Source organism: Ovis aries, chromosome 16 (assembly GCF_016772045.2).
Source record: "Ovis aries strain OAR_USU_Benz2616 breed Rambouillet chromosome 16, ARS-UI_Ramb_v3.0, whole genome shotgun sequence".
Classification (NCBI taxonomy): domain Eukaryota; kingdom Metazoa; phylum Chordata; class Mammalia; order Artiodactyla; family Bovidae; genus Ovis; species Ovis aries.
Window position 1 is genome coordinate 18,736,910 of NC_056069.1, and position 144,179 is coordinate 18,881,088.

General features: G+C 39.9%; 1 protein-coding gene across 1 annotated transcript; it reads left to right on the forward strand.

The window, feature by feature from the left end:
• Nucleotides 1-414: 414 nt before the first annotated feature.
• DEPDC1B (DEP domain containing 1B) lies at nucleotides 415-101,001 on the forward strand. The gene is made up of 11 exons (XM_027980059.3): nucleotides 415-506; nucleotides 8,116-8,381; nucleotides 42,727-42,862; nucleotides 46,792-46,919; nucleotides 52,329-52,459; nucleotides 56,140-56,187; nucleotides 60,305-60,445; nucleotides 83,189-83,355; nucleotides 85,998-86,174; nucleotides 94,735-94,920; nucleotides 100,003-101,001. The coding sequence occupies exons 1-11, from the start codon at nucleotides 459-461 to the stop codon at nucleotides 100,162-100,164; spliced, it is 1,590 nt and encodes a 529-aa protein (XP_027835860.2). The 5' UTR covers nucleotides 415-458; the 3' UTR covers nucleotides 100,165-101,001.
• The last annotated feature ends 43,178 nt before the right edge of the window (nucleotides 101,002-144,179 follow it).

The following is a 144,179-nucleotide window of genomic DNA, read 5'->3' on the forward strand; positions in this document are numbered from 1 at the left end:
TCTAGTTTTCACACGTCCCTCCACTTGAAGAGGCTGTCCACTCGCTCCCTTTCACTACCCACTTCTCCCAATCTGAGCCGCAAACGCTAGGTTCAACCGCGCACTGAAAGGGTGTACAGGGATTTGTCTATCCAGCCTAGCCGGGTTTCGGTCTCTGAAATACACAAGTTCAGAGCGACCCCTCAGCGGAGACACCTTGCGCGCGCGCAGGCTGGGCAAGCGTGGGCACAGAGTCGCAAAGAGTCGGTTTCAAGCTTGTGGTTCGCTCCGCCGCTGGAGGTTCGGGAGGAGCCGCCCACCGCCCCCTCCTTGGGGCTCCGACAGCCCCGCCCCGCAGTTCCCGTCACGTGCCGCCGCGCCGCCCAATCAGCGCCTGCAGCGCGTGGGCTCGGGATTCAAACTGCGGCGCCTGGGACTCTCCGGGATCGGCGCTGGTCGCCGCCGTGGCGTGCGGGCCCATGGAGCACCGCATCGTGGGGCCCGGGCCCTACCGGGCCACCAGGCTGGTGAGTGTGCGTGCGGGGGTCTGGGCGAAGCGAGCCCCCGGCCTTGTGGGCCGACCGCTGGCTCGTCAGTCCTCGCTTCTCCAGAGCTAGTCGGGCCGAGTTCTGGAGGCGGCGCTTGTTTCTGCTTGTGAGGCCAAATTTTAGATGATGCCTAAAGAAAGGCTAACTCGGCCGCGGGTCGAGGGTGGGCGCAGCTTGGATGCCGAGACGGTGGCTGGGTTCTCGCCAGTGAACTGCGACTCCGGGTTTAAAGCGCCCGGAAGAGCACGACGGCACCCTCCTCCCCTTTCCTGGTCCCCCTGAACCCTACGTCCCCCGCCGGGAGAGGAAAGACGCAGTCAGTCCGTCACTTTCGGGCCACCCGCCGCCTGTTACGGGCAGGGCGTGTCATCCTAAGTGTCACTTGTGGTGACACTTGAGGCTCTTTGCAACGGTACCCTAAACAGAGGTGGATCTCTCTGGCCACGTTTCCGGCTCCTGATGTTTCGTTTTCTGTCAGCACCCACCTAAATGAAGGGGAAGGGTGGGCCGGGACGGATGGCTTGAAAGAGCCTTTACAGCTTCCCTGGTGCCTCAGACGGTAAAGCGTCTGCCTGCAATGCGGGAGGCCCGGGTTCCATCCCTGGGTTGGAAAGATCCCCTGGAGAAGGAAATGGCAACCCACTCCAGTACTCTTGCCTGGAAAATCCCATGGGCGGAGGAGCCTGGTGGGCTACAGTCCATGAGGTCTCAAAGAGTCGGACACGACTGAGCGACTTCACTTTCTTTCAGACCGCAGTGGTTCAGGGTGCTGCTTTCTTTTTCCTGGGAGAAGAGCGTTGATAATGAGTTCTGAGGCATACTTGATTTCTTTGTGACCTGAAGCAAGTGATCTTAGCGATTTCATAATGGAGTAAGTGGAGATAATTTGGTAATGTCCAGGGTCGGTTTGGAAGAAAAGTTATGAGCAATCTAGATAGTATATTCAAAAGCAGAGACATTACTTTGCCGACTAAGGTCCGTCTAGTCAAGGCTATGGGTGGTCATGGATGTGAGAGGTGGACTGTGAAGAAAGCTGAGTGCCGAAGAATTGATGCGTTTGAACTGTGGTGTTGGAGAAGACTCTTGATGGTCCCTTGGACTCCAAGGAGATCCAACCAATCCATTCTGAAGATCAACCCTGGGATTTCTTTGGAAGGAATGATGCTAAAGCTGAAACTCCAGTACTTTGGCCACCTCATGTGAAGAGTTGACTCATTGGAAAAGACTCTGATGCTGGGAGGGATTGGGGGCAGGAGGAGAAGGGGACGACAGAGGGTGAAATGGCTGGATGGCATCACTGACTCCATGGACGTGAGTCTGAGTGAACTCCAGGAGTTGGCGATGGACAGGGAGGCCTGGCGAGCTGCGATTCATGGGGTCGCAAAGAGTCGGACATGACTGAGCTACTGAACTGAACTGAACTGACGGTCGGTTTTGGACGACTTTTTATGAAAGCTTATAGGTGATTTGGGAGGAAGAGACTGCACTCCTTGGTCTGTCACCACTTCTGGCCACAGCTAACTTGAGAATTAGACTTATTGTTTCTGGTACCCCTAAGGGATATCCAGGAAAAGATAAGAGGATGGAAGAAGTTATTGCCCTCATTTTTGCAAATAATCCACTTCAGACACCCATGAAAGGAAAGTGAAAGTGAAGTCGCTCAGTCGTGTCCGACTCTTTGCCACCCCATGGACTAGTAGCCTACCAGGCTCCTCCCTCCATGGGATTCTCCAGGCAAGAGTACTGGAGTAGGTTGCCATTTCCTTCTCCAGGGGATCTTCCCAACCCAGGGATCGAACCCGGGTACCCCGCATTCCAGGCAGACGCTTTAACCTCTGAGCCACCGGGGAAGCCCCATAATGATTTTTTAAAAATTTGTTAATTTTTTCATGTCAATGTATGGCAAAACCAATACAGTATTGTAAAGTAAAACAAAGTAAAACAAAGTAAAAATAAACATTAAAAAAAATTTATTTTTAATTGAAGGATGATTGCTTTACAGAATTTTATTGTTTTCTGTCAAACATTGACATGAATCAGCCATAGGTATACATATGACCCATAATGATTTATTCATTAAAAAAATTCATATAAATTTAGGTTTTCCTTTGGGCTCTGATATCCAACTAGTCCATTGTAATGGAGATCAGCCCTGGGTGTTCTTTGGAAGGAATGATGCTAAAGCTGAAACTCCAGTACTTTGGCCACCTCACGTGAAGAGTTGACTCATTGGAAAAGACTCTGATGCTGGGAGGGACTGGGGGCAGGAGAAGAAGGGGACGACAGAGGATGAATGGCTGGATGGCATCACTGACTCGATGGACGTGAGTCTGAGTGAACTCCAGGAGTTGGTGATGGACAGGGAGGCCTGGCGTGCTGCGATTCATGGGGTTGCAAAGAGTTGGACACGACTGAGCGACTGAACTGAACTGAGTCTCTAAGAGGTATGGATGGTAGTGGCAGGGGACAAGTAAAGTTTTTTTTAAATAGTGTTTTAAATAGTGTTTCTTATCAAGTTCCATTTCACAGTGCCTCTACCACTTGAAACCATCTGGGGTCAAGGCTATTGGTTGGTCCATCTTTAGGGATGAGATGCAGATTGTGCTTTATCAGGGACATTCAAAAACTTGACTCTCTTTGGGACTGCCCTGGCTGTCCCGTGGTTAAGACGTTTCCTTCCAATGCAGGGGCTGTGGGTTTGATCCCTGGTCAGGGAGCTAAGAGCGCACATGCCTTAGGTGCCCCCCCATCCCTGCCCCCCCAAAAAAGGAAAAGGAACAACACCCTACACTCTCCAAACAAAAAAACATAAAGCAGAATCAACATTGTGACAAATTCATAAAGACTTTAAAAATGGCCCACATAAAAAAAAAAAACTAACAAAAAAAGCAGAAAAGCTTACTCTCCTTTGTGGAGGGAAAGTAATATTCTCATACTTCAGAAAGAGAAGAGGACAACAGTGGATGAGATGGTTGAATGGCATCACAGATTCAATGGACATGAACTTGGGCAAACTCCCAGAGATGGTGAGGGACAAGGAAGCCTGGTGTGCTGCAGTCCATATGACTTGGCGGCTGAACAACAACTGCCAATTTATTCGCTGCACAGGGGAAACAGAGATGCTGGATCTTGGGGTGACTTGTTCACATTCTTCTAGCTTTAGACTAAAAAATAAATTACATGATAATTGAAACTTTTAAAATCTCATATTCACAGAATTGTATGAAGTAACTCTATAGATGGAGCCTGCCTATGTGAAAGACATTCTTGATTCTGAGTCACATTAAAATATTATCAAAAGAATTTATGAAGAAAAGTACTCTGTTCTTCAGAAATTTTCAGTTCCCAAGAAGCGATTTTCAAGTCACATTTAGCCAAGACTGATCAAGTTAAACAGGAAACTAAATCATGTCAATAATTGAAGAAAACACCTCGGTTTCACCAGAATTTCTAAGTATCAGTCAGTTCTTGACTTTATTCTGTTTGAGACTCTTGAACTTAAACTCAGATTTATGAAAACGCAGAAAGCGATAGGCTTTTTTTTTTTTTTTAAGTGAGAATTCCTGATTTATTGGTGATCTCTGTAGTCATTACAGGTACTTTCCCCCCTACCCCCCACTGTAAAATCTCTAAGTGTTATCAGCTTTTATCAGTTAAAGCAGTTAGCCCTCTTTCTCTGCCTCAGCTCTGCTTACCTCCCTGGTTCCCAGTTTACCGTTTCCGTCTTCTCCCACCATCACACTCAACCTAATCTTCAGAAAAGCTTGGGAAAAACCTAGTGGTACACAGTGAGCTGGCCTTTGCTTCCTCCTTTCATGGTTCACTATACTTTCTCAAACCATGTACAGCTCCATTTTCTAAGGTACCAAAGTCTTATCTGAAAATAACATTTTATGGACTAGGTAAATTTCTATGCTCAAAATCAAATGACAGACTCTGTAAGTCAATTAATGGTAAATATGAAAGCTAATTAGCAACGTACTCATCTTCACTGAAATAACTTTCATTTTTGTAATCCATGTATTAAATAGTTCTATAAACGTTAGTTAACAAGAAATGAGAAAGAAAATTGATTTTTCTGAAAATAGCATAAATCTACCAGTCCTTTCTTTGAAGTTAATTCTGAGTTGTCTGTATCTTCTGATGTAACAGGTAAACTTTAAAAGACTTACAGGTGTCATTGAATCTGAGCGTTTGAATGGGCTCTAAAGATCCCAGGTCTCTCATTTTGTTGTTATCGTTTAGTCGCCAAGTCGTGTCCAACTCATTGTGACCCCATAGACTGCAACATGCTGGGCTCCCTTGTCCTTCACTGTCTCCTGGAGTTTGATGCAATATTGTTCTTTACAGTATTGGACTTTACTTTCACCATCAGACACATCCACAACTGAGCATCGTTTCTGCCTTGGCCCAGCACTTTCATTCTTTCTGGAGCTATTAGTAATTGCCCCCTGCTCTTCCCCAGGGGAACACCTTCTGACCTGGGAGAGCTCCTCTTCTGGGTCATATCTTTTGTCTTTTTTTGTACTGTTCATGGGGTTTTTGCGGCAAGAATACTGGAGTGATTTGCCATCCCTTCCTCCAGGGGACCACGTTTTGTCAGAATTCTTCACTTTGATCTGTCTGTCTTGGATGGCCTTGCACAGCATGGCTTGTAGCTTCATTGAGTAAAGTAAGCCCCTTCGCCACAACAAGGCTGTGATCTGTGAAGGGGACTCTCATTTTATTTAGGCCTAAAGTGGTGAACTGACATGGTCAAGTTCACACTGCCAGTGTGTGGCAGGTATACCTATATCTAGCACTTGTTTTGTCTCTGAAGTCCCTGACCAGTGCTGTATTATAATTCCACTATCATAATATTTTTGATTCTAAGAAGTAAAGAAATGGAATAATGTTCAAGGGAAAAAAATAGGAAGCACATTTCAATACTCAGAAACCTAAGATCATGGCATCCGGTCCCATCACTTCATGGCAGATAGGTGGGGAAACAATGAAAACAGTGAGAGACTTTATTTTCTTGGGCTCCAAAATCACTGCAGATGGTGGCTGCAGCCATGAAATTAAAAGATGCTTGCTCCTTGGAAGAAAAGCTGTGACCAACTTAGCATATTCAAAAGCAGAGACATTACTTTGCCAACAAAGATCCGTCTAGTGAAAGCTATGGTTTTTCCAGTAGTCATGTATGGATGTGAGAGTTGGACTATAAAGAAAGCTGAGCGCCGAAGAATTGATGCTTTTGAACTGTGGTGTTGGAGAAGACTCTTGAGAGTCCCTTGGACTGCGAGGAGATCAAACCAGTCCATCCTAAAGAAAATCAGTCCCGAATATTCGTTGGAAGGACTGATACTGAAACTCCAATACTTTGGCTACCTGATGCAAAGAACTGACTCATTGGAAAAGACCCTGTTGCTGGGAAGGATTGGAGAAGGCAATGGCACCCCCCTCCAGTACTCTTGCCTGGAGAATCCCATGGACAGAGAAACCTGGTAGGCTGCAGTCCATGGGGTTGCTAAGAGTTGGACATGACTGAGCGACTTCCCTTTCACTTTTATGCATTGGAGAAGGAAATGACAACCCACTACAGTGTTCTTGCCTGGAGAATCCCAGGGGCAGCGGAGCCTGGCGGGTCGCACAGAGTCGCACAGAGTCGGACACCACTGAAGAGACTTAGCAGCAGCAGCAGCTAGGAAAGATTGAAGGTGGGAGGAGAAGGGGACAACAGAGGATGAGATGGTTGGACGGCATCACTGACTTGATGGACAGGAGTTTGAGTAAGCTCTGGGAGTTGGTGATGGAGAGGGAAGCCTGGTGTGCTGCAGTCCATGGAGTCACAAAGAGTTGGACATGACTGAGTGACTGAACTGACTGACTTCAACCCTCAGTGTTGTGTTTTGTAATTTGACTCGTGTTGTGAAGCGAAAACAGTTATCAATGACATTTTATCTATGTTATTCATCTATGTTACTGCATGTAGCAATAGTTTGTTTATTCTCATTACCTTACAGTATTCTGTTTGATGAATTTGTTTATCTATTCTTGTGTTGATGGACATTTGGGTTGTTTTTAATCTATTAAGTAAGAATAGTGCTGTTTTGAACAGTGTGGCTTTTGGTCATCATACTTCTGCTGAATATATATACACACTTAAGAATGGAATTTGTGGGTTATACAGTGTGCATATAGTTTCTGGTTGCTCCATGTTCTGATTGGCACCTAGTATTGCCCGTCTTTTTCATTTTAGTCATTCTGTAGGCATGTATATTATTGCATTGGGGATTTATTGCATTTCACTGCTAATTCATGAGATAGAACATCTCTGCATATACTATGGTAAATTTGGAGATTCTTTTATGTGAAGTGCCTGTTTAAGTGTTTTTTTCATTTTTCTATTGAATGCCCTTTCTTGAGTTGAATTTTTCATTTTGTCTTAGAAATTCTGGTTATATGTTATCTTACTCTACAGATTGCATTGTTTTTGTGTGTGGTTTTAAGAGTTTAAAAAAAGTTTAAATCTGGACCAACTTAATTTGAAGCATGGCTTATCATAGTGTCAAATGAAGTAGAAAGATTGATATGCAGAGGGCATAAAGATATTTGAATTTGGCCAGGAGGAAGACATGATTGAGAATCAGAGTAGAATTAAATTGCCCGAAGTTAGGAGGTGGTTTAATAAAAATAGGCAAAGGGAAAGCCCAGTGGGGTGTTTGTGTGTTGAGTACCTGCTGTGTGTTTGCGGTGCCCTGCGCCGCATGTCCAGGGCGCATGCGTGAATAGACCTGACCTGGGCCCGTGACGCACCTGGTGCTGTGTACTCAGGGACGGTTACTGTGCTTGTGAGAGGCTATCTATCAAAGGGAGAAGAGAAATGGCCCACAGGTGCAGAGGTGATCGGCAGCGGAGAGTATAAAGAGAAACTTGGAAGAAGAGAAAAACAAGGTTACAGTGTTGGGCAAAAGAAAAAGAATATGTTGGGGTTAGAACTATCGTTGAAAGTAAAAGGAAGAACTGATTTCAGTAGGAAGGTAGGTAGAAAATAAGGTTCAGAGTCTGTAAATTAAAGACTTGAAAGAGGAGCATGAAAGAAGAGAGAATGGTTGTAAGAGTAAGACTGAGTTTTTGGAGCTTGCAGGACTGGTGGGATGACAGGGGTCCTAAGGAAACAGAGTAATTATGTAGGAAGAACATCGCATGTGAACATTTCATTTAATTTCGGATGACTGATAATGGTGTGGATATCTAGATTAAAAAAACATTTTTTTTTTTCTTTTTTAAATTTGGCTGCATCATGTGGCATGTGAAATCTTAGTTCCCTGACCAGGGATCAAACCCCTGGCCCCTGTATTGGAAGCTTGCTTGTATTGGAATAGGAAAGTATTGTGCAGAATTTTTAAACGTGCTTTGACCAGGCACTATATAAGGCTGCCTTAGCATTTAAAGGTCGTAAATAGAAAAAAAAAAATAACTTCGACTGATTCTGTTATTAAGGCAGTCTTTTAAATGGAAAAACAGCATTCGTTGTCCTAAATATTTGGGATGCAGTAACCTTTTAAAAAATTCACTAAATGCTTTCCTCTGTTTTTGCCCCAAGTGGAATGAAACAGTTGAACTTTTTCGTGCCAAGATGCCATTACGGAAACATCGCTGTCGTTTCAAAAGTTATGAGCATTGCTTCACAGCGACCGAAGCTGTGGATTGGCTACACGAGCTGCTGAGGTGCAGCCAAAACTTTGGCCCTGAAGTGACCCGCAAACAAACTGTCCAGCTGCTAAAAAAATTCCTGAAGAACCACGTTATTGAAGACATCAAGGGAAAATGGGGCCAGGAAGACTTCGAGGACAACCGTCACTTGTACAGGTAATGACATGTCAGCCCTGATGGGGAGGAGCATGGGGAGCACGCATGGATCTGGTCAGTCTGATGAAATTCCTCCTGTGAGAGAACTTGCCTTGTCCCCAGGAGGGATGCTTGTACTTGCGATTTGTTGGGTGGAGAACTGCATCTGTTGCTATGAGAAAACTGATTGTGCTTGTTCTTGGCTTCATAGAGCACCCGTAAGTAGTCTTTTGTTGCAGTGGCTTTCAGTAATGGAACCTTTTCGTGCCTTCCATAACCTGGAAAGATGGCTGTTGTAGCAGAGTGCCTCTCCTGGGGAATCTGAAAGGGTGGAACAGTAGCTCTGGCTTGCATCTTTCTGAGCAACGTGAGGGTGTGTGTTTAGGGGGTTGGTGGCAGAGGCGTCTGATCTGCAAGTAGAGCTCAGGCTTATCATGAAGAATGGTGCTGGAATTCCCCCATGTCTCAGATTAACTCTGCAGTGCATGGCTGCCCCCCCCCCCCCGACATTTCAGTGCCCTTCTGTGATTGCTTACTTACTATGTGATAATCTGAGGGCAAGGATGTCCCTCTGTTGACACTGCCCTTCTTTCTCATTGCACACTAGGCTGGTTTATTCCTGGAGGTGGAAAGGGCCTGCCTGAGATTCAGGGAATGGGGGAATACTTAAAGAAGAATGAAAAGAGGAATCGTTGAGTTATCTACATAGAGGGCTACCAGAACACCATGAACCTGTGAGGGATTAAAGGAAGAAATGAAGATGATGAGCCCTTAATATTTACTGTTGTTTACTCCAACAGAAGAATAAGGAATGGTCTTACAGCACTTCAGCGAGGCATTTTGGGGCCACTGGGACACCTGGCTTTGAGCAGAGAAAACGTGACTGTTCCCTACCTGAGTCATGTCTTTGGTTCCTTTGGGACTAGCTGTTGAGGAAGGCTGTGGAGCAAGTGGAGGGTGGTCAGCAGCACTCAGGCTAACACCAGACAGTGGTGTATGTTTAACATCTAACTTCCTCATGGAATTTCATCAGCAATCTCCTCTTCCAGGCATCAGGATTGTCAGCTGGGCAATTATTTGTCTCTCCACTTGGCAGTTATTTCTGGCTTGGCTGATCCAACTTTTAATTAGAATCTTGGGTGGTATTAGCCTGTTCTGAGACTATAGTGCTTATTAGTATCAGGCAGTGGAGACTCTAGCCCTGGTTCCACATGACACACTTCATTGGGAATGCTTAAGTGATTGTTTCTCTTGGGAAGCTATAATTGCTTGTACCCCATCAAGAGGTAGCTTACACTTCTAGAAGGTTGTCTGGAGGAGTAACTTAAGAGTCTGTTTTATTGTGACCTTATATTGGGTACCATTCAGTGAGTCCCATGAGGCTTTCAGAGATGCCAGGCGAGTAAAATAGGAGCCTGTTCTAGGAGCCAGTCCCCCAGTAGTGACTGTCAGAGCATGTTTCACCTCAGTATGAAGACTTAATCATTTGTCCTTTAAAAAATAAAGTGCACAGATAGATTATATTCAACCATGAAATAATGATTTTTTTTTTTTACCCAGTTTCTCTTATAAAATACTTGTGAGTTATAAAGGGTGTAGTACCTCTTTCATTATTTACCACTTGAAGACACATAGCTTTCCGTTTTTCTAGTGTTAAGTCCTGTACGTTAACAACTGGTGTTTGATGTTCTCAGATTAATCAGGGGTGAAGTCTATTTAGACTTTCAACGGTTTGTTAAGGGACCCATGCCCTGAGTTGAGAGTCAGCTCACTCAGAAGTGCAGAGGTGCCTGTTGGCATGAGGCAGCTTCCAGGACTGAGCATATAGCTCGGGATGGCATGCTGGCTCGCCAGTGCCCTGGGGAGGACTGGGGACAGGCTGCCCTCCCTGCTCAGTGCCCACCTGCTCCTTGTGGTCATAAATGCCTACAATGCTTTGTGGAGGAGGAGCCTCTGTAAATAGTGTCAGAGTTGGAATGGGCAGCTCAGAGTTCTTGCTGGAAAGAAAGGAACTAGCGTTGTGGAGTGCCTGTGATGGACCAGAGTCACTGCATCGTCATCATTTACCTCAGCACCTGCAGATGTCTCTTATCTAATCTTAAAAATAAGGGAATTAATGAGACCAAAGGTACCAACTTGTCCACAGTCACTCAGGTGGTAGTAAAAGAGAATTTGAACTGAGGGCTCTGCGTCTGAGGCCTGTGTTCTTGCTGTGTGCCAGACTGTCTCATTTCCACAGCATGAGGTTGACTAGCTTGTTAACTAATTTAAGGACTGAATGAGAAAACAGACAGAATAGGAAACAAAGAAATAGTTGGCGTAGTCAACATGTGTTCATATATTCACAGAATTCCAGGAATGTGTTAAGTACTATGTAATACATACTGAATGATCAACTGTCTTCTCAAATAGAGGAGGTAAGGTAAACACAATCAGCTGAAATACTTATGTAAATGTAGGGATGGGTGGTTGCCTGGGCCTGGGTTACAGAAAGGCATAGTTAGACAAAGCAACATGAAATATAAAGACTCTTAGAGTATTTTTTGAAGACAGAAATTACACACACACACAGGAGAATTTTATAACAGAAATGATGAGTTATGTTTTTATTTTGTAGAGTATTAAATCTTATAACTAGTTTAAAAATGTATTTGTGTGATTGCATTCACATGTGTTAACTATGATTTTATTTTTCAAGAATCTAAGAATTAAATATCAGTTCAGTTCAGTTCAGTCGCTCAGTCATGTCCGACTCTTTGCGACCCCATGAATCGTAGCATGCCAGGCCTCCCTGTCCATCACCAACTCCCAGAGTTCACTCAGACTCACGTCCATCGAGTCAGTGATGCCATCCAGCCATCTCATCCTCTATCGTCCCCTTCTCCTCCTGCCCCCAATCCCTCACAGCATCAGAGTCTTTTCCAGTGAGTCAACTCTTCACGTGAGGTGGCCAAAGTACTGGAGTTTCAGCTTTAGCATCAGTCCTTCCAAAGAAATCCCAGGGTTGTTCTCCTTCAGAATGGACTGGTTGGATCTCCTTGCAGTATAGGCAATAGGATATAGTGAATTTTTGTATGTTAAAAAGAAAAATAAGATCCTAATATGAGAATGTCCCTAACAATCAGAGATGTTACAGAGAAAGGTCCAGAGCTATTTACTGAACCACTTCTTTGCTGTTGGTAAGACGATGACTAGAAAGAGTGGCTAGATTTGCTACCAGTGAAGACAATTACATCATAGTCATTGGGGTCATCATCGTCCAGCCAGACAGATGCTATCATCTGTGTCTAACCAAGCTTTGTGGCCCTCGACTTCAGATTAAGAGAACCTGCACTACCTTGTATTTTTATGAGAAATTTCAGTTTATGTAGCAGTTCTCTTTTTGATCTCATTTGATCTTCATGACAACCCTGTGAAGTAGACAGAGTGGATATTTCATCCTCAGAGAACGAGACACTTGTCTCTTTGAAACATCTAAACAGAACACCAGGAAATTCCATGCTGATCCCTGAATTGCCCATTTATGTATGTGAACAGATATTTATGTGGGATTATTTGAACCTAATGCCAACAAAAGTCCATCTAGTCAAAGCTGTGGTTTTCCAGCAGTCATGTATGGATGTGAGAGTTGGACCTTAAAGAAGGCTGAGCACCAAAGAACTGATACTTTTGAACTGTGGTGTTGGAGAAGACTCTTGAGAGTCCCTTGGACTGCGGGGAGATCAAACCTGTAAATCCTAAAGGATATCAGTCTTGAATATTCATTGGAAGGACTGATACTGAAGCTCCAATACTTTGGCCACCTGATGCTAAAAACTGACTCCTTAGAAAAGACCCTGATGCTGGGAAAGATTGAAGGCAGGAGGAGAAGGGGACAACAGAATGAGATGGTTGGATGACATCACCGATTTGATGGACATGGGTGTGGGTGTACTCCAGGAGTAGGTGATGGACAGGGAGGCCTGGCGTGCTGCAGTCCATGGGGTCGCAAAGAGTCAGACAAGACTGAGCGACTGAACTGAATGTAGTGGATTATATGAAAATAGAAGTGTATACTGTGATCATTGCTTGTTTGGACTATCTAATAAGGAGAGCATTTGGTCTGTTTTAGATTTTTAGCAGGATAGGTCCTTGATCTGGAGCCTCCACGTGGCCCTCGCCCTGCTCTCATTACCAGTGCTAGCTCTGGAATGCAGTTGTAACTAGATGCTCATGGTTTACAGAAAGGAATTCACTAGTTCCAGCATAGTGTGTGCGAGCTAATGTGTTGTTGTTTAGTTGTTAAGTCGTGTCTGACTCTTTGCAACCCCATGGTCTATAGCCCACCAGGCTTCTCTGTCAGTAGGATTTCCCAGGCAAAAATACTGGAGTGGGTTGCTGTTTCCTTCAGGGGATCTGCCTGATGCAGGGATTGGATCCTCGTCTCCTGCATTGGCAGGCAGTTCTTTACCACAGAGCCACCAGGGAAGCTCTGATCTAATGTGTAGTGGTGGGGTCCAGCCCAGGTGGATCCAGGGAATTCGAAGCCGGGACGGAGTCGGCGAGGAGAGACTTGTTTATTAGAGATATAAAGAGAGATTAGGAAAGAATAGTGTAGTAGGAAAATTAGTGGAGAAAAGAGGCTGAATAACTTGGTTTACGCGGAGAACCAATAAAACTCCAAGATAAGGAGCTTGCACCACTTACGTAGGCCACAGGTGTCTCTCCAGTCTGCCGAAGGAGTGGAGACACAAAGTGCCCCCCCCCCCCCCCCCCCCCCCCCCCCCCCCCGCCCCATTCAGATCTTAGAAGTCCAGGCAAAATTAGTAGGCTTGGCGAGCCTCCGCGCTCCAGATGGGAATTCAGCCTGAAAAGGGAGAAAAGAACGACATGGGGGAGCCAAGCATTGGTGCCAGACCCACAACTTTATTTCAAAAGCAGCTTATATACCCCAAGTTGTACATAAAGAAATAATGGAATATGCAGAGTTATGCAGGGGCAGCAGTGCTGACCCTTATTGAGACCAGGCTTTCTTTTGCATACCTTCCCATATACAAAAGGTCTTAGGTGGTTTTACATCATCTTCTGGCCAGGGGGCCTGTGAACATTTTTATAGCTCTTTTCCTAGATAAATGTTTATCAACCAGAAAACCCATTTTCCCTTGAAGTGTTTTTTCTTAATCTGCATCACCTCAAAGTACTAAGTAAAGTTACACTCCTGTAGAACAAAGGTGCAGTGGGTTATAACAAAGAAAGTACTTAACTCAAAGATCTAATGTTGCTAATGCCAGGGCTACTACCGGTTTTTTCTATATACCAACTATATCTACAAATAAAAGATATGAAAACTTGGCAGCAAGTATTGGCTCAACAAATTTTAAACCCTTAATCAGTCCTATTCTAATGACCAGCCTGGGAATCCCCGTGGCAAGGTCATGCGGTCAGGGGGCTGACAACACACAAAGGCAGGGAGGCAGGCCATCAGAGGGGTTTCTGGATTGAAACACTCTTATTATGCCCAGGAGACCTATTATCTAAAAGCTCTAAATTAACTTTTTCTAGAAAAAGGTGGTGGGGGACAGCCTGTTAATGTCAGACTTACTCTGGTTTTGGAGGTAGATGGCTCGAGAAAATACAGGGGGCTGGCCCCCCGCCTTTTGTCAGGCCCCTTTCATGACCTTTTAGATAATAGGTCTCCTGGGCGTAATAATTTTCTTTTATTCTAGTCCCTCTTTCTCATGCCTGCCTGACAGTGTCTGGACTCTTAGCTGCGCATGTGATTTTTTTTCTGGCTTATTTCCAACATGTATATTTTAATTTGAACCTAAAATTTGTCATGTAGATTTTGTCAGCTTTCTTGAATATAAGTTTCACAGTTCTTAATTAAAAAAAACAGGAATCATGCTATGTAGTTTCAAAATTTTTATCTTTGATGAAGATGTAAAAGCTCCTTTAAAGGAAGAGATCAGTCTTTTTGTCAAATGATGTTGGAAGAATTGGAATGCAAGTGTGCTCACCACTATACCACCGGCAGTCACAACATTGGAACAATTAAACATCTGTTTGTCTACGTGCAAAAAAATGAAGCTCCACCTAAATCTCATTTTTTTATACAAAAATTCATTCAAAGTGAATTATAGATTTCAGTGTAAAACTATGAAAATTTTAGAAAAACAGGAGAAAATCTTTATACCCAAGGGTCAGAGAAGGAGCTTTTAGACATGACATCAAACGCATGATTTATAAAAGCAAAAACATGATAAACTGGACTTCATCAAAATTAAAGACTTTGCTGTGTGAAAGGTGCTAGTGAGTTGATGAGAAGACTAGCGACTGTTGGGGAGAAAATATTTGTAAACCACGTGTAAGTGGACTAATATCAAGAATATATAAAAGATTTGCAAAACTCAACTGTGAAAAAACAACTCAAAAAATAGATTTGAAAGGACACTTCATCATTAGAGCACTAGGGAAATGCAAATTAAAACCCTGGTGAGATACCTCTATATATCTAGTAGAATGGCTAAAATAAGAATACTGATAATGCCAGAATCTAGTGAGGGTGCAGAGCAATTGGAAATCTCATTCACTGATGGTGGGAAGTCTAGGCTGGTAAACACTTTGAAAAACAAAGTCACTTTGGAAAACAGTTTTTCAGTCTCTTTTCAAATTAGACATGTATTAGTTACATATGACTGCATATTCTGCTCCAGAGCATTTACCCTAGAGAAATGAAAACTTATGTTCACACAAAAACTTGCATGTGAATGTTTATAGCTGCTCCATTAACTCAACTGTTCCTCCGTGGGTGAATGGATAAACACTGAACATCTCTTTGGAATGCTGCTGTGTATATCGGGTGCAGTCAGCGGTGTGACTAGACAGTCCGAGCAGGAGAGAGGTTCTTTGGTGAATAATGGAAATGTTTCCTAATTGGGATGGTGGTTACACAAGTGTCTGTTGATAGAGCAGTATACACATAGACACACACAATGGAAAAAATGATCAATTTTGCTGTATGCTAATAACATTTTTTTTAAATATTGGAGATTTGAAAAGTTTTTATTTGTACCTCTAGTGAAAGAAATCCAAATGCTCCCATGTTCCTGGAAAAAAGTCTTCATTGTTACCATATGGACAGAGGAGCCTGGCGGGCTACATTCCTTGGTGTCACTAAAGAGTCTGACAGGACACGACTTAGTGACTAAACAACAGCGTCTTTTGAAGGGGCAGATAAGAACTTCAAGTTAATGGACTGTTGGCTCCCTCTAGTGGACACCTTTTGTTCTTACAGTAAATTTCAAAATTGTGATTGTGATTTTGTTGTTTTTTTCTTTTTATTCATTTCCTCAAGTCTTGTGTTCTTATCCTGTGATGGCTAGATAAATTTTGTACCCTTCCTATGCATCAGTTTTTTCATCTATAAAATGACAGGACTGGGACTAGTTCTTAAAACATGTATTTATTTTGGCTGTACTGGTCACTGTTGCTGTGCACAGGCTTTCTTTGGTTGCAGTGAGTGGAGGCTACTCCTGTTTCGGTGCGTGGGATTCTCATTGCTGTGGCTTCTCTTGTTGCAGAGTGTGGACTCTTGGGTACACAGGCTTCAGTAGTTGGCACACGGACTTGGCTGCCCCACAGCATGTGGGATCTTCCCAGTGTGTGTGCGTGTGTGCTCAGTGGTGTCCAGCTCTTTGCAGCCCCATGGACTGTAGCATGCCAGGCTCCTCTGTCCATTGGATTTCCCGCAAGAATACTAGAGTGGGTAGCCATTTCTTAGTCCAGGGGATCTTCCTGATCCAGGGATCGAACCCGCATCTCCTGCATTGGCAGGCAGATTCTTTATCAGCTGTGCCACCAGGGAAGGTGATCTTCCCGGGCCAGGGATCAAACCGATGTTCCTTGCATTGCAAGGCAGATTCTTAATCACTGGATCATCCGGGAAGCCCCTGAACTAGATCTTTAAGGTCTTTTCCCATTCTAAACTTTCATCATTCCAAATATTGAGTACTTATCACAGGGGTTTTCCAAGGCTTAGGTGATGAGGAAGGTAAGAAATAAATACGACATTCTTTTCCTCCTCAGTTTTGCAGTCTCTCTTAAGAGTAAGTATACATGTATGAAAAAAGATCAGTGGCAGAACCAAGGCAGTATTGAGTTTAACCAAAAAATAAGAGGCACTGCATTGACAGTCCTTGGGTTAACATAGCTATTTTGTTTGACTAGCATTATGTTTTCAGTCATTGAAAAATTTTTTCTCATTTTTATGTTTCAATTTTGTGAAGGTAATGCATTCCTGTGTTTCAAAATTTACAAAGTACTGAAGAGTATATTCGAGGAGGGTGTGGTAACCCACTCCAGTATTCTTGCCTGGAGAATCCCATGGACAGAATCCCATGGACAGGGAGGAACCTGGTGGGCTAGTCCATGGGATCACAGAGAGTTGGACACAACTGAAGTGACTGAGCACAGCACAGAGAGTATATTCAGTGAAAATCTCCCTTCTACTTTGCTTCCCCGAGGTGGGGTTCAAGCCTTGAACTTGCATTGAATCTTTGTTATTTTTATTATTTATTCTACAGTTGTGTTGGTTTTTTTATACCCTAAATTACAGTTTGACCTGGATGTTCAGTTCAGTTCAGTTGCTCAGTTTTGTCCGACTCTTTGTGATCTCATGGACTGCAGTATGCCATGGACAGGCTTCCCTGTCCATCACCAACTCCCAGAGCTTGCTCAGACTCATGTCCATCGAATCTGTGATGTTGTCTAACCATCTCATCCTCTGTTATTCCCTTCTCCTCCTGCCTTCAATCTTTCCCAGCATCAGGGTCTTTTCCAATGAGTCATTTCTTTTGCATCAGGTGGCCAAAGTATTGGATCTTTAACATCAGTCCTTCCAGTGAATATTCAGGGCTGATTTCCTTTAGGATTGACTGGTTTGATCTCCTTGCAGTCCAAGGGACTCTCAAGAGTCTTCTCCAACACCACAATTCAAAAGCATTTGTTCTTCAGCACTCAGCTTTCTATGTAGTCCAACTCTGACATCTATACATGACTGCTGGAAAAACCATAGGTTTGACTAGATGGACCTTTGTTGGCAAAGTAATATGCTTTTTAATATGCTGTCTAGGTTGGTCATAGCTTTTCTTCCAAGGAGCAAGCTGCAGTCACCATCTGCAGTGATTTTGGAGCCCAAGAAAATAAAGTCTGTCACTGTTTCCATGGTTTCTCCATCTATTTGCCATGGAATGATGAGGCTGGATGCCATGATCTTAATTTTTTGAATGTTGAGTTTTAAGCCAGCTTTTTAACTTTCCTCTTTCACTTTCATCTAGAGGCTCTTTATTTTCTCCTTACTTTCTGTCAAAAGGGTGGTTCATCTGTGTATCTGAGGTTACTGATATTTCTCCTGGCAATCTTGATTCCAGCTTGTGGTTCATCCAGTCCAGCATTTTGCATGATGCACTCTGCCTATAAGTTAAATAAGCAGGGTGACGATATACAGCCTTGACGTACTCCTTTCCCAATTTGGAACCAGTCCATTGTTCCATGTCCAGTTCTAACTGTTGCTTCTTGACCTGCATACAGATTTCTCAGGAGGTAGGTAAGGTGTCTGGTATCCCTATCTCTTCAAGAATTTTCCACACTGTGTTGTGATCAACACAGTCAAAGTTTTCGGCATAATCAATAAAGCAGGAGTAGATGTTTTTCTGGAACTCTCTTGCTTTTTCCATGTTCCAGTGGATGTTGGCAATTTGATCTCTGGTTCCTCTGCCTTTTCTAAAACCACCTTGAACATCAGGAAGTTCACAGTTCACATACTGTTGCAGCCTGGCTTGGAGAATTTTGAGCATAACTTTGCTGGCGTGTGAGACAAGTATAATCGTGTGGTAGTTTGAACATTGTTTGGCATTGCCTTTCTTTGGGATTGGAATGAAAACTGACCTTTTCCAGTCCTGTGTCCACTGCTGAGTTTTCCAGATTTGCTGGCATATTGAGTGCAGCACTTTCACAGCATCATCTTTCAGGATTTGAAATAGCTCAACTGGAATTCTATCACCCCCACTAGCTTTGTTTGTAGTGATGCTTCCTAAAGCCCTCTTGACTTCCCATTCCAGGATGTCTGGCTCTAGGTGAGTGATCACACCATCATGGTTATCTGCGTCATGAAGATCTTTTTTGTATATTTCTTTCTGTGTATTGTTGCCACCTTTTTAAAATGTCTTCTGCTTCTGTTAGGTCCATACCATTTCTGTCCTTTATTGTGCCCATCTTTGCATGAAATGTTCCTTTGGTATCTCTAATTTTCTTGAAGAGATCTTTAGTCTTTCTCATTCTGTTGCTTTCTTCTATTTCTTTGCACTGATCATTGAGGAAGGCTTTCTTATCTCTCCTTGCTATTCTTTGCAACTCTGCATTCAAATGGGTATCATCTTTCCTTTTCTCCTTTGCCTTTACCTTCTCTTCTTTTCTCAGCTCTTTGTAAGCCCTCCTCAGACAACCATTTTGCCTTTTTGCATTTCTTTTTCTTGGGAATGGTCTTGATCCCTGCCTCCTGTACAGTGTCATAAACCTCCGTCCATAGTTCTTCAGGCACTCTGTATATTAGATCTAATCTCTTGAATCTGTTTGTCACTTCCACTGTATAATTGTAAGGGATTTGATTTAGGTCATACCTGAATGGTCTAGTGGTTTTCTCTACTTTCTTCAAGTCTGAATTTGGCAATAAGGAGTTCATGATCTGAGCCACAGTCAGCTCCCAGTCTTGTTTTTGCTGACTGTATAGATCTTCTCCATCTTTGGTTGCAAAGAATGTAATCAACCTGACCATCTGGTGATGTCCATGTGTAGAGTCTTCTCTTGTGTTGTTGAAAGAGGGTGTTTGGTATGCCCAGCATGTTCTCTTGGCAAAAAATCCTTTGCCCTGCCTCATTTTGTACTCCAAGGCCAAATTTGCCTGTTACTCCATGTATCTCTTGACTTCCTACTTTTGCATTCCAATCCCTTGTGATGAAAAGGAGATCTTTTTTGGATGTTAGTTCTAGAAGGTCTTGTTGGTCCTCTTAGAACCGTTCAGTTTCAGCTTCTTCAGCATTACTGGTTGGGGGCATAGACTTGGATTACCATGATATTGAATGGTTTGCCTTGGAAACAATCAGAGATCATTTTGTTGTTTTTGTATTGCACCCAAATACTGTATTTAGGACTCTTTTGTTGACTATGATGGCTATTCCATTTCTTCCAAGGGATTCTTGCCCACAGTAGTAGATATAATGGTCATCTGAATTAAATTCGCCCATTCCAGTCCAGTTTAGTTCACTGATTGCTGTTTGACTACTTCTAATTTACCTTGTTTCATGGACCTAACATTCCAGGCTCCTGTGCAGTATTACTCTTTGCATTGGACTTTATCTCCATCACCAGTCATGTCCACGACTGGGTGCTGTTTTTGCTTTGGCTCTGCCTCTTCATTCTTTCTGGAGTTATTTCTCCACTCTTCTCCAGTAGCATATTGGGCACCTACCTAGGATCTGTCAGTATCATGTCTTGCCTTTTCATACTGTTCATGGGGTTCTCAAGGCAAGAATACTGAAGTGGTTTGCCATTCCCTTCTCCAATGGACGACATTTTGTCAGAACTCGCCTCTATGACCTGTCCATCTTGGGTGACACTACATGGCATGGCTCATAGTTTCATTGAGTTAGACAAGGCATATTCAGTGAAAATCTTCCCTTCTACTTTGCGTCCCCAAGGTGGGGTTCAAGCCTTGAAGTTGCATTGAATCTTTCTTATTTTTATTATTTATTCTGAAGTTGTGTTGGCTTTTTATACCCTAAATTCCAGTTTGACTTGGATGAGAAGAAGTTAAATAACTTTCAAATGCGCAATAGCAGTAGAGGGGGAAGAGCAGATTAGAAAATACTTTATTGTTTCTTTTTTCCATATAAAAACTTTAGCAAAAAAATACAGAGAAATCATAAAGTTAACCGTAGCTATTTCTGGATAGAGGGTTTAAAGACAACACAAATTATTTTCTCTCTTCTTAATATTACTCATAGAATGTATATTGCTTTTATTTTCAGTTTTTTAAATCATAGCAGTAAAACAGGGACAAATCCTATTTTGTGAAAGTTTACAATGACATTTGTTGAGTCGCTAAGTCATGCCTGAGTCTTTGCAACCCCATGGACCCCAGCAGGCCAGGCTTCCCTGTGATTCATCTCCCAGAGCTTGCTCAGTCTCATGTCCATTGAGTTGATGATGTCATCCAGCCTCTATCACCGCCTTCTCCTCCTGCCCTCAGTCTTTCCCAGCATCAGGGACAGAATGAATGCTTTTTGGCACCCCTGCTCCACACCGTTATCCCACTTGCTTCTGTGGACTAAGAAAGCCTCCTGCCATTGTCAGTAAACAGAGGATGTTGCAGCCATTGAGACTCAGGATGAGAAAGCAGAGGATGCTGGTCCCAGGTAGCTGAGGTGCATATCAGAGGAGTGAGTTCCATAAGCCCAGACTCTTGCATCTTCCCATATACATAAAAGTGCTAAGTTCATTAACTTGAGATATGTGATTCTCTTTAATTAACATGAATCTTTCATCATTTTCACTATCTGGACTTTGTCACAAAATTCCTATATCTTGGCTTTCCCCTAACCTCTTTGGAGCAGTCTCTCAGAATAGTCTCTGAGAGTTATGGGTTTAGCTGACAAGAGTAAAAATTCATCCAGAAGAGAAAAGGCACGAAAGTAGCCAAAAAATCTTGGACAGGACTTTTTGCTTTATCAGAAACTAAAATGGCATGGGGCTGAACAGTGTGATAATAGACCTGGAATAAATAAATATGGAACTGAATAGAGTAGAGAAAAAGACAGACTCTCCACCCAGTTGCCTTTGCCACAGGCACCTAATATTATTAGCTTCTTTCAGCACAGGAAGAGTTTGTGAGCCAATCAGTGTGGATGGAAGTTGTGCAGCCTCTTGGAATAGTGAGTGGAGGACATCTGTCTGGGTCCTGAGAATGGGGTAGGGTCTGGATGATCAGATGGGAAAGGGAGGGGGTGGGTATTACAGGAGACAGGGATGGTAGTCAGGTATGCCTAAGGCAGCTCTACTGGGAGAAGAGGGAAAAAGGAGTTTTGTTAATAGGAAATCATAAGGCTAAATTTGGTGATATTTCTTAAACACCTGGCTGTGGCGTTGATGTTTATGTAAAAGGAAAAAGTAGCCAAGGCCCATGCTTTGAGTAGAAATGAAGTCTGTGTTCTAGAATAGAGTTAATTGAATAGGAGAAGGCAACGGCATCCCACTCCAGTACTCTTGTCTGGAAAATCCCATGGATGGAGAGCCTGATAGGCTGCAGTCCATGGGGTCGCTGAAGGTCGGACACGACTGAGCAACTTCACTTTCACTTTTCACTTTCATGCATTGGAGAAGGAAATGGCAGCCCACTCCAGTGTTCTTGCCTGGAGAATCCCAGGGACGGGGGAGCCTGGTGGGCTGCCGTCTATGGGGTCGCAGAGTCGGACACGACTGAAGTGACTTAGCAGTAGCAGTAGCAGTAATAGAATAGTTAAGGCAGAGAAACTGGTGAGGTTTTCAGGTAACTGCGGTGGGGGAGGGTGTTGCTCAGATGAGAATGTCAGCCGTGGGGTTGAAAGGGAAGGAAGGACCCTTATTTTATAGCCAAATTCCAAGCGAGCCCCTAACTGCTCTGTAGACCTTCAGGCTTGCCGGAAGTCTGATACTTTTTAAACGTGTTATCCATTAGTCTAAAATCGTTTTTGTTTAGAATCTTTGTGAATATTTAACATTTTCTTTTACTGATGACTGGAATGTAACAAAAGTCTTTTTCAAGGCAACCGTCAATCCATCATACCTTGTAGTTCTTCAAACACCTACAGTGTTCATTGGGGGTCTGAGTCTTTGGAATGGCTTTGTTCCTGTTTCCGGTCTCAAGGGTTCTGGGGCCTCAGGTACTGGATGAGCATCTCAGGGTGTCTGTCCCTGTGCCTCCCACACGGGTCAAGAATGAACGTCCAGGTTGTGGTGTCATAGTTGGGGAGCAATGATGGGAAAATATGCAGTAGGCATTTGACCTTTTTTTGCTGCCATACATTCTAAACTCCTTTTTTATTTTGCGGGAGACCTTGTTTGTGGGAGCTTTGGTGGGAGACAGGCCCCGCCCCTCCCCCCCCCAACCCTAGTGGAAGCCTAGGTGAGTGAGATGCTCTCTCCCAGCCCCTGAGTGGTTGGCATGCAGGCATGCCACCTGTCCTTGGTAGTTGGTGTGTTTTTGCTAGGAGTTTAGACAGCTTAGAATTTCTTGAGATGGCAGTGGTAGCTGCGGGAGCAAGGACAAGCCACTATGGTGCTAGTGGCGCCTTTCACACTCACCTGTCACTTGTGGTTCCTACTGTGTGTGCTGGGGGACTTTCTTTTCTCCCTTGTCCTAGCTTTTTAAATTTTTAAAATTTTCTGATCCCAGTTTTCCAGACTCAAACTGATACAACAAGCAGTGCCTATGGAAGTGACAAAACTGGGGCAGCTTTCTGGGCCTAGGAAATAGTGCCATACTTTCCGTGTGCCTCAGAGCCCAGCACTGGATCAGATTGACCCGAAGCCACCAGAGACTTGGGCACAGAGCTCAGGATCCCTGCAGCACAGTTGCAGAGCCTACTAAGAATGATGGTTACACGTGGCCCGAGGGCTGAGAGTTCTGTACCAGTCTCGCTTAGTCTGAGGTTACGTTATCACTGCTATCTTTGAATGTAAAAGATGCCAGCAGGGTGTGTGACACAGAAGGTTGAACTGGGTTGTCCTAACTCACGAAAGGCAACTCCTGGTAACTGATAAACTTTTGTTTTGTAATGTCCTTTTTTAGGCTTTTGGTGATTAACTCATGCAAATTTTAAATTTGTGATTTATTTTCCTATCCTGGGCCTTCATTTTTGGTCATAGCTACATGTTCCCTGTCAGGTTACTTTATATCCCTTCCCTTTATATTTGTTTGTTTTATCCACTTGGTCTTCATGGACTTGCTCTTGAAATTTTTTCTTTTTAAATCCTTGCCCAGATTTCTTTTCTATGAATTTATGATGCCTGGTTATTATCATTAATAGGGAATGATGTGTCATTAATAGGGAATGGAGCAGTGGAATCTAGAAAAATCAAAGGTGCTCAGCTCACTGAATGCTCCCATTTCAGATGGGGAGAAAGCTCTTTCCAGTCAGAGAAGGTAGACTGAATAGTAGTTCTCAATGCAGTTGACCTTGAGACAAAATAGAGTTGACCCTTGAACAACGTAGGGGTTAGGCGTGCAGACCTCCTGCACAGTCCAAAATCTGAGTCTAACTTTTGATTCCCCCCTACCTGTCCCCCCCAAATTTAAGTACTGAGAGCCTACTGTTGACTGGAAGCCTTATTGAACTGTCAGTTAACACATATGTTGTATGTTATGTATCATACTCTGTATTTTTACAGTGAAATAAGTTAAAGTGGTAAGAAAATCTTACGGAAGAAAAAATGCATTTATAGTATTAAACTATATTTATAGGTTATATTCATTCTTTTTTTAAAAGATTCTACATGTACATGAAAACAAACATTATTTGTCTTTCTCTGTTAGACTTATTTTGCTAAGCATAATACCCTCCAGATCCAACCATGCTGTTGCAGATGGCAACATTTAATTTTTAATGACTAGATAATATTCCACTTTGTGTGTGTATATATATGTGTGTATACACACACACACCACATCTTTTTTATCCATTCATCTGTTGATGGACGCTTAGGTTGCTTCCATGTTTTGTCTGTTGTAAATGATGCTGCTATGAGATGGTTGGATGGCATCACTGACTCAATGGACATGAGTATGAGCAAACTCCTGGAAATGGTGAAGGACAGGGAAGCCTGGAGTGCTGCAGTTCATGAGATTGCAAAGAGTTGGACAGGACTGAGCAACACTGTGAATATTGGGGTGCATGTATCTTCCTTTTTAAAACATTTATTTATCAGACTGCCTTGGGTCTTAGTTGCTGCATGTAGGGTTTTTGTTGTGTCATGCAGCATGTTCTGTTTGTGGCACACAGGCTTTCTAATTGTGGTGCTCAGGCTTCATTGCTCCATGGCATGTGGGATCTGAGTTCTCTGCTGCTGCTGCTAAGTCACTTCAGTCGTGTCCAACTCTGTGTGACCCCATAGATGGCAGCCCAACAGGCTCCCCCGTCCCTGGGATTCTTCAGGCAAGAACACTGGAGTGGGTTGCCATTTCCTTCTCCAATTCATGAAAGTGAAAAGTGAAAGTGAAGTTGCTCAGTTGTGTCCGACTCTTAGCGACCCCATGGACTGCAGCCCACCAGGCTCCTCCGTCCATGGATTTTCCAGGCAAGAGTACTGCAGTGGGGTTCCATTGCCTTCTCCTTTAGTTCTCTGACCAGGGATCAAACCCATATCCCCTGCATTGCAAAGTGGATTCTTAACCACTAGACCACTGGCGAAGTCCCCATATGTTGTCTTGAATTGGTGTTTTTATTTTCTTCAGAGATAAACCCAGGAGTGGGATTACTAGGGCATTTGGTAGTTCTAGTTTTAGTTTTTTGAGGACCCTCCGTACTGTTTTCTGTAGTGGCTATACCAATTTACATTCCCACCAGTAGTGCGTAGGGTTCACTTTTCTCCACATCCTCAATAACATTTATGTTTATATTTATAATTTTTATTATATTTATAGCATTTATATTTGTTGCCTTTTTGACAGTAGCCATTTTGACAGGTGTGAGATGATAATCTGACTGTGGTTTTGATTTGCATCACCCTGATGATTAGCAGAGTTGAACATCTTTTCATGTGCCTGTTGTTTATAAAACTCCTAGGAGAAGGCGATGGCACCCCACTCCAGTACTCTTGCCTGGAAAACCCACGGATGGAGGAGCCTGGTGGGCTGCAGTCCATGGCGTCGCTAAGAGTCGGACATGACTGAGCGACTTCACTTTCACTTTTTACTTTCATGCATTGGAGAAGGAAATGGCAACCCACTCCAGTGTTCTTGCCTGAAGAATCCCAGGGATGGGGGAGCCTGATGGGTTGCCATCTCTGGGGTCGCACAGAGTTGGACACGACTGAAGCGACTTAGCAGCAGCAGCAGAAGAAACCATAGGCAGTATACTCTTTGACATGTCTTAGCGATATATATATATTTTTTGGAATCTGTCTCCTGAGGCAAGGAAAACAGAATAAAAAATAAACAAATAAGATCTAATTAAACTTGAAAGCTTTTGTCCAGCAAAGGAAGCCATTGATAAAATGAAGACATCCAACTGAATGGGAGAAAATATTTGCAAATAATATGTATGACAAAGGGTTAATACTCCAACTATATAAACAACTCTCACAACTCAATATCAAAAAAACAACCTGTTTAAAAAATAGGCAGAAGACCTGAAAAGCCATTTTTCCAAAGAAGACATACTTATGGACTGTATTTATTGATACTGTTAGTTGATGCTCTCTGTTTATAGGATGAATTGTCTGTCAGCACCTCAATCAATATTGTCTTATGTGATACAAAACACTGTAGATGTTATATATATATCACTAACAATAGACACTAAAAATGAAGAGATAATATGAAAAAGAAATTAAATTTTATTTAATTTTATTTACAGGTATAACAGTTCATACTGATTCTTTGTGACCTCATGGGCCATGGCCTGCCAGGTTCCTCAGTCCATGGGATTTTCCAGGCAAGAATACTGGAGTGGGTTGCCATTCCCTTTTCCAGGGGATCTTCCCAGCCCAGGGAAGATCTGAGCTACAAGTGCTTCACTAAAAAATCTGCCTGCAATGTGGAGACCTGGGTTTGATCTCTGGGTTGGGAAGATCCCCTGGAGAAGGGAACGGCTACCCACTCTGGTATTCTTGCCTGGAGAATCCCATGGACAGAGGAGCCTGGCAGGCTGCAGTACATGAACTCGACTGAGTGACTTTCACTTCACTGTAGTGATTCATGCATTGATAACAAAGAAGTAACAGTATGATTGCTCCACAGTAGCCTACACTATACACTAATGAATGAATTCTTACAAAATTTTTATGGTGTACAGTATTAAAGTCATATCCATAATACAGTTAGAAACATTGTTAAATTTAAGGAAAAAAAAAAGCTGGTTACCTGTGATGATAGACTGATATTTTCTCCAAATACAAGAGAGAGAGATACCGCATACTGTACAATAATATAATTCTTTGAAAGAAAAAGTAATGAAATAGTTTGTTAGTTTTATATTAGTTATTTAATTATTTGCATTATTTACATTATTAGTTTTATATTGGGAGAAGGCAGTGGCACCCCACTCCAGTACTCTTGCCTGGAAAATCCCATGGATAGAGGAGCCTGGTGGGCTGTAGTCCATGGGGTCATTGGAAGTTGGACACGACTGAGCGACTTCATTTTCACTTTTCACTTTCATGCATTGGAGAAGGAAATGGCAACCCACTCCAGTGTTCTTGCCTTGAGAATCCCAGGGACGGGGGAGCCTGGTGGGCTGCTGTCTATGGGGTTGCACAGAGTCGGACACGACTGAAGCGACTTAGCAGCAGCAGCAGTTTTATATTAATAATATAAAATAATATAAATATATATTTAGTATAAATATAAACATACTATATTATATAAATATATATGTTATATAATATAAACAACAAAATATTATATTTAATAATATATAATGATAATTATTAATTATTTATTTACATCATTAGTTTTATATTAAATATCACTCATCTTATGCCTGTCTAAGGATAGGCTATCCACTTCAATACAAGTCTTACACAAGATGTTCTACAGGTGAATATTTAGGTGATGAGGATAATGATGTCTCACTAGATTTTCACATGGAGATAAGCTTACTAGCTGTAAGGTATAATGATTACTTACTATTCACTAAGTAGAAGTGGATCATCATAAAGGCCTTCATCCTTGTCTTCACAATGAGTAGGCTGGAGAGGAGGAAGGCGGGAGGGGTTGGTCTTGCTGTCTCAGGGGTGGCAGAGGTGGGAGAGGAGAGGAGGTGGTGGGAGGGGAGGCAGGAGAGGCAGGCACACCTGGTGAACTTGACAGAATGTATCATAATTTGTGACTTCTTTTTTTGCATTTTCATTTGTCTAAAAATGTTATGCTACAGGCTTTAGTTTCAGTGCCTGTATCATAGATGGATCCATGTAGTGAAAGAAGTCAGAAGCAGTCTTGAGTAACTGAGATCCTCTGGCACTGCTTCTTCTCTATCTTCTTCCTTATCATCTGGCACAGGTTAGGGAGCATCTGTCTCCATCAAGTTGTCTTCTGTTAATTCTTCTAGTGTGACGTCTGTTAGCTCTTGAATTTCTCCAAGATCCATATCTTGAAGCCCTCACCCTCCGCCTTTTTTTCATATCCACAATATTTTTCATGATTTCCTTGATTGGCTCTGTTGTAAATTCCGTGAAGTCATGTACAACATCTAAACATACTTTTTCTTTAGCAGGAACTTACTGTTTCAGATTTGAGAGCTTTCAGAGCTTTTACCATAACATTAATGGTATCAGTGGTGTAATCTTTCCAGACTTTCATGACGTTCTGTCAGGGTTCTCTTCCATAGTGTGACAATCCTTTCTATAGAATATCTTGTGTAAATTAGCCTTAAAGGCCCTTACGACCCCGATATACAGGCTGAATTAGAGACGTTGTATTTGAGGGTAAGTAGATCACTTTGATGGAGAAGGCAATGGCACCCCACTCCAGTACTCTTGCCTGGAAAATACCATGGACGGAGGAGCCTGGTGCTGCAGTCCCTGTGGTCGCTGCAGTCCCTGGGGTCGCTGCGAGCTGGACACGACTGAGTGGCTTTGCTTTCACTTTTCACTTTCATCATTGGAGAAGGAAATGGCAACCCACTCCAGTGTTCTTGCCTGGAGAATCCCAGGGACGGGGGAGCCTGTTGGGCTGCCGTCTATGGGGTTGCACAGAGTCGGACACAACTGAAGTGACTTAGCAGTAGCAGCAGATCACTTTGACGTCTTCAGTGTTGAACTCATGGGATTCTGGGTGGCCAGGGGCCTTGTCCAGTATCAAAAGAACTTTAAAAGGCAGTCCCTTACTGGCAAAATATTTCCAGGGACAAAGCACCAATGGAACTGGTCCAGGAAAGGGGTTCTTGTTGACCAGGCCTTCTTGTACCCAGAAGACTGGCAACTGATGTTTAGTTTTCCCTTCAAGGCTCAGAGGTTAGCAGCTTTATAGACAAGGGCAGTCCCGATTGTAAACTCTACTGTGTTTCCACACAACAGTAGAGTTACCCTGACCCTCCCTGCCTTAATCCTGGTGCTCCCGTCTCTTCCTTATTAATAAATGCCCTTTGTAGCGTTCCCCACCCCCTCAACCCCAAATAATATAGACACTTTCATCTGTATTAAAAACCTGTTAAGGCACATATCTGAGTTTCTCCTCAGTGATCTTCTTAATGGTGTTGGGGGATTCACCGGCTGCTTCTTGGCAGCAGAAGCTGCTTGTCCTGTTATCTCTGCATTGTTGTTAAGCCAAACTTTTTCTGAAATTACCAAACCATTCTTTGCTGGCCTTAAATTCTCCAATTTTAGATCCTTCACCTTTCTTTTGCTTTAAGTTGTCCAAACAATGATTTTGCTTTTTCTCAAATCATATTAGAATCTATACATCTTTCTTATAGCAATCCTGCACCTACATAAAAGCTACATTTTCAATATTTTTTAAAAAAGGTATTTCTCAAAAAGTGCAGTGTTTTTGCACCTGCTGGCTTATTAGTGTCAGCAGCAGCTTCACGAATTTCTTTTTTTCCCTTTTTTTTTTCTTAAAGCAATGATCCTTACACTGGATTCATTTATCTTGAGCAACCACACCTTCAGACCTCAATCTCTATGGTACATAGCAAGCAGTTCAACTGTTTCTTGTCATATCATGACTCTTCTCTGCTTTTTGGGCAGCACTTCCAGCATCACTGGCAGCATTTTGTATGGGTCCCATGGTGTTACACAAAGTTTATGGCACCAGACATGATAAAAAAAATACATGAGAACTGTGAGAGATCACTTTTTACTTTGAAACACAATTTGTTGGAGATATGAGCTGCTCACGTGGAGATGGTCAGTCACAGAACATTGTAAGCAGATACTGGGAGCATGAGCTCACTGTAATGGCAACAGGATGTGACTACAAATTGCTACAGTAGTACAGTGTGTACACAGCTTTATGTAGTTTTAATATTGCATTTTTATGTTGGTTAGCTTTTTCTCAACTGCAAATAGTACCATGTACAGTCTCTGAGTTTGTGTGTAAATTTTGATAAATTTTAACTTTTCATAGTAAATTTGTGTTTATTTTACAGTGGTAAATGATAAAATAGACTAGTCTCTACATATGGTTTATGCATTCAGGACACTCCCTAACTTTTTCCTCTTAATTTTTTTGATAGTTCTAGGCTACATGGTTCATCTGTGAGTTTTTTCAAATTGTTGCAAATCTCCAAAAAATTCCCACTATGTTTATTGAAAACAATCTGCTTGCAAGTGGACCCACACACTTGAAACCTGTGTTGTTCAAGTGATATCGATCATGTGGGCATCAATCAGTTCTTCTCAGTTAATCCTAAAACTAACTTTCTGAGAAGAGTGTGAATTTGCCTCGACACACAGGTTGTTCATTGCGCATGCGTACTCAGTAGTGTCTGCCTCTTTGCCCCCCCCATGCGATGCCTCCAGGCTTCTTTGTCCATGAGATTTTTCAAGCAAGAATATTGGAGTGGGTTGCCATTTCCTCCTCCAGGGGATTTTCAGACCCAGGGACCAAACCCGAGTCTTCTGTGTCTCCTGCCTTGGCAGGTAGATTCTTTACCACTGAGCCACCTGGGAAGCCTGTAAGTTATAAGACTAGTTTTACAGACGTCATGGAAACATGCCTGATAACGCAGCATGCACTTAGATTGTTTGAATTGATTTGAAGGTATCACACAGAATGGAGTGCACATTAATAGAAGATTCTATTAGTTCAGGTCCTCCAAGAAGAGAAGGATTCACCAGGAAGGCAGTGGATATGCAGACATTATAATGCCAGTGTTGAGGGGAAGCACCTGGGAAAGATAAAGGAAAGAGGAGTTAAGAGAGGAGGGCCAAGCCCACAGGGTACAGTTCTGAAAAGGTCTCAGTCTCAGCCTGGCTGACATGAGGGGAAGCCCTTGGGCAAGTGTCACCTGCTGGGGGAGTCTTGTGTCTTCTGGTGGGAGACTGACCTGGCTCCAGTACCCGCACTGTGCTCACTGACGTGCTAGAAGCATCCTAGGGGAAGCCCGAGAGGTGCAACAGCTAGAGGCTGGAGGCTGTCCTGGAGGCTGCTGCTCTCGGAGGGGTGTGAGCCGTGCTTCTGCGTGTCCGGGCACCATCCCTTCTTGTGCCGCACAGATTGGCTCTTGGGTGCCTTTTTTTTTTTTTTGAGGCAAAATCTAGGAGATGGAAATTACATTCTGCTGGAAGAGTACATTCTGCTGCTGTAGCTCATGGTCTCAGGGCTGAGACTGGTGCAGATTCTCTCCCTTCTCCACTCTCCGTGGTCGATTCCCCCACCCTCAGCTGTCACATCGGCAGACTTGGGTGGCTTACCTGTAAGTGTGACCTGGAAGTTCATTCTGAGAATCTAGACCCTTGGTAACCATTCGCTTCTCAGGCGTGATGTTTGTGTACGTGCCTGTTCACAGTGCAGGGGGGGAGGAGAGCAAGAGGTGCCCGGAGGTATTCATTCCTTCCTGCCCCCTGGGTAAGAGCAGCCATGCTTCCTTCTGCTGGTCAGGATCAATTACTCCTGCTACGATAAGGGGTTCCTCTTTCCTGCTGCTCCCTGCCAGATCCTGGCAGGAGAACTTCTCTTTGGAGGATGGGACTTCTAACTGCAGAGCTCAGGGTCCTAGGGGTGAGAAACACAAAGCCCCCAGTGGGTCATGGGAAAGATGGTAAGCAGGGCTGTTCCTGCTTCCACCGCTTGGTCCCGGGCAGGTGTTCATGTGTGTATTGGGCCCAGCACTGTCTAGAGCCCTCTGACGTAACTCGCACACATTCCATCGTTCTGTGTGTCCACCTTGTCTCCAGTACCATGCTGTCTCCATTAGAGTAGGTTTCTAATGAATCTTGAATTCAGATGGTGTCCTCTGACTTTTCTTTTTTTTAAGTTGTTTTGGCTATTCTAATTCTTCTGCCTTTTCATATACATTTTAGAATCAAATTGTTTATTTCTGGAAAAATTTCTTTTGAGATTTTGGAATGAAATTGTGTGGAATCTGTAGGTTAGTTTGGGGGTTTTTGATAACAAAATTGAGTCTTCCAAATCACCATGGGCAGTGTTTATAGCTTTAAATATACAGATTGCACAAATTTTGTTAGATTTAGATCTAAGTAGTTCATTTTTTTGTGCTGTTATAAATAGTGGTAGTTTTCCCTGTAGAAAACTTGTGCATTTCTTTATTTTTTTATCATCAATATTTAATATATTTTATTCTGTTGTAAATGGAATTTATTTTCTAAGTAGTTACTGCTAATCCAAATCAAGAATTTATTTCAGATCAGATCATGTCTTTCCCCTCCTTAAGAATACTTACTTGATCATTTACTTATGGTGGAATCTTTATTCATACAGAATATGGAATAATCTCTGAGCTTATAGTTCAGAGTTCCTTAGTGTATCAAGTAACTTTTTCCAGCTTCATCTCTCCTGGATTTCTCTCATGGAATTCTCCAGGCCAGAATAGTAGAGTGGGTAGCCTTTCCCTTTTCCAGGGGATCTTCCTAACCCAGGGATTGAATCCAGGTCTCCCACATTGCAGGTGGATTCTTTATCAGCTGAGCCACAAGGGAAGCCCAAGAACACTGGAGAGGGTGGCCTGTCCCTTCTCCAGCGGATCTTCCTGACCCAGGAATCAAACTTCGGTCTCCTGCATTGCAGGCAGATTCTTCACCAACTGAGCTATCAGGGAAGCCTGTATCTCTCCTTCTCCTTCCCTCAAATACTTTTAGTTCCCGCTACACATTTAAGCAGAATTGTGGGGTGTTATCATTGGCAGTTTTTCAGCCTTTAAGTGATACAGGACTAAATACTGTTATTGGGCTAAAAAAATCTGTTGAATGGGTTTATAGAGCGTAGTGAAACCCAGCAAAATACTGTAAACTTGCCTAACCTATGGGTTTCTGGGAAACAGCAGTCTTAGAGCGATCAGCTCCTGTAATAATCACTCCTGGGCTGGTTTTTTTTATACAGAGGCTTCAGGCTGCTAAGGCTGGGGATGCTGCAGATTTCTGCAGATGCTAAAGGAAAATTTTTAGCATGTATTATGGAAAGGACTTTTAAGTCATTCCATCCCCTGCCATTTATGAATCAGATTTATAAAGATTGTTTTCCTTAGTGTTCAGATGCCCTGGAATGTTGATTGATTGATTAGGTAATAAATTCTATTTTATTTAGGGTACGTTTGTCAAAGGATAGTAATTTGGGTATGGATTATTATTCAGTTGCTTTTTTCCAACTAGTGTTTGGTGACTGAGGCAGCAGTAGGAGACCCAGGTTGCTTAGTTGGATGAATAACTGTGGTTAGTTCCTTTCCTTGCCTCAGAGTTTCCAGTGTACGGATGTGGAGTTTGTGCTAGATCATTTCTAAGGGGACTTTATAATTTTGGAATCCATGATTATCTTGGGATTAAATTTGTAGTTTGTGTTTTACTGTTTATTTTTTGACCCTGCTGCACAGGAATCCCAGCTCCTCAACCAGGGATCAAACCCAGGCCGTTGGCAGCGAAATCAGGGAATCCCAACCACTTGACTGCCATGGAATTCCTTATAGTTTTTAAAATAAAGGCAAATGTTGCCCATTAGAAAGTGAAGGTGTTAGTTGCTCACTTGTGTCCAACTCTTTGTGACCCCATGGACTGTAGCCTGCTAGGCTCGTCTCTCCATGGAATTCTCCAGGCAAGAATTATAGAGTGGGTAACCGTGCCCTTCTCCAGGGGATCTCCCCAGGGCACGTAACCCAGGTCTCCTGAATTGTGTGCAGATTCTTTACTGTCTGAGCCACGATGGGAGGCCCCCCGCCCCCTACTAGAGAGAGGTCTGCTCTATTTGAATGTCCTCAATTTTGAGAAATACATTTTTCATGCAAGAGTGTATAAACTGTATTTTAACAATTTATATAGGAATAATAAAGCAAACACCTATTACCCACAGTTTCTTCTCTGGAGAGGTCCTCAATATCCCGATATCTGCATTAATCACTTGCTTGCTTATTGTTTTAACACTTAGGTTTGTCTCCTTAAATACTATTTTTGTTACCGAAACACTTTTCTTTGCTTTGGACTTTACATTAAAGATATCAAAGAGTGTGTGTTCTCTGACTTGTTGTTTTGTTTTTCATGGTTTTGAGATTCATCCATATTGGTATACTTAATTACAGTTCTTGGAATTTCCTCAGCTGTATTATATGTTCTCTTATATCAGTATGCTCTCTATAATCTGTCTTTTTCTCCTGTCAGTGGAGATTTGGGTTACTTTGAGTTTTTTGCTGTTATCAACAGTGCTGCCGTGAACATCCGTGGATATGCATGCTTGCGTATGTGTGAGTGTACCTTTAGGTTACTCGGAGCTACTGAGCAGTGGGATTAGTATACAGGATATGTCTGTGTTCATGTGTGCCAGTTCAGCTTTACTAGGTCATGCTAATTGTTTTCCATAGTGAACATGCTAATCTTTATTTCAGTGAAAGTGAAAGTCGCTCCGTCATGTCCGACTTCTTGTGACCCCATGATACAGTCCATGAAAGTCTCTAGGCCAGAATATTGGAGTGGGTAGCCTTTCTCTTCTCCAGGGGATCTTCCCAACCCAGAGATCAAACCCCAGTCTCATTCGTTGCAGGTGGATTCTTTACCAGCTGAGCCACAAGGGAAGCCCAAGAATACTGGAGTGGGTAGCCTATCCACTTCTCCAGCAGATCTTCCTGACCCAGGAATTGAACTGGGGTCTCCTGCATTGCAGGCGGATTCTTTACCAACTGAGCTATCAGGGAAGCCCTTTATTTCATAGCAGGAAGTAATTTATTATTGACTGACTTTAGCTTTTGCAGGTCTGTTAAGAGTGAAATGACACTTTATTGTGATGTTGTTTTGAATTTCCTTAATTACTAATGAGATTGTGCTTGTGCTTGCACTCAGTCTCTTCAGTCGTGTCTAACTCTTTGCTACCCAATGGACCATAGCCCGCCAGGCTCCTGTGTCCATGGGATTCTCAGTGTCATTTTTTATTGAATTATAGTTGATTTATGATCTTGTATTAGTATCAGGTGTACAACAACAAAGTGATTTGGTTTCATGTATATAAATATATGTTCGGAGAAGGCAGTGGCACCCCACTCCAGTACTCTTGGCTGGAAAGTCCATGGACGGAGGAGCCTGGTAGGCCGCAGTCCATGGGGTCGCTAAGGGTCGGACACAACTGAGCAACTTCACTTTCACTTTTCACTTTCATGCATTGGAGAAGGAAATGGCAACCCACTCCAGTGTTCTTGCCTGGAGAATTCCAGGGACGGGGAAGCCTGGTGGGCTGCCGTCTCTGGGGTTGCACAGAGTTGGACACAACTGAAGCGACTTAGCAGCAGCATATATTTTTATATATATATATATATATATATATATATGTTAATTCTTTTCTGTTATTATTTCAAGATATTGAATGTAGTTCCTTGTGGTATACAGTAAATCTTGTTATCTATTTTATATATGGTAGTATGTTTCTGTTAACCCCATACTCGTAGTTTATCCCCCATAACCTAATTTATCCCCCACATTTCTAATTTATCCCCCACTCCATGTTTGTTTATCGTTCCTGATTCCCTACCTGGAAATGCCTGCTTCATATCTTTTGTCTTCCCAATAGGATTTTGTTTTTTCTCATAAATCCTTAGCAGTTTAAAAAAATGTATTCTGGATATGAATCCTTTGTCAGTTTTATAGATTACAAAATCTCCCTGTTTTTATTTTTTCACCTTATGGTGTCTTGATGAACAGAAAAATTTTTAATTGTGATGTGAATGAATGTATCAGGCTTTTTCTTTGTACCCTATGGTTTTTATATCTTGCTTAAAAAGAATTCCTTTATTGCCCAAGGTCCGAGAGATGTTGTCTTATATTGTGTGCTAAGGGTTTTCTCTTTTGGCTGTGCTAGGTCTTTGCTGTGGCCTGCAGGCTTCTCCAGTTGTGATGTGAGGGCTTCAGAGTATGCAGGCTCAGTAGTCTTAGTTCCCCAACCAGGGATCGAGCCCACGTCCCCTGCACTGGAAGGTGAATTCTTAACCACTGGACTACCAGGGAAGCCCCAGTGCCCTAAATTTTATGGTTTTGCCCATGATTCTTATTCATAGTGTAAATTTGGGGTTATTCTGGTTTTCTATTGTTGAAAAACAGTTTATCCCAAACTTTAGTGGCTGAAAGCAACCATTTTATTTAGCTCATGATTTTTGTGTCAAGAATTTAGAAAGAGCTCAGCTGGTGGTATGCCCCTTATCCACAAGGCATTAGTTGGGCTAGAAAATTCACTTCCAAGATGGCTCCTTTCTCTGCTCACAAATGTGGTGCCTTCGTGCATCTTGGCTCCTTTCTCTTTCTACATGAGCTTTTATCCTCTGGGGCATCTCTGTATGGGTTATGCTTCTTGCAGCATGATGGGCTTTGGGTAGTTGCTATTCTTTTGTGGTTGTTGACTTCTAAGAGGTGTATTCCAAGAATGAGCATCCCAAGAGCTAGTCTTTCCAATAGGCAAGAAGAGGAAACTGCCATGCAGCTAAGATCTATGCCTGGAGTTCGCGGTGTCACTTCTGTCTGTTCTATTTGTTAAAAGAGTCATGGGGCTCACTCACATTCAAAGGGGTAGAGAAAAATAACCTCCTCCTGTTGATGGAGAGTGTCAAAGCCACACTGTGGAAGAAGCATAAAGAATGGGAGATATTATTGTGGTCATCTTTGAAAAATACAGTCTGACCACAACAACATTTATTTTGAAACTACATTCACCCCCTTCGTCAAAACTCACAATTTATTTTTTTATGGCATCACATTTAGCAGTTAGTAACCCGTAAGTCAACAAAGGTCCGTCTAGTCAAGGCTATGGTTTTTCCATTAGTCATGTATGGATGTGAGAGTTGTACTATAAAGAAAGCTGAGTGCCAAAGAATTGATGCTTTTGAACTGTGGTGTTGGAGAACACTCTTGAGAGTTCCTTGGACTGCAAGAATATCTAACCAGTCCATCCTAAAGGAGATCAGTCCTGGATGTTCATTGGAAGGACTGATGCTGAAGCTGAAACTCCAGTACTTTGGCCACCTGATGTGAAGAGTTGACTCATTAGAAAAGACCCTGATGCTGGGAAAGATTGAAGGCAGGAGAAGGGGATGACAGAGGATGAGATGGTTGGATGGACATGAGTTTGAGTAAGCTCTGGGAGTTGGTGATGGACAGGGAAGCCTGGCATGCTGCAGTCCATGGGATCGCAAGGAGTTGGACATGACTGAGCGACTGAACGGAACTGAACCCATAGGTAGCACTTATGTACTTGAAACTTGTCTGCTATTCCTTGATTAGGTCACAGTTCTGCCTCCTGGATTCTGTGTGGTTCCTGGCTTACCCTTGTACTCTTAGCTCTAAATTTTGAGTCATTTTGGTCCATGATTACAGTAGAATAGCTAAGTTGCTTCCTGCTTGTAAAAGCTTGAGATTCTTAGTTCTTGTTTTGTTTTTGTTTTTTTAAATTGTTTAGTCCAAATGAATGTGCTGCTGGTGAATTTAAGGTTCTTTCTTTGTCTCAAAAGAATTTGGAGATAAAACAGGGAGGTTAAGCAAGTAAAGTGAGTTTATTTATGCAAGGACCTGCTCTCAGAGGGAGAGCAAGCAGACAGGCATGGAGCTGTTGCCCTAGGTTTCTTTGGCAAGTTGTTTATGAGGGGCATACAAATGAAGGGGTGGAATATTTACTGGGGAAGGAGGGATTTGGGGATTGTATTACTTGATTTTCATCCCAGCTCCATCTTCCCAAGGGGAGGAGGGATTTTTGCCCTTATTTAGTTTACCTGGTGGCTTAGAAGTATAGAATCTGCCTGCAATGCAGGAGACCTAGGGTTGATCCCTGGGTTGGGAAGATACCCTAGAGAAGGAAATGGCAACCCACTCCAGTGTTCTTGCTTGGAGAAGTCCATGGGCAGAAGAGCCTGGTGGCCTGTAGTCCAGAGTCGCAAAGAGTCGGACACAGCTGAGCAACTAACACTGACTTTTCACTTCAGCTTAGATCGGGGGTGTCATCGCATTGCTGCACAATGGGAACTTCTTATCTGAGTCTACTTTTATTGTGACGGGAACATAATGAGCAACAGGATATGTTTGGACTCAGGAGATTCCCATCTTTCCACACATTTCTTTGTCTGCTTCCAGGACACTTAATGACCCAAAATATGTGGTTTCCTGTCAGTTTGAAGGTTCCTGCTTTTCTCTGGCTGCCCATGGGCACCTGCTGTTTCTAAGGTGTATGATTTCCTGCCAGCTGTCCTCTGTCCCCGTTTCTCTGCTCATACCTAGCTACCTGCCTATTGAAACCAATGGTGATTCTGTTAGTACTATTTCTGTGAATCTTATTGTGCTTCAATCCATTAGACAAAAGTCACATTCATAAATCTCTTTGAGATAGGCTCTATTCTGTTATTAAGTCTGCTGGGGTACAATACTCTTAAGATTCCTAAAGTGCTGCTTTATAAGGCACTGCCCTAAATCTTTCTGAGGTTATAGCGAAAGTTTTATAGCCACACACTTGTGATTGCTCCGAGACAATAATTTATACTAGAAACAGCTTGAATTTGATATTTGTTGTAAGGCCATTTTTACTTTGAGAACCTTTTGCTGGGAGCGTTAGGGGTGGAAATAGCTTTACTTTTGAATCATCAAGTCATGACTCCTTTATAGTTCCTGTAAATTCTGCTTAAAAGCTAAAGAGTTCCTTCTCTAGTTTATCTTTCTCTGTCTAAATCTTGTTATCAAGGCTGAAAGAAATAAGTTGGCACTTTCACTATTCATCCTGGAAGACACCTTAGCCAGGCCTACCTTTTGTATTTACTTTGTTACTGAAAGTGCCAGTTGTAACTGAACTTTATGTAACAGTGTAACACGGGCCTTTCTCCATCTTCCAGTAACAAACTTGTTGTTTTTTCCGTCGTTGTTTTTCCAGCCTTCACTAACATGTATCTCTGAGACCCTTTAGGCCTCCACTCACTGCCTGGCCCTGATGCCACAATTTCTGTTCTGGTTATCTGTTGTTGTTTAATAAAGCTATGCCCAAACTTAGTGGCTTAAAACAATCATTGTAATTTTTATGTAATTTTGTGGGTTTTAGGAAGGGGTTAGCTGGACATCAGCTGGTACTGCTGAGGCCCATCCACAAGCTTGAAACTTCTGTGCTCCTTGACCTCAATTTCTTTTCATGCAGACTCTCACCTTCTCAGGCCGCTTCCCTGTCGCTTAGGCATCTCACAGGGTAATGGGCTGGGCTCAGGGTGGTTGCATTTCTTACATGATGAATGGTTTCCAAGAGAGTTTTGCAAGAGTGAGTGATGAGCGCGAGTTCCAAGGGGCAGGAAGAAAAGTTTCAGGCCGCTTAAAGGCTAGTGCCTAGAACTGCGGCTATCACTTCTGCCGTCTTCTTTTTTATCAAAGTAATTAGAGACGGCTCACCCTAACTCAAATCGACTCTACTTCTTGTTAGGGAAGTGGCAGGATCACACTGCAGAAGCGCATGTAGGTGGGAGGTAATGTTGCAAAACATCTTTGGAGCTTATGTTGGCCACAGGGGTGCAGCCTCACTGTTCCCAAATGGATACCAAATGGATCAGAGTTCTTTTATTGAACAGTTGGTTCTCTTTCATTGATATGTAATGTCTGTTCTGTGACAAATAAACGTGTGTATTTGTTTTAGATTGCCTTTTGGCTCTCTTTTCACCTGGGGGTTATTCTGCAGGGGATAATACTGTCATACTTGGGAGAAGGTGCTACTAGCACCTAGTGAATAGAAGCCAGGCTTACTGCTGAGCATCATACAATGTACAGAACTGCCTCCCGCAGCAAAGAATCATCCAGCCCCAAATGTCAATAATGCTGAAGTTGAGAAATCATGGTCCATACCACCAGTATTGTCCTACCATATTATCTTAATTAGCTTAAAGTTGATAGAGTAAGTCACCTCACTTTGCTTTTCATCTTTAAGAATGAATGTCTTAGTTATGCTTGGCCATTTGTGTATCCATATAAATTTTAGAATCAGTTTATCATATGTTATGAAAAACCTTATATTTTGGTTGGAATTTCATTATAACTATATATCTTCATAAGGAGCATTGGGATTTTATGATATTGAATCCTCTTATTCACTAATATGATATTTCTGTCAATTTAATTCTTTGATACCTTTTAATAAAACTATAATTTTCTTATTAAAATGTTTGCAAATCTTTTGTGCAAGGTTTACTCTCTTGGCCAGTTAGCTGCGAGGCTTATAATAAGTTGTGTTCTTCTTTTGGGCCTTAATTTCCCTAAGTGAAAAATGTGACATTTGATTAGATCATCTCTAACAGGTTTTCAAGCCCCAGATGACAAGATTAAAATGTTAGAAATTGAAAACTTTGAATACACAAAATACACGTAGTCCACTAGAGGGAGCTCTTCTGCACTTTGTCTCTTGCCAGATTGCCAGTCAGGTATGAAGGTAACTGCATCAGCTACTGATGTTAATAGCTGCAGATGTCGTAACCCAGACCTCATCTTGTCAGGGCAGGGGGAAGAAGGTGGCTTCCTGGTATCTCTTTGGTCACAGTTCTCCACATAAGAAAGGTTGCCTCGGTCCAGGGAAGATATCATTTTTTTTCTGAGTGTGGGAAGACAAGCAACATATTTTGAACCTAGGAGGAAATGTATGGATAATCCAATTTAATTCCTTTATTTAAAAGTGAAAAAGCTATGATTTAGAGATACTCACTTTCCAAAGGACAAACAGACAATTTGTGAGAGAGCCAAGGCTGGAACTCAAATTCATACTTTTCACACTATAGTGAGGGAATGGAGAAAAGAAGTAAGCAGTGGATTTGAGTGATGGAATGGGAGTAAGGATTGTTTAATTTTTAAAGGACTGAGAGGTGGGTGGTCTGTGAATTACCTGGAATTATTATATGTATGTCAGGGCTTCCCAGGTGGCACCAGTGGTCAAGAACCCTCCTGCCAATGCAGGAGACGTAAGAGATAGGGTTTTGATCCCTAGGTTGAAAAGATCCCCTTGAGGAGGGCATGGCAACGCACTCCAGTATTCTTGCCTGGAGAATCCCATGGACAGAGGAGCCTGGTGGGCTACAGCCCATTGGGTTGGAAAGAGTTGGGGCACTACTGAAGCGACTTACCATGCATGCACGCATATGCATATGAATGTGAGAGTTTGTGTGGGTTTGTCTGCACGTGTGTGCACACACTTGCTGTATTTTGGATGTGATTGTTGGCTTCTGAGAAATAGGACTGGACTGTGGTAAGCTAGCCTTTACTTACAAAGCAGAATAACTTTCACCAGTTTTAGAGATTCACTTAATTTATAATTTGTAATCATTTGGAAATACCTGCCTTGGTAACTTGATTACCAAAAATTTAAGCTTTCAGTTTATTTATCTTTAATTTGATTTAATGATTTCCAGATCTCATTTTTTGCCTTACTCAAAACTGACTTTTCAAATAAAGTGCAGTTTTTAGATGTTCTTTTCAGAAGATGGAACTCAACTGCTCTCTGTTAGTCATCCTTTTTGAAGTCTGTTGTGACTGGTTTTGAAATGTTTCTTCATAGTACTCTTATTATTTATAATTCTTCTGGTTTACCTTGATAGAGACTTTCCTTGCAAACTGTAGACATTTAAACTTTCCTTATTTCTACAGTTGCCTTATGAATAGTATCTTTATGTTTTACTTGGATTGCTAGTTTATGGATATCATGGACAAGATTTTAAGCCTTTAGTTTGGCTTACATAAATAAAAAATAAAAATAGAAGTCTTTACCTATTGATTTCTATGTCAACTTTTAAGAACTAGAGTTCTTCTGTTACTTTTTCAATGCAGTACAATATATCCTTCTCTAGCAAGCTAACAGAAAAAGATGCTCTGAGAAAAATATGTATTTAATTGCCTCTGTTGTTCTTTATCAGGTATGCCCTAGACCAGTTTAAAGAGAGTCAGATTGTATTTAGACTTCTATGTATTTGTCCATGGAGTGATGATACCTAGGGTGGGTAAAAGCAGAGAAGGGGTATAAGTGGCAGAATAAGGATACTGGGACCCGGAGGAGGGCAAGGCAACCCACTCCAATATTCTTGACTGGAAAATCCCCAAGGACAGAGGATCCTGGCAGGCTGCAGTCTGAGGGGTCTCAGAAGGTTGGACTGAGAGGCTAAGGACAGCACAAGGATACTGGGAAGCTTTCTGTCTCCTCCAAGATGAAATTTGAGACTGTAGCTTCAATCTCAGTGTGAGGTGTTAGATATTCAAGGAAAGGAGGGTTAATCTTTATTAGAAATAGTTATGAAAATAAATGTTAGGCCAAGTGATTTTTGTTCTAATGTTCATCTCCTCAGCAGGTGTTGCTTCTTAAGTTTTATCTGTCAGTGATTTCAACCTGCATGTGTGATTAGTCGCTTGATCGTGTCTGACTCTTTGTGACCTCGTGGACTGTAGCTTGTAGGCTCCTCTGTTCATGGGGATTCTCCAGGCAAGAATACTGGAGTGGGTTGCCATGCCCTCCTCTCGGGTATCTTCCCAACCCAGGGACTGAACCCACGTCTTCCACACTGCAGGCAAATTCTTTACCACCTGAGCTACCAGGGAAACTTACATACTTACCAGCTAAAAATTTCAGCTGGAGTTAGATGGAAGTAAGAGTTTTGAGCTGGGTGAAAGAAATGACTTTCTTTCTAGGGTCAGGGTTCCATTAAAAACATCTTTAATCATGAAAATTGAGTGACCGACCAAGATTTATTTATTTAAAAATGCGTCACATGTTTGACACATCTCCTGTTTTTTCTTCATAAAGGTGATTTGATGGACATAATGGATGAACGTTTTTAAAAAATCATATATTTTGGGTACAATTAGATGTGTGTAATGATTTAAGTATGAATGATTATCCAAAGTTTGGAATTATATAAATTCTCAAGGGTACAAGAAGTGGGGATTACTGTTGAAATATCTGTTTCCCGCTGACTGCAATAATAGAAATTTTCTTCTTGGTTTTTAGATTTCCTCCTTCTTCACCTCTGAAGCCTTATCCAAAGAGGCCCCCATATCAAAAGGATGTTATTAAATTTCCAAAATGGGATGATCCCCCACCAGGCACTTCACAAGAGAACATCCCGGTGAGGCCACTTGTGATGGTAAGTGCCATTATGTGGACTAGCAGCGGGAGAGCTAGAAAAAGTCTGTGAACCATTAGGCTTAGTCCAGTTTCTTTTGTTGGTCCCTTGGAAATAGTGGTGTGAAAGCACTTTAAAACAAGATCTTAGCTGTCAGTAGCTGAGAGACGAGTAGCACAAGAAGATTGGCTTTTGCATTTTTTCACTCTTGTCCATTGACACTTTGACCGAATAGGTGGTAGCCGTTTTCATACATTTAGACTGAGCAGGTTGCTCATAAAACTCCCTTATAATTTCCTTTTCTTTTCTATTCTGTAATTTCCTCAATTCCTCTTTTGTCTCCTTTTCCTGAACTTTGTTATAATTATTACCAGTTGAAAGTGTGAAGGTTGGGACACGGAGAATTGTGGAGCGAGCTCTGATAATATGAACAAAGGTATAGTTTGGAGAAACCTAAGCACACTGTAGAAGAAACTGCGTTTTTTGGGGAGTACTTTTCTCTTGAAATATCCCCAATAGAAAACTACTAAGATTCAGATAATGCTAAAAAATAAAATGTAGACAAAAACTTCTGTAGGCAATTTTTTTTTAAGAATTGTACTAACAACCATGTTTTAAGTTAATTTAGTCTTATAGGACTAGATGTCCAGTTCCTACATGTGCAGAGGTGTGTTATAAATATTTTTAGGCAATGAGATTGAATGTGATTATATTGTATCTCGGTTTGGACAGAATAATTAAGCAGCTTAGCCTTTATCAGAAATAATTCAGGAGTGAGACCAGTGTCAGAAATGGGGACTCCCTATGGACGTGCAGATTTGTCAGGGACAGTGATGAATGTAGTTTTAATTATGCTGGATGATAAAGGTAGGTGATATTATATGGAAATGTCTAATCGGCAGATGGAGGTAATGGGCCTGGAAGTTAGATGAGAGGTCATATTTGAAAGTTGTTAAATCATTCATTCAACGAACACTTACTGAGTGTTTGCTGTGTGCCATGCACTGTGCCAGGTTCTACAGATGCAGTTGAATGTGATACAGTTTTTCCTCCAGAAGAGCTCATACAGTGATAGGTGATTAGGAAACAGTGGGACTACTCTGAAAGAGTGAGCGCAAAGGGTATTTGAGGATCATTTAATTCATTACTAATGAGGAGAAGTTAATTAAGCTTGAGATTGAGAAAATTAAAATATAAGCTCCATGAAATCAGGTTAATTTTTTAAAAAAACATTTGTATTTAAACACCTAACATGACCCCAGTCAGTAGAGTGGTTACTCAGCAGATGTTTTTTCATTGTAAGATCATCTAGTGGTGTTTGTACAAAACAGGTAGAACCCCATATTAAACTAATGTGTATATATATCATCAATATGATAACTTTGCTTTTCTGTTCTTTCTGGTTCTGTGAACCTCTAGGAAGACCAGCTGCTCATTAGTCACTTTCATGCACCAACGAAGAAGACAGTGTCTTCTCTCTTCTCTCATCTGTTTTCAGTCTCTCCTTTTCAGCAATCCTGAAGTCATCTGCCAGTGACTCTGATCCATCCCCTGTCCCCCCCATAGCTTGTCATGTCCCTGATTATCTGTGTATTTCTGATAACCTTGCTCTTGTCTTTTCTTGCCTTAACCTTAAATTAAGTGGTGGAGGTTTGAGCCCCTCACTTGTTCCAGCTCCTCTAATGCTTGGGCTCTGCTTCTTGTGAAATGGCAGAGTAGGATCTGTTTCCTCAGTTGGGCCTCAATGCAGTCGCTAGACTGATGATGTTAGTAGTCAACAGAGAAACAGTCCATCTTTCTTAAAGGACTTGGGTTTGTCTTCCTTTTTTTTAATCTTACTTTCCCTCTTTCTATCCCTGCCTCCACTTTTCTTGTTGTTTTGTTTTTGTTCTGTCCTATCCTCTCTTGCCCAGCCATTATATAAAATAAGATGAAGTGCAGCAAATAAAACAGTTTCTTGTGTTTACTGATAGGCAGCAGGTAGAGAGTGAGCTCTGGAGACAGACTGCTGGGTTTGAATCTTGGTTTTTCGTTTATTAGCTATGCAAGCTTGTTTCTCTGTTTCACTTGCTGTGTCTGTGTCTGAGTTTTCTTTTTGGTGAGAACGGGATGATAACACCCGCCTTGGGTAAGATGGTAATAAGACTCAAGCGACGTCATATCTATAGTGTGTTTACAAGGGTGCCTGATACACAGGCTTTGGAAAACTGTTAATTGCTATTGCTGTTATTAATAGAGTTGTTCATAGAGACAAAAGAAAAAAATTACTCATAATATCATCCAGAGAGAATTAATATTAACTCTTTTATTTTTTTCCTATGCATTTTTTAAAATGTTGTCATATTTGCAATTTGGCCCCAGGTCCAGCCCCTCACGGGGCCTGCTAGAAGGGATGGTTGGTCATGCCACCCGGCGCCGGGATGTAGCCCATCTGGTTGTCCAAAGACACACTGCGCTGCCGCAGGTGGTGGGAAATCATGAGGTTCTGCTGGGGCAGGAGGCCCAGGAGGGAGCCCTGTGGGGAGCGCATGTTGGGGGGCTGGCTGTAGACCTTACCCCCCATGGCCTGCTGCTTCATCAACATGAAATTCTCTTGGTTATGAGGCTTTGTGGGGGTAGGGGGGACATGACCCCCTAGTGCAGGCTGTGGGGTACCATGCCCTGCTGTGGGGGCACACCTGTCCTGCCCAGCAAGGATATCTATCTGTCTGGGGTGGCACATAGACACGTTGAGCTCCCACTGCTATGCGTGTTTTTAGCACTGTAATGAGATCATGCTGTGCTGTTTTGGTTGCCTATATTCTTCACTTAGAACAGTGTATGTGTCCATTTTTTAATGTTATTAAACATTCAGTATCATTTTTAATATCTGCCTCTTGTCTGTAAAGTACTATAGTTTATTTATCTAATCCTTAACGGTTAGATATGTATTATACCATGTTTTCAACTTTTTCGTTCTATGTGTAAACAATTTAATTAGCAGTATCTTTACAGATAAATAATTGAATGTTTGTTTAAGATAACTTTTGGAAGTGAATTTGCTAGGCAAATGCAACAACTGACCTTCCTACCTTCAAAAGAGAACACCTAATTTAGATAGTTTAAAAAAAGTACAAATCCGCATGATCTTCAAGTTTCTTTTGCAATTCAGTAGTTCTCAAAAGGAAACCCCAAACCATATCAAAGAACAGCTCTCCAACCTTTTATAAAAAAGCACTTTGTAGATGACTTCTTACATGTTTTGCCTTTAAGAGTTCAAATGTTCCTCTCTGTGATTACCGAAAGGGAGTTTTAAGACTTCTGTCTAGTAGCCTAAATGTGAGAAGGGAGATGCTAAGCATATTGAAGTGTTAAAGCAGTGTGAGTTTGAGAGGTTAAATTACTTAACCTCTTTGGACTTTAGTTTTTCTTCCTGGTCATATCCAGATGTCCTTATAGAGCTCTTGTTTTTCCTGCCTTCTTCAGATGTCTAAGATCTCAGGACTGCTATCTAACATTGTATTGACTTGATCTTTTCTTTCTTTTTTTTTTTTTCTAAAGAGTTCTAGAAAGTAATAGACTTTAATGTTATTGTAAGCAGGCACTTAATTTGAATAGTGTGTGAATTTGGATTGATATTCCTCAAGTTAATTTTGAAATAATGAAATTTTATCACTGCTACTTCACTGGTTAGTTGGCACTCCCACAGGAGAAAATAGCTAATGTCATGCTTATTGCTGTAATTCTTTGGCAATTCTTTACTATTCATTTATGATCTGATCTGATCTTTATGAGTTATGCTTTATTACTCTGTAGTCCATGCAAAGAAAGTTAGTTTATATTTAAAATGATTATTTAAATCAAGTTTAAAAAGAACCGAATCAAAGATGTTTTTATAAAATCATACCACTGTCTACTGAAATGTTTGTTCTCTCTTTCTGTCTTTCCCCGCTACCCTCACCCCCAATTAGAATCCTGAGATGTGGTATAAGCGTCACAGTATTGCTATTGGAGAGGTGCCGACTTGCCGTCTTGTCCACCGCAGACAGCTGACAGAGGCCAATGTGGAAGAGATTTGGAAGTCGATGACATTATCATAGTACGTGCATGTGCTATTAATGAGAACTTTAATATTGTTTTTTTCTGTTTTGCTTCTCTGCTACTCTCTGCATACTTAATTTTCTGAAACTGTATAAAAATCTCAACTTTTGAGTGCGTTATTTGTACCTATCCTGCCTAGCAAGCAGACCTTAACTGAATTCAGGAAATTTTCTATTATTATTTATATACTAATTAAAAATAGAACTTTAAAAGTTCTTTTCTTTTTTTCTTTTGCCCACACGACCAAAAATATCTATTGGTTAAATATTTTTATTTTTAAAAATTTAACTGTAGTTGATTTAGAATATTGTGTTAGTTTCAGGTGTACAACTTCAGATTCTTTTCCATTATCAGTTCAGTTCAGTTCAGTTCAGTTGCTCAGTTGTGTCTGACTCTTTGTGACCCCATGAACCGCAGCACGCCAGGCCTCCCTGTCCATCACCAACTGCCAGAGTCTGCCCAAACCCATGTCCATTGAGTCAGTGAAGCCAACCAACCATCTCATCCTCTGTCGACCACTTCTCCTCCTGCCCTCAATCTTTCCCAGCATTGGGGTCTGTTCCAATGAGTCAGCTCTTCGCATCAGGTGGCCAAAGTATTGCAGTTTCAGCTTCAACATCAGTCCTTCCAATGAACACCCAGTTTCAGCTTCAGCATCAGTCCTTCCAATAAGCACTCCTTTAGGATGGACTGGTTGGATCTCCTTGTAGTCCAAGGGACTCTCAAGAGTCTTCTCCAACACCACAGGTCAAAAGCATCAGTTCTTCGGTGCTCAGCTTTCTTTATAGTCCAACATTCAAGTCCATATATGACTACTGGAAAACCATAGCCTTGACTAGATGGACTTTTGTTGACAAAGTGATGTCTCTGCTTTTGAATATGCTGTCTAGGTTGGTTATAACTTTCCTTTCAAGGACTAAGCGTCTTTTAATTTCATGGCTGCAGTCACCATCTGCAGTGATTTTGGAGCCCAAAAAAATAAAGTCAGCCACTATTTCCTCTGTTTCCCCATCTATTTGCCATGAAGTGATGGGACCGGATACCATGATCTTCGTTTTCTGAATGTGGAGCTTTAAGCCAACTTTTTCATTCTCCTCTTTCACGTTCATCAAGAGGCTCTTTGGTTCTTCTTCACTTTCTGCCATAAGGATGGTGTCATCTGCATATCTGAGGTTATTGATATTTCTCCCAGCAATCTTGATTCCAGCTTGTGCTTCCTCCAGTCCAGCATTTCTCATGATGTACTCTGCATAGAAGTTAAATAAGCAGGGTGACAATATACAGCCCTGACGTACTCCTTTTCCTATTTGGAACCAGTCTTGTTGTTCCATGTCCAGTTCTAACTGTTGCTTCCTGACCTGCATATAGGTTTCTCAAGAGGCAGGTCAGGGGGTCTGTATTCCCATCTCTTTCAGAATTTTCCACAGTTTATTGTGATCCACACAGTCAAAGGATTTGGCATAGTCAATAAAGCAGAAATAGATGTTTTTCTGGAACTCTCTTGCTTTTTCGATGATCCAGCGGATGTTGGCAATTTGATCTCTGGTTCCTCTGCCTTTCCTAAAACCAGCTTGTACATCTGGGAGTTCATGGTTCACGTATTGCTGAAGCCTGGCTTGGAGAATTTTGAGCATTACTTTACTTGTGTGTGAAAGTGAAGTCGCTCAGTTGTGTCCGACTCTTTGTGACCCAGTGGACTGTAGCCCACCAGGCTCCTCCGTCCATGGGATTCTCCGAGCAAGAATACTGGAGTGGGTTGCCATTTCTTCCCAACCGAGGAATCGAACCCAGATCTCCCACGTTATAGGCAGATGCTTTAACCTCTGAACCACCAGAGATTTGTACTTGTGTGGTAGTTTGAGCATTCTTTGGCATTGCCTTTCTTTGGGATTGAAATAGAAACTGACCTTTTCCAGTCCTGTGCCCAGAACTGGAGTTTTCCAAATTGACTGCTGAGTTTTCCAAATTGGCTGACATATTGAATGCAGCACTTTCACAGCATCATCTTTTACGATCTGAAATAGCTCAACTGGAATTCCATCACCTCCACTAGCTTTGTTTGTAGTGATGCTTCCTAAGGCCCACTTGACTTCACATTCCAGGATGTCTGGCTCTAGATGAGTGTGAGTGATCACACCATTGTGATTGTCTTGGTTGTGACGATCTTTTTTGTACCGTTCTGTGTGTTCTTGCCACCTCTTCTTAATATCTTCTGCTTCTGTTAGGTGCATGCCACTTCTGTCTTTTATTGAGCCCATCTTTGTATGAAATGTTCCCTTGGTATCTCTAACTTTCTGGAAGTTACCTTTATACTTTGGTAACCATAAGTTTGTTTCTATGTCTGTGAGTCTATTTCTGTTTTGTAAATAAGTTGATTTGTATTATTTTTTTAGATTCCACATGTAAGTGATATCAGGTAATTATTTTTCTCTGTCTCACTTCTGTTAGTGTAATGGTCTATAGGTCTATCCATGTTGCTGCAAATGTCTGTATTTTTTTTCTTCCTTATGGCTGAGTAATATTCCCTTGCGTATATGTACCATGTCCTTATCCATTCATGTGTCGATGGACACTGAGGTTACTTCCGTGTCTTGGCTATTGTAAATATTGCTGCAGTGAACCTTGGGGTGCATATATCTTTTTGAAATCGAGTTTTCATCTAATCTGGATATAAGCCCAGGAGTGGGATTGCTGGATCATATGGTAACTATTTTCAGTTTTTTAAGGAACTTACACCCTGTTTTCCATAGTGACTGTGCCAATTTACATTCCCATTTACAGTAGAGGAAAGTTCCCTTTTCTCCACACCCTCCATAGCATTTATTATTTGTAAACTTTTTGATGATGGTCATTCTGACTAGTGTGAGGTGGTGACTTGTTATGATTTGCATTCCTCTAATAATTAGTTTTGTAAAGTTTTTAAACTTTTTAGTTACACTGAAATCTTAAGCTTAATGAAATATATAATGGAAAATTTGGTCTTCTAGATATATGGTATATACTAGGTAACTAAATGATTATACAGTAGAAGTGAGAAATAGATTTAAGGGACTAGATCTGATAGATAGAGTGCCTGATGAACTATGGACAGAGGTTTGTGATATTGTACAGGAGATAGGGATCAAGACCATCCCCGTGGAAAAGAAATGCAAAAAAGCAAAATGACTGTCTGGGGAGGCCTTACAAATAGCTGTGAAAAGAACAGAGGTGAAAAACAAAGGAGAAAAGGAAAGATATAAGCATCTGAATGCAGAGTTCCAAAGAATAGCAAGAAGGGATAAGAAAGCCTTCTTCAGCGATCAGTGCAAAGAAATAGAGGAAAACAACAGAATGGGAAAGACTAGAGATCTCTTCAAGAAAATTAGAGATACCAAGGGAACATTTCATGCAAAGATGGGCTCGATAAAGAACAGAAATGGTATGGGCCTAACAGAAGCAGAAGATATTAAGAAGAGGTGGCAAAAATACACAGAGGAACTGTACAAAAAGATCTTCACGACCCAGATAATCATGACGGTGTGATCACTCATCTAGAGCCAGACATCCTGGAATGTGAAGTCAAGTGGGCCTTAGGAAGCATCACTATGAACAAAGCTAGTGGAGGTGGTGGAATTCCAGTTGAGCTATTTCAGATCCTGAAAGATGATGCTGTGAAAGTGCTGTACTCAATATGCCAGCACATTTGGAAAACTCAGTAGTGGCCACAGGACTGGAAAAGGTCAGTTTTCATTCTAATCCCAAAGAAAGGCAATGCCAAAGAATGCTCAAACTACCGCACAATTGCACTCATCTCACATGCTAGTAAAGTAATGCTCAAAATTCTCCAAGCCAGGCTTCAGCAATATGTGAACCGTGAACTTCCTGATTTCAAGCTGGGTTTAGAAAAGGCAGACGAACCAGAGATCAAATTGCCAACTTCTGCTGGATCATGGAAAAAGCAAGAGAGTTCCAGAAAAACATCTATTTCTGCTTTATTGACTATGCCAAAGCCTTTGACTGTGTGGATCACAATAAACTGTGGAAAATTCTGAAAGAGATGCGAATACCAGAACGCCTGACCTGCCTCTTGAGAAACCTATATGCAGGTCAGGAAGCAACAGTTCGAACTGGACATGGAACAACAAAACTGGTTCCAAATAGGAAAAGGAGTACGTCAAGGCTGTATATTGTCACCCTGCTTATTTAACTTCTATGCAGAGTACATCATGAGAAACGCTGGGCTGGAATAAGCACAAGCTGGAATCAAGATTGCTGGGAGAAATATCAATAACCTCAGATATGCAGATGACACCATCCTTATGGCAGAAAGTGAAGAAGAACCAAAGAGCCTCTTGATGAACGTGAAAGAGGAGAGTGAAAAAGTTGGCTTAAAGCTCCACATTCAGAAAACGAAGATCATGGCATCTGGTCCCATCACTTCATGGCAAATAGATGGGGAAACAGTGGAAACAGTGTCACACTTTATTTTTCTGGGCTCCAAAATCACTGCAGATGGTGACTCCAGCCATGAAATTTAAAGATGCTTACTCCTTGGAAGGAAAGTTATGACCAACCTAGATAGCATATTCAGAAGCAGAGACATTACTTTGCCAACAAAGGTCCATCTAGTCAAGGCTATGATTTTTCCAATGGTCATTTATGGATGTGAGAGTTGGACTGTAAAGAAGGCTGAGCTCCGCAGAATTGATCCTTTTGAACTGTGGTGTTGGAGAACACTCTTGAGATCTCTTTGACTGCAAGGAGATCTAACCAGTCTATTCTGAAGGAGATCAGTCTTGGGAGTTCTTTGGAAGGAATGATGCTAAAGCTGAAACTCCAATACTTTGGCCACCTCATGCGAAGAGTTGACTCGTTAGAAAAGACTTTGATGCTGGGAGGGATTGAGGTCAGGAGGAGAAGGAGATGACAGAGGATGAGATGGCTGGATGGCATCACCGACTCAATGGACATGGGTCTGAGCGAACTCCGGGAGTTGGTGATGGACAGGGAGGCCTGTTGTGCTGCAATTCATGCGGTCACAAAGAATCGGACACGACTGAGAGACTGAACTGAAATGAGGTAACTAAAGTTAACAATGTCGTAGGTTTTTTAAAAGAAATTTTATAAAGGTATACTCATGCAGTTTACTATCATTTGTTAAGCTAGTTTTTGTTATTATAATATTTATGTTAAAAAATAATTTTCTTGACGTTCAGTGTGTTATGCTTTTAAATTAGTGAAGTACTACATTAATGACAAAAGGGTCTCTCTTAAGTTTGTATTATATACTCAATGTCTGGCCTTTTTGCCCCATAAAAATCAGGTGAAATACATGAAAACAGCACATTTTAAAGATCTTCCATCGTGCTGGGCCTTGGGCAGATGATTTTTAAAATGTAGTTAATATAATCATTGTTTATGTTTTTAGTTTACAGAAAATCCTTGGCCTGGATTCCTTAGAAGAGGTTTTAGACATTAAACTTGTCAACTCCAAGTTCATCATCCATAATGTATACAGTGTGAGCAAGCAAGGAGTTGTTATCCTTGATGACAAGTCAAGTAAGTGCATAAAAGCCATTTTGTTCTCAGTTGACCTAGTACATTGGCTCTACAGGTCCTTCTGCTTCTGTTTGACCTTTCTGTAAACCCTACATATAAGTTTACCCGCTCATTATGTATAGCTTCAGTTTACTTCCAAAGACCTTTAGACAAATTGTTTGTATTCAGGAAATGTCATAGGAAGATGAATACCCAGGACTGAAGATCTAAGCCATATCCATCTAGAAGCTAGTTCAGTGGTAGCCACGTTGTAGTATAAAGTGGTTCTTTATCATCCCCAGAAAATCCCTGAGAAGTGGGTAAGTTTAATGCCTAACAGATTTTTTGAGTCAACTTTTAGGTGGTCCTGGGGCCTGACTGTTTATCAGAGCTCTCATTGACCTTTTCATTATGGTGTCTTTGTGTCAGATTTTCTGAGATAGTCTTGGTTTATATCATTCCCCCTCTCCCTTTTTTTTTTTTAACAAAGGTAGTGTTTTAGATGTTGAAGGTGCTTTAATTTTTTTATACCTTTTTACTCTAAGCCAGTTTACAAATTGGGAAAAATAAACATTTAGCAACTGCCTGTCCTGGTTTTTGTAAAAATAAAGTGCTTCTAACTGTAGTGAGCCAGAGTCTCCAAACTGATTTAAAAATTCCTTCCCTTGAATAAGAGATGGATCCACATTGGATGCTGTGAAAGTGCTGCACTGAATATGCCAGCAAATTTGGAAAACTCAGCAGTGGCCACAGCACTGGAAAAGGTCTGTTTTCATTCCAATCCCAAAGAAAGGCAATGCCAAAGAATGCTCAAGTGAAGTCACTCAGTCGTGTCCGACTCTTTGCGACCCCATGGACTGTAGCCTATCAGGCTCCTCCATCCATGGGATTCTCCAGGCAGGAATACTGGAGTGGGTTGCCATTTCCTTCTCCAGGAGATCTTCCCAATCCAGGGATTGAACCCGGGTCTCCCAAACAATGCTCAAACTACTGCACAATTGCACTCATCTCACATGCTAATAAAGTAATGCTCAAAATTCTCCAAGCCAGGCTTCAGTAATACGTGAACCGTGAACTTCCTGATGTTCAAACTGGGTTTAGAAAAGGCAGAGGAACCAGAGATCAAATTGCCAACATCCGCTGGATCATCGAAAAAGCAAGAGAGTTCCAGAGAAACATCTATTTCTGCTTTATTGACTATGTCAAAGCCTTTGACTGTGTGGATCACAATAAACTGTGGAAAATTCTGCAAGAGATGGGAATACCAGACCCCGATCTGCCTCTTGAGAAACCTATATGCAGGTCAGGAAGCAACAGTTAGAACTGGAAATGGAACAACAAAACTGGTTCCAAATAGGGAAAGGAGTACGTCAAGGCTGTATATTGTCACCCTGCTTATTTAACTTCTATGCAGAGTACATCATGAGAAATGCTGGGCTGGAATAAGCACAAGCTGGAATCAAGATTGCCAGGAGAAATATCAACAACCTCAGATATGCAGATGACACCACCCTTATTGCAGAAAGTGAAGAGGAACCAAAGAGTCTCTTGATGAAAGTGAAAGAGGAGAGTGAAAAAGTTGGCTTAAAGCTCCACATTCAGAAAACGAAGATCACGGCATCTGGTCCCATCACTTCATGGCAAATAGATGGGGAAACAGTGGAAACAGTGTCAGACTTTATTTTTTTGGGCTCCAAAATCACTGCAGATGGTGACTGCAGCCATGAAATTAAAAGACGTTTACTCCTTGAAAGGAAAGTTATGACCAACCTAGACAGCATATTCAAAAGCAGAGACATCGCTTTGTCAACAAAGGTCCGTCTAGTCAAGGCTATGGTTTTTCCAGTGGTAATGTATGGATGTGAGCTTTGGACTGTGAAGAAGGCTGAGCACCAAGGAATTGATGCTTTTGAACTGTGGTGTCGGAGAAGACTCTTGAGAGTCCCTTGGACTACAAGGAGATCCAACCAGTCCATCCTAAAGGAGACCAGTCCTGGGTGTTCATTGGAAGGACTGATGTTGAAGCTGAAACTGCAATACTTTGGCCACCTGATATGAAGAGCTGACTCATTGGAAAAGACCCTGGTGCTGGGAAAGATTGAAGGCGAGAGAAGTGGACGACAGAGGTTGAGATGGTTGGATGGCATCACCGACTCAATGGACATGGTTTGGGTGGACTCCGGGAGTTGGTGATGGACAGGGAGGCCTAGAATGCTGCAGTTCATAGGGTTGCAAAGAGTCGAACATGACTGAGCAACTGAACTGAACTTACTTCAAACTCTTGATCCTAGGAATTAGCTGGAGCTAGAATTGCCTTTGGTTGTGGGAAGATGGTATAATACTTTCAGGATTTTATAAGTTAATGTTAAATGAAGCGCTGGGGGCTCCTGGGCAGCAAGCAGAGCTGGCCTAGAAGGAGTATGAGCAGTGAGAAGGGAAGAGATTTTTCTAGGTCATGTTTCTTGACAGGAGCAAAATGTGTCTTTGAAACCTGAAACAGTTTTCCTTTAAAGCCCATGTATCAGGAATGGAGAATGTTAGGAAACAGAAATAAACAACTTTGCGACTTCTTGAATTGTCAGGTTAATATCAGTGTATAAAATTAAGTTATGTAGAATGAGAGGGCTGTTGCCTTTGAAATACATCTAAAATCCTTCTACATTCTCCTGAGTACAGCAGACATTAATACTTCCAGCTATAGCTGGATGATCAGTTTTATTTTATTAAGTACATACTTGAGAAAGAAGAGAGGACTTCATAAACTTCAGGTTCATTAGCTCTAACACAAGTCAACTAGTGTCTTTGCAGTTTCACAGACAGTGGAGAAGGTGTCAAGTAGAAGCATGAGTGCTGTTCCATCAGATGTCTGTGGCAGGGCCAGAGGAAGAGACCCTGTACCAAAAAGTTCAGCTGGGGTTTTTGTAGCAATGCTAACCATTATTATTTTGAGTGAGTGAGCGAAGTTGCTCAGTCGTGTCTGACTCTTCGCGACCCCATAGACTGTAGGAGCCTACCATGCTCCTCTGTCCATGGGATTTTCCAGGCAAGAGTACTGGAGTAGGTTGCGATTGCCTTCTCCAGAAGATCTTCCCAACTCAGGGATCGAACCCAGGTCTTCCACATTGTAGGCAGATGCTCCACTGTCTGAGCCACCAGGGAAGTCATTATTATTTTAAGGCTGTCCTGTTACTGATAGCCTGTACTGATATGTCAGTGGCACTTCATTGTCTTAAGATATTTTGAAAATTGAAACTTGTAAAGTGATTGAACATTGGACATAACAGAATTCACCTTTTTGTTTTTTTAAAGATATTTGGTGAACTGGTTTCATAAATGCATTTGATGACTCATACTTTTGCTTTTTCTATGTTTTTCTTTTTTCTGTGTAATTCTTAGGATAATTGATTTGTTTCTTTGGAACAAATTATCAAATTTCATCTTTTCCCTAAAGCTTTACAAGTACATCTTGTCTTTAGAGAAATTTACAGGCATAGTTAATATAAGAATGAGTCGTAACATTGCTGCTAAGGAAAAATGTTTATCTTTTCAGTGTTCTGATTCATAAGTAAGTGATTTGTGATTAGCCAATAAGTTTCATGTTACTTGAGACAAGTGTCATTCGTATGATACCAGGTGTGTATATAATACTTTGAGTTACATATAATTGAATAAAACATCTTTTTATTTTCCTTTTTCTGCAGAAGAACTTCCTCATTGGGTACTGTCAGCTATGAAGTGTTTGGCAAATTGTGAGTACTAATTATCTGCCATTTTTATGAAATTGACAGAAATTAGTGCCCTGAATTACAAAATATTTTTGCTCAATGGCATGAACATTGATTTGACACCTGTGAGACTGGCAGTTAGCTGGGGATTCCTGTGCTTTCAGTGATAAATTTGTGACTTAGTGGAAGGGCTGAGTTAGAGAGCATTTTAAAAGGGATTTTTGTACTTATGTTTTCTTGTGGGTAAAATCACACTGCAAATAGCATCCACACTGCTTCTTTTGAATGCTTCATCACAGAAAAGAATAATTAGTAATATTGAAAACAATATTGTAATAGATAAATGCCTGTCAGTAGTTTATTCCTAAAGCATGTATTCCTAAGTATGCCTTATAGTTACATCATTAGTTTACTCAGCAGATTCTGTTTCCCACTGGCTTTTTATAGGGCAATGGTTTAATTTGGAGAAAAATGTTTTAGAAGACAAATCTAATTAGTGTGCAGCAGAGTTTGGAAGGAGAAGAACCTATGTAAAGAGAAACAAGAAAGACTGTTTAAGTAATTTGGCTATCAGATGAAGGGCCTGGACAAGACGATCCCTCTGAAGTTTTTCGTAGGCATTTGAAGTCTTCTTCCTAGGATATGGGCACTGTGAAGAAATGAGTTATTAGAGTATTTCACTAACACTACTGTTTCTTTGGAATTTTTAGAAGTCTTAACTCAAAGAAGGGATTCTAATGGTTAATGGCTTAAACCAAACAAGTGATTGTAATAATTCTAGTTATCTTAGTTGACTGGTAATGGTAGTATTTGGTCTATAGAGTCTTTAGAGTCTTAAAGATCACCTCAGAGAGGTAGTTTCTTTCCTCCCTTTCGAGTAAGAAGACTAGCATGTTTAGAGATTGCTGTATAAATTATTAAATTAGTAGGCTCTGAATTATTAATTTCACTGATTAGTTTTATTTGATTATAGAATGAAACTAAAATAACTCACTGTGGGTGATCTTAGTGATGATATAAAAATGATGATATACTATCATCCTGAAAATGAATAGCAATGTTAGTTTGTGTGAAGACCAAAGTTCTCTGAGTTTATTAAGATTTTCATTGGGTTTTGGTTCATGTTTTAGAACAGCTGAGATGTAGAGTCCTGTGGTTTTAGTTTGGAGGAATGCTTTTTATTCTTGCTTAATCGTTTTAAACAAATTAGTCTAAATTATATGTTTGGCCAGAGTTGGCAAAGACAAAATAGAAGCTATGAATGGGTTAAATGACCCGTGTATGACTTTTTGGAAAACCAAGGATCTTGAAAGTTGGTCAACTGGGAGTGAACAGAGGAAGCTAGTATAACAAATCTAAGCTATAATATGTTGTAAAGTATATATTAAGGTGTAGTTATGATGTTGAATTCTCATTGGTGATCAAAATGTAGTGAAGAGTGTAATTTCCGCTCAAGAGAGATGTATATATAATCCGTGAAACTTCTGAGAAAGGTCAGGCTGACTGAGATTACCAGCAGAGAGAAAAGATGAGGATTGATTTATGTTCTCCACATGTGTGAGGTAGTGTTAGGTTAGGTGGAAATTCTTGGGAATGGGGACCTATCTTACATGTATCAAGTGCAGTACTTTAGAAATGGTTGGCACATCCATAAAGATGCTTGCTTGTGTGTCAAAGAAAAAAAGGTGGCCAAAGAGTGAGGTCAGCCTTTTGAATAATTTTATAAAATTATTGATTTTTCCAAATTCTCTTTCCCCATCTCCTGAATTTACTAGGAGTCTGTCAGAGTCATAGTCTCTTGCTTATCCTTATCCTTACTGAATCTGGGTTTCCATTATTGTTGGCAATAGGGAACAGAAAAGATATGAGGCTTTTGGAGGCCTCGTGCCTCTTACTCTGGAGGTTTACTGCTTATCTCTTCCTTGGGGGTGATCTGTTGCAGACCTATGTGCTTTCTTGGTTGGCCATAGGTGAGGGACTGATGTTAAATGAGTAATACAAAACCAGGTTAGCTATTTTTCTTCCTTGTGCACGTAGATTTCAAGAATTCAATAAAAGATGTAAACAGTTCTTTTCCAAAGTCTTTCAGGAATAACATTTATAAAAACTGGATTTAAAAATATATTCTGAAATTCAACATGATAGAAAAACAAAAGATCTTTGAACTTAGCCTTCTCTCATGGGCTTGCCATGCACTGGCATTTGAAAGAAAACTTTTTCTTGGCTTATTTTTGCGTATTTTTTTCAAGAATGATAAAGTGTTCTGTAAGAGATACAACTGCTTAGAATGAACTGCATACTTATCCTTAGAGGGAATAAATAGTTCAAGGTAACATGTATTACTTGCGAAGACATGTCACGCAATTTCGACTGACTAAGCTTGGGATATTTCAGAAGAGGAAGCAAGTAAAAATGGCTATGTTTGCCACTAGGTTAATGAGGTACCACACATTTAATAATTTTCATTATTTTAATCCAGGTTATTTATAAGCAGCATATAGAACATTAAAAGGTAAGAGACTTTTTAAGGAGACTGACAAAAAGCGGTTTTCACAATGTTTCAATGGCTTGGAGATGTGAAGGCCCAGAATCCTTAACTGTCCTTTTTTGTTTGACCCTTTCTCATTAGTTACAGTGATTCTGTAGGAAGAATTTCCTTTCAGTTTTTACTGGCTGCTTCTGCTGTCCTGAGGGTAGAAATCTGTTCGGGTACAGTTGTTTGGTCTCGTGTTCTGCTGGCCCAGAACTGACCAGTGCAGTCAACATCACTTTCTTCCATGCTGTGATGGAAATAGACAATGTTGGCCAACCACAATGGCAGTGGACCACTTGCGGTTTCCCTCAGGCATGGGCAGATCCAGTTAGTTGCTCTCTCTGCTTGGAGATGTAAATCCTTCCATCTGTATATGGATTGCTGTGGGTCTTTGCTGCCAGCCCGGTAGAGAGCTTGGGGCTTCTCTGATGGCTCAGATGGTAAAAATCTGCCTGCAGTGCAGGAGACTTAGGTTCAATCCCTGGGTAAAAAAGATTCCCCTGGAGAAAGGAATGGCAGCCCACTCCAGTATTCTTTCCTGGAGAATTCCATGGACAGAGGAGCCTGGCAGACTATGGTCCATGGGGTCACGAAGAGTCAGACATGACTGAGTGACTAACACTTTCACTTTCACCATAGAGAGCTAAGCATTTCTTGTTCCTTTTTGGTCCCTGGTACAAGGGAATCTTTGCTTCACTTATCCCAAGCTTCTTGGTTTCTTGGTTGTTCCAAGTTTCTTAGAACTTATTTCTTAGAAATGTATTTCTTTGCAATACGGTTCTGCTTGATAAATTATCTTTTATTTTTAAACTTCTTTTTAACAGAAAACATCAGTTTGATTCTGCTTTGGTATTATTTTCTGTTATAATCTTGTTTAATAAAAATTCATTAAATGCCACTATTCACTCAAAAGCAGTGGGTAAATAAAACCTAGACTCTTAGATCAAAAAATTGAATAGGAACTTAGAGGCCGCTTTACCTAGTCTTCCATGGTCTCTGTTTGAGCAGCTTTAACATTAAAAAAAATTTTTTTTAATACACATTATCTTTTGATGGTGATCAAATGGAGAATTTTATAATCAGAATGAATTTAAGACACAATGTAAAATCTCCTTTTCAGAATATCTTCAGGAAAAAGAGTATACATTCTTATGAGTCAAATTGTTTAGAGGCAGAATTATTTATTTCACTCAACTCTGATTCTAGAACTTTATAATATAGCAGTGCTAAAATAATTATAAGCTTTAAAAATTGCTTTATAGATTATGTTACATATGTGAGGTAGTTACTGTATTAGACTAGGCAAATATTATATATTTCAAAGGGAATAATCACTGTCTGCATTTAATAAAAATATCTTTCAGAAGGTCACAAAAGAGTCGGTTTTTTTTTTTGAAAATGGAAGTGAGCCAGTGTTTTCCTCACTGTTTTATAATAGATTTTAATTTAGACATAAAGCATATTTATATAAGTAAAATGTATAACATCAATTTTACCCTTGAAAACTTCTGATTTTGCGTATCTGTATGTTCCACATATATGCAGAGACTAATATCAATACTTGCAGGTGATTGCCTTACTAATGCTTCTCTTTCTCGTTTCTAACAGGGCCTAATTGTTCAGATTTGCAGCAGCCTATGTATTCAGGATTTGAAAGAGATGTCTTTAAAACTATAGCTGACTACTATGGTCGCTTGAAAGAGCCTCTGCTTACGTTTCACCTTTTTGATGCCTTTGTCAGTGTATTGGGTAAGTTGGAACATAGTGAACGCATATCTTCATTATTGATATGCAAACATTTCATTTTCTTTATCTTGAGACTTCCGCTAGCCCAATTTCCATAGTGTTTTTGAAATAAAGACAAATGGGCTGCTTGCCTAGTTGGAGTCTTGCTCTATGCAGGAAGGACAGGGAGGCCTGGCGTGCTGCAATTCATGGGGTCGAAAGAGTCAGACACGACTGAGCAACTGAACTGAACTGATTAATAAACCTAAACATGGACCAGTAGTTTTTATTTCTTAGGAAAGAGTAATATGTTCATATCATTTTTATACCAAAAAAAAGTATACTGATAGAGAATAATGTAAATTTGACATTTACTGTTCATGACTACTCTGGATATGACTTCATGAATAGTCAACTGTGAGAGATAATCATTTAGAAATCTTGTTTTTATAGAAGTAACAGAGTTTTGTAGGATTATTTGTTATTTGTGACATGTGAAATAAATATAGTAACTATTATTCTCTAAAACTTATTGCAATTTCTTACATATATTTATATTTCAGAATGTTGTGCACTGTCAAAGAAACATGGTAAAAGAGGGAAAAATCAATATTATTGGTGTAGATCTTTCTGATATTGTTCCTTTCTCCTTGGAAATCAGTTTTTTCTGTTCCTGTTGTGATTGTTGAATAAGTATTATTGTTTTCTTGTAAACAAATGTATGCTTTAATGACCAAATCACTGTGTGGGTAAATTTTTATGTAAATTTGTAGAAATTAATGTCCTTTTGGTTTTGAGTGTCGTGGAGTTTAGCAATCTTCACCTTCCCATTCTTCCTTCTCTTTCTCATTCTTGCTTCCCCTTCTCTTCCCTTTCTCCTGTCCTGTTTTCTTCTTAGAAAGTATGTATGCTGCCATAGTATGCTAACAAAGTATCAGCAATATGTGAATAATATACCTAGTCTCTTAGCACAGTGCTTTAAATTTTAAGATTTCATAGGATTTCTGATAATAAACAACATGGAACAATTTTAAATCATGTATCTAAGAGGGAGTTTGTTTCAGAGAGATCAATAGTAAGAACTGGAAGTCCCAATATTAAGAACAGATGAAGAGTTTAGGCCTGTTACTGTGTTTTGAGACCACTGGGTCTTCTTGATATTTTGTTTTCCACCAAGGAATATTGGAGGCTTGTGTACTTGAGATTATCATGCCTAATTGTGAGTACTGCTGCTGCTGCTGCTAAGTCGCTTCAGTTGTGTCCGACTCTGTGCGACCCCATAGACTGCAGTCCACCAGCCTCCGCCGTCCCTGGGATTTTCCAGGCAAGAACACTGGAGCGGGTTGCCATTTCCTTCTCCAATGCATGAAAGTGAAAAGCGAAAGTGAAGTCTCTCAATCGTGTCTGACTCTTAGCGACCCCATGGACTGCAGCCTACCAGGCTCCTCCGTCCATGGGATTCTCCAGGCAAGAGTACTGGAGTGGGGTGCCATCGCCTTCTCCGAATGATGAGTACTAACTGTTGTTAGTGCCTTTATGCCACTGGTAAAATAATTCCAAAGACAAGATTAAAAACCAATTCTTAGATTTTCTTGTCATTTTCCATTTTCATAATGTTTTATGGTAAAGTGATCTGATTTTGAAACAAAAGAACTTGGAATTTTTTAAAAAATTGTATTTAAAAAATTTATGTTGGAGTATATGTGATTAACAATGTTGTTAGTTTCAGATGTACAGCAAAGTAGTTCAGTTATGCATAAACATAACTGTATCCATTGTTTTTTTACCCATTTAGGCAATTCCAGAGTATTGAGCAGAGTTCCCTGTGCTGTACAGTAGGTCCCTGTTGGTTATCTATTTAAATGCAGGAGTATGTACATGGTAGTTCCAGATTCACAGTCTACCCCGCCCTCCTGCCCATTCTCTGGTAACCATAAGTTTGTTCTCTAAGTCTGTGAGTCTGTTTCTGTTTTGTAAATAAGTTCATTTGTATCATTTTTTAAAGATTTCAAATATAAGCGATAGCATGTTATCTCCCTTTCTCTGTCTTACTTCACTCAGTATGATAATCTCTAGGTCCATCCAGGTTGCTGCAAATGACATTTCATTCCTTTTAATGACTGAGTAGGTCCATTTATATATGTACCACACTTCTTTTCCCATTCATCTATCGATGGACATTTAGGTTGCTTTCATGTCTTGGCTCTTGTAAACAGTGCCACAGTGAACACTGGGGTGCATGTATTCTTTCAAACCATGTTTTTCTCTGGATATATGGCCAGATCGCTGGATCCCACTCTAGCTCTGTTCTTAAGGTAGCTCTATTTTTACTTCTTAAGGAACCTCCATACTTGTCTCCATAGTGGCTGTATCAATTTACATTCCCACCAACAGTGTAGGAGGGTTCCGTTTTCTCCAGGCCCTCTCCAATATTTATTGTTTGTAGATTTTTTTTGGATAATGGTCATTCTGACTGGTGTGAGGTGATATCTCATTGTAGTTTTGATTTGCATTTCTTTAATAATTATTGATGTTGATTATCTTTTCATATGCCTCTTGGCCATCTGTATTCTTGGAGAAATGTGGAGACTTCTGCCCATTTTTTGATTGGATTTTTTTTGATATTTAGCCACATGAACTGTTGGTAAATTTTGGAGATTAATTCCTTTGATCACATTATTTGCAAATATTTTCTCCCATCTGTGGGTTGTCTTTTTGTTTTCTTTATGGTTTCTTTCGCTGTGCTTGTGTGCTAAGTTGCAACTCTTTGCGACCCTGTGGACCACAGCCTGCCAGGCTCCTCTGTTCATGAGATTCTCCAGTCAAGAATACCGGAGTGGGTTGCCATGCCCTCCTCCAGGAGATCTTCCCAACCCAGGAACTGAACCTGCATCTCTTACATCTCCTGCATTGGGAGGCGACTTCTTTACCACTAGTGCCACCTGGGAAGCCCCCATTCTTTTTTTTTTTATTTTTAATTGAAGGATAATTGCTTTACAGAATTTTGTTTTCTATCAAATGTCAACATGAATCAGCCATAGGTGTACATATGTCCCCTCCCTCGCCACTGTTCGTTTGGTTTACAAAAGCTTTTGAGTTTAATCAGGTCCCATTTGTTTGTTTTTATTGCTATTACTCTAGGAGATGGCTTGAAAAAGATATTGTTGCAATTTATGTCACAGTGTTCTGCCTATATTTTCCTCTAAGAGTTTTATAGTGTCCTTACTTATATTTAGGTCTTTAATTCATTTTGAGTTTATTTTTGTGCATGGTGTCAAACAATGTTCCAATTTCGTTTTTATATGTGGTTGTCCAGTTTTCTCAGCACATTTATTGAAGGGATTGTCATTTCCCCACTGCATGGCTTTTCCTTTTTTTGTTATAGATTAATTGACCATAGGTGTGTAGTTTATTTCTGGGCTTTCTTTCCTGTTCTGTTGATTTATTTTCTGTTTTTGTGCCAGTTCTGTACTGTTTTGATGACTGCAGCTTTGTAGTATAAGCAGAATTTAGGGAACCTGATTCCTGCAGCTCCGTCCTTTTTTCTCAAAATTGCTTTGGCTATTTGTGCTTCCATACAGATTTAAAGTTTTTTGGTCTAGTTTTGTGAAAAATGCCATTTCATAGAAATTGCACTGAATCTGTATATTGCCTTGGATAGTACAGTCATTTTGACAGTATTGATTCTTCTAATCCATGAACAAGGTATATCTTTCTATTTTTTGTTAACTTTAATTTCTTTATGAGCACCTTACCATTTTTAGAGTACAGGTCTTTTGCCTCCTTAGATAGGTTTATTCCTAGGTATTTTCTTCTTTTCGTTGCAGTGGTAACTGGGATTGTCTCTGTTTTTGATCTTTCATTGTTAGCATATGGAAATGCAACAGATTTCTGTGTATTAATTTTGTATCCTGCAACTTTACTGAGTTCATTGATGAGCACTAGTAGTTTTCTAGTAGCATCTTTAGGATTTTCTATGTATAGTATCATGTCATCTGCAAACACTGACAGCTTTATTTCTTTCCTAATTTGGATTTCTTTTATTTCTTCTCTGATTGCTGTTGCTAGGACTACCAAAACTGTGTTGAAAAAAGTGGCAAGAGTGGACATCCTTGTCTTATGCCTGATCTTAGCGGAAATGCTTTCAGCTTTTCACTGTTGAGTATGGTGTTTGCTATAGGTTTGTCATATATGGCTTTTATTATGTTGAGGTATGTTCCCTGTATGGGAACAGTCCATAGGGGTCGCAAAAAGTCGGACTCGACTGGGTGACTGAACAACAATGTTCCTTCTGTGCCCACTTTCTGGAGAGTTCTTTTTTTTTTTTTTTTTTTTATCATAAATGGATGTTGAATTTTGTCCAAAGCTTTTTCTGCATCTACTGAGATGATATGGTTTTTATTCTTCAGTTTGTTGATATGGTATACAACACTGATTTGCGAATATGGAAAAATCCTTGCATCACTGGGATAAATCCCTCTTGATTATGGTATTTGATCCTTTTTGTGCATTGCTCCTTTCAGTCTGCTAGGATGTTGTTGAGGATTTTTGCATCTGTATTCAGCAGTGATATTGGCCTGTAGTTTTCTTTTTTTGTGACATCTTTGTCTAGTTTTGGTATCAGGGTGCTGGTTGCCTCATAGAATGATTTGGGGGGTATTCCTTCCTCAGCACTCTTTTGGAATAGTTTCAGAAGGATAGATCTTAACTCTTCTTTAAATGTCTGATAGAATTGTTTGTTGGGAGTTTTCAAATCAGTTTCAGTACTTGTGATTGGTCAGTTCATATTTTCTAACTGGTTCGATCTTTGGAAATTGTTATCTTTCTAAAAATTTGTCCATTTCTCTAGATTTTCCATTTTATTGGCATATAGTTGCTTGTAGTAGTCTTTTATGATCCTTTGTATTTCTGTGGTGTTCATTGTAACTTCTTCTTTTTCATTTCTAGTTTTATTGATTTGAGCCTTTTCTTTTTCTTGATAAATCTGGCTAAAGGTTTTTTTTTTTTTTGTTTGTTTGTCTTTTCAAAGAACCAGCTTTTAGTTTCATTGATCGTTTCTGTTGTCTGTACTTCTCTTATTTTTGTTGTAATATTTATGATTTCTTTCCTTCTACTAACTTTGGGTGTTTGGTCTTCTTTCTCTGCTTGCTTGTGGTTTAAGGTCAGATTGTTTATTTGAGATTTTTCTTGTTTCCTGAGGTAAGACTGTATTGCCATACACTTAGATCTTAGAGGGGCTTCCCCGGTGGTGCTAGTGGTAAAGAACCTGCCTGCCAGAGCAGGAGATGTAAGAGATGTGGATTTGATCCCTGGATTGAGAAGATTCCCTAACAGAAGAAAAGGCAACACACTGCAGTAGTCTTGCCTAGAAAATCCTATGGACAGAGGATTGGCAGGCTGCAGTCCATTGGGTTGCACAGATTAGAACTGCTTTTGCCGTGTTCCATGGATTTTGGATTGTTGTGTTTTGTTTTCATTTGTCTGTAGGTAATTTTTCAATTTCCTCTTTGATTTCTTCAGTGACTCATTGGTTTTATAGTAGCATATTATTTAGCCTCCATTTGTTTGTTTGTGTGTGTGTGGTTTTTTTTTTACAGTTTTTAAATTTGTAGTGGATCTCTGATTTCATAGCATTGTGGTCAGAAAAGATACTTGATATAATTTCACTTTTCTTAAATTTACTGAGGCTTGCTTTGTGGCCAACATGTGGTCAACCCTGGAGAATGTTCTGTGTGCACATGAGAAGAATGCGTGTTCTGCTGCTCTTGAATGGAATGCTCTATAAATAGCAATTAAATCATCTTGTCTATTGATTGTCTTATTGATTGTCCATTGATCCAAGAATGGTGTTAAAGTCCTCCACTACTATTATGTTACTGTCATTTCTCCTTTTGTGGCTGTTATATTTGCTTCATATATTGAGATGCTCCTGTGGGAGCTGGGTACATATATATATATTTACAATTGTTATATCATCTCCTTGGATTGATCCCTTGATCATTATGTAGTGTCTCTATTAATTGATTTTGTCTGGTATGAGTATTGCTACTCCAACTTTCTTTTGATTTTCATTTTCATAGAAAACCTTTTTCCATACCCTCATTTTCAGTCTGTGTATGCTCCTACATCTTAAGTGGGTCTCTTATAAACATCTTATATACATGTCTTGTTTTTATATCCGTTCAGCCAATCTGTGTCTTTTAGTTGGAGCATTTAATCCATTTATGCTTAAGGTAACTATGGTTATGTATGGTCTTATTGCCATTTTGTTCATTGTTTTGACTTTTTTTTTTGTAATTGGGTTTGTTTTTGTAGGTGTTTTTTCTTCTCTTCCTCTTTTGTCCTCTTGTGATTTGTTGACTAACTTTAGTGTTGTGTTTTGGTTGTGTGTCTGTTGTAAATTTTCAGTTTGCAGTTACTAGGAGATTTTGATATAGCAATCTGTATATAAACAAGATTGTTTTAAGTTTCTGGTCTTTTAATTCCAAATGTGTTTCCAATACTCTGCATTAGTTTCTCTGCACGGTTGCTGATTTTGATATCATATTTGTGTGTAGATAATTTCCAACCTTTACTCTATGTTTTCCTTTACTGGTGAGCTTTTTCACTGGTAATTTTCTTGTTTCTAGTTGTGGTCTTTTCTGCCTAGGGAAGTTCCTATAGCAAATATCACAAAGCTGGTTTGGTGGTGCTAAATTCTCTTAGCTTTTGCTTATCTGTAAAACGTTTGATTTCTCCATGGAATCCGAATGAGAGCCTTGCTGGGTAGAGTATTCTTGGTTGTAGGATCTTCCCTTTCATCACTTTACATATATTGTTCCAGTTCTTTCTGGCCTGCAGAATTTCTCCTGAGATATCAGCTGATAACCTTGGGAATTCCCTTGTATATTATTTGTTGTTTTTCCATTTTTGTTTTTAATATTTTTTCTTTGTACTTAGTTTTGTCAATTTGACAACCATGTCTCAGTGTGATCCTTCTTGGGTTTATCTTGCCTGGTACTCTGTGTGTTTTATGGACTTGGGTGACTGTTTCCTTTCCCATGTTGGGACATTTTCAGCTATTATCTCTTCAGATATTTTCTCAGGTCCTTTCTCTCTTCTGCTTCTGGGACCCCTATAATATGAATGTTGGTACATTTAATTGCTGTCCCAGAGGTCTCTTAGACTGCCCTCATTTTTTTCAGTCTTTTTTTTTTTCTTTTATTCTATTCCATGGCAGTGATTTCTACCATTCTCTTTCAGTTCACTTATTCATTCCTTTCCCTCAGTTATTCTGCTATTGATTCCTTCTTGTGTATTTTCATTTCAGTTATTGTAATGTTCATCTTTGTTTATTCTCTGTCTCTTCGTTAAACATCTCTTGTATCTTTTCAATCAGTGCGTCCATTCTTTTTCTGAGCTCTTCGATCATCTTTTCTGTCAATACCCTGAGTTCTTTTTTTAGGTAGATTGCCTAGCTCCCTTCATTTAGTTGTTCTTGTGGATTTTTATCTTGTTCCTTCATCTAGGACATATTTTCTGCTGTCTTATTTTGTCTAACTTTCTGTGGTTATGGTTTCTGTTCCACAAGCTGCAGAGTTGTAGTTCTTCTTGCCTCTGCTATCTGTTGCCTAGTGGATGAGGCTGTCTGAGAGGCTTGTTCTGGCTTCCTGGTGGGAGGTGGTAGTTTTGCCTACTGGTGGGTGAGTCTTGTCCCTCTTGGGGGCAGAGCCATGTCAGAGGGTGTGTTTATCTGGAAGTTGTGTGTTCAGGAATACTAAATAGCCCACCTGCTGATGAGTGTGGCTGAATTTCCACCTTGGTGGTTTGGCCTGAGGTGTGCCAGCATTGGAGCCTGGGTTCAGTTGAGGGGGATGAAGTCTTGGTGAGAAAATGGTGGCCTCCAAGAGGGCTTAGACCAATGGGTACTCCCTAGGACTGCTGCCACCACTGTCCTTGCCCATACAGTGAACTGCAGCCACCCCCTGCCTCCACAGGAGACCTTCAGTTCTCACAGGCAAGTCTGGCCCAGGCTCTTATGATAGGTAGATTCCCCCTGGGTCCTGATGAGCATGAGACCCTGTGTGCACCCTCAAAGAGTAGAGTTTCTGTCTCCCCAGTCCTGTGAATTCCGATGATCAAACCCCACTGGCCTTCAAAGCCAGATTCTTAGAAATTCTTCTGTTGCCAGATCCCCAGACTGGGAAGCTTTACATGGACCTCACAGTTTTCACTCCGGTGGGGGAGCTTCTGTGGTGTAGTATTTTTCAGTTTGTGGGTCACTTACCCGGGATGTATCGGATTTGATTTTATCGTGTCCCTGCTGCCATCTTGTTGTGGCTTCTTCTTTGTCTTTCGATGTAGGGTATCTTCTGGGGTAGGTTCCAGCATTTATTGTTGATGTTTGTTCAGCAGTTAGTTGTGATTTTGGTGTTTCCATAAGAAGAGATGAGCTCATGTCCTTCCACTCCGCCATTTTCTCTCCTCTCCCCATATGGAAAATTTGAACTTGTTGTAAGTGATATTGAACCATTATTCTCTGTAACCTAATAACACAGCTAACATCCTTTCAAATTTATTTTTATTTTGAGTTCTGGCTCTTCTGAAGATGACTTTGATGGTTGAGGACATCAAATCTGGTTGAGCAGAGACACATGGGTCACCACTGGATATGCTCTGTGTATAGTCTAAATGACAGGAGGCTTGCACTGCATCCTAGACTTGTGATATAACTTCTTTGGTTCTTGACACCCCTGAAATTGGCAGGGTCAGTTGGAAGCTTGGTGGAAGCTGACTGAAAAAATTCTCATTTGAGCAACTGGCTTCTAGAAAATCAAATGGAAGGTGTTTTAAAATGTATGAAATCCAATTTGAATCAGTTATATTTGTGATGTCATTTGTCTGTCCCTAACCCCAGTTGCTTATTTTGATCTCATCTAGGATTTGAAGCTGGTTGTTTCTAAATTGATGGCAGAATCAGCCACGATCTAAAATATTACCTATAGAGAGTTTGAGGTGGAGAAGGATGGTTAGAATGGAGAATTTATTATACTTAGGTGTCAGCAATAATAGGCTAATGTGTATAAATGGTAATATATTAACTGTCCCTGATTAGTCATTCTCAAGTGAATATGTTTCAGACACCCTGCACTGAAAACTGTATTTTTTAGATCTTTACATAGTGAAAATGTACGATGTAGTTATGGAAGACCATAATTTGTTTATATGGATAACAGGTTATCTAGTATAGCAATCCTGTTAGAATCTGGGAAAGCCTGTCATATCTAAGTACATGCAAACTAGTTGTGTAGGTTGAATCCCAGAAGGACTGACTCGTTCCTTAAACTTTTTCTTACTTTGATTGAAATAGGATACCCTTAGACAAAATACTTTAAAGTAGGTAATCAGTCTGCTTTGTGTAGAAGCTAATTCTATAGCAGTTTCAATGGAAACGGATTTCTTCTGAGGGTCATTCCTTTGCTTCTTGCATGAAATAATACTAGCTTGTTGCCAGAAATGTGACCCTGAGAACAATCATTGATAGGTGGAATAGGATATTGAAGAGCTCTTAAAGAAAAAAAATGAAAAAAAAGGAAAAAAAAAACATTTTTTGAGGTTTAAGACTTCCTGTTATAATTAAGAAAATGATTTAGTTTGGCTCAGCAGTCTGACCTAACAACATAACTGAATACTAATCTTCTTTTCCAAAATGGCAGTTTCTTGTATCAACATCAGAATTTGGATGATTCTTGAATAGGGTGAATGAGACAGCATAGCAGCCTTTACTTACACTTCACATGCACTCACCTTTCACATGCTCCCTGGAATCCACTGAGTTGTGTAGCTTGCGATAAGTTGGCATACTGAGGAAGAAACAAGACATAAAGGAAGCACAGAAGATCATGGGAGCAAGAAAGCGTGTTTTGGAAAATTGACTGGCTTGTTGTTGTATGTATTAAAAGCTGAGATCTTAGACTATGGGCCAAATGTGTCTCATAAATACATCTGGCTTAACCTGTGTGTTTTAAAAAGAAAATTTAATATAATTAATTGTAGAATGTTAAGAAATGGGAAATTTACGTAAGGATTTATTGTTTGGTTTCATTAAAAAATTGGAAAATCTGGCAGTTTTGGATCTTGAATTTTCAGTAGTATAAGCTGCTTATAGCTGTGTAATGAGCATCTCCACTAGAGGGAGCCAGTGTTTTAGGGACATGAATTCCAATTTACCAAGACTCCAGGGCTCCCTGTTGTTCTCAGATGGTGAAGTCAAGTTCACTTGACCCCTTTTGCTGCTCATTTATTCCGTTTGTCTGCTCCTATAGGCAGGTGGGCTTGTGGCTCCCAATTTATGTGCTAATAGTCCAGAAGGCTGCACAGCCCTTTGCTGTTCCTTTTCTCGTAGAGTTGAAATTTAGAAAGTGCCATTGGAATTCACTAGACTGGTTATCTCGGAGGAGGCAATGGCAACCCATTCCAGTACTCTTGCCTGGAAAATCCCATGGATGGAGGAGCCTGGTATGCTGCAGTCCATGGGATCGCTAGGAGTTGAACACGACTGAGTGACTTCACTTTCACTTTTCACTTTAATGCATTGGAGAAGGAAATGGCAACCCACTCCAGTGTTCTTGCCTGGAGAATCCCAGGAACAGGGGAGCCTGGTGGGCTGCTGTCTATGGGATCGCACAGAGTTGGACATGACTGAAGCAACTTAGCAGCAGACTGGTTATCTAACTCCTGGTGGCTCAGTTGGTAAAGTCTGCCTGCAGTGCAGGAGACCCAGGTTTGATCTCTGGTTCGGGAAGATCCCTTGGAGAAAGAAATGGCAACCTGCTTCCGTATTCTTGCCTGGAGAATTCTGTGGATGGAGGAGCCTGGTGGGCCACAGTCCATAGGGTCACAAAGAGTCTGACGCTACAGAGTAACTACTTTTCACTTTCAGACTACACGTGATCATCTAGCTCAAAGGCTGAGATCTCCCCCTGTGTTGTTTAATCTAGAAATATCCGTGAAGATAGGTTTTCTGCTTTTTGATTCTTGTGTATAGTGACTTGCAGAGATCCTCTGGAGCTGTGTGCCATCTCTCTTTGTCCCCATGCTTCAGATGGTCTCAAGGTCCTTATCCCATGGTAATCCTTAGGGAAAAACAGTTCTTTTTTTCAGAGAGTGCCTATTTGGTGCACTTGACCAGAGAGAGGGGCTCTTGCCCACGCTAGTCCAAAGTTCTTGCCGGTGCTTTCTGCTGTCAGGTCCCAGGGCTTATGGCCCAAGCTTTTGAAATTGCCAGTGGGCCAAGTAAGCATACTGAATCACCTCCAAATGTAATGACTACTGTTATGTCAGGACTGTTGGAATAAAGTGAGTTAGGTAGTTCTTAAAGATAGAAATTTAGGCAATGCCTAGACATTCGCTAGCTATAACTAAACACATGCATTATTTATAAGTATACTGGTAATCATCAGAATAATTGACAAAACCTGGGGAACAATTAAGACCTTTTTTAGACTATTCAGCAGGATTAATTCCAGCTGGATTAGAGAATTAAAATTTTAAAATGCAAATCTAAAATAGTTGATATTTATCTGATGTTGGGTTGGGTGAAAGACTTTCTAATCATAAAAGCCAAAGAACTCATAAAAAGTGTTATAGTAGTTTGGGACACTTTTGTCGGAAAGGGGGCGTCATCTTGTTTGTGCATGACTCTGTATCTGCCTTTAAGCCAGTTCGCAAAGGCAACTTGCTTGCTTTTCCTTAAAAGTCTCTGGAGGAATAGTCTAACTTACCGTGTCTCTTTTTAGGCAGAGAGTTCTTTTGTTTTAAAAAAAATTTTTATTTTATATTGCAGCATAGCTGACTGACAATGTTGTGATAGTTTCAGGCTGACAGCCAAGGGACTCAGTCATACACATACATGTATCCACTCTCCCCAAACTCCCCTTCCCATCTCCACTGCCACATAACATTTGTAGGCAGGGAGTTCTTACCAATTGGTGTATAGATTGAATTCTTACAGCTTAGGATAAACCATTTCCTTTTTATACCTCTTCTCAGTGGAAATGAAACTGTGACTTAACTTTATATTCTTTTGGTTGTTCGAAAACTATAGTGAACCCTTCTCAAGTCTCTTGTATTCTCTGGCTGAACAGATATGGTCCACTGACTTTTTAGAAACTCCAGCCCTTCTCAAAAGTATATAAATTTCACTTTCATTTTGATGCTCCCATAAGGAATAGCTTACTGTATATGTTAATGGAATGATCAGGTCTACTTTGCAAAAATGAAAATTTGTGTTCCTAATGATTTGAAAATAGAAATCTAATATCATCTTTGGAGAGTGGGAAGGAGGGTGACAAAGATAGGTGTCACATAAAGCACTGGAGAATTCTGAACCTGTCACTTGGTCATTATGGCCAAAAGCATCACCTAACTTCTAAAACATAGAACATTACAAATTTCCATTGACTTTTATTTTATTACTTTCGTAAGGAGCAGTTGGGTTTCTTTTATTCACTTAGCCCTCCTTAGTTTAGCTAAATAACAGAATGTTTCTCTGATTGAAAAAAGTCTCAGATGAATTGCTTAAGTAATTTGGCAACTAGTTTATTTTTTCATTATTTTATTCTTATTTCACCAATGGAAACATAAAGCTCAGGTGACTTATTGGTTTGTTGACCTAGTTGTACCCACTCTGGTAAATTGCTCTTCTTTTCTGGGCCTGTTTTCTCATTGTGATAAATAGCAATAATGCCTATCATACTTATGGGTAGGAAAATATGGAACTTAAAGTGATGGGTAACACATTTTCTATTAGGTATTTTTTGTTTGTTTCACTTTGAAAACTACAAAGTGTTGGAACAATGCATAAGTTGAGATAGGATAATCATATGTTGCTATCTAGCCATGTCTTCTCTCAAATGATAGGAAGATTTTTTTATGTAAAACTATTTGTGATAGAGCTTTATAGTCTATAATTAGGATAAGCACTATTATATCATTCTGAAGTGGCAGTAACAAGTTACCTCTGAGGCTATAGAAGGTCCTTGTTATTTTCTCAAGAGAAGGAGGATTCAGTGATTTTGTGATGATGAGATTTTAGAAATAATGAAAGATGAAAAAAATTACTCTTTTAGTTTTTATTTAGTAAAATGAGATGAGTCCAAAGAATAAAATAGCTAAAGCATTGAAACTCTTTTGAACCTTAAACAAAAATCAAGAAGCTCTTTGAAATCAGTGAGTACTTCAAGTACTTGTTGAAGATGTCTCAAGTTCAGCTGTAGACTGTCATGGATATTTGAAAGCTAAATTCTCTTGCAAAAAGACTAGGTAATGGTTAGCAATGAGAGAGAAGTTAGGAAATAGAAACAGACAGCTCAAATGAAAGAGTTTTTGGAAATTTGAGTATTCCTACATGTATTTGAACTAAGAAAAGCAGTACAGAGCACTCCAAGATTCAAAGGCAGAACTGAAAATGTTGACATTTGAACAGATTGAAAAATAATGTCCTTGGGACAGGATGCCCAGAAGGACTTAAATATTACAGAGATATCAAATCTTCTCTTTGATCACATCTTTAGCACTTCATGGATCCCCTATCCATGAGGATTTTCAGTTCTTATCTTCAACTCAGATCTACCTCCTAAATTCAAGACTAGAATATCTATTTGACTTTTGACTGTGTATTCCTGGATATTTGTTATATGAAGACCTCAGTTCAGATTTAGTAGTTCATAGGCCATTGTTTGGAGAAGGCAATGGCACCCCACTCCAGTACTCTTGCCTGGAAAATCCCATGGACGGAGGAGCCTGGTAGGCTGTAGTCCATGGGGTCATGAAGAGTCGGACATGACTGAGTGACTTCACTTTCACTTTTTACTTTAATGCATTGGAGAAGGAAATGGCAACCCACTCCAGTGTTCTTGCCTGGGGAATCCCAGGGACGGGAGAGCCTGGTGGGCTGCTATCTGTGGAGTCAGAGACGACTGAAGCAACTTAGCAGCAGCAGCAGCAGGCCATTGTTTCAGAAACTATCATTTTGGATATGAATTCTATATAGTAGAACAGCATTTAAAAAAAAACAGATAAACCCATAGAATAGTGTATAAAATGTCAGAGTGCACTGTATAAAATAAGAATAGGCATGTTTATAAACTTTTTTGTCTTAAATACCTATGTATTTGTATATATATTATTGTGGTATAAGATGTATTTCTTAATTTTAGTTGTAGTAAAACATTTTTGGAAAAAACTACTCTAAATTTCATCTCTACCTACCTACATAGTAAGATGATTGTGGGGACTTATGTGAGGTTCCCACAATCTTATGTGATTGTCCCCACAGTGTGAAGACTTCTCAGAAAATATTGTTCAGATATTATTGGTATTAATAGATAGCTGTGAAAAATGCTTGCCTTTTACACATGGTCTATCCTTTACACATGATTTAAAAAAATCACGATTTGTCCTTTACATTTAGATAAAAATACCTTTTACCTATGGCTCATATTTTATAGGGTTATATTCAGATTTTCATCCCTAATCTTTGTGGGAGGGGAACTGGCAGTCGTTTTTATTTTGAAACCAGCTTCCATTTTGAATTCTCAAGAAAATGGTTTTCTGGACCCTCTTGTAAAAGAGCTAGTTTCAAATATAGCTTCATTGAGAAATTCTCCGTTCTTTTCATTCTCTAATCCTTGCCTCAAGTTGAAGAATGCCATTTTATTTGTCTATCTGTTTATTGAATATTTGTGCATATTCTTTGAACCAACATTTCTGTTTCTATGAATTTATCCTTAGGAAGTAATTGGCTGGTAGACTCAAATTCTTCTCTATCATTGACTAGCTATGTGATTTGGGAAAATAATATAATCTTTTAAGCCTCATTTTCCTTTATATATAAATAAAAATTATAATAGTATCTACCTCATAGAGATTATTATAAAATTAAATGGGCTACGATTAGAGTTTAGAACACTATTAGATTCATAATAAAATGCTTAATAAATGTTAGCTATTTTCATCATCTTTATAAATTAGGTTTATCATTATGAATGTTAGTTGTTCTTAGTTTTAATTTCAATTAAAAATTTTTTTAAATTCGAATATAATTACAATGTTGTGTTAGTTTCTGCTGTACAACAACGTGACTCAGTTGTCTGTGTACATATATCCCCTCCCTCTTGAACGTCCCTCCCACCCCTCTGGGTCATCATGGAGCACCTCGCTGGGCTCCCTCTGCTTGTTTAGCAGCTCCCCACTAGCTGCCCTGTGCACGGCAGAGTACGCATGGCAGTGCTCCTCTCCTAATTCATCTGCCTGCTCCTTCCCCACTGTGTTCACAGGCCCATTCTCCGTTCCGTTTGCATCTCTATTCCTGCCCTATGTTAATATGTGTGTAGAGTATGGTATTAAGTAGAGAGTGAAGTCTTTTAATTGATAATTAATAATTGCTGACCATTCACTTTTAATACCAAATGAAAACCAAGTTAGACTTACTGAGAGGAAGTTGTTAATTACATATTTAAGGGATTCACAGGTTTGAATCTTAGCTATGAAAAAGGCTAAAGGTCTTAACTACTTTGGGCTTTGGTTTTGTTTGCAAAATGGGGCAATATTTCCTACGTTACAGGATAGTCAAAATGATTAAATGTGAACAGATAAAATTGCTAAATATATAGTAACTGGGGCCTAGAAGGCATTCAGTAATGTTCAGTCTTCCAAGATAGGGGAGCAGAATTTTCAAAATCTCATTTGATTGTTAAACAGACAAAATAGCGGTATAACTGATCTCCCAAGTATTTTTAGTCACATAATATACTAAATTTAGCACCTATAGTGTTCTTGACATCAGAGCAGAAAATAAAAATTATATACTTGCCATACAAACTGTGAAAAATTCTTCAAGAGATGGGAATACCAGACCACCTTACCTGCCTTCTGAGAAACCTGTATGAAGGTCAGGAAGCAACAGTTAGAACTGGACATGGAACAACAGACTGGTTCAAAATTAGGAAAGGAGTACGTCAAGGCTGTATATTGTTGCTGTGCTTATTTAACTTATATGCAGAGTACATCATGCGAAATGCCGGGCTGGATGAAGCACAAGCCAGAATCAAGATTACCGGGAGAAATATCAATAACCTCAGATATGCAGATGACACCACCCTTAAGGCAGAAAGTGAAGAGGAACTAAAGAGCCTCTTGATGAAAGTGGAAGAGAACACAAATAGATGGGGAAACAGTGGCTGACTTTATTTCCTTGGGCTCCAAAATCACTGCAGATGGTGACTGCAGCCATGAAATTAAAAGACACTTGCTCCTTAGAAGAAAAGCTATGGCCAACCTAGACAACATATTAAAAAGCAGAGACATTTACTTTGCTCAGAAAGGTCCATCTAGTCAAAGCTATGGTTTTTCCAGTAGTCATGTATGGATGTGAGAGTTGGATCATAAAGAAAGCTGAGTGCTGAAGAATTGATGCTTTTGAACTGTGGTGTTGGAGAAGACTCTTGAGAGTCCTTTGGACTGCAAGGAGATAAAACAAGTTAATCCTCGAGGAAATCAACCTGAATATTCATTGGAAGGACTGATGCTGAGGCTGAAACTGCATTTCTTTCACTACCTGATGTGAAGAACTGACTCATTTGAAAAGACCCTGATGCTGGGAAAGATTAAAGGCAGTGAGAAGGGGACAACAGAGGACACAATGGTTGGATGGCATCACTGACTCAATGGACGTGAATTTGAACAAGCTGTAGAAGTTGGTGAAGGACAGGGAAGCCTGGCATGCTGCAGTCCATGGGGTTGTGAAGAGTTGGACATGACTGAGCAACTGAACTGAACTGATACTTGACAGAATCAAGCCTTGAAGTGTGTAAAGTCTTCCTGAATTATGTATTTAATTTTAATAAACATACAGATATTCTCGTACATTGTGAATAAAAGAATATTGTTCAAAATTTTGGACACACTTTTATAGTATTGTTTTTGTAACCTTCACAGTACCCCTGTGAGGTTGGTATTAGTATTATTGCCATTTCCAGATGAGGAAAATCTCAGTGGACCATAAAAGTTGAGTAGTTTTTCCAAAGTCGTTTGGTTCTATATCATTTACCATTCTCCTTACATCTCCACTTTCCTAATGTTGAGTATATAAGTGACAGGGCTTTTGGCCACCTGATGCAAAGAGCTGACTCATTTGAAAAGACCCTGATGTTGGGAAAGATTGAGGGCAGGAGGAGAAGGGGACGACAGAGGATGAGATGGTTGGATGGCATCACCAACTCAATGGACATGGGTTTGGGTGGACTCCAGGAGTTGGTGATGACAGGGAGGCCTGGTGTGCTGCGGTTTCTTGGGGTCGCAAAGAGTCGACATGACTGGGTGACTGAACTGAACTGAATGTTTTGAATAATTTCTGCAACTTGTTCAAGCTCCAGCTTCTCCACTTAAAAGCTGTGTGACTTGGCCTTAGTCCAGTATGACTGGTGTCCTAATAAAAAGAGGAGATTAATTTTAGACACAGACTGAGGGATGACATGGAGGTCAGAACAAGAAATCAGCCATCTGTAAGCCACAGAGAGAGCCCTCAGGAGAAACCATACCTACTGAAACCTTGGTCATAGTTTCTAGCCTCCAAAACTGAGAGAAAAAAATCTGTTGTTTAAGCCACCCAGTCTGTGATATATTGTTATGGCAGCACTAGCAAACTAATATAAAGCAATTATATAGAGAAAAAGCTCCATGACTTAGCATGGGAATCTCCTTGAATCTGTTGCTGAATACACACTAAGCTGTGCATCTCTAGGGTGATAGTCCTCAAAATAGGGCAAATCATAACCACAATGAGATACCACTTAACACCCACTAGGATGGCTATATAAAAAAGATGGTTAACAAGTATTAATGAGAATGTAGAGAAATTGGAACCATCATATATTACAGGTGGGAATATAAAATGGCAGAGCCATTTTGTAAAACAGCTCCTTAAAAAGGTAATCATAGAGTTACCATGTGATTCAACAGTTTCACCCTTAGGCACATACCCAAGGCAATTGAAAGTATATGTCACTACAACTTGTACATGAATGTTCATAGCAGCATTACTCGGAATAGTAAAAAAAAAAAAAAAAGTCCGTCAAATGATAAATGCAAAAAAAGCAGTATATTTATACAATGGTCTATTGTTGAGCCATCAAAAGGAATGAAGTACTGTTAACATGCTACAATGTGGGTGAATCTTAAAAACATTCTCAGTGAAAAAAAGCCAGACCCCAAAAAATCACATATTGTATGATTCCATTTATATGAAATATTCAGAACAGGCAAATCTATAGAGACAGAGATTAGTGACTTCCAGGGACTGAGGGAAGGAGAAAATGAGGAGTGACTGCTAATAGCTATGGAGATTTCTTTTTGCAGTGACAAAAACGTTCTAGAATTAAGATGGTGTAATAGGCATAATTTAGTGGGTATACCAAAACCCGTTGAATTGTATATGTGTTTTTTTTTTTTTTTTTAAAGATAATTTCGTAAAAAAAGAAGAAAGAACCAAATTGGACTTTAGGAGTTAAAAAGACTAGCGGTAGAGGGAATTAAACTGAATATAGCCCCATGACATATAGGATAATATCAAGTAGTCCAATTACAGGACTTCCCTGGTGTCTTAGATAGTAAAGAATCTGCCTGCAACCCATGAGACCCAGTAGACTTGGGTTCGATCCTTGGGTTGGGAAGATCCCCTGGAGGAGGGCATAGCAATCCACTCCAGTATTCTTGCCTGGAGAATCCCATGGATGGAGGAGCCTGGCGAGCTACAGTCATAGGGTTGCACAGAGTTGGACGTGACTGAAGCGACTTGGCACAGCACAGTCTAATACACATGTATTTGGAATCCTGGGGGAGGGTTTCCTTCAGAATGGCTCATGTGGCCTTTTGCCATGTCCTGAGCATTCTTGAAGCACTTTATTTTTACCACTACAGGCTCAACTTTTACTTTCTGTCACCAACCCCGGAGTCGGCCATTTCTTTAAGAATTGTTGGTTTCTTTTTATAGGGAATGATACTTATAAGCCAAGATCTAGTGCCAAATATAGGAAATGGCAGCCCACTCCAGTGTTCTTGCCTGGAGAATCCCAGGGACGGGGGAGCCTGGTGGGCTGGCGTCTCTGGGGTCGCACAGAGTCGGACACGGCTGAAGCGACTTAGCAGGAGCAGCAGCAGCAGTGCCAAATGTACTCATTGTTTTTGGTGGTATTGTTCATAGAAAGGAAACATTCTCAAATAGCACTTTAGAAAGTAACCCTACAGGACTTCCATGGTCCCCAGTGAAGTCCAGTGAAGAATCTGCCTGCCTGTGCAGAGGACTCGGGTTCAGTCACTGTTCTGGGAGGAGTCCACGTGCTGCGGGGCAACAAAGCCCATAAGCTGCAGCTACTGAAGTGTGCCGTGGAGCCCGAGCTCTGCTGCAGGAGTAGTGACTGCAGTGAGAAACCCGTGCACCACAACGAAGACCCAGCACAGCAGAAAGAGAGTAACCCTGCAATTTAATTTCTAAATTTTCACCAAAAGTACTGTTTGGAAGGAGGGTGGTATAATAGACATCCATGTGCCCGCCACCTGACCCAGTACATTTTGCAAGGTTGCAAAGATATCCATGTATTTCTGTGTATCTTGAAGCAGAATCACCGAGTTTGATATTCATGTCTTTACTGGTTCTAGCAAATTTCTTTCCAGAGTTGTTCTGGCAATTTACACATCCATTCGTGATATATTCCTATTTGATTGTTTCCTTACCAATCCTTTAATTTTATTAATCTGATGGGTATGAAAAGGAATCTCCTTACTGTTTATTGGTCATGTGGGTTTCTTCTTGAGTAAAATTTTTTTTTTTCTATCCTTTACTCAATTTTTTCCTTTTGATTGTTCTTTTTTGTCATTCTAAAAATACATTCTAGGTACTGATCCTTACGTCTGGCGAATATAATTTCATAGTCTGTGACTTGTCTTTTGATTGTAATCACAAGGTAAAAAGCTTTTATGCTTTACTTTGGTCAGATTAATTTGTATCAAGAAATCTTATATAATAAGGAGTAGATGAGATCATGGGGTGAATGAAATGAACCACCACCTACCACACCAGGGGCCTTCTTGCCTTCCGAAGATCATGTTGTGTATATGGTGGGCTTGGAAGGGAATCCTTTATTATGAGCTTCTTCCAGAAAACCAATCAATTAATTCCAACAAGTACAGCTCTGAATTAGACTGACTGAAAGCAGCACTTGACAAAAAGTGTCCAGAATTAGTCAAAAGAAAATGCATAATCTTCCATCAGGAAGACTTCCTGTTTCTCTGATGACCAGGCAAAAACTGTTACAGTTGGCTGGGAAGTTCTGACTTAGACATCATATTCACCAGACATTGCATCTTTGGATTTCCATTTGTTTTGGTCTTTACAAAATTCTCTTAATGGCAAAAATTTCAATTCCCTGGTAGACTGTAAAAGGCATCTGGAACAGTTTTTTGCTCAAAAAGATAAAAAGTTTTGGGAAGATGGGATTATGATGTTGCCTGAAAAAATGGCAGAAGGTAGCAGAACAAAGTGGCAAGTACGTTGTTCAATAAATTTCTTGGTGAAAATGAGAAGTGTTTCTTTTATTTTTACTTAAAAACCAAAGGAACATTTTAGCTAACCCAATATCTATATCTGTATCTACATACACACATACCTTCTTTATCTGTTCATCCATTGATGGGCACTTCGATTGACGTTGGAATGGAACAGGGGAGCATGCATCTTTTATAAATTAGTGTTTTTGTTTTATTCAGATAAATACCTTAGAGTGGAATTGTAAGATCATATGGTAGTTCTGTTTTTTAATTTTTGAGAGTATCTTCTCCCATTCAGTAATTGGTGTTTTCATTTTGTTGATAGTTTTCTTCACTGTACAAAGGCCTTTTAATTTGATGTAGTTCCATTTGTCTAATTTGCTTTTGTTTTTTGGAGATATACCCCTTCAAATATAATAAAGACTAATGTCAAAGAGCATAATGCTTATTTTCTTCTAGAATTTTATGGCTTCAGGTCTCACATTTTAGTCTTTAGTTGATTTTGAATTTATTTTTATGCATAGTATGAGAGAGTACTCCAGTTTGATTCTTTTGCATTAAGTTGTCCGATTTCCCCAGAAACAATTATTGAAGTGGCTGTCTTTCCCCCATTGTGTGTCATGCCTCCTTTATTGTAGATTAATTGCCCATATAAGTGTGGTTCATTTCTAGGCTCTCTGTTCTGTTCCATTGATCTGTGTGTCTGTTTTTGTTTTAGTACCATACTGGTTTGATGACTGAAGCTTTGTAGTATTGTTTGAAATCAGGGTATACGATACCTCCAGCTTTGTTCTTCCTTCTCAAGATTGATTGAAGCATTCAGAGTCTTATGTGTTTCCATAAAAATTTCCTCTCTAACCTTGTTTCTGACTTGAATATTCTTTGCACTCTGCTCTGTCTTCAGACTACTCTCATTGCTGTTCCTCAAACACTCCGAACATATTCCCTTGTCATAATCTTTGTAATTGCTATTTCTTTCACCTTGAAAATTTGTCTCTGTGATATTTACCAGGCTTGCTCTCATTTTCTTTGGATCTCTGCTCAAATGTCCTTAGAGAGTAACCACCAAAACTCTTGGCGTACTTTCCCATCATTCCGCAGCTCCTTTTCCTTTTTAACTTTTCTTCATACCCAAAGTCCTGTCTAGCATTCAAGACCTTCCAAGGTCTCATCTCTGCCGACCTTTTTAGCTTATTTTCTACTGGGCTCTCACAGCCTATGCTACTGTCCTGCTGAGTGACTTATAGTTTCCCTGATATGCCCCTTGCAGATGTTTCTTGCAGCACCCCTCACGTTTTGCTACTTCGTGGGCCTCTACTTTCATGGTGCACAAGCTCTTCAGAGAGAGCTAGCATTGTTCCTGGCATGTTGTGTGTGGCCAGTAAATATCTGCTGAATGTAAAAGGTGATTTGGTCTCTTAAGTCAGAGACTAGTTGGAACTTGAAAGGGTTGGATATGGATTAATACATTGGTGAAAGCAATTTCATCTCTTTAGAAGGCTTGAAGATGGACAAATACGATTGAAGAGAACATAGTATTAGAATACCCTAATTTTTAGCCAAATCATACTGGCTGAGGAGGGTTGACATGTAACACAATTGAATCAGCACACTTAGCTAGAAAAAATAGCTTAATTAGGAGGAAGGATTATTTGACAGGTGTTATTTAGAAGTAGAGTCTGTGGCAGTGGAATGATCCCAAGAGCATTAGTCTTGTTATTTAGTCCATGAGAGTCAGGAAATATGGTGACTCTGCTCATCATAAGGAAATAGTACAAAAGGGGAGACTTCAGGACAGGGGTGGCACATTCATGTTCTTGCCCATGCTGTCTTGGGTCTCTTACACTATCTGAGTGTTGAGTGTTACATTAGGCTTAACCTGACTGCTCTTGATTCAATGGGAAAGAACTCTATGAAACTTTAGTTTTAACTGTCAAGTTGTGGGAGGGAAAAATGGCTGTTTGTTTTATATATTTGCCGTGCCTAGTTGATGGTTTGTATTTTCTATGCTCATTTGTGAGCAATTAGCAATCTGTAGCAATTAGCCCAGTATAGTTGAACATGTGAATGTGCTTTATATAATTTTAGCAATACATATTTTATAAAAATGTGAACATAATAGAGTCAGGTAGGCTATAGATTTTTAAAGGAGTAAAACCTTTTATTTTTCCTCCCCTAAATCAGGTTTGTTACAGAAAGAGAAAATGGCCATCGAAGCCTTCCAAATTTGCTGCCTCCTCCTGCCCCCTGAAAATAGGAGAAAGTTGCAGCTGTTGATGAGGATGATGGCAAGGATCTGCTTAAATAAGGAGATGCCACCACTGTGTGATGGCTTTGGCACCCGAACACTGGTAGGTTGATATCTGACATCTGAGAGGATTGGGGTTTGGGGGATAAAATTCACTCGAGTCAAGTTTACTAGTTTGGCAACCAGAGGAAAGTACAAGGCAGGCTGCCTTAAAGAGCCATGGCTTGAAATCCGCTCAGGTTGGTATTATTCTTTTGGTCTTAGTGACTTAAAGAACATTTGTTGTTGTTCAGTCCCTTCGTCATGTCCGACTCTCTGTGACCCCATGGACTGCAGTATGCCAGGCTTCCCCTGTCCTTCACTATCTCCTGGAGTTTGCTCAAATTCATGTCCATTGAGTTGGCAATGCTATCTAACCATCTTATCTTCTGACGTCCACTTCTCTTTTGCCTTCAATCTTTTCCAGCATCAGGGTCTTTTCCAGTGAGTCAGCTCTTCACATCAGGTGGCCGAAGTGTTAAAGAACGTGATGAGAAGTAAAGAATGAGTAGGGCTAGACTCTCAGAGTAGAGATAGCTGCATCCTGCCTGCCATCAACACAAAGAGAAGAACGTGTGGCCAGGAAAGGTCACTGGCCTTTCAAGAAACCACATTCTCTCCTTTAGGACAAAAAGGGTTGCAAAGCCCTTGTTACTATAACTAGTAGAATAGATGCACCATACATCATAGATTAAAAAAGGAAGAAATGAAATAGAGTTGGACCAGACAACTTGGAAAGAGAGAGAATATGTGTATCTTTCGGGCTATGATCCAAGGGTCCATGAGTGAGGATATTTCTTAATATATTCTCAATTTTGCCTAAAAAAGTAGGCTGATTTTGATTTCTCCTTTATTATGTCAGCGTGTGTTTTAAAGTAGGGTTTAGGTTTAGAGTTATTTACCAGTAAGTTTTTTAATTTTCCTCGGAAAATACAAAGCAAAATTGATGTCTCATTGGTATACACATCCTTCCCATATGCTGCTGGACCACTGTGTATGTCTGAGGGTTTACTGGCCCACTTTTAGATGTGTTGCACAAGATCAGAGGACCAGTCAGTACCCAGAGAGTGATTCTTAACTCTTTCTGGGTAGGTGGATGTGTAGGTGGGCTAATGGACCTTTCTGAAATGCTAAAGAAGTCTTTGCACCTATTTCCCAGAAGAATATATATATATGTAAAATTTACATACAGTTTCAAGGCATTCCCAAATCCCTGGGGTCTATAGTCCCCAGACAAAGAGTGTCTGTGTGTGTCTCTTCCTCTGTGCATGTATGTGAGTGAAGATAAAGTATCCCCTATAGTAGGTGGATGAAATGAAGTCTTATTAAACAAAATTACCTTATGTCATGTGTATTGGTGTTTTTAAAATTGAAGTATAGTTGATGTACAATTTCAGTTGCAGGTGTACAATATAGTGATTTACAATTTTTAAAGGTTATAGTCCTTTTATAGTTACAAAATATTGGTGATATTTCTTGTGCTTTGCAGTATACACTTGTAGCTTATTTTATACATAAGAGTTTGTAGTTCTTAATCCCATTGCCCTTCTCTCCTTCCCTCTCCACGCTGGTAGCCATGCACTTTTTCCTCTGTCTGTAAATCTTGTTTCTTTTTTGTTGTATTTGTTAGTTGTATGTTTTGGATTCCACATGTAAGTGATATCATACAGTATTTGTCTTTCTCTGCCTGACTTATTTACATGCTGATTGGTTTTGAGATAAGATTGTCAGCAATAAAATTTGTAGGAAAAGGGGAAAAAAATCCATCATCCTAAAGGAGATCAGTTTTGGGTGTTCATTGGAGGGACTGATTTTGAAGCTGAAACTCCGATACTTTGGCCGCCTGATGTGAAGAGCTGACTCATTTGAAAAGACCCTGATGCTGGGAAGGATTGAGGGCAGGAGGAAAAGGGGATGACAGAGGATGAGATGGTTGGATGGCATCACCGACTCAATGGACATGGGCTTGGGTAAACTCTGGGAGTTGGTGATGGACAGGGAGGCCAGGCGTACTGTGTTTCGTGGGTTCACAAAGAGGTGGACACGACTGAGCGACTGAACTGAACTGAAAGGATTGTATTAAGAATGGAGTAGTTAAAATGAATTCTGTGGAAGCAACTGCTATATTTTTTATATTTCATTACTTAATGCACTTCTGATGGTTTTGTTCAAAGATGATTGTCAGTGCGCTTACAAAATCCTGGAGAAAAGAACAGTTAACTAGGAAAAACTATAATGTTTGAAGCACACAGATTGTGCTAGCAGATTTTTAAGTAAAATAATAATGAAATTAGGATATTATTAGGCTAAATGGTTATAAAGTACTTTGAACTTAAGAGTGCTACATGGATTCAAGTCACGATGGTGATAATAATTTTCAGAACTTGTTTAATACATATTTAAAACATCTATAAAAGGAGATGTCTTTAAAAACTGCTCAGACAAGCATCTCTGCTAAGTCCCTGTGAGATGTGAGGCACATTCTGTTCATGATGGTTGATGAGATTACCCTATCTGAGATGACCAGGTGTGTCCATGTGACAGGTAAGATGGGCACTCTGTGCTGTGGGTCATTTCTCACTGACTAGTCAGTTACTTTTTTGCAAAATAGTTCAGAGCAGGTAAAAAACCAAACCAAACCAAAATCCTCATCTTGTGTTTATTTAAAAATGTACTCCCTTAACCTGTTTTTTTTTTTTTTTAAAGATGGTTCAGACATTTTCCCATTGCATCTTGTGTTCCAAAGATGAAGTGGACTTGGATGACTTACTAGCTGCTAGGTTGGTGACATTTCTGATGGACAATTACCAAGAGATTCTGAAAGTCCCTTTGGCCTTGCAGACCTCCATAGAGGAGCGTGTGGCCCATCTACGAAGAGTCCAGGTAAAGGAAGGGGTGTTACCAGTCCTATAAAATTGCCTGCAAAAAGTCATGTACATTTGCTAGGCTTCTTGGCATTTTGTGTTAATGAAGATTCAGTTAATTTGTACAAAGTGCTTACAACTGGACTTGGTACATCGTAGGCACTGCATGTGTTTGTTCTTGCCTTTGAGAAATATATGGAATACCCACGAGGTTTTGTGGTGTCAGTCAATGCTGCATACTTTTGTTTGCAAATTCCTTCAATGGGTTTGTTCAGACTCTGCATATACTTCCTGATGGAAGTGATTTATGTGGAATAATGCCTTGATTCCGAGTAGCCTTGCCACCTAGACACTATTTTTTGAATGAGAAAGCTGAGGCACAGAGAACTTAGGTTATTTGTCCAAGGTTACAGAGCTAAGATTCACACTGATGAACTCATTCTGCAGAATCAGTGCTCTGAACTACCCTGCCGTACTGCCTTGCCGTAAGCCATAGAGTGGTAGAAGAACTCACCTGGCTTCAGAGCCACAGGACCTGGGCCAGACCCCTGGCTCCCCACTTGCCTGATTGTTTGGTTCTGAGCAAGTTTCTTAACCTCTCTGGATTTCAGTTTCTGCAAGTGTTGAAATAGTCCATACCTACTCTATGAAGTTGTTGTAAAGAGTAGATGCTGCATTATAAAACCCTTGGCACAGATGTCTGTCATATGGCAAATGCTTTTTCAAAGGTAGCTATTTTTATTGTTTTTATTGTCATTGTGGTTACTATATTAAAATGATGCAAAAGAACTATAGTGTATTACTATCATGTGGGCCCCACAGTAGAGTTTGTATGTCAGCCTGTGGGAGCAGGAACTCTGGGTAAAGGCAGGCAGAAGGTCTGCTTGGCTCCTTCTGAATGACTGGATCTCTTTTTCATTAAGCATTTTTTGAGGCTCCACAAATAAAGACCAGTGAACTGCTATCCCCCAAAGTATCATTAAATAATTATCTGTTTTTTAATGTGCAATTTAAGAATTAAAATCAAAGGTTTTTTTTTTTTTTCTATTTTTTGGTAATTACCAACCTAATACATTGAAAGAATTTGGAAAATATAGAAAAGACACCCAAAATATCAGAGTAACTCTAAATGTTGAGTCAGTGTTAGAGTCTTTTTAGATGTTTTTCTATTTCCCCTTCTCCCTCCTTTCCTTCCATCTCTCCTTCTTTTATTCCTCTTTTATAACTTATTTTATAAGAAAGTTACCTACTTTCTCTTAACAATACAGCAAGAAAAGTTTCCACATCATTAAATCCCAAAATGGCCAGGAGCACAGACTCAAGCTAAACAGTATTTGAATTTCTGATGTGCCCTTTATTAGCTGTGTGACTATGGCATGTTTTCTAATGTCTCTTGGGGCTTCCCTGGTAGCTTAGCTGGTAAAGAACCCGCCTGCAATGCAGGAGACCCCAGTTTGATTCCTGGGTCGGAAAGATGCCCTTGAGGAGGGATAGGCTGCCCACTCCCATTCTTGGGTTTCCCTGGTGGCTCAGATGGTAAAGAATCCACCTGCAGTGTGGGAGACCTAGGTTTGATCTCTGGGTTGGGAAGATACCCTGGAGGAGGACACGGCAACCGATTCCAGTATTCTTGCCTGGAGAATCCCCATGGACAGAGGAGCCTGGCGGGCTGCACTCCATAGGGTCATAGTCAGACACGACTGAGCAACTAAGGACACACACACATAACGTCTCTCAGCTTTAGCATCTGTCTCAACATTTCTCATCCGTAAAATGGGATAACAATAGTTAATACCTACCTCTAGGGCTATTTTGAGGATTGAATGGTTTAACACATATGAAGTGCTTAGAATAATGTTTATCACATAGTTAGCCCTCATTTAGTACTGCTGTTGTTATTATCAACATTATTGTTAGATTATTCCATAATATCATTATAATTAGTAATATTCTATAATATTATAATTAGTAATATTCCGTAATAGAGATATGCCATATTTTATTTAAGTGGTTTTCTTTGCTTTAGTATTTAGATGGTTTTCATTTGTTTTCTATTTTGCAAGCATTATAACAATAACTTTTTTATAGCTAAGTTTTTTTCTTGTTTAGCTCCTCTGATTATTTTCTAGGAATAAATTCCTAGGCATGGCATTGGGTGGTCAAAGATCATGAATGTGTGTTAAGCATTGATTGCATACTGTCAAATTTCTGTTTTGAGTGATTGTTCCAGTTTGCATTCCCATTGTTGGTAAGAAAATATTCATTTCTTTACACCCCTGCCTACTGTGGGTATTAATAAATAATACATAATAACATACATACCTTTGTCATTTGAATGAGTGAAAGTGTAATCTTACTGTTGTTTTAGTTTAATCTCCCACCTCCCCTTGATATTTTATGAGCCAAACTTTAAAAAAAAAAAAAAAAAGGAAAACGTAATAACTTTCACTGTGTTTCTGCAAGCAACACTGCAGGCAGTGACTCTGTTGCTCTGTGTCTTGGACTTGTGTGTTCACACCGCACAAGTGGGTGTTGTAGGAACTTAGCCCTGTGAGCCCTTCTCTGTCAGCTGAGGAGCAGAAGGCTGAGAGGTGATGAACTTAACTGCAGAGCAGCGTGATCCTATGAAGGGGCACAGTAACTATCTGATTGTCCAGTTACATTTTCTCTCTTAGAAGCACACACTCAAATGGCCAAACAGTTGTTTTTGCCCTCCGAATCTATAGATCACTGTTCTCTCACACAGGCCTCTCTGTCATATAACATTTGGGGTAGTGCCTTTCTGAAAGTGAAGTGTTACCTGGACTGTTCTGGTGAATTGTTTGGGGCAGTTTCATGGTTGACCCTGGGATAGATAAGCAGTGAGATCTGCATTGTTTTTGACACCTGCCTTCTGTTGGCCTCGTCTGTAACCCTCTTCCTCTGTTGTTTTTCTCATTTCCTGGGCTTCAGCCTGGCACATTATACTTGGGCCTCACCGTTTATTCTGGCTCTTCTGGTGCTTTTTCTGGACTTCCTGGTTCAAATAAAAATTAAGTGTTGTGTGTGTGCCCCTTTTCCTTATGGGTCTGTTCTCTCTCTCTCTCCTTGTCTAAATGACCTGGTAAACTGGTGCCAAGGCATGGAATGTACTTGATGAAATAACCCTTCTTGGCAACACATTTATTTTTAACTGTGGCTTCTGGAAAAAAAAATCTTAAACCAAAGATGTGAATGTAATGGTAGGAATCTTATCCACCACAGAAGAACAATAGGTGAGAGAGAGATATATATATATGTATATTGGTGCTATATTTTTGAGAAGATGAACTTCTTGGACTCTGAAGTTAAGTGGTTTTAATGCATGTTTTTATCTTCCTATTTTATAGATCTTGGTGCCTTCTCCCTCCATGTCTCCCTTCTCCCTTTTGCCCTGTGCAGTGTCTGCACATTTGTTTTCACTTGTTTGCTACTGTGAACGTGTTTGGAGATGGGTGGGTGCAGTACTCTCCTGTCCACAACGTCTGGGCTAGAACTTGTGCCTCTGCCCGTCCCCAAGCGATGGGGGAGTAGACTCTGCAGATGTGAGAAGAACTTGCATAGTTCATCTTGTGTGTTTGGAATCATTTTAGTCAATGTGTTTATTACTTTATGTGTAAATTTCAGATCTTATTAGTAGAGGGCACAAGGTTTATTTGCTTATGAAAATGGCTTTTAGGTTTAAAGAGGCAAAAACTCTTGTTTAAAACTGTGGCTTATATGAATTTTTTTGACATTATGGAAGGACTTTTCTTTTTTATAAATTCATTTTATTTATTTTTTAATTTTTAAATTTATTTATTTTTAATTGAAAGATAATTGCTTTACAGCATTGCATTCAGTTCAGTTCAGTTCAGTCGCTCAGGCGTGTCCGACTCTTTGCAACCCCATGAATCGCAGCACGCCAGGCCTCCCTGTCCATCACCAACTCCCAGAGTTCACTCAGACTCACATTGATTGAGTCAGTGATGCCATCCAGCCATCTCATCCTCTGTCGTCCCCTTCTCCTCCTGCCCCCAGTCCCTCCCAGCATCAGAGTCTTTTCCAATGAGTCAACTGTTTGCATGAGGTGGCCAAAGTATTGGAGTTTCAGCTTAAAGCCAACTTTTTTTCACTCTCTTCTTTCACTTTCATCAAGAGGCTTTTTAGTTCCTCTTCACTTTCTGCCATAAGGGTGGTGTCATCTGCATATCTGAGGTTATTGATATTTCTCCCGGCAATCTTGATTCCAGCTTGTATTTCTTCCAGTCCGGCATTTCTCATGATGTACTCTGCATAGAAGTTAAATAAGCAGGGTGACAATATACAGCCTCGACGTACTACTTTTCCTAGTTGGAACCAGTCTGTTGTTCCATGTCCAGTTCTAACTGTTGCTTCCTGACCTGCATACAGATTTCTCAAGAGGCAGGTCAGGGGGTCTGGTATGCCCATCTCTCTCAGAATTTTACACAGTTTATTGTGATCCACACAGTCAAAGGATTTGGCATAGTCAATAAAGCAGAAATAGATGTTTTTCTGGAACTCTCTTGCTTTTTCCATAGCCAGCGGATGTTGGCAATTTGATCTCTGGTTCCTCTGCCTTTTCTAAAACCAGCTTGAACATCAGGAAGTTCATGGTTCACGTATTGCTAAAGCCTGGCTTGGAGAATTTTGAGCATTACTTTACTAGCATGTGAGATGAGTGCAACTGTGTGGTAGTTTGAGCATTCTTTGGCATTGCCTTTCTTTGGAATTGGAATGAAAACGGACCTTTTCCACTCTTGTGGCCACTGCTGAGTTTTCCAAATGTGCTGGCATATTGAGTACAGCACTTTCACAGCATCATCTTTCAGGATTTGAAATAGCTCAACTGGAATTCCATCACCTCCACTAGCTTTGTTCGTAGTGATGCTTTCTAAGCCCCACTTAACTTCACATTCCAGGATGTCTGGCTCTAGGTGAGTGATCACACCTAGATTATTTAGGTTGTGAAGCTCTGTTTTGTACAGTTCTTCTGTGTATTCTTGCCACCTCTTCTTAATACCTTCTGCTTCTGTTAGGTCCATACCATTTCTGTCCTTTATCGAGCCCATCTTTGCATGAAATGTTCCCTTGGAATCTCTAATTTTCTTGAAGAGATCTCTAGTCTTTCCCATTCTGTTGTTTTCCTCTATTTCTTTGCATTGATTGCTGAAGAAGGCTTTCTTATCTCTTCTTGCTATTCTTTGGAACTCTGCATTCAGATGCTTATATCTTTCCTTTTCTCCTTTGCTTTTCACTTCTTGTCTTTTCACAGCTATTTGTAAGGCCTCCCCAGACAGCCATTTTGCTCTTTTGCATTTCTTTTCCACAGGGATGGTCTTAATCCCTGTCTCCTGTACAATGTCACGAACCTCATTCCATAGTTCATCAGGCACTCTTAGCTATCAGATCTAGGCCCTTAAATCTATTTCTCACTTCCACAGTATAATCATAAGGGATTTGATTTAGGTCATACCTGAGTGGTCTAGCGGTTTTCCCTACTTTCTTCAATTTCAGTCTGAATTTGGTAATAAGCAATTCATGATCTGAGCCACAGTCGGCTCCTGGTCTTGTTTTTGCTGACTGTATAGAGCTTCTCCATCTTTGGCTGCAAAGAATATAATCAATCTGATTTCGGTGTTGACCATCTGGTGATGTCCATGTGTAGAGTCTTCTCTTGTGTTGTTGGAAGAGGGTGTTTGCTATGACCACTGCATTTTCTTGGCAAAACTCTATTAGTCTTTGCCCTGCTTCATTCTGCATTCCAAGGCCAAATTTGCCTGTTTCCAGGTGTTTCTTGACTTCCTACTTTTGCATTCCATTCCCCTATAATGAAAAGGACATCTTTTTTTCTAAAAGGTCTTGTAGGTCTTCATAGGACCGTTCAGCTTCTTCAGTGCTACTGGTTGGGGCATAGACTTGGATAACTGTGATATTGAATGGTTTGCCTTGGAGATAAACAGAGATCATTCTGTCATTTTTGAGACTGCATCCAAGTACTGCATTTCGGACTCTTTTGTTGACCATGATGGCTACTCCATTTCTTCTGAGGGATTCCTGCCTGCAGTAGTAGATATAATTGTCATCTGAGTTAAATTCACCCATTCTAGTCCATTTTAGTTCACTGATTCCTAGAATGTCGACGTTCACTCTTGCCATCTCTTGTTTGACCACTTCCAATTTGCCTTGATTCATGGACCTGACATTCCAGGTTCCTATGTAATATTGCTCTTTACAGCATCGGACCTTGCTTCTCTCACCAGTCACATCCACAGCTGGGTATTGTTTTTGCTTTGGCTCCATCCCTTCATTCTTTCTTGAATTATTTCTCCACTATTCTCCAGTAGCATATTGGGCACCTACTGACCTGGGGAGTTCCTCTTTCAGTATCCTATCATTTTGCCTTTTCATACTATTTATGGGGTTCTCAAGGCAGGAATACTGAAGTGGTTTGCCATTCCCTTCTCCAGTGGACCACATTCTGTCAGACCTCTCCACCATGACCCACCCATCTTGGGTTGCCCTGCGGGCATGGATTAGTTTCATTGAGTTAGACAAGACTGTAATCCTAGTGTGATTAGATTGACTAGTTTTCTGTGAGTGTGGTTTCAGTGTGTCTGCCCTCTGATGCCCTCTTGCAACGCCTACCATCTTACTTGGGTTTCTCTTACCTTGGGCGTGGGGTATCTCTTTTCGGCTGTTCCAGCATAATGCAGCCGCTGCTCCTTACCTTGGATGAGGGTTATCTCCTCACCACCGCCCTTCCTGACCTTCAACGTGGGATAGCTCCATCAAACATCAGCATGAATCAGCCGTAGGTTTACTTATGTCCCCTCCTACTTGAACGTCCCTCCCACCTCCCTCCCCATCCCACCCCTCTAGGTTGTTACCGAGCCTGTTTGAGTTTCCCACATCATATAGCAAATTCCTGCTGGCTATCTATTTTACGTGTTACTCTTTACATACCTCCTACCGTCTCCTTCTCCTCCCCGTGACAAGCTATGACCATAAGTCTGTTCTCAATGTCTGTGTTTCCATTGCTGCTTTGCAAATAGATTGATCAGTACCATCTTTCTAGATTCCATATATATGTGTTAGTATATGATAATTGTTTTTCTCTTTCTGACTTACTTCACTCTGTATAATAGGCTCTGGGTTCATCCACCTCATTAGGACTGATTCAAATGCATTCCTTTTAATGGCTGAGTAATATTCCATCACATATATATGAACATCTAGGTTGCTTCTATGTCCCAGCTATTGTAAATAGAGCTGCAATGAACATTGGGTTACATGTGTCATTTTGAACTTTGATTTCCTCAGCGTATATACCTAATAGTGAGATTGCTGGGTCATATGGTGGTTTTATTCCTAGTTTTTTAAGGAAACTCCATACTGTTCTCCATAGCGGCAGTATCAATTTGCATTCCCACCAACCGTGCAAGAGAGTTCCATTTTCTTCACACCCACTCCAGCATTTATTGTTTGTAGATTTTTTGATGATGGTCATTCTGACTGGTGTGAGGTGATATCTCACTGTAGTTTTGATTTGCATTTCTCTAATAACGAGCAGTGTTGAGCATCTTTTCATATGTTTACTAGCCATCTGTATGTCTTCTTTGGAGAAATGTCTGTTTAGGTCTTTTGCCCATTTTTTGTTTGCATTGCTTGTTTTTCTGGTATTGACTTGTATGAGTTGCTTGTATACTTTTGAAATTAATTCTTTGTCAGTAGTTTCATTTGCTGTTATTTTTTCTCATCCTGAGGGTTGTCTTTTCACCTTGTTTATAGTTTGCTGTGAAAGCTTTTAAGTTTACTTAGGTCCCACTTGTTTATTTTTTGTTTTATTTTCATTACTTTTGGAGGTGGGTCATAGAGTATCTTTCTGTGATTTATGTCATAGAGTATTCTGCCTATGTTTTCCTCTAGGAATTCTACAGTTTCTGGTCTTACATTTAGGCCTTTAATCCATTTTGAGTTTATCTTTGTGTATGGTGTTAGGAAGTGTTCTAATTTCATTTTTTTACATGTAGCTGTCCAGTTTTGCCAGCACCACTTACTGAAGAGACTAACTTTGCCCCATTGTATGTGTTTGCCTCCTTTGTAAAAAATAAGGAAACCATAGGTGCATGGGTTTATCTCTGAGCTTTCTATCTCGTACCACTGGTCTGTATTTGGTTTTGTGCCAGTACCACACTGTTTTGATGACTATAGCTTTGTAGTATAGCCTGAAGTCAGGAAGGTTGATTTCTCCAGCTCCGTTCTTCTTTCTCAAGGTTGCTTTGGCTATTAGGGGTCTTCTGTGTTTCCATATGAACTGTGAGATTTTTTTGTTTCAGTTTTCTGAAAACTGCCATTGGTAATTTGATAGGGATTGCATTGAATCTGTAGATTACATTTGGAAGTACAGTTATTTTCACAACACTTACTTTTCATTACAGAGTTTTTCCCAGTCAAGTTGAATGTCATAGCATTCCTTCTAGGAGATATGCTGTACTATCTGAACTAATTTTTGTAATTTATTTGAAAATGTACTTTCACTGATAATCCATTTGCCTCAGATAAAATACCCAGGAGCTGACATGGATATTACTTTATCTGCTCCATCATTTTGCCGTCAAATCAGCCCAGAGGAGTTTGAATACCAAAGAGCATATGGCTCCCAGGAACCTCTGGCAGCCTTGTTGGAGGAAGTCATCACAGATGCCAAACTCTCCAGCAAAGAAAAGAAGAAAAAATTGAAGCAGGTAAAAGGGGTATTCTTCCTAAGTCGTTTCTTCTCCCTACCGTTCTTATGTTGTTTTTTCCTTTTTATTCTCTAAGAGATTTCATATGAATCTTATCTTCTGAGACAGAGCAGTTTTGAAAGTATTATTCATTTCATGTATTATTTACACAACTGTGGTCAGTTTTCCAGATCTTTATTCTCCACTGTAGATCTTTTACCATTATTGAGATCCTCATTTATGAGGCTATTCTCTAATATTTGACCTTGGTTTTGATATGTGGTTTGATGTGAATTTATTGTAAGCCCTCTTGGAGGAGGTCACCATTAACCCCACCATAGAGCTGCCAGAACTTACACAGGACTGGGAAGTAGACTCTTGGAGGGCACAGACAGACCATTGTGCACCAGGACCCAGGAGAAAGCCAGCAGTGAGCCCACAAGAAACCCACCCAGACTTGCCTGTGAGTGTCCAGGAGTCTCCAGCGGAGGCGTGGGTTAGTGGTGGCTTGCTGCAGGGTTGGGGGCACTGAGTTGTAGCAGTGCATGCGTGGAATCTTTTGAAGGAGGTGACCATTATCTTCATTACCTCCACCATAGTTTGGCCCCAGGTAGATAGCAGGGAGGGAACACAGTTCCATCTATCAATAGAAAATTGGATTAAAGATTCATGAGCATGGCCCCTCAGAACAAGACCCAGTATCCCCCTCAGTCAGTCTCTCCCATCAGGAAGCTTCTATACGCCTCTTATCCTTCTCCATCAGAGGGCAGACAGAGTGAAAACCACAATCACAGAAAACTAACCAGTCTAAACACATGGACCACAGCCTTGTCTAACTCAGTGAGCCATGCTGTGCAGGGCCACCCAAGACGGACGGGTCATGGTGGAGAGTTCTGACAAAATGTGGTCCACTGGAGAAGGGAATGGCAAATCACTTCTGTATTCTTGCCTTGAAAACCCCATGAACAGTATGAAAAGGCGAAAAGATGGGATGCTGAAAGATGAACTCCCCAGGTCAGTAGGTGCCCAATATGCTACTGGAGATCAGAGGAGAAATAACTCCAGAAAGAATGAAGGGATGGAGCCAAAGCAAAAACAATACCCAGCTGTGGATGTGACTGGTGATGGAAGCAAGGTCCGATGCTATAAAGAACAATATTGCATAGGAACCCGGAATGTTAGGTCCATGAATCAAGGCAAATTGGAAGTGGCCAAACAGGAGATGGCAAGAGTGAACATTGACATTTTAGGAATCAGTGAACTAAAATGGACTAGAATGGGTGAATTTAACTCAGATGACCATTATATCTACTTCTGTGGACAAGAGTCCCACATAGTCAACATAGTCATCATAGTGAACAAAAGAGTCCGAAATGCAGTACTTGGATGCAATCTCAAAAATGACGGAATGCTCTCTGATCATTTCCAAGACAAACCGTTCAGTATCACGGTAATCTAAGTCTATGCCCCAACCAGTAGTGCTGAAGAAGCTGAAATTGAATGGTTCTGTGAAGACTTACAAGACCTTCTAGAACTTTTCCAAAAAAGATGTCCTTTTCATTATAGGAGCCTGGAATGCAAAAGTAGGAAATCAAGAAACACCTGGAGTAGTAGGCAGATTTGGCCTTGGAATGCGGAATGAAGCAGGGCAAAGGCTAATGTTGAGTTTTACCAAGAGAACACACCACTCATAGGAAACTCCCTCTTCCAACAATACAAGAGAAGAATCTACACATGGACATCACCAGATGGTCAACACCGAAATCAGATTGATTATATTCTTTTTAGCCAAAGATGGAGAAGCTCTATACGGTCAGCAAAAATAAGACCAGGAGCTGACTGTGGCTCAGATTATGAATTCCTTATTACCAAATTCAGACTCAAATTGAAGAAAGTAGGGAAAATCACCAGACCATTCAGGTATGAGCTAAATCAAATTCATTACGATTCTACAGTGGAAGTGAGAAATAGATTTAAGGGACTAGATCTGATAGAGTGTTTGATGAACTATGGGGGGAGGTTTGTGACATTGTACAGGAGATAGGGCTTAAGACTATCTCCAAGAAAAAGAAATGCAAAAAAGCAAAATGGCTGTCTGAGGAGGCCTTACAAATAGCTATGAAAAGAAGAGAAGCGAAAAGCAAAGGAGAAAAGGAAAGATATACCCATTTGAATGCAGAGTTCCAAAGAATAGCAAGGAGAGATAAAAAAGCCTTCCTCAGTGATTAGTGCAAAGAAATAGAGGAAAACAATAGAATGGGAAAGACTAGAGATCTCTCTAAGAAAATTAGAGATACCAAGGGAATATTTCGTGCAAAGATGGGCTCAATAAAGGACAGAAGTGGTATGGAACTAACAGAAGCAGAAGATATTAAGAAGAGGTGGCAGGAGTACACAGAAGAACTATACAAAAAATGTCTTCATGACCGAGATAATAATGATGGTGTTATCACTCACCTAGAGCCAGACATCCTAAATGTGAAGTCAAGTGGGCCTTTGGGAAGTATCACTACGAACAAAGCTACTGGAGGTGACAGAATTCCAGTAGAGCTATTTCAAATCCTAAAAGATGATGCTGTGAAAGTGCTGCACTCAATATGCCAGCAAATCTGGAAAACTCAGCAGTGGCCACAGGACTGGAAAAGGTCAGTTTTCATTCCAATCCCAAAGAAAGGCAATGCCAAAGAATGCTCAAGCTATCCCACAGTATTGCACTCATCTCACATGCTAGTAAAGTAATGCTCAAAATTTTCCAAGCCAAGCCTTAACAATACATGAACGATGAACTTCCAGATGTTCAAGTGGTTTTAGAAAAGGCAGAGGAACCAGAGATCAAATTGCTAACATCCGCTGGATCATTGAGAGTTCCAGAAAAACATCTGTTTCTGCTTTATTGACTATGCCAAAGCCTTTGACTGTGTGGATCACAACAAATTGTGGAAAATTCTGAAAGAGATGGGAATACCAGACCACCTGACCTGCCTCTGGAGAAACCTGTATGCAGGTCAGGAAGCAACAGTTCGAACTGGACATGGAACAATAGACTGGTTCCAAATAGGAAAAGGAGTACATCAAGGCTGTATATTGTCACCCTGCTTATTTAACTTGTATGCAGAGTACATCATGAGAAACACTGGGCTGGAAGAAGCATAAGCTGGAATCAAGATTGCCAGGAGAAATATCAATAACCTCAGATATGCAGATGACACCACTCTTATGGCAGAAAGTGAAGAGGAACTAAAAAGCCTCTTGATGAAAGTGAAAGTAGAAAGTGAAAAAGTTGGTTTAAAGCTCAATATTCAGAAAACGAAGATCATGGCATCTGGTCCCATCACTTCATGGGAAATAGATGGGAAACAGTGGAAACAGTGTCACACTTTATTTTTTTGGGCTCCAAAATCACTGCAGATGGTGACTGCAGCCATGAAAGTAAAAGACGCTTACTCCTTGGAAGAAAAGTTATGACCAACCTAGATAGCATATTCGAAAGCAGAGACATTACTTTTCCGACTAAGATCTGTCTAGTCAAGGCTATGGTTTTTCCAGTGGTCATGTATGGATGTGAGAATTGGACTGTGAAGAAGGCTGAGTGCCAAAGAATTGATGCTTTTGAACTGTGGTGTTGGAGAAGACTCTTGAGAGTCCCTTGGACTGCAAGGATATCCAACCAGTCCATCCTAAAGAAATCAATCCTGAATGTCATTGGAAGGACTAATGTTGAAGCTGAAACTGCAATACTTGGCCACCTTATGCAAAGAGCTGACTCATTTGAAAAGACCCTGATGCTGGGAAAGATTAAAGGTAGGTGGAGAAGGGGATGACAGAGGATGAGAAGGTTGGATGGCATCAGTGACTCAATGGACGTGAGTTTGAGTAAACTCTGGGGGTTGTCATGGACAGGGTGGCCTGGCTTGCTGTGGTCCATGGGGTCACAAAGCATTCGACATGACTGAGCGACTGAACTGAACTGAACTGATGATGTGAATTAGTGGAGCAGTTGCTTTAAATTCAGAGAAGCTATAAATGGGGACAGTTTCTTTCTTTTTATTTTTTTAAAAGGCAAATCAGACTGAGTTCAGAAGTGTAAAATGTCCAGAATTTTGAAAGTCTTCTGTCTTAGATAGCCAGTATCAAATTGGTTTCTTGTCTCAGGCATCACTAAAAGTTTTAGTTCCTAGTAAAGAACACGGCTTTCAACAGTTTGATTATTTTTCAACTGAGAATACCTCTAACTTGATCTTTTTTAAAAACTTGAAGTGTAGCTGATTTACAGTGTTGTGTTAGTTCAGAATCTATCTTCATCATTTTTAAAGTATTGATTCAGGAGCATGTCAGTGGTATTTATTTTTAGAGAGTGAATCCTGCATAGCTTCATCTCCGATCACACCATATACATACACATATGTATACTTAGGGCATGAGAGTTACATACGGAATGTATGTATACATAGGACATGTATGTGTACACACATAGGGCATGAGGTTTCTAGACTCCCATTGTATTTTTCTCAGAGTAATTTTGGAGAAGAGTTCAGAGGTGAGGATCAAAGGAAATAACATCCTCCTTATTCATAAACTTTTTGTAAAATAGTATATACCAGCATGCTTTTTCTTCCATTTGGGCAGAAGCAGGTGGGGCTGAGTTTGAGAAGCAGGGAGATAGGGAAATTTTTTTTTAACATTTTCTTTAAGGATTTTCTTTAATCATGCAGAGCATCAGTCAGAGTTACTTGTGTCTGTTTTAGAAGGGAGGTCTATTTATAGTTAGTAGGGGAGAAATTTTAAGAGGTATGACTAAGTGAGACATTTATTTGACTATTAGATCAAATTAAAGATGGATCAGATCTATAGAAAGTAGAATTCAGTGATTTATTTAACAAAATGAGATGGATTTGTATTGATGAGAACTTGTGATCTGTTTTCTTCTTATTCTCTCTTCTGATGGAAAGCAGTAAATATTAAAACCAAACAAAAATGGGAAAGTATTAGATCAGAAACTTGTTTTAAAATTATTAAACTTATTTTAAAATTACAGTGCCCAATTTTATTGATTTTTATCTTTTTTTTTTTTTTGACTCTTCTTGGATCTTTTTTGTTTTTTAGTTTCAAAAATCGTATCCTGAAGTCTATCAAGAACGATTTCCTACACCAGAAAGTGAAGCACTTCTGTTTCCTGAAAAACCTAAAGCAAAACCACAGCTGCTGATGTGGGTGCTAAAAAATCCCTTCCAACCATTTCAAAGAACTAGAAGTTTTCGGATGTAATACTTGGATAGAGACCTCTGTTGTTGCTGTTGTTTTGAGTAAATGATTGGCTATAGGATTCTGGTGGTGGAAGAACAAGGCACGTAAACCACAGACTACTGAATTATAAATATAAAGATTTCCTGACTCCAAGAAACATTGAGCCATTATCAGTATTTTTATAAAACTCAGTGCTATTTTTAAAGGGTACAAATCTATTAAAAATAATGAGACAACTATATATAGTGGTAATGTTAACATGTTTGTAATTGTTAAAAATGTAAGGTATCTTTATTTTTTAATTTGTTTTCTATTGTGTTTGTAAAATATTTGTGTGTACATCCTAGTTACTGATGTCTGTGATGATCGTGACTGAAAATTATTGTATATACTTGAATAAGAAAGACACTGGGTACTGTTACTGTGATGCTATTGACCTAATAGCTAGTTGTGGTTTCTGGTATATAAATTGTTTTTCACTGTTGCACCAAGATTCTTCATGTTCTTTATTACAGTAGCTGTCTTTTATTGCAGATTTGTTGGATGTTGTGACAGATTTTATGAAAGCTGGTTCTTCTATGATGTATATATTAGTTGGTGTTTATTTGTATGTGAAGTAGATTTTCATGTGCCTACAGTGGTATAATTTCAGTCTTGGCTAAAGATGGAAAATTGAACTGGATAAATTCTTTCAGTCTCATTAGCCCTGTGATTCTAAGTCAAATCTTTGTTGTTTCATGAAAAACAAATGGGTTAAGTAAAATGAGACTACTTCCTTTATAAGTATATTTTCCCCAACATCCTTAACCTTTTAAAGTAAATGGAAGGTAAATAAAAGCCATTCTTTTTAATACTGTACTTGGCGTTTCTTTTTTGGCATTTATTTAGGTCAGTCAGAGAGCATCTTCAAATGCTAAGCATCATTGCCCTTAGCCACTGTTTTCATATCAATCATTTATTTATATGATAAAGTAAGAAGTGAGTTTGGGCTTTTGTACTAGACTTATAATAGGAGATGATTTGTCTATTTCTTTTGCTTTGCTTTGCCCTCTTGCAAATAGTGGTACACTTAAATTATAGAGCATCTGAAAGCTTTTTCTAAAGAGTGATTACCCAAAAAGCTAAAAGAGCAACACTCAAGTAATTGGCGTGCTCTGCTATTTGAACTAATTTTTCCTTGCACTTGAGATCTGCCTCTGTTCTTTTGTAGCAGAATGCCTCTTGCAATTGACTCTGATATTGCCCCCTCAGAGATGAAAAGAAGTGTTCCTTTTGGTTTGAGTACCCCTTATTTTGCCCATAAAGAAAGTACTGGGAAATTGTTAGTGTTTCAGCATTTATTCTTCGACCTTGGAATTGTGTTTAGAGTGAAGAGTAAGGACTTTTTGCTTTATTTTTTATTTATTCCCCAAGGTAGAATTGACTTCAAAGTCTCCTCTTCTATTGCTTATCTTTGGAAATATATGTTACTGTTTTCTGTTTTCTTTATTTTTTTCCGCTTAAAATTACTGTTTTTGTTGTTATGTATAACATACTTATGGAGAGATCATAAAACATAACCACACCTACCTGTGAAATTGAGGAGTGGATAAAACCAGTTTTGCAAAGTTGTGCCCCAGTTAATCATCAGCAGTGTACCATCCTCACCAAAACTTGGCTATCGTCAGAGCGTGAATTGTCAGTGTGGTAGATGTGTAATGGTATCTCATGATGGTTTTACATTGCATTATTAATATGGCTTTGTCATCAGTTCGTGGTTTTTGGACTTCTTTCACCTTTGTTCAGATCGTAATAGCTTATCAAGCTACTCACACATGCACACACAGAGTTGAGATTTTGATTGTATTGAACGTATAAATCTACTTGGAGAGAATTGCTATCTTTGCAATAGTAAGTTTTCTAGTCCATGAACTTGGTTTATCCCTCCATTTTAGAATAAGTGAGAAATTTAACTTTCTCTGTAAAGGTTTGCAATTTTTAAATTAGATTTCTTGGCAGATATTAATTCCCTAGCATCAGCGGTTATTATTTACCTTCAAAATACCTTAATGCTCGATCCTATTATAAATGGAATTATTTTAAAATTTCCATTTTCTTTTTGTTGCTTATATATTGTATATATAAACTAATCTTTGTGTACAGATTTTTGTAGTCAACAACCTTACTACACCTTCCTATTAGCTCTAAATATCTAGTGTGAGTCTTCTGGATTTTCTGCATTTACCACATAATAAGCAATAGTGCCGCTTCTTGTTTTTCATTTCTGTAGTGGATAGCATCTGAAATGTCCCCGATGATCCCTGTGTCTTAGTGTTTATGCTCTTGTATAATCTCTCCTTGATTGTGGTTTGGATCTCATGACGCTTTTAACAAATAGAATATGGCAAAAGGGATTAGGCTATCATCTTTGAGATTAGATTACAAAGAGCCTGGCTTCCATCTTGCTTGCCCTCTCTTTTATTCTCTCCCTGGCTTGCTCTGAGGGAAGCCAACTGTTCTCTCTTGAACTGTCCTATGGAGAGGCCCCTCAGGCAAGGAACTGACGTCTCTACGGAATAGCTGTGAGGATGGGAGGCCCGCCAACAGCTGTGTGAGTGATCTTGGAAGTGGATCTTCTGACGCCTGCCAGCAGCCATGTGGGTGTTAGAAGTGAATTCTCTGTTGGTTGAGCCTTGTGATGAAGACAGCCTTCACTGACACCTTGATTGTAGCCTGTGAGAGACGGCTAAACTATACTTGGATCTGGAACCACAGAAAATATGAGATAATGTTTGTTATAAGCCATTTAATCCTAGGGTGATTTGTTATGAAGCAACAGATACAATACACTTTGTACTTCCTCCTTTCCTCCCTCCCTGCATCTTTCCCTCTTTCACTTTTTTAAAGAAAACCATTGTGAAATGTCACTGTCTCTAGTGATGGGTTTGTTTGCCGTGTTTCTGCATTCTTATAGTTTAGTTATTTTCCTTATAAACAACATATAATTGGAATATTTTTAAAAATAAGCCAACTTGATAGTCTTTATTTTTAATTGTAAGATTTAGACAAATTATATTTAATTACTTTATGTTTTGGTATAAAACTTTATTGATATTTTGTCTAACACTTTGTCTCTACTGTCTTGCCTTTGTTTGAAGTTAAAAAATAATTTCATGTTTTCTTCTATTAACTAGAAACGTAAGCATCTCACTTCTAATCTTATTGGATCTCCTAGAAACTACATCTTGCATATTAATTTATCGAAGTTTAAAGTTAGTCATTACCTTTTAACCCGCCTCAGACTCTTCAGAAACTTGAAAGCACTAAGAACACTCTCCCAAATTAGATATTATTGTTATGATATATTTTAACTTTATTGTGTTTAAACATCATAATACGTTAGGCTTACTTGCATAATTTACCACTTTTTTTCTTCTGAAAGTACATTCTTTAGAATATATGTTTAGTAAGTTGTTGGTTTTGTTTCTCTGAAAATGTTTTACTCTGCTATTCTTTTATAAAACAGCTTTGTTGTGATACAATTCACATACGATACAATGAACCCGTTTAAAGTGTGGTTAGCACCATAATTAAATGGTTTCTGGTATGTGACATTTAACATTTTTTAAAGTTGTGGTAAAATCTAGGTAAGATAAAATTGGCCATTTTAACCATTTTTAAGTATATACTTGCTATAAGGGATGCCCTCATTTTTTATTTCTGCTGCATGTAGAATTCCAGATTGATAGTTATTTTATTTCAGTATATTCAGTTCAGTTCAGTTCAGTTCAGTTGCTCAGTCGTGTCCGATATTTGTGACCCCATGAATCGCAGCACGCCAGGCCTCCCTGTCCATCACCAACTCCCGGAGTTCACTCAAACTCACGTCCATCGAGTCGGTGATGCCATCCAGCCATCTCATCCTCTGTCGTCCCCTTCTCCTCCTGCCCCCAATCCTTCCCAGCAACAAAGTCTTTTACAACGAGTCAACTCTTTGCATGAGGTAGCCAAAGTATTGGAGTTTCAGCTTTAGCATCAGTCTTTCCAATGAACACCCAGGTCTGATCTCCTTTAGAATGGACTGGTTGGATCTCCTTGCAGTCCAAGGGACTCTCAAGAGTCTTCTCCAACACCACAGTTCAAAAGCATCAATTTTTCGGCACTCAGCTTTCTTCACAGTCCAACTCTCACATCCATACATGACCACTGGAAAAACCATAGCCTTGACTAGACGGACCTTTGTTGGCAAAGTAATGTCTCTGCTTTTGAATATGCTGTCTAGGTTGGTCATAACTTTCCTTCCAAGGAGTAAGTGTCTTTTAATTTCATGGCTGTAATCACCATCTGCAGTGATTTTGGAGCCCCAAAAAATAAAGTGTGACACTGTTTCCACTGTTTCCCATCTATTACCCATGAAGTGATGGGACCGGATGCCATGATCTTAGTTTTCTGAATGTTGAGCTTTAAGCCAACTTTTTCACTTTCCTCTTTTCACTTTGATCAAGAGGCTTTTGAGTTCCTCTTCACTTTCTGCCATAAGGGTGATATCATCTGCATATCTGAGGTTATTGATACTTCTCCTGGCAATCTTGATTCCAGCTTGTGCTTCTTCCAGCCCAGCGTTTCTCATGATGTACTCTGCATAGAAGTTAAATAAGCAGGGTGACAATATATTACAGTTATCATTTCTTTGTTAGCTGGCTTGTGTTGTGGTGAGAAGTAAACTGCCACTCTGTCATTCCTCTGTAGATAATGTATCTTTTCTGTGCAAACTGCTTTTTTTCATATTTTCTCATTGTCTTTGGTGATCTGCAGGTTTTGATGCTATATCTAACTTACATGATGTGTTTTTTAAGTAACTATTCTACTTGAGATTTATAGGACCTTTTAAGAGGATTGAAATCTTCTGTCACTTTAAATACTGCCTTTGTCACAATCTCAACTCTGCTTTTGAATCTCTTTTAAATATGTTTTAGATCTTTACTATGCTCTGTCTTTCTCCAGCTTCCATAATTTTGTCTTTCTGTGCTGCATTCTGGATAATTTCTTCAGTTTTTCTTCCATTTCAACACTTTTCCCTTTCGGTGTGTCTAGTTACCTATTAAATACCTGTATGAAATTTACATCCATTTTACAGCTCAGGAAACAGACTGAGTAAGACTCGGTAACTTCCCCAAGACTACCCATCTTGTAAGTAACATAATAAGCAGTCACAACCAACTCTGTCTGACTGCACAGCCCAGGCTCCTTACTAAGATGTCTTATTATCTCCCAGGGAGACAATGTGCTTTATATTTTTATGAGCATTTTTAAGATGTTATGTATAAGCTCACATGTTGTTTTTCAGCCTAACTGTCTAAAATTTAATATCTTGAGTTTCCTTTTGATTTGCAGTGTTTTCACTGTCTTAATCTAGCATTTTGCCAAATTTCACTTCTGGTTTCTTCTGGTCACTTCCTACAGATAACTGCTGAAGGTTTTCCATTGTCTTTTCCACAAATTCCCACACAAAAAATATATCAACAATGATGAAAACAAGCTGTTTCTTTCAAGCTGTATGGATGCAATCATGTATTTACTTATAGGTATGATTTTTAAGGTATTTTTAATATTTATGTATAATTGCTTTTATCTTTAGGTATAATCAGTAGAAAATATTCAAGAGATTGTCATTGCTCTGAGAGACTTGGCAAGGAATTTATCAAATGAGTGTTCTGTATAGAAAATCTGAGATTACCACAGCAGTTTTTTCAGGTTGAATATACCACGTGTATGAGCTTGGTCATGAATTCAGTCATTCATCATTCTAATTTCTCTCACCACTTCGTGTTCCTGCGTCTTCCTTCAAGGAAGTCACATCTGGAGTCTAGCAAATATAACAGACATAAGGGTCATGGCTTAGCATTTGTGTTGTCCAGGAGCTTGATTCTGCTTCCCACCTCTAGAAGAGAGTTTCTGTACTTTCTTGTAGAAAATGTAACTTTAAAAGAGCTGGTATTTGTGAACTGTTAATGTACAAGAAGAGGAAACTAAATATTCCTATCTTGAAGTGTCATAAAAATCTTTCATCATGATTAAAAGAGGAATTAGTTAAAGAGACATTTTCCTATATAGGCTTAGCTGTATCATGTTATATCTTTATTTTTACACTCAAGAATAAAAGTCTACAAACATTAAAGTCTTAGAGTAAAGTAAGAGTGTTATTACTTACAAAAGTCAGAGAATTTAGCTGTGTGTCTATCCATCATCATAGTATTTGCCTGTTTGAAGTATTCACTTCACAATGACACATTGTTGTTGTTCAGTTGTTAAGTCATATCTGACTCTTTGACTTCATGGACTGCAGCACACCAGGCTCCTCTGTCCTTCATTATCTCCTGGAGTTTGCACAGATTCATGTCCACTGAGTAGGTGATGCTATCTAACCACCTCATCCTCTACTGTCCCCTTCTCTTGCCTTCAATCTTTCCCACGGTCTTTTCTATTGAGTTGGCTCTTTGCATCAGGCTGCCAAAGTATTGAAACTTCAGCATCAGTCCTTCCAATGAATATTCAGGGTTGATTTCTTTGGATTTTCTAATTTTATGGCATTTGGAATCATTCTTGCATTTCCTTGTTTAAAGCCATATAATACCTTGATATCATTGCATATTGAATCTTCCACACAAACAAATTACTGTAAAATGTAAACTGTGACTGTCAAGCCTTAGAGAAATTATTTACCTGGAAATCCCTAGGCTCAGTGGTAAAGAATGCCTGCCAATTCAGGAGTTGCAAGAAACTCCAGTTTGATTCCTGGGCTGGGACGATCCCCTGGAGGAGGAAATGGCAGCCCACTCTAGTATTTTACCAGGGAAATCCCATGGACAGAAGGGCCTGTCCATGTCCATGGGGTCATAAAGAGTCAGACATGACTTAGTGACAAAACAACAACATAAACTGATGATCGAGCCTTAGAGAAATTATTTGCTCCTGGGTATTCAATGATTTGAAATTTGGGACCACATTCATTAACGGAGAATTTGCTTATTTGTATCAACTGAAAATGCATTTATTATTGAATCTTATATAAAAAATACACCACCTGGAATAAGTGGAGGATATATTCAGTAATTTAATAGTATAATGAGTAACTTCTGATGGACTTTTTGTGTTTCAGTTTCTACTTAAGATTAATGTTCAAACTTTTTTAATTTTAAGAAATAAAATGGGAAGAATAATGGAATTAAAGGGTACTAGCCGAATAAAAAATGTCACTTTCAGTTGTTTAGGGCATATTTGTGTTGCTACATAAGTATCATCATTTCTAGTGCATCTGAGATTTAGTTAAAAATCTGTTTACAGTTTTGGTAAATTCTGTCTTGGAGAATTGTTATGTGAATTGTTTGCTTCAAGAATCTAGAATGTATTTTTTATAAACTGTGCTTATTTCAAAATAGAAAAGAATATATGTATTTGTCTACGTCCTGTCAGTTTATCATACCTCTTTTGGGGCTCCTCGCCAAGACTGAGGACACTTAAACAGTACTCAGAGCCTTTTGTAGCGAATGTAACAAGTTATTCTCCTCTCTTCCATCCTCCACAGATTTTTGCACATTGCTGCCAGCATCTCTGTGATAGTAATAACATGGTAGTCTTCTTAAGTAGTCTAGTAAAACAAAGTCTTCTTTTTTTTAAAGGACTAAAGATTAGTTCTATAGGTAGAGTATGTTTGATTTTTTAAATTGGAGTACTTTTATTTTGATCAGTTAGTAAGGCTAATCCAACATGGGAGTAAAGAAGCCTTTTGCTCACTGTTTCCGCTAAGAACTTGTGACCTTTTGAAGGATCTTAGCAACGGTGATAACTTAACCATGATAGCAGAACAGTGTGCTGCTAAAAATAGTTTTACTGGGATAAAATGCAATCTCTGACTTTCTGAGAGCCTGAGTTCTGACTTTCTGAGAGCCCATGAGTCCAGTTTATCTCCAATTACGGATACCTTTATTTATGTACCTAAGTTTTAAAATCAGGTGTGTTTTAGAATCATTATTAAAAACAAAACAAAAAACGCTAAGCCAAACCATGGAAAACTCTTTTGAAGATTAGAGTCATGTGGTGGAAAAACTACTTCACGTAAGATCTGAACACAGAAGACAAAAAAATGATATCAGCCTTCTTGCTTACTGATTCTGCATAATTTATTCAATGTGGATTTTGTCCATATGCAAATTTGGCCTAAAAGACTCCAATCCTTTAAAAGCTTTTTGATACTAGAAAGGATTTTAAGACTTTTTTTTTTTTTTCCTCCCAATCCAGGGATTGAACCCCAAGTCTCCCACATTGCAGGCAGTTCTTTACCAGCTGAGCCACAAGGGAAGCCCTTATATTTATAACCACCCAGGTTATGGTGTTTTTGTTACAGTAGCACAAATGGAACTCAAAGAGGCATCTTTTTTTTAAATGTATTAGCTTTAGACCTTGGTTAAATATAGACTCCATCCTTCTTTTATACGTGTGTGTATGTGCATGCTGCATGCTGTGTTTAGTCTCTCAGTCGTGTCCAACTCTTTGCAATCCTATGGACTGTAGCCCATCAGGCTCCTCTGTCCATGGGGATTCTCCAGGCAAGAATACTGGAGCAGGTTGCCATGCCCACCTCCAGGGACTTTTCTAAATAGAATGTATAGGGTGTTCAAATCTGATTGGGTAATATTGCTTCAGTGTTTGATCTGAAGCAATAATGAACATTTACTGACAAATTAACATTTAATTAACATTTAATAAATGTTAAAAACATACTAATAAAAAACATATACTGATATTGGGGTCGCAAAGAGTCGGACACAACTGAGTGACTGAACTGAACTGATATCATTTGTAAATTTCCTAAAACTTCCTACTTATTGGAGAAGGAAATGGCAACCCACTCTGGTACTCTTACCTGGAAAATCCCATGGACGGGTTGTAAAGAGTTGGACACAACTGAGCAACTTCACTTTCACTTTCCTACTTATTAAACTACTAAGTATAATTAGGTACAATTTAAGATGATAGTTTTGATTTCAAAAGTTTCTTTTGCCTTTTCACAGAGAATTGAATTAAGTCATCTCTTAAGGCGGTGTCTCTTAAGGAGGTGTCTAGTTTAGGCTATTTCACTTTTCCCAAGTCATGATCTATATAACAAGAACAAATATTCCCAGTAGGGGTCAGTCTTGTGTTGGTAATTATTGTACCAAAAGAAAAACTAAGGATTTTACTTAAAAGGGAAGTATATTTGAGTAGTTACTAAGCCATTAATTGTGGAAAGAAGAAACTTAAAAATAATCATCTCTATTGCAACTAAAGTAACTGTGGGTAATATTTTGGCTCCTCTATTATCATATTTTCCCCCAAAGCTTCAGAAAGCTTGCTAATTACTATCCCAGAGTGAGCTATAAATGGTAAAAAGGAGCAGTTATCTAGATGCAGCAGCAGATAATTTGAGATAAATATCAGATTATTAGACTTTAAAGTGGAAACATTTGCCTGCAGGATTGAGGTTAGGGAGAAATCCCACTGTGGTGGGATAATTTTGTGCAAGTCAGTTGCTTGCCTTAGCTGCCTTCTACAGTGTGGGAATAACTGCCTGTCCTCTTTCCTTAACATAAATCTTGTTTTACTCTCATCCCTGAGACTAAGTTAATCTTTTGATCTCTAAACCAAGCACTTTATAATAGATGCAGAGATGGAAATCTGGGATAATGTTTTCAGATAATGCCTTTGGTGGTGCTGATGTCAACATACTATAAGCAGCCAGACAGGCATTGCCCAGAAACCATCTTAGAGGTTCCTGAGATAATCAGTGTGTTGGCAACGGCAGTGATAGCACAGGATAGCTCCGGGAGGCTTTCATCTGCCACACCTGAAACAAACATGATAAAGCAAATACAACCTCAAGGCAAGATGCTTAGTCCTTTCTTTCCTATTAAATTATTACCCCAGGGTCCTTCCCACTATAGAATTTGTAGTGCCAGTATTGTTAGAAATGAGAGCATTTGGTTTAATTTCTGGCATTACTAGTAAACAGTTGGGCACGAGGACCTGAGCAAGTCACAAGCTCAATAACAGCAGAAAAGTGTTGAATGCCTCCTGTTGGTCAAACTAATCCTAAGTGTAGACGTGAAGATCTTTGGCTTAGGTGATTTTGTAATAGGGAAAAACTGTTGTTTTCTACTACAAGTTAATCACTAGAGGGGCGTTGTCTATAAGGTTAAATTAAATACACTGGCCCATCTCTGGAAACCCTGCCTCCCAAGTATTAAAGCATTAACCTAAAGTACCTTTGTTTAGTTCACAGAGAACACCAGGTCCAGCTGTTAACGACTGAAGGGAGAAAGAAATTAACACATCTCCTTCAGAGGCTGGCCTGAACTGGAAATGTTTCACTTGATCCCTTCCTCTTTCGGTATAAAAGAAGCCTGAATTCTAACTCAGGCAAGCTGGTTCCCTGGGGCACAAGGTCACTATCTTCTCTGTCTGCTGGCTTTCCAAATAAAGTTGCTCTTCCTTGTCCCAACAACTTGTCCTTTGGTTTGTTGGCCTGTAATGTGGCAAGCCGTATGAGCTTGGACTCAGTAACAATTTGTAAGATCGCTTCCAGTTCTAGTGTTTTGTGATTTTTTTTTTTAAACCATTTTGCACACTTAGCTCTTCATTGCCTTGTGCTTATTTTTCTACCTACATCTTTTTTTCTTCTGAGTGGAGCAGCTTCTCATGTCAGCAAGCTCAGTTCTGCATCAAATAGAATAAAAGCTGATCAGGGTGGTTTTAAAGTCAATGCTAATGCTTCATGAAATGCTTTTTCTGAGAAGTGTTATCCTCATCCTTAGCTTGTATATATACCTAACTTCTCTGCCCCTGTTGATGTTATTGTGCCATTTGGTTTAATCCACAATAGCTAATGAGTGCTTTCCGTCATTAGGGTCAATATTTGTGTATTATATATCTGTACCTGTTTCATCAAAGTTGTTGATAAAATACTCAGGAAATTTTGGTAGGCTTTGTGCCAACTAGATTGGTGGAGCTAACCTTCAGTCTCCTTACATATGTTCTGTTTTCACTAGCAGGTTGCTTTTCACCTACATTGTCTCCGACAAGACCAAAGCAAATATACTTTTCATTCCACGAGCACTTCTTACAGTGATTTCACTTGTATTTTCTGGCTTAATCCTTGTGAATCCCAGACAGATGCAGATGAGGAAACTGGGTTCAGACTGGTACCCAACTACAAATGCAAAACTCTGGTTTTCTCTTTAATGATTTGGTACTTTTCCACTTCACCATACTATCCCTGTGGAATCCTGTCACTGTCAGGCAAGGTATGTAGCCTTGATCCAAACAAATCTATGAAAGTGGCCCGGGGAGGGGGTGGGGGTGTTGCTTATTTTTGGTTCCCCATATCCTCCACCTGTGCCTCTTCTTTCTTATTGGAGTCCTTTTCTCTTCTTCCCCCCACCTCCATGGCTGTGCTCATATGCATATTAAACATTGGTTTTGTATGAAATACCTTTTAGAAGCTGGTGAAACAGCTTACTGCCCACATGGTACTGCCCTCTCACTTCAGGGTACTGATGCTGGCCTTTGCCCTCAGTATAACTTATCCGGGCTGCACTACATTTCTTTACAAATATTGGCTAGCTAGCCAAGTAGTTAGAGATCTTTGACTCAGTCATGTTTTTGTGTTGTTGTTTGGTTTTTTAAAGAGTATTAATATGCCATATCAAAAGAAGATGGCTTTAACTCTCAAGGAACCTTACCCCACTTAGGAAGATGAACTTGTCTACATGTAACTCTAGATGATGACCTCAGTGCCACAGAGCCTGGTAGAGTGCAAGATTACAGAGGAGAGAAAGGCAGTTTTTCCAAGGCAGTTGGAGAAATATGGAAAATGTCACTCAGCAGCTGATACTTAAGCTGAGTCCTGAAGAATGTGTCCACCAGTGAGGAAGGCAAGGCAGAAGGTGTTTCCTTAGTGGGACCAGCATGAAATAAGGCCCTAGTGGCAGCTAGAAATAATTCCACATTGTCCCTACAATATTAATATTTTAATAGAGCATCTTAAATGACTTTATCTAAAGGCACGAGTAATGAGATTTCATGAATGTGACAGAGTGCGCAGGGGAATTACTGTAAGTGAGGAGTTTCGTGGCATCTCTCCAGTACCTTTTCCAAGGTGACTTCCTCTTCTTATTCCAGATTCCAGTGCTCCTTGGAGTTAACTTTTGGATCCTTTTTATGTTGCTACTACACCATGATTTCTCTTTCTCAGTTTTCACAGGGCATGCCAGTGTTCATTTGTACCAATGCTTTTCCAAAAGTTGCAAAAAATTGTTGCTTTTGATGAATCTTCTTGTGCTTTACTTGTAAGAGTGATCCTTTTTATTTGCCCATTTCTATTTTTCCATCAACAGCCTGATATTCCATGCCTCTGGGTCTGTACTGTTCCATTTCATAATTGTTTAATGAATGTTAGAACTGGCTCTGCAAATGCATTGCCTTAATCTTGTTGCCTGCAGTGAGACGCTTTTAATATTTTCTCCACATGTGAACTCAGTGTTTTCCTTTAGCTTTTCTTTAATTTCCATGTAGTTAATCCCCTTCTACTGCAGGGAGCCTGGATATTTATAGATTTCTCCCTTTCACTCTATCTTCAATAATTTGCTTTTTGCATTCAGTGAACACATCCATCACAATAAATGCTCCTTTCCCTGTTTGTATTGACTGGAACTTATATAAACCCGCTTCATTTTCACATCAGTATTAATATTCATGGTAATCCTGAGTAGTTTGGGGAGGTGGAATTAGAGCTGCCACAGGGCTTCAAGTTGTCCTGTTAGATCCAGTGACTCGTGCCATGACTCCTGGTTTCAGATTTTATCATTAAGTCAAAACCGAGGTTATTTGTTTTTTTTTCCTTAATTGACAGTATAAAATGAGATTATTAAATAAGCATCTCTAAATTATTCCTCATTTCATTAAAATGTTTTTGATTAGCCTTGTATGAACCAGAAGATGCAGAATATTCCCGTTATCAATGTGAAATATTTTCACAATCGAAAGCCCAGTTGTATAAACTTTTGTTAAATCCTTAGTAGATAGAAATAGGGGATTATAAGCAGCTAACATTTTTCATACTTAGATGCTATGGCTTTCTGATTGTTCAATTTGTTTTGACAGAGTCTAGAATGATGAAGTCGTAAAAGTTTTTATATTCTTTTTATGTTTTATTTGTATTATTTTAATGAAAGGTAATTTTTTCTATCATTTACTCATGTCATGGGTATGCAGATGGTAAGAAAGGATAATTGGCAGGGATTAGATTGCTATTCTTTAAGCAGAACCAAACTGGGTATAGTGATCATAAAACTTTCTATAGCTTGGGCACATTTCCCAGAAAATACCTTCAAAGTAGCTCTGTGTTTCTGAGAATTTCTTGGGCCAGTCATTCTGCTATAAGACAGGCCTATATTTTCCTATTAACTAGGTACTTTGATCGTTCAGCACCCTCTTCAGGTATCAGCAGAATTTCCATGATTCAGTTTCTCTGAAACTAGGATACATTTTTCAATTGATTCTGTGTCACAGTTTAATTGGTAGCATTAAACATTTTTTTTTAAGTGCACAAAAATGAAAGGTATCCTCGATTTTATAAAATGTGGCATTTTGTTTTTCTCTTTCCTTTAAACTACTTTGTTGAGTTATGATTGACATAAAACAGCTATACAATTTCAATGTATACAACTTTATGGTTTAGGAGATAAATGTACATTCATGGACTAGCACCATATCTGTGCCATAAACTTCTATCACCTCCAAAAGTTTCCTCCTGCCCTCTTTACTTAATATTATTTTTGTGTGTGTGATAAGAACACTTAACATAAGATCTACCCTCTTAGCAAATATTTAAGTACAGAATATGGCATTGTTACCTACTGGCACTATGTTACTTAGTAGCTCTCTAGGATTTGCCCATCTTGCATGACTGAAACTTTGTGCCCTTTGACTAATACCTCTCTGTTTTTGCCTCCCCTAATCCCCTGGTAATCACCTACGCCCTCCTCCTTTGTTTGTTGTGGATTTCTCATATAAGTGGTATCATGTAGTAAATGATTATTCTTCTGTGTCTGGCTTATTTTGTATCATGTCCTCCAGGTTTATCCATGTCACAAATGGCAAGATTTTCTTTTTAAGGCTAAATAGTATTCCATTGTATGCATATACCACAGTTTCTTCATCCACTTGTCCATCAATGGGTACTTGGGTGGCTCCCATATCTTGGACTGTGACTGATGTTCCAGTGAACACTGGAGTGCAAATATCTCTTCAAGATCCTGATGTCAAATTCCTTTGGATATATTTTTATTTTCTAGGGACAGATATTCATGGTCTCAGTGACTTTGTGTATTGAGTAAACATTCTTGAATGTTCTCTGAGCTTTTCTGTTTCAGTCTTTCTTCACAAGATAAACTTCCAACTTGTTCATTTATTCTCTTCAGTTAATGAAAGTTAACAGGAGGTAAAGTTTTTGAAATATACTTTGTATTCTCCTCTCTTAAATGTCTATGACCTTATTCCTAGTCAGGTGGAGACATCTTTCTGTAGCTGTGGGTGGGAAAATGGGAAATTCTAGAACTAAGAGTGAGTTAGGATTTTTTAATAAGAATGCAAAGAAAAAAGTCAATGATCAGCCTTTAGTTATAATAGGATGTTTTTCATTAGCACTGGCAGCATGGAAGTGTTGATTTTGTCAAGAAAAAAAGAATTTCCCAAATTTCTTTACAGCCCTGGAACATATGAAAAGAAAAATTTGGTAGGGCTAGATCATAGACTTCCCAGGGGGCAGTAGTGGTAAAGAACCCACTTGCCAATGCAGGAGATGTAAGTGACTTGGGTTTGATCCCTGGGTAGGGAAGATCTCCTGGAGGAGGGCATGGCAACCCACTCCAGTATCCTTGCCTGGAGAATCCCATGGACAAAGGCTCATGGGGTCCATGGGGTCACAAAGAGTTGGACATGACTGAAGCGACTTAGCTCACTTAGATCAGAGCATAGACTATCCTTTCTGAGTCCAGAGGGTTTGATTTCCCTAGGAAGAAGGATTTGGATTAGAGCAAGCAGAGGCTTTACCCTTTTGGTTTTATAAGATAATGGTTTCTGCTTTTTCTTTAAGGTCTTTGATTTCTCCATCTTAGAACTGTGAGTCAAATGGAGAGAGTATAGAAACGTCAGGAAAGGCACGGTTAGGGGTCTGAGAATGTTTGATCTAGTGCTCTGCTCCCTGTCAAAGCATGAGGGAGGGCAAGGACTCTGGGTCTTAGTCAATGCAAACCTGTCACTCTGGGCAATGACCAGTGCAGTGTGAGAGCACCATCATGGAGTTACCGTGGAGGAACCTGGAGGAAGAAGACTGAGGCTGTGTACCTGGCTCCCCAGGGCCTGTGCTTGGTGGACAGAGATCATGTCTAAAGTTTTCCACAGCCTCAGAGGTGCTGTAAAGGCCTGAGGACCTCAGTGGGCTAGCTCGAGTGAAAAGACTGTAGTGTGAGGACCCTGTAAGAGCAGAGACCCACTACCAAGAGCAGAGACCCACTACCGCATAGAATCCTGGCACAGAAGCTGCCTGCTTACAGGCAGAAGTGAGGAATTGCAGCAGTGATCAAATGGCCCACAAGGCCAAAAATATTTCCAGTCTGTTCTTTTCCAGAAAAATTTTGCCAGTTCCTGCTGAGGAAATTTTGAATTTTAAGACTATAATCATAAATATAGTAATTGATCTGAGACAATTGAAGGTACTAATGACTTCATAGGAAGGCATAAAAGAATGGATTATTTAATTTGCTTGGCTTCTGTAACAAATTACCATAGACTCAGGTGGCTTAAAGAGCAAACATTTATTTCTCATAGTTCTGGAGGCTGGAAAGTCCAAGATCAAGGTGCTGGCAGCCCTGCTGTCTGGTGAGATCCCACTTACAGGCTTGCAGACTGCCAGCTTCTTGTTGTGTCCTTACATGGCAAAAAGAAAGCTAGCTTGTTGCCTCTTCTTATAAGGGCACTAATGCCATTCATGAGAGTGGAGACTTCCCAAGTTAATTTCTTCCCACAGGCCCATCTCCTAATACAATCACATTGAAATTAGAGTTTCAACATATAGATTTTGTTGGGGGATACAAACATTCAGATCATAGTGACATGAATAATGAAGAAATCATATATTCTCTGAATTAAGCTAATTGATCTGTTTGGAAAAAAAGAAGCAAAGAGAATCAAATTCAGAACTAACAGTAGCCAGTGATGTCCTACATTTCACCATTAATATTAAGTTTCAGACAGAATCAATATTATAATGAAAAAGTGGAAGGACTATGTGATGAAAAAGCATATATCATCTTGACAGGCTGAAAGGACTCATTTTATTAAATATATATGGTTTAAATGGAAATAATTATAGCTATTTGTTAAATATTTCGTGATTCCTCACTTGACTTTTAAATCAAATATCAGTCTTGATTATGTCAGATAAGAAGGCATCTGATATATTTAAATTTTATATTTGTCCAGCATTACTAGGCAAATCCTGACTTTCTTAGTGCCCATAGGGTAGAGCATTACAGTCAGATTGGACCAGCTACCATAAATAAATTACTTTGCTTTCCTTTCCCTCTCACCTCGTGCCATTTCTGTGGAGGGTGGATGAATTTGCTACCCCAAAGCTACATGCTTTGTGTGTATCAGGCAAAATAATCACAATATGGATTTGTACATAATTTGAGAGGGAGTTCCTCTTCTGTCCCTCTTCCTTTGGCTGATGCCTCTTAAGTCACAGCTGTGTTGGGTGAACAACTGCAAATATATTAAAAACCATTGAATTTTACCCTTCAATGAGTGAACTGTATGGTATGTGAAACATATCTCAATAAAATCAGAAAACTCACAGGAGAAAATAAAAAACTTAGTGTCCACTTAATGGCATAGAACTAAAAAGAAAAATACAGCTCAGCACCTCCTACTAGAAACAGATAGATAAGAGTATCAAAAGTGCATGGTAATTTAAAACAAGATAATTCAAACATTTGCTTCTATTGAAGATCATAAAAATGCTATTCTAAATAGTGTATTTAGGTAGGTAAACAAACCATCAGGACAAAGATAATTTGCTTTATTACAGTGTAAGGAGTATAATACTAGGCAGAATAGAGCAGAGTTGTTATTTTCCAGGTTTAGTAATTAAATTATGTATCTGGAAGCCTAGCTTTGTCATATCAATTATGTAGTATTTCTAGGGTCTCTGTGAGGTCCTGTTGTGTCTGGGCTGAGATGAGTAGCACACTAAGTAGGCAGTAATGAGATGATTTTAATTTACAAATACAAGAATAAACATTCAAATTAGTTCCATCCTTTTAAAGAGTGATATTAAGAAGTGTTAAAATGCACTCATTTTAACAATGTTTCCGTTGCTCAAAACATTTTTGGCATCATTTTCTTTGTCTTTTTCAGGCAGGAAAATGTCAAAACTTTATAATCATATCTCATTTGTCTGTATGAATGTGTTTGTCCATATATAGTATGAATTAGTATCATTGCTTGTTTCCAAATGTTTTTTGGCTATTTCAAAAGTCAGATCTACCCTTAAAGGGAAAACGTTTGCCACTATTGAGAATATTCCAAAGTATGGGCTGAAAGGGGCTCACAAAACTGTTTGGAAGATTAAGACTGAAGCACGAGGCTTGGGAATTTGGCAGGGCCTTGGTACAGGAGGTCACAGGAGAGGTCACACCACTAAGTAACGTGGCTTTGCGTGTTCCTACTAGCAAGTTCGCTGTTGAGACTTTCACCTCCACGGCTGCCAACTGGCCATGGAGTCTTGTATCACTTCCTTTGGATGTAATAGTCCCAGTAGGAGTGCTGGTGCAGCCTGAGCATGGGAGGGTGGGAGGGTGGGGAGATGGGGAGATGGGATGTGTGAATCCTTTGTCTTGCTCTTTGAATCTGATCCCACCTAAATTCACACAACAGAAGATTTCCCCACAAATGTTAATTACAGATTTATTTAAACATTACTGATATTATAGATGCATCTTTGGATTCTTTTGTTAAAATGAGCATTTATCAAATGCTTATAGTTTAAATAAGTAGAAAAAACAATTGTAAAAAGATGTTTTTCAAAAAAAGGCAGAGTTCGCACCTGTGCCTTGATATTGGGGAGACAGGAGAGAAGGCTACTAAACCCCCAGCCCAATGCTCTTCCGTCCCCCAAAGGGTGGGCAGAGCCTTGACCTATAGAAAATTCTACTTGGTGGTGCTATCACCTGGACACAGTGTGAGAAATCAGGTAAAAAGGAGAGAGAAGTGTAAAGTGTGCTCACGTTTCTTTATCCTCCCCCTTACCAATTATCACTGCAGTGTCACGCAGAACTTCAGTTGCATTCCCAAAGATCTTTCTGGGTCATCCCCATGCACCAGCCCCAAGCATGCTGCATCCTGCGTCAGACATAGACTGGCGATTCAATTCACATGATAGTATACATGTTAGAATGTCATTCTCCCAAATCATCCCACCCTCTCCCTCTCCCTCTGAGTCCAAAAGTCCGTTATACCCATCTGTGTCTCTTTCCCTGTCTTGCATACAGGGTCGTCATTGCCATCTTCCTAAATTCCATATATATGTGTTAGTATACTGTATTGGTGTTTTCTTTCTGGCTTACTTCACTCTGTATAATCGGCTCCAGTTTCATCCATCTCATCAGAACTGATTCAAATGAATTCTTTTTAACCGCTGAGTAATACTCCATTGTGTATATGTACCACAGCTTTCTTATCCATTCATCTGCGGATGGACATCTAGGTTGTTTCCATGTCCTGGCTATTATAAACAGTGCTGCGATGAACATTGGGGTACATGTGTCTCTTTCAATTCTGGTTTCCTCGGTGTGTATGCCCAGCAGTGGGATTGCTGGGTCATAAGGTAGTTCTATTTGCAATTTTTAAGGAATCTCCACACTGTTCTCCATAGTGGCTGTACTAGTTTGCATTCCCAAGAACTTCAGTTTAATCTCTTGTCTGATTTGGAAGGGAGAAAGTACATTAAAAAAATAAAAAGGAACAACAAGGAAACATAGCTGGAAAGGCAAGGGTTCTGTTCTTTGTTAAGAGATTAATGTTCCTAAACTCCCAGGAGACTCTCCTGGCTATTGTGACCACTTTTTTTTTTTTTTTTTTTTTAAGTTGAAAAATTGTGATCTTGGGGAAACTCAGGGGAAACATTTTTCTTCATTTTCTTCTCAAAATAGAGGCAGGAATAAGGCAGAGGAAAGTGTAGATGAGTAAATATAGCCACTGTTACCTTAGCATAATTGGTGATAAAGTGCTGGTGCATCTTATTTTTATTCTGTTGAGTCATTTTTTAATTGGCTGTCCTTGAAATAGTGGTTGTTTTTTTTTCAGCTGACTTCTTCACTTCTGTTTTTCTGCTAATGACCTTTTATCAGGGGTGGGACAACTATACTTTGGTGAATGATCAAATATTCAGGCAAGTATTTCTTGGTGTTATAAGCTCATTAAATCTGTCATTTCTTGCAGTATTCTGGGAAGTGCTGTTTACAGCCCCTTTTCTCAGTGTAAAACTTGTCTTCTGTTGAGAGCTACGGATACTACTCCTCTGATAACCCATCTCCTGCTTTATCAGAGCCAAACTCTGCAAAAACTTCCAGCACCTGTGGATGTGCTGAACCCTATGAGTTGCCTAAAGCTAGTACTGCAGGTGACATTTTGAGGTGCTTCTGGAAGACTTTCTCAACTCAGAGCAGTGGTTCTCAAATACCAGCATGCATTAGAATCACCTGGAGGGCTTGTTAAGCCCCATTGCAGGGCTCCATCTGGAGAGACTGACTCAGTAGGTGTGGGAGGCAGCCTGAGAATTTTTGTATTTAACAAATCCAGGTGCCGCTGCCGCTGCTGCTGATCTTAATACCATACTCCAAGATCCACGGAGATTTATGGCTCAAATGGGTGTGTAAACACCCTAGGTAAAATGGAGAAACCAGGGCAGTAAATCTTTGAATTAACGTTTGTGAAATATCACAGAGTGCAGAGTATTAACATGAGGAGTTTGGGGAGTGTTTCAGGTAAGTGTATACAGTTCCTGCCACCTAGGATCTTCACGGTAACTTTAAGACTTTTCCAAGTAACTTTATTAATCTCATGGAGAATGTTATTTAACAAAATTCTTCTACTTTTAGTATAAAATAGTAATCGGATTGTTTCTTGTTCAGTGTAAAATGAAATATTATTTCACTTAAGCAGCAATTTACTATTTTTTCAGTATTTTCCCTATAAAATAATAACTTGAGAGTTACTCTCACATAGAAAAGATGTGAACTTCAAAAACTTAGCCAATATGTTGCAACAAGAATGATTTCACTGTTGAGTGCATTTATAAAAGCCGATTTCACTTAAATTTCTGGCTCCATCTTCTATAAACAGTCAAAGTTGCTTTTATTAAGATCATGTGCTTCAAGGGCCGCAGGACTAGATGGTGGCTATGGGTTGTTCTTTAGACTACAGCCTGAGAGCTTTGCTTAGGAAGCCAAGGAGCTTTGGGCTGGCATCTCCCTCTGTTATTTAGGCAAATTGTGTATCCCCTTGTGAAGAAACAGTCCTAGGCTTTGCTGACTTCTCTATTGTGTGTTTGTTTCTTTACCTTGTGATCGTGTTTTTATTTCTTTTATTCTGTTTCTTTGACTTTACTGTTATTTCAACTTTGTGAAATTAATGCTTTAGATCATTGATTATCAGATTTTTGTATTTTCTTCTGTGTGCATAAAAAGCTGTAAATTATCCTTTAAGCACACCTTTAGTAACTCCCATGAATTTTGATGTTTATTGTTTTTATTATGTCAGTTTAAGATGTATTCTAGTTTTTATCATTTCTTGGGTCTATGAGTTATATAGAAGTTTATTTTTAAACATGGGGGTTATTTAATGTCTTTGAGCATAAAAGTTCTTTATCTTTAAAACACAATAGTTGTTAGGAGGAATAAATGAGCTAATATAATCAAAATGCTTGGAACAGTGTCTGGCAAAGAGAATTTTCAACAAAGAGTTCAGTTCAGTCGCTCAGTTGTGTCCGACTCTTTGTAACCCCATGGACTGCAGCATGCCAGGCCTCTCTGTCCATCACCAACTCCTGGAATTTACTCAGACTCATGTCCATTGAGTCGGTGATACTATCCAACCATCTCATCCTCTGTCATCCCCTTCTCCCACCTTCAATCTTTCTCAGCATCAGGGTCTTTTCAGATGAGTCAGTTCTTCACCTCAGGTGGCCAGAGTGTTGCAGTTTCAGCTTCAGCATCAGACCTTCCAGTGAATATTCAGGACTGATTTCCTTTAGGATGGACTGATTTGATCTCCCTGCAGTCCAAGGGACTCTCAAGAGTCTTCTCCAACACCACAACTGAAAAGCATCAATTCTTCAGTGCTCAGCTTTCTTTATAGTCCAACTCTCACATCCATACATGACCACTGGAAAAACCATAGCTTTGACTTGACGGACCTTTGTTGGCAAAGTAATGTCTCTGCTTTTTAATAAAGATTAGTTATTGCTATTATTATTGTTTGAAATATGCTCCAAGGGTTCAAGATAGAAAACATAGATAGCTTACTTTCCTATAAATAGTTTGGGTTGGGCGAAAAAATTTCCACAATATATATGAAACACAGTATTTGTTGTACTCTACAGATTTACTCTATGGACATTTACTGATTAATGGATTTAGCCATTCTTTTCAAGGGTTCACTTTTCTGTTGACTTTATTATATAGTAAAAGCCCTGAGGAAGTGTGATTCTTGTCTTTAAGTGACTTTATATCCTAAAGTCTAAAATACATGATTTTATTTTTTAAAAAGTAAGATGCATCTAAATTCTTGAGTATATTTAATGTATTATTAGTTTAACTCACAAAACTTTAAGTTAACATTGTAACATTTGTTGATGTCTTTTATGGAAAAAAATACAATTTGTTGTTGCTGGTTTTGACTCACAAAATTGACTTTATGACTCACAAGTGTATCATATTCCATAGCTTAGAAAGTGCTGACTTACATATATCATAATTTGTTTCCTGGGGCTGGCAGATTGCTATACAGGGTTACTGAGCCAGGAAGGTGGACAAGTGGTTATTAGGCATATATTCAACAATATCCTACTACAAGAGTCCCAGTGTGGTAACATGGCTTTGACCTCTCTGTCTTCCTTTTGGTAAGTGCCTCCTACCACCTGTTTCCATCTCATGGCCTCTGCTATTGTAAGATCTCCAACAGGGATGTTTTAATTCAGCAGCTTTCATTTTAATTCAAATGGCTTGCTGACAAGTATGAGCAATTCAAATGATTCTGAGTCATTTCACTTTTCTTCAAGACTGTCTCATGTCTCGTATTCCCAGAGCTGGAGAAGATATTACATATGGGTTAGGGCAGGACTCTATCTCAGTATTACCAGCTATCACGGCTTTGGCTGGCTGGTGCAACTCCACTCAAACATTCTGGGGGAGATGTTTGGTGGAGTCACCTTTTTTTTTTTTTTTTCCAGGTTTTTGGTTTTTTTTTTAATCTCTTTCAGTCAAGTTTTCCCATGACATTTAATTGCCAGTGGAAAAAATTTACCCAGGTGATTCCAGTGTGCAGCCAGGATCAAAAGCCACTGAGAACCTGATCTAGGATGTTTCATTTTCCCTTCTTTGACTTTATTAGCCAGTCTCCCCTCAAAATAACTCTACATGACCATGTAAAGAAAGTTGCTTTTTATTCTTCACTTAGTGACAAAGTTCAAATTGCAAAAACCCCTGGGAGTTTCTCAAAATTAAACATAAAATTATCATTGAACCAGCAATTCTACCAAATGAACACAGGCATTCAAACAAAAACTTATACATGAGTGTGATATTGTGATTTATAATAAGAAATGTATATTTGGTTTTCACCCCATTTGTGGATCACAGCTCCTAAAACCTTTGGAATTTCTTATATGAGGAGCCTTAAAATGACTTCTGGAAATCTCCTGATGACCAGGGCTTGTTGGGAGGAAAACAGATAATGGAACCTTCAGGCCCATCCCCCTGACGACCTGGTGGAGGAGAGGGGCTGGAAGTTGAGTCAGTAAATGGCCAGTGACAATCATGTCTATGTAATGTGTGTGTGCTAGTTGTGTCTGACTCTTTGTGACCTCGTGAACTGTAACCCACCAGGTCCTCTGTCCATAGGATTTTCCAGGCAATACAGGGGTGGGTTGGTATTTCCTACTTCAGGGGATCTTCTCAACCCAGGGATTGAACAGGAGTTTCCTACATTGGCTGGCAGATTCTTTATCAACTGCACCACCTGTGAAGGCACCTATGTAATGAAAGTGAAAGTGAAGTCACTCAGTCATGTCTGACTCTTTGTGACCCCATGGACTGTAGCCCACCAGGCTTCTCCGTCCATGGGATTCTCCAGGCAAGAATACTGGAGTGGGTTGTCAGTTCCTTCTCCAGGGGATCTTCCCGACCCAGGGATTGAACCCAGGTCTCCCACATTGCAGGCAGATGCTTTAACCTCTGAGCCACCAGGATTCACCATAAAAACCCCAAATGAGGTATTTTGGAGAACTTCCAGGTTGGTGAGCACATGGAGGTTTGGGGAGCCTCTGCCCCTTCCCAACACTTTGTCCTTCATGTCTCTTCCATCCTGCTGTTCCTGAGCTATGTACTTTTAAAACTTTATTTATTTAATTAGCTGCACTGGGTCTTAGTTGAGGCATGCAGAATCTTTAGCTGTGATATGTGAACTCTTCATTGTGACATGTGAGATTTAGTTCTGTGACCAGAAATCAAACTTGGCCCTCCTACTTTGGGAGCACAGAGTCTTGGCCATTGGACCACCAGGGAAGTCCCATGAGCTATATTCTTTTGTAATAAGCTGGTCAAGGTAAGTAAACTGGTTCTTTGAGTTCTGTGAGCCACTCTAGCAAATTAACTGAACTAAGGAGAGGTTGTTGGAAGCTTTAATCTGTAGTCAGAAGCACAGGTTGCAACCTGGGCTTGAAACTGGCATCTAGAGTTGTGGGGCAATCTTGTAGGACTGAACCCTTAAGTTGTGGAATCTAATGATATCTCTGGGTAGAGAGGGTCAGAATTCAATTATAAGATAAGTCAATCAGTCCAACTAGTGTAGAATTATGCAGTGGTATAGGGAAAACATACAGGATGGTATTGGGTGGAGAATGCTTACAAATGTTTGTAATGGCATTATTCATAGTAGCTAAAAGGTGGAAATGATTCAAGTGTCTGATGAATGGATAAACATGTATTCTATTCATGCAATGGAAAGTTATTCAGCCATAAAATAGAATGAAGTGATACATGATCAACAGTCAGTCTCTCCCATCAGGAAGCTTCAAGAAGCTTATTACCCTTATCCATCAGAGGGCAGAAAGAATGAAAACCACAATCACAGAAAACTAACCAAACTGATCACAGCCTTGTCTAACTCAATGAAACTATGAGCCATGCCGTGTAGGGCCAGCCAAGATGGATGAGTCATAGTGGAGAGTTCTGACAAAACATGGTCCACTGGAGAAGAGAATGGCAAACCATTTCAGTATTCTTGCCTTGAGAGCCCCATGAACAGTATGAAAAGGCAAAAGATATGACACTGAAAGATGAACTCCCTAGGTCAGTAGGTGCCCAATACGCCACTGGAGAAGAGTGGAGAAATAGCTCCAGAAAGAATGAAGAGATGGAGCCAAGGTGAAAACAACGCCTGGTTGTGGATGTGACTGGTGATGGAAGGAAAGTCCAATGCTGTGAAGAACAATATTGCATAGCAATCTGGAATGTTAGGTCCATGAATTAAGGTAAATTGGAAGTGGTCAAACAGGAGATGGTGAGAGTGAACATCGATATTTTAGGAATCAGTGAACTAAAATGGACCAGAATGGGTGAATTTAATTCAAATGACCATTATATCTACTACTGTGGGCAAGAATCCCTTAGAAGAAATGGAGTAGCCAACATAGTCAATAAAAGAGTCTGAAATGCAGTACTTGGAAGCAATTCCAAGAATGACAGAATGATCTCTGTTCATCTCCAAGGGAAACCATTCAGTATCACAGTTATCCAAGTCTATGCCCCAACCTCTAATGCTGGAGAAGCTGAAGTTGAATGGTTCTATGAAGACCTACAGACCTTCTAGAACTAACACCAAAAAGATGTCCTTTTCATCATAGGAGACTGGAATGCCAAAGTAGGAAGTTAAGAGATACCTGGAGTAACAGGCAAGTTTGACCTTGGAGTACACAATGAAGCAGGGCAAAGGCTAACAGAGTTTTATCAAGAGAACAGGCTGGTCATAGCAAACACCCTCTTCCAACAATACAAGAGAAGACTACACATGGACATCATCAGATGGTCAGTACTCAAATCAGATTGATTATATTCTTTGCAGCCAAAGATGGAGAAGCTCTATACAGTCAGCAAAAATAAGACCGGGAGCTGACTGTGGTTCAGATTATCAACTCCTTATTGCCAAATTCAGACTTAAATTGACGAAAGTAGGGAAAACCACTAGACCACTCAGGCATGATCTAAATCAAATCCCTTACAATTGTACAAATGACAAATAGATTCCAGGGATTATATCTGACAGAGTGTCTGAAAAACTGTGGACAGAGGTTCATGACACTGTACAAGAGGCAGAGATCAAGACCATCCCCAAGAAAAAGAAATGCAAAAAGGCAAAATGGTTGTCTGAGGAGGCCTTACAAATGGCTGAGAAAAGAAGAGAAGTAAAAGGCAAAGGAGAAAAGGAAAAATCTATCCATCTGAATGCAGAGTTCCAAAGAATAGCAAGGAGAGGTAAGAAAGCCTTCCTCAGTGATCATTGCAAAGAAATAGAGGAAAACAATAGAATGGAAAAGACTAGAGCTCTCTTCAGGAAAATTAGAGATACCAAGGGAACATATCATGCAAAGGACAGAAATGGTATGGACCTAATAGAAGCAGAAGACATTAAGAAGAGGTGGCAAGAATGCACAGAACTATATAGGAAAGATCTTAATGACCCAGATAACCATGATGGTGTGATCACTCACTTAGAGCCAGACATCCTGGAGTGTGAAGTCAATTGGGACTTAGGAAGAATCAGTACAAACAAAGCTAGTGGAGGTGATGGAATTCCAGTTGAGCTCTTTCAAATCCTAAAAGATGATGCTGTGAAAGTGTTGCACTCAATATGCCAACAAGTTTGGAAAACTCAGCAGTGGCCACAGGACTGGAAAAGGTCAGTTTTCATTCTAATCCCAAAGAAAGGCAATGCCAAATAATGTTCAAACTCCCACACAGTTGCACTCATCTCACGTGCTAGAAAAGTAATGCTCAAAATTCTCCAAGCCAGGCTTCAACAGTATGTGAACTGAGAACTTCCAGATGTTCAAGCTGGATTTAGAAAAGGCAGAGGAACCGGAGGTCAAATTGCCAACATCCGCTAGATCACTGGAAAAGCAGGAGAGTTCCAGAAAAACATATATTTCTGCTTTATTAACTAGGCCAAAGCCTTTGACTGTGTGGATCAGAAAAAAACTGGAAAATTCTTAAAGAGATGGGAATACCAGGCCACCTAACCTGTCTCCTGAGATGTCTGTATGCAGGTCAAGAGGCAACAGGTAGAACCAGAAATGGAACAACAGACTGGTTCCAAATTGGGAAAGGAGTACATCAAGGCTGTATATTGTCACCCTACTTACTTAACTTCTATGCAGAGTATATCATGCAAAATGCCAGGCTGGATGAAACACAAGCTGGAATCAAGATTGCTGAGAGAAATATCCATAACCTCAGATATGCAGATGATACCACCCTTATGGAAGAAAATGAAGAGAAAATAAACCTCTTGATGGCAGGTGAAAGAGGAGAATGAAAAAGCTGGCTTAAAACCCAACATTCAAAATCTTAGATCAGGGAATATGGTTCCACCATTCATGGCAAATAGAAGGGAAAAAAAAGGAAACAGTGACAGACTTTATTTGCTTGGGCTCCAACATCACTGCATATCATGACTGCAGCCTTGAAATTAAAAGATGCTTGTTCCTTGGAAGAAAAGCTATGACTAACCTAGACAGCATATTTAAAAGCAGGGACATTACTTTGCCAACAAAAGTCCGTCTAGTCAAAGCTGTGGTTTTTCCAGTAGTCATGTGTGGATGTGAGAGCTGGACAGTAAAGAAAGCTGAGTGTTGAAGAATTGATGCTTTTGAACTATTGAGTTGGTGAAGACTCTTGAGAGTTCCTTGGACTGCAAGGAGATCAAACCAGTCTATCCTAAAGGAAATCAATATTCATTGGAAGGTCTGATGCTGAAGCTGAGGCTCCAGTACTTTGGCCACCTGATGCAAAGAACTGACTCATTGGAAAAGACCCTGATGCTAGGTTAAGATTGAAGGCAGGAGGAAAAGGGGACGACAGAGAATGAGATGGTTGGATGACATTACTAACTTGATGGACATGAGTTTGAGCAAGCTCTGGGAGTTGGTGATGCACAGGGAAGAAGCCTGTTGTGCTGCAGTCCATGGGGTTGCAAAGAGTCAGACACGACTGAGCAGCTGAACTGAACTGATACATGATACAATATGATGAACCTTGAAAACTATGCTAAGTGAAAGAAGTCAAACACAAAATGTCACACAGTGTATTATTCCATATATATAGAACATCTGGAATGGGTAAATCCACAGAGGTGGAAAACAGGTTATTGGTTTCCAGTGGAAAATGGAAAATGACTTCTTAATGAAGTCATTTTCTTTTGAGGTGATGAAAATATTTTGGAACTAGAGAGGTAATGTTTGGGCTTCCCAGGTAGAGCTAGTGGTAATGAATTAGCCTGCCAATGCAGGAGACATAAGAGATGTGGGTTTGATTCCTGGGTCAGGAAGATCCCCTGGAGGGCATGACAACCTACTCCAGTATTCTTGCCTGGAGAATCTCATGGACAGAAGAGCCTGGCAGGCTACAGTCCACAGGGTCACAAAGAGTCAGACATGACTGAAGCAGCTAAACATGCATGCAGAAGTGATGTTCACATAGCACTGTGGATGGAGTGAAATGTGCTGAACTGTAGGTTATGTGAATTTTACCTCAGTTAAAAAAAATGAACAAAAGAAGATAGTACTAGAAAATCTGCACAGAGATACCTTTGACTACAAATATAGTCTCTCTTATTTACTACCAAGAACACAAAAATGCAACGCTGGGAGAGGTAAATAGTACGTTAGAGGATTTCCCTGCAGCTGCTGCAGCTTTAATCAGCGGGTCCCTCATGTGCATGCTCCTATTTTAAGTTCCTGTTTGGGGCACTTGTACTGTCTTTGAAACTAAAGTACTTCATCTATAAAACCTAAGTAGTGATGATTGAGTTGATATAATAAAGTCCTAAATTTTATAAAAATTACAAAAATAATATATTCTAACTTCAATTAGTTGAGACTGCTCTTTCTGCTCTAACTTTTGGGTCATGTTTCCCTTCAGATTATGATGGTTAAGTGGCCATGGACATTTTTGGAATTAAGCTGATGGGAGTTTGAATTAGATATTTACCTAGTTTGGGTTATGTGTGATTCATACATGTTACATTATAAAACTTAGATAGTGTGGCAGGCTGTACAGTGGCCCCCAGAGATGTCTAGGTCCTATCTCCTGGAACCTGTGAATGTTACCTTATATGACAAAGGAGAGTGCAGATATGATTAAGAATTTTGAGGCAGGGAGACTGTATGAGAAGGCCCTAAAAGCAATCACAAGTGAACCTATAAAAAGGAGGCAGAGGAAGATTTGACACAAAAAGAAGGCAAAATGGCCACTGAAGCAAGATGCTACACTGCTGGTTTTGAAGATGGAGGAAAGGTTTCACAAGCCAAGGGATGCTGGAAAAGGCAAGGAAATGAATTCTTCCCTCCAGCCTCTTGAGGGAGGGTGGCCTGCTTGATCTTGACCCAGTGAAACTGATTTCACATTTCTGACCTCTGGAACCATAAGGGAATGTGTTTGTGTTCTCAGCCATCACACGTGTGGTAACTTGTTAGAGCAGTCATAGGAGACTAATATACAGGGAAAGCTAAGTTGCTGCTAGCTACACTGGTGTTGGAATGGCTTCTATAAACTGTGTGACATGTGTTTTCTTGCCAGGTTATTGGATTATTTTAGCATTTCATATGCATGTTGTCCTGCTAAAATCCTGTGGTTCCAGGTGACATGGCACACCCCAAATGGCAGGTGTGATTTAAAAAACCTGAAGAGGGAAGTATTCAAGTGGCCAAACCCCTAACATTCAGTAATAAGTCAATGTGTACAGTATTAACTATAAGAGTAAGTATACCAGGTTCCCTGGTGGTTTAGATGGTAAAGAATCCTCCTGCAATGTGAGAGACCTGGGTTTGATCCCTGGCTTGGGAAGATCCCCTAGAGGAGGGTGTGACAACCCACTCCAGTATTCTTGCCTGGAGAATTCCCATGGACAGAGGGGCCTGGCAGGCTACATGGGGTCACAAAGAGTCGGATATGACTGAGCAACTAAGCACAACCAGGAATTATAGTTAATAAAAGTGGAGGCAGAAGACATAAAGATGTTGATAAGAACTAGGACCTCAAGCGAGAAGTGAAAAAGCAGCAGGAAGATGAAAAGGACAGAAAAGAAAATGTCAGTTTGTACAGTCACAGAAGGACATGAAGATCAGCCATAACTGGTCATTGATTTTGATACATACTCTTGGTTTCCTTGGTGGCTCAGACAGTAAAGGATCCATCTGCAATGCAAGAGACCTGGGTTTGATCCCTGGGTTGGGAAGATGCCTGGGAGAAGGGAGTGCAACCCACTCCAGTATTCTTGCCTGGAGACTATGGACAGAGGAGCCTACAAAGAATGGGAAACAACAGCAACTAACACTGTCACTCAACTTCCATTATGAGTTATGATAAGCACTACTCCATTCAATGATGGCTAATGACTTTTTTCAGAAAAATCATGATCCCATAATATTTATGAAACACCAAACAGGACATAAATGGACAAAAATATGATGCTTCTTAGATATTTTGGAAAAAAAATCATTGCTATAAGATGGGGCAAGCTAAAGCTGTAGGAGTACAAGTATTCTATTAATGGAAATATATCAGGCAGTTAATTAATAAAAGTATTATACATTTCTTCTGGATTTTGTAACATGCTCTTTGCCACTTTTTAGAAGTTTGTACTTTAACAATTTCTTTTTTATATTTTAAATAAGTATTCACTTGAATTTAATATTTTACAGTCTCTGTCTAATGCATCTCATATTCTGTCCCTGGGTCAAATAGTCTACATGTACTTTTATATTCATTTTATTAAAATATCTTTATATTTTATAGTTGTATTCACTTTATATTCATTTATACTTTATGTTACTCAGATAAAGGGTAAGTGTCTAGTTTCCTTTTTTATTCTGTGGGTAGAAGATTTTCATTCACTGAACAGCTGACCAATTTACATACATAGTAAAAAAAAATGAGGTGAAATTTAAGGGAATAAACTTGAATTAAAAAAAATTCCTTGAGCAATGTCTAGCTTACAATTCATTCAAGTAAACAGATAATGCTTAAGCAATTTTCAAAGTCTTGATAGGATGCCATCAACATGATTTAAACGTGAGATTAGCTAATGTTAAATTAGATTTAGCTTATACATTTGGAGCTATGGTGGAAAGCTCCTGTGGGTACTCTTTTATTGCACACAAAAAGAAATTTGAGAAAGAGTTGTGTTCCCCTGTATTTTTCCTAAGGTGCACTGCTTTGCAAGATCCTCAGAGAGCAAAAGGATAGATGAGTTATATGAAAGAAACCTATATAGAGGATTTAATTATTTCAAAATTGCCCACTTTTTTCCCCACCAGCAATAACTACAGAAGCCTTCATTTAAAAAAGTCAATTTTCCTAGGGAAAACAGCAAATAAATATAGCATCTAACTATAATAAGTAATTTTGTACCCTCCTTCAGAGGTTTTCATTCTGAAGAGTCAGGTTAGTTTTAATTCCCTTCTAGCCTCTAGTGTGCTATTTGACTGATTCCCTAAAGAATAGTAGCATTGATGACCTTGGAGAGACTGTGCTCCCAGGCATATCTGATGGTCATTTAGGCCATTGCATTTCAGCATTCAACATCAAAAATTTACTTCCACTGCCAAATTTGCTTCAATTTCACCCAGATTTGCCTTTGCCTCCCATCCTTGATATATGAATATTAATTAACAACTACATGATCATCTCACACATCCAGAATGTCAGAGACACAAAGACCCTCAGAGACCATCTCTTTCAACACTCGCATTTTTATAACAGATGAGAAGGGAGGCCCAGGGTGGTGGAGGTGCCTTCTGACACACTGGCCTTTATTTGTAGACATAGAGCCAGAAGAACACCCTGTGGCATTTCCCATCACGTTTCCTGCTTATTACCTTTCATGAGCTGGGCTGTGACATGGATTCAGAGTCATTACATGTGAAATCACAGTCATAAAGCATACCCTTCAGGCCCTCTGATGAAACAGTTAGCCTATTATAAAACAGCTGAGAAAAAGTCATCCATTGTTCTCTCAGATGTTTCTCAAACAATTTTTATTAAAAGCAAATAAAATGAAACGTGAGTATCCAGATACACCCTTTAAAATAGAGATTTTTGTGATTGTGTTAATTCCTTCAGTTTCAGCTGCACTTTGATACATTTCATGAAGTAGAGCTACAGAGTGAAAGCCACTTAAAAGGCAAATTTTTAAAAGAGATTCATGAACTAATTCACATACATTTAAATTTATTTAAATCTTATAGTTCACCTTTTTAAGCATATTCACAGAATTGAACAAATAGCACCACAATATAATCTTAGAACATTTTCATCACCACCCCCCACGACCAAAGTAATCCCATATCCATTAGCAATCACTCTCCATTCCTGCCCATCCACTCCCCCAACCTGAGGCAAGAGCTAATGAACTTTCTGTCTGTATAGATTTGTCTGTTCTAGACATTTCACATGAATGAAATCCATACAAAATGTGGTATTTTATGACTGGCTCTGGTTTCTCTCACTCAGCACAGCATTGTCAAGTTTCAGTCATGTTATGACATGTAAATACATCATTGCTTTCTATGTCTAAATAATGTTCTGTTATATGCATAAACCATGTTTTATTTATACATTCATTGGTTGGTGAATATCTGGATGGTTTCTACTTTTTTGGCTAGTATGAATAATACTGCTATGAACATTTGTAGATAAGTTTTTGGGTGGCATATGTTTTCATTTCTCTTGGGAATATACCTAAAAGTGGAATTTCTGGATCACATGGTAACTGTATGTTTAACATTTTGAGAAACTGCCAGACTGTTTTCCAAAGTGACTGTGCTATTTTATAATTTTACCAGCAGTATATGAAGCTTCCAATTTCTCCCCGTCTTGGAAAAGGCCAATTTTACAATTTAACTGGCAAATATTCAATTATTGATTGAGTATCTCCTAGGTGAAAGATCCTAGGTGCTGTAATTTTGGAAATCAGCCCTGAATATTCACTGGAAGGACTGATCCTGAAACTGAAGCTCCAATACTTTGGCCACCTGCTATGAAGAGCCAACTCATTAGAAAAGACCTTGATGCTGGGAAAGATTGAAGTCAGAAGGAGAAGGGGATGATTGAGGATGAGATGGTTGGATGACATCACCGACTCAATGGACATGAGTTTGAGTAAGTTCTGGGAGACGGTAAAGGACAGGTGTGCTACAATCCATGGGGTCACAAAGAGCTGGACATGACTGAGAGACTGAACAACAAAAATTTTGGAAATACTTTTCAATTCATTTGTGGGAAAACTTAGATCTTTTCTAAAGTGGATTCCTTCCTGAAGGGAATTATGTCAGTGTCTAATGAAGAGACAGAAATTACACTGGTAATATGAATAGGGAAAATTTCATATTAAATAATTATTAAGTAGTAAAAGATAACTACAAAAGTGAAAGTTGCTCAGTTGTGTCCAACTTTTTGCGACCCCAATGGACTGTATAGTCCACGGAATTCTCCAGGACAGAATACTGGAGTGGGTAACCGTTTCCTTCTCCAGGGGATTTTCCCAACCTAGAAATCGAACCCAGATCTCCCGCATTGCAGGTGGATTCTGTACCAGGGAAGTGCAAAGGGGTAAGTTAAATGCTAGAGAACACAGGAATAGAAAGCATAGGGAGCAGCTATGCCTTCTAGGGCTGAGCAAGAATACCCAAGGGAGGAATAAACTTGGGAAAGCATTACCCTCCTCTGAGGGCTGAGATCTAGACCTTGTTGGAGAGAGAGGAGAGAGGCTGTGGTCCACCGGATGGTGACGTTTGATGAGCTGCCATTCGCCAGGGCTGCCAAGCAGTGAGCCAGGAAAGCCCTACTAGGATCTGGCAAAACCTATGGGAAGGTGGGTACCACTGAGTCTTCCACATACTGTTGGCAAGCAAGCTGCCTATTCACCGGGAAACTCAGTGGGAAGTGCCCACTGGACAGTGATGCCACTGCGGGGGATCGTCCACACACCACAGATGGCAAGCCACAGGAGCAAGAAGGACGAGGAGGAATGAAGAAGGAACGTGATTTCCTCTGCTACACCTTGCAGTATCCCTCCTACACTCCACCAACAAAACATAACATAGCACCAGATGGCAAGAGAGATGTGTTTACAAAGTCCAGATTAGGGCAAGAAGTGGAAGAAAATGAAAGTTGCTCAGTTGTGTCCGACTTTTTGTGAATTATCCATGGACTTCTCCAGGGAAGGATACTGGAGTGGGTAGACATTCTCTTCTCCAAGGGATCTTCCCAACCCAGGAATTGAACGCAGGTCTCCCATATTGCAGATGGATTCTTTGCCATCTGAGCCACCAGCGAAGCCCAGATTAGGGCAACACAGGTGGATTTAGAGTTGAGAGGCTATAAGCCAATAACTAGCAGTCACCTCTTTGGCTACTGACTTCCACATGCATCCTTTTAATCATATTTGAACTTTGTCATCACAAAGCTTCATAGAACTCTGTTCTTCTTCATAGAAGTGCAGAATTTCTCACTTCTGCCTCCAGTGAGGAGATACAGTTTCAACAGTCATTTATATCCTCCACTGGTGATGTTACTTACTGTTCAAATTTACTCACAGTTCCCTTGAGCATTCTCTTACCTAAAAGCTAAATTGCAGCATTTACATTCAACAATTTATATGTAAAATAATGAAGGGAAAAAAGAAAAAAAGAAAATGGTTAAATAAATGGTATACAAATGGTAACATACAAATACACTCATACGCCTAAAGTACAAAAAACATGTAAAACTGCTGCCGTTCTCATTTCTGTGATTGACAAGGAGGCTAGAGTTAAAATGTATGGCTTTCTCCTTTTTTCTACAATTTATTCCACATACCCATGGCCCTTAGATGGTCAGGGTTCTATACCTGGTGGGGTGATCCAAACCTTCATTTCCAAGAATCTGAGTTCTCAATAATCCTCACTTTAAAAAGTTCTGATTCCTGTAGTTTCCTCAGTAGCCTTTACTACTGGTGCCCCCAGAAGATCCCCTGCGTTCCATAGTCCTTGCCTCCTTTGTGTAGTGAAAGTGAAAGTGAAGTTGCTCAGTCGTGTCCAACTCTTTGTGTAGTAGCACCCTAAATTCACCCTGGTAACCAGAGTCAGTCACACCAGCCAACAGAATCACCCCCTTTTCTGGGTTTTGATTCAGTGGCATAAGGAGTACAAAATGACCTGATGACATTCGCATCCTATGACTTAATGGAACCATTTTATAGCCTTTGGTGGATATTCTATATATAATATATATACTTTCTCAGATTCTTTTCCAGTAAAGATTACAAGATGTTGAATATAGTTCCCTGTACTACACAGTAGGATTTTGTTTATCCATTTTGCATATAGTAACATGTATCTGTTAATCCCAGATTTCTAATTTATCCCTCCCCTCATCTTCCCCTTCTGGCAAACATAAATATGTTTTCTATGTCTGTGAATCCGTTTCTGTTTTGTAAAATAAGTTCCGTTGTGTTACTGTTTTCAGGTTCCATCTATAAGGGATATCATATGTCTTTCTCTGTCTGACTTACTTCACTTATGATAATCTCTAGGTCCAGCCATGTTGCTGCAAATAGCATTATTTCATTTATTCATGACTGAGTAGTATTCTCTTGTATGTAAATACCACTTCTTCTTCATCATTCATCTGTTGATGGGCATTTAGATTGTTACCATGTCTTAGCTATTGTGAATAGTGCTGCTATGAACATTGGGTGCATGTATCTTTTAGAATTTGGAGTTTTCATCTTTTCTGGATATATTCCCGGGAGTGGGATTTCTGGATCATAACTCTGTTTTTTGTTTTTAAAATATATTTTATTGAAGTATAATTGATTTATAATGTTGTGTTAATTTCTGCTATACAGCAAGGTGATTCAATTATGCATATAGTATACATATTCTTTTTCATTATGGTTTATTACAGGATATTGAATATGATTCCTTGTGCTATACAGTAGAGCCTTGTTGCTTATCCATTCTATATATAATAGTTTACATCTATATACAAAGCTTCTCAAGGATACAGGTGCTCCACCTAATTAAATATTTATCAGTGACTTAATGAAGGCAGTATATTCTGGGTCTTCTTGGGGAATATAACTGGGAGGTAGGTGTAGAGGTCATACATAGTAAATCTCCAACACTAATGTTTCCCTTAGCTTTTGTAGACCACTTTTGAGAGCAGGTTTCAGGCAACCAGCACACCAATTGTTAGAGCTACTTCTAGCTGCACAAGCTAACATATGAAATCCAAAATTGCTATTAAGTATACCCATATCAATGAATTTGGCTCAATCTAATTATATTCCATCTTCTTTGTTCTAACACCCTTATAATCTATTTCCACATGTATTCTCTAGGTTTATGCCCATACATTTAGCAAAATTTTGCAATTCTTATGGAGAGTGAGCTTCAGTGTTATAGTGTGTGCCCAGCTCCCTGGAGCACGCAGAGAATTAGCCCTGGTTATGGATCTAGTGGCCACAAGAGGTAGTTGTAATTGTGGTAGGTCTTGAAAAGAGGGCTCATTCTATTTCAAGTCATCTTCTCCAGATGATGTTACCACAGACTTCTCAATCAAAGAAAGGGTAGTGTCCTCAAACGAAGGCAAGCTACTTCCACTGGTAAGAAAGACTGTGGTTGACTTGGGATTTGATGATTGTCCATTTCATTTCAATACAACCAGATGTCCTCAGTCCACATTTTAGGTCTTCATTCTTTCCAAATTATTGCCTAGAAACTTAGTGAGTTTTACATCAGAAACTTAGTGAGACTGTGAGTTCAACTGATGTAGAAAATTCAACAACCCAACTGCTGAATTATTGTGATTTTTTTTTTTTAGCAATGTCAGCTGATTGGCTACAATAAATTAGAGACAGCAAGTGTCTCTGGATTTTCTGATGCTGAATCATTAAATAATACTTATTTTGGCCATAAGATGTCTTGTCTTATGGTATTGTGGTTAGATTGCTTTCTGAGGACCACAGGGTTCATTAAAAAATAGAACTACATTCAGTTCTGTCATCACTAACCTGCTCTTTTTTTTAATTTTGATACCTCAGTGTTATTAAAAGCACTTTGCAGATAGACTTTTCCTCCTGACCTCCAAATAGGGACACTGTGATTGTGTAAACATTTGTAGGTTTTAAGCATCCTCACAAGGCACTAGTTTCATAATGCAATAAAATAGATAAGCTCAATGCAGCGAAGAACATAAATATCTGTCGAATTAGTTGAGGCTTCATGTTGAAGGTGGCTCTTCTGCTCCCACGCAGTTGTTTCTGAGTGCCTGTGCTCCTGGCTCCTTGGGCCTCCTGGGTTGCTGTTGAAGCATTCCTGGTACCTGTCTGCGGGGCATGGTTACTTCTGGTGGGTCATCCTACTGTGTTTATGTCGTACATGAACTTGGGGGACTGTGTCATTCCAGTTTCTTCTCTGACGTGAGGGGGTGGGGCTGGGGTGGGGGGAATCCAGAAACACTGCAGGATGCTGGAAGCACCTCCACTTTTTCCGGAGACTTATCATCCAGGACCCCTCTCCAGTTTCTGTTCCTCTCTAATCTGGGGGAATATGTTTTCTTCTAGGGCTGTGGAGGCTAAGTAAGAACTTATTGTCCTTTTTCCTTTTTCTCAGACACTTGAATGGCCTTGGTTCATTTTCTTGGCTTTAAGGGCTTAGTTCTTACACTCCCTCCCGCTGCCCACCTCAGAAATCATTTCGGGGAAATCTCACAGGCTTTGTCTGCTTTCTGCCTCAACTTAACTCTAGTGAACAAAGCTAACATTAGGCTTGTGAAGGGGAAATATAGTAAAAAATGAACACAATGTAATACCCCACAACTCTTTTCTCACCTTTTAAATAACTATTGGGAAATTTTAAAAATAGTTGACTAGTTGAAAGTTCACTGAGTAATTAAATTCTAGCAATTAATACATTGTTTATTTATTAAATAATGCATATGTTCTAAATGTCATTATCTGTGGTGTAAATATACATTGTAACCACTTCCTTTTAAGCATTTTCTCCGGAACTTTAACATTTGAATTGGATTCAGAACACAGAACAAGCATATCTCTTAAAAGTGTTAGATTTACTCGATTTCTTTTTGGCTCTGTGAAAAAGTAAATACAATATAAAACACCCATTTAATTATAGAGGTTAAGAATGTGCTCTAAGTAATTTATGCTTAAAAAATTCCCAAGTTATATAAACTTGTAGATTAAAAATGAGCTATGGTCATTTGTAGATGGCAGCAGAGCAATTGGCGGATTAAAGGATTTACATGCAAAGGTGAAGACTTCTTGAAACAACCAGAGTTTCCTTGCAAGTCTAACTCCTGGAGTAATTTATTTCTAAAATCTTGAAATGTCATGCAGGAAGACGTTCAAGGATAGGTAAAATTATCCCATCTGCTTTGATTATGCTGAATCGGAGGACAGGTCAAGAGTGTAACAAAAGCTAAAACAGGAGGAAATGAGCTTATTGTGAACATGGACTTCCTGTTTTAAAAAAGAGGATAGTTTATGCTATTTTGAGAATTGTGAAGTGGGAGAAGCAGATTAGCGTTTCATGATTCTGAAATAGAATTTTCTTGGCCCCACTTCTCTCTCATTACTTGCCCCCTGTTCTTAAAAACAAAACAAAACAAAACAAAAACCTTCCTACATTTCTTCTGGAATAATTTCATAGTTGCATTTGCCAGATATTTAAGCATGCATGTGATAAGCAGTGCAAAGACCTTACTCTGTGGTGGTGTGAAATGACTGAGAAAATACCGTTTTGGTAATGTTTGTCTTCTGTCCTTATTCTCCATCCCTACTAGTTGAGCGTAGCTGGAGGGAGGGTTCTGTGTGGACGTCTGAGTGCCCCTTTCTCCAGGAGAGAGTTCAGAGGGTTTTGCTGCACTGACCTCTTTTCCTGGGCCTGGTGCACTGGACTATCGCTGAGGCAACACTGGGAAGCTGGAGGGGGAGGTTGAACCACAGAGGATGGTGGAATGCTGAGACCGCTGGTGGTCATGAGAGACACTGTCTTTCAAAGTCAGGGCAAAGACCTGTGGGGTGGATCCTGTGAACAGCAGTCACCCATCACAAAATGAGCCAGTTGTGTGGGACAGTAGACTTCAAGATTCTGCAACCAAGATAGACAGAGGGCCAGACCAGAGACTCTTCCCAAAATGGGTTTCAAAAGCCCCAGTGTTCTTACGTTGATGGGTGGGGTACATCGTGGTCTGAAAATGATTGAGATTGGATTTCACAAACCTCATGGGAAAGGGCTCATCCAGTGAGAATTTGGAAAAGTAACGAAGTATGACATTTCATGGACCTGGGGGTTGTAGAACAAAACCTATACCCATTACATTTGCTTCAAAAGCATAAGCACTAGGTCCTGCCTTCTCCCTCGATCTGCTCTTCACATATAGCCAAGGCAAGACCATTTCAGGTTCCCTCTTGGGCCAGAAGATTAAATTCTGTAAAGTGTTGAGGAATGTCAACAATTTAAAACTAGAGTTTACTGACTAACTACTTTGTTACGCTGGTAGGTATTACCTTCTAGGTACTGCACATATGAAGAGAAATATGTACTATCTGCTCTTGAGGAAGCAGAGCTTATACAGTAAATCTATAAAGTATTAACGACATCAGTAAAAGGTCTGTATAATGGATGTGGCCAGGGCTGGGGCTGGGAGGCCCAGCCCAGAAAGTAGTGCAGAATAATGTCTTCAGTCATGTTTGATGGAGAAGGCACGTATTTAGGCCCAAGGAAACAGAAGGGAATGTACAGAAATCTTATTTCTGTTTTGCAATGCCAGTTTCCCCGTTATAAAAACCTAAAATCATATAAAATGCAGTTTTTAGTACATGAGGCATCAGCGAGGTTGTTTATTATGAAAATCTGGAGACAGGTATGGATGAGGTTGATATTCTGAAGCTTATAGAATTTGCTAACATATTATTACTTAGGAAAGAAAGAGAAGATTGTTACTTGAAGAAAAAATGTGAATTATCCTAGGAAGAAAAGGAAATCAGAAATCTTGAAGGCTCCCTTGGAGAAAATCAGATCTGTAGTTCTAACCCTGAATCAAATGATATTGGTTGAGAGTTTAATGTGCTCTGTGCTAGAGAAACAAATGAATGCCAGTCTTTCCAAGGGAGATGGTAGGCAATAATCCTCTAATTATCTTCAACTAGAAAAAATAAATTCAATAACCCACACTATTCAGCAACCCACACTATTCTTCAAGCCACTATCTCAAATCTTTGCCTCCCTCCTTTAGATTAAACTTCTAAAAATGGCAAAGAGATATTATTCTGAAAGGTTTGTTAATGAACAGATTCCTTTTGATAGAAGTCTAGGCAGGAATAGAGCTAATGAGAGAAATGTAATGGGCCAGATGTAAAACAGAGACTACAGTGTTCAAGAATTCTATCAAGAGAAGTATAGCAGGGGGCCTCGTGCAATGCATTCCTCAGCAAAAAGTAGAACCTTATCAACCTAGAGATGAAGGCAGAAAGAACCTCTGGTCCTTGGGCATCTTTGGGCAAATCATTTACCTTCTGGGCCTTCACTTCCTCATCTAGAACTTGAGGTCCTTGTTCAAGTCCCCAGATTTTCAAGACTCAGAAGCATATTAATATGCTCATATTAATATCACATATTATTATGACACCAGGTAGCCTTTGTCCTACACTGAGCTGCAGGTACAATTGACATAGGTTTTTCTCCAGTCCATAGATTTGCATATTCACTAAGGATGAATCAGTTAAGGGCCAAAAATGGGAGTTTGAACAGCTGTAGAATGTATTCTTTGTTACAAGGCAACTTTTCACCAGAAGGTAGAGAAGCTTATCTAAAAACTGCCATCTGGTGTTTGCATGGGTGTGGAGTGCTGGAGAGGGGAGGATGCTCCAGGAGATCAGGGAGGGGGTTGCTATGATATCTGAACCAATCAAAGAGACTTGGAGGCTTGAATGATGACTCTTCACATGGCCACAATTTTCTCTTGTTCTTCAGAAGTCATGAGTTAGATAATTTTTTTTTTCCTGTGAAAAAAATAGAAGTGAAAATGCTCCACAGAGTATAATACCAACACACACATCTCAGGATTAATTACTGATTTTAAAAAACAAAGGGAGAGAGACCTTGCCTGTATAAAGGCTGCGTCCGTGTGTGTGTTTGTGTGTGTGTACTTAGTTGCTCAGTCATGTCTGACTCTTTGTGACTCCATGGACTGTAGCCTGCCAGGCTCCTCTGTCCATGATATTCTCCAGGCACGAATACTGGAGTGGGTTGCCATGCCCTCCTCCAGGGGATCGTCCCAACCCAGGGATCGAACCTGCATCTCCTACCTTGCAGGCTGATTCTTTACCGTCTGAGACACCAGGGAAACCCATTAAGGGCTGAAGAGCCACAAAGAATTTTGGGAGAAAAGTGGCTGTTATTCTGTCATAGCCACATACACAGTTTTTCTATAAAGGTAACAGGAAATTCAAGCCTTTTAAGAATAGAATGCACAGGCATTGGCTATGAGATCACACATAGGCAAGATCTGAGTTTCTGTTCAGATAAGTTGCCCATACTTAGAGGGAATGGTAGGCTGAATGCCAAATGATGGAAAGGTGAAGATTTTCAAGAAGGGAGTGATCAGTTGTGTCACATTCTGTTGACAAGGCTGGGGAGTGACCACGGGATTGAGCAACATGAGGGACATTGTAACCTTGATGGAAACTTTTTCTCTAGTTACAGTAGGTTTAAAAAAGAACCCAGGCCGAGAACTAGAGACACCAAATGAAGGCACCTCTTTGATTTGTTGACCATTTGCTATTATACCAAGTGAGTTGCAAAGGATGATTTTATAACCAGAGAGAAGCCTTCTTTAAGCTCTGGGTATAATTGCTTTTTAAAGCCATGGAGAGTCAAGGTTACTTCTGATTATAATCTTTCAGGAAAGTGGCTTCTTAGAAAGTTTATACTTTCATTCGAATGTTTCTCCTTTTTGACATGGACTACAACACAAGGCAACCTAGTGAAAACTCCTCCCACTGTGAACTGGAGCTTTGCATATATTGAATATAATTACAAGTGCTAGTTGGGTTGATTGGTGCTAAGCGGGATCCCACAAAGAGAGCAATTCAGACTTATAACCTTTCCTCCCTTGACTTTCTACCATTAATTTTTTGAGAGTTTCATGGAGTGTCTGGTAACAGCTCTGGCTCCTTCTCTTGCCATGTGGTGACCCTCCTTTTGGAAGAAAATTGGCTCACTGGGTAGGGGGTGGTGGGCAGGAGGGATGAAATCATTGTTTTGTTTCAGTGTCCGCTCTGCTTGAGAGAACTTTCACCACCAGGGAGTCTATATTTTTAGAATTAGCATGTTCCTTTTCAATGTTGTGAACATTCATTTTAAACCTACTATATTTAGTGAAGGTTTAATCATCCAAGTAGGGAAACTAGTTGAAAGCCATCACCTTTCAGTCCTTGCTTGTCGAAACAGCCCCATGAAGCTGAGGATGGCAATTTCAGCAACACCTGGTGAGGGTAGTCGACAAGAAAAATCCCATTGCTGGAGTTCAATGTGAGGAGCAGGAAAAGTCAGTCAGGGTCTTCCCACTTCTGTTCTAGCCTCCCCCCTCCCTCACTGGGACTTGCCTCCTGCAAAACCCTCCCTGGACTGGAGTTGGTGGTGCTGGGTGTCTGCATGAGAGATACCTTCCCTTCCTACATAGGGATTAAGACTGAATTTTGCAAAATAACATGTAGGTAACAGGATCTGTTTGTACCATTTACACATATATAAGATGTTAGGAGGCTTCCCAGGTGGCACCAGTCTTAAAGAACCTACCTGCCAATGCAGGAGACATAAGAGACATGGGTTTGGTCCCTGGGTTAGGAAGATCCCAAGGAGGAGGGTATAGCAACCCACTTGAGTATCCTTGCCTGGAGAACCCCTTGGACAGAGGAGTCTGGTGAGCTACAGTTCATGGGGTCTCAAAGTGTCGGACATGACTGAGTGACAGCATGCATCCAAGATGTTAGGGATGTTGGACTTCCCAGGTGGTATTGTGGTAAAGAATCTGCCTGCTAATGCAGGAGACGTAGGAGGTGGGTTCGATCCCCAGGTTGGGAAGATCCCTGGAGCAGGAAATGGCAACCCACCCCAGTAATTCTGCCTGGAAAATTTCATGGACAGAGGAGCTTGGTGGCTACAGTCCATAAGGTTGAAAAGAGTCAGACATGACAGCACACACACAGCAAGATGTTAGGAAACTGTGCTCTGAATGATGAGATTCTTGGATTTTTCAGGGATGCCATTTATTCCTTCATTTCCTCACTCACTTTTTCTGACAGGGTCTTCTCCAAACCCATGCCTGGGATTGAAGTTGGGCCAGTCAGAGGAGTGGGTTAAGGAGTTCCAGGCTGAGTCAGGCATGAATAGATGCAGCAAGGCTGCTGCTGGGAGAAGGTACCAACTGGCATTAAAAAAATGCTCTGAGACACAAATGTATTTTGCATGTTCATTTACTTATTCAGCAAACATTTATTGTATTGTTGTGGGAGATTCATGGAGACTGACACTCCTGGGGAAGCATAGATGAACAGAAAAAATTATCCCAACAAATGTATAATTACAGAGTGAGGGCTCAGAAGAAAAGGAATTGTTCATGAATGTGTAGCAAGGAACCTGAGGCGATTGGGTCAGTGGAGCAAAGTGATGCTTTTGCTGAGATCTACAGTGCTGCTTCCCAAATTTCTGTGTCTATGAATCACCTGAGGATCTTTTTCAAATGCAGAGTCCTGGTTTGGATCTGGGGTCTGAAGTAGGGCCTGCAATTCTGCATCTTTAACCCACTCCCCCGTGATGCTGCTGCTGCTGGTCCATGGACCACATTTTGTGCACAAAGGATTTTAGAGGGTGAGGGAAAACAGTGGGGTCTGGGGAGAAATAAGTTTCACAGGGAGGGCCCAGCATATGCACAGTCCGCCTGTTGGTCTTCTAATCCCTTACTGGGCACAAGTGCTGGTGAAGAAACTGTTCCACTTTCTTCCATGACCAGTGCTGAGACACTGGGCATGTATTCCCCTGCCAGGACATTTTTCCCCTTTAAGGCTGCTGTTTATGTTTACTTTGAACTTTATTTTAGCTTTTGTAAATATTAGGGCTTCTGTTTAAAAGGGCAAGAAGCTAAAGATATTTTTTTCACACTTCTCAGAATTTGCTAGCAAAATAGAGGATAGAAACATGAATTTACCTTTGATAACACTTGAAGACTTAAAGAGTAAACCCCAAAACATAAAATATGAGGAGTGCTGCCAGTGCAGTAAAAATCAAACATGGATGCAGAAAGACTCCCAGAGTGGGTGTTTGTGGATATGGATCTTAGACT

Bases quoted from the DNA above. Each gene is read 5' to 3' on its own strand.
- DEPDC1B (XM_027980059.3), top strand. From the start codon at position 459: ATGGAGCACCGCATCGTGGGGCCCGGGCCCTACCGGGCCACCAGGCTG. The intron at 42,863-46,791 runs GTAAGTGCCATT...ACCCCCAATTAG, and splicing joins CGGTGAGGCCACTTGTGATG to AATCCTGAGATGTGGTATAA. The intron at 46,920-52,328 runs GTACGTGCATGT...TTATGTTTTTAG, and splicing joins AAGTCGATGACATTATCATA to TTTACAGAAAATCCTTGGCC.